Below are 144,179 nucleotides of genomic sequence, written 5' to 3'. Positions count from 1 at the left end.
ATTATGTGAAAAATGTGGATGCCCAAGACCGTCTTATCCCACGGCAAACCCAAGCAAATATCCACCTAAGAAGTATACTCCATTGTGGTAAGGATCTCATAGCGAGGCAGCCAGCTCAGTCCATAGTATGCTCAGAACTGCAGCATTGAATACCCGAGTCTATCTAGTCAGACTCATGGACAACTCAATATATTGACCTCAACACCCGCGATGGAGCATCGCACAGACTGTTATCCTAGGGAGATACTGGCAAAAATGAAGAATCAGAGTGAAAACATATACTTTGAGGATTGTTATCTCTCGCATAGGGGAAGCAATTAAAAGAATAGCCTGTGTGGATGGGATTCTTTGCCAAGATCACCACCGGTCAAGTCTGCAAATCTTATCATTAGGAGATGGTGCATTTTTCTACCAGTCACGACAAGCGATAGTCAAACCTTTGGTACAACTTGGATACTCAAGATTGTGAAGCCAGTCAAGATAAGTCAGAAACTCCTGCAAGATGTCAGAATCCGTTAGCAAAACATATGTGATCCACATCACTGTTTTGGACCCAGAAGGCATGCATATATTCGAGGAATTCTTTGTTCCATGGGAAGAAGTGTTCCCCAACTCCATTGAATATTCTCGGTACTCGATACGAGAATAACATTACCAGCAAGGATCAACATCAAGAAGGAAAAATATGTCTGTGAAAATAATATTTCCGATGCTAGCTCAGCCAACGGATATGAAAAGAAAATTTGAGTCAGTATAAACAAGAACATATGAGGTACGTCCTGTCAGAATGTCAGATACGACAAAGCAAACCACCCCCGATCAAGACAGATAGTCAGATCCAATTGAGTGGAAATATTATGAATAAAAGAAACCCGAGTTGGAAACGGTTTCTTCAAGTCAGGAAAATTATTTAACCCTGAGCAACCAAATCTCGAGGACGAGATTTCTTTAAGGGGGAAGGTTTGTAACAGCCTAGATTTTTGCCCTTTTCTTTTTCATTTGATTTTCTTGGATTTCCTGTTTTGTTTTGCTTTTCCGTGGCTATGTGGTTCTGAAACTTGGGAAGATCGTGTCTTCCTAGGTTTTATAGTGGCTTGTCACCCACTTCATCATCCCAAGATCATGTCATTTCCATCCTTGACCTAATCCAGAATTCTTTTGTTGGGAATATTCCTTTTCTGATAAAGGAATAGCCCTTAAAACCCTAGGTTGTGAAGCAACCTATATTTCTGTCACTCCTAAAATTACCAAATTATTCTCATAAATTGTTGGGGTCATATCTTCCTCAAATATGGAAAAATATATCATTGGCCATGTTTCCCATCATGCTCAATAAATTCATTTCCTATTCTGTCCTAAATGACACATTGTGAAACAAGTGCTATTTATCTTTGCCCATTTGAACCCAAACTTCTTGGACATCTTTTACTATCCAAATAATTGACCTGTGTCAAAATTCAACTCAATTTTTTTAGTAAATATTCCTGAGCAATTTTTCAAAGTTCCTCTCTGAGGGAAGTGATTGTGAAGGAAGTACAAGCTAGGCATATCCTAATGAGTTGGAATTTTGCAAGGTTCTTCCTATGATCTTATCATGACTCTCCACCAAATATGAGCTCTTGTAACTCATCTATGTGAGCCCAGCCCCAAATCTTAGTTTCTGGTCAGATTTTCAGCTTGTGAAGAAACTATATTTTATATTGCTTCAATTGAGCTGAAACTTTACTGGGACATGCTTCTACCTTTATCAAATCCTTCCACCAATATTGAGCACAATTAGTTAATCTAATTGCTCTGTGCAATTTTTCCAAGTTTCTGTCCAGAATGAAGCTTTGTGAAGCAAGTGCCACTTTGGTATTTTCAAATGGCATGAAACTTTTACAGCAGATTCATATCATAATATAACCCCTCTATGCCAAATTTCAGCTCATGGCAATCAAGTATGTGAGTGTATCATCAAAATCTCTAATTCTGGCCAGGTTTGCACTTTCTATAACAACCCTCATCTAAACTCCTCCTCTTAGTCTGATTTTTGGTGATCAAAATCACACTGGTGTGTGATCACCGCCAGACAAACTCTTTACCACGTTACCAAGCTGGTTTAACCACAACAAGTTACAAACACCTTCTTACTGATTTACTTTGGAGCTAAGTGCAAATCTCTTCTTTGCCCCTGAACCGATTTATTTCTTCACTTGGACTAAGAGCACCAAGGTCAATCTACTGGACATGGTCGGCCACGCCAAAGAGCGCCGCTTGCGCCAGTGCGCGTGTGTCATGGCTGCACGCGTGCTATGGCTTGTTCCGGCCACTGTGCTCGTCTCCTCCCTCCTCGTCTCGACCTCCATTCATGTCCTGGAGCTCGACCGTGCTCGACTGCATCACCCTGCGTCGCTGCTTCGTCATGGTTCGCCATCAATGCGCCACTAGAACAGTGCCCGTGCCATGCCCCGCCTTTGACCTCCATTAGAGCACTGCTCAAGCTCGCTTGTGAGATCCAGAGCCTTCCCCTCGGCTATATAAGCAAGAAGCGAGCTCTCCCGCAGCTCATTCACTCCTCCCTCGCCTCTCTAGTCCACTGGAGTGCCCCCACCTCGCCTCGGATCACCTCTGTCCGCCATGGCCGCCACGGTTTCTTCTTGATTCCAGCAAGCACAATCCACCTCCCCTCCTCTAGCCACCTCCTGCGTGTTCCCCTCATTCCCGTGGTTCTCCCCACCCCACCAGTTCGTCGCCGGAGTCCCTCTGGCCGCGCCTCCCAGAGCTTGGCCGTCGCCGTTGTTCTCGGCCACCACCCCAACTGAGCCCATCCGGTGCTCCTCTCTCCCTCCCGTTGCCACCGGAGCCTCCACAACTCTCCGGCGAGCCTCCCCAAGCCCTCCACCTCGCCTCCCCGCCGCCAGAGACCCCTGCCCATCACCACCACCGCCCGCCCCTGCCTCTCGGTTCTCCTCCGTCCCTGCGTCCTCCACTCCTCCCCGGCGCCCCTTTGCCTCTGGACGGGTGCGCCGCGCATCCCCGCAACCGCCGATGGTCTCGGCCGGGTGGGAGACGGTCGGAGCAGCCCGCCCCATCGCCGGCCATCGCCCTGCCACGCTGCTCCTGTGCCTCGCTCGGGGGAGAGCGAGCAGGAGGAAGAAGACGAGGCCAGGGCCCCTGCCGCTGGGCTCCGCATGTTCCCTGACCCCACGCGTAGTGGCACACCCCTCCATCCCACGTGGCAAGTGGAAACGTATTTCCCAGAGTACGGTTTCTTCTCTCTGAAAGCGTATTCTATTTCTACTTCGGCCTGAAGTACATTTTCTAAGTCAGAAAGTGTATTTTCTCAAATCTGTTTCTGCCTTATCCACTCAGGGACCCGTTGGTCATAATATTTCACAGATTGGTCCCTGATCTTCTACACCTCATAACTCTGCAACTGTAACTCCGATTGAGGTGAAACCAGCGCTTACTTCTTCGTCTCGTCGAGCTCTATCTTTTGGTAACATTTTCACTAGGTGGTTTCACAGTGAAAATGACCATTTTGCCCTTGCCTCTAATCAGCCCCTCCGAGAAAGAACTGTCCGATGTTTCATTCCGCGGCTTCACCACACTTCCTCCCGGTGGTTTCTTCATCCCCAGGCAAGCCACAATACCCACTTGCATGATAGTCATGCAGTAGCCATGGTTTTGAACTTGAATATTTATTAAATGTTTGCTTGTTTAAAATATGGTTATCGTTGTTCGGTAATGATTCTTGGCTAGTGCTTACTTTCTTGTTATGTTGTTATGCACCTGGTTAGCATGCCCTGCTAGTTGCTAGTATTCATTTCATATGCTTATGCTTGCTAGTAGTACATGTTGATGTTGGTGATGGTTTTCGGTGCATGACTGTCGTCTGTCCCGAGTACCGTTGCTATGCATGTTCCATTGCATCCAGTTGGTTAAATGCTTGCATGATGACATTGTTGATATGTCTTGCATGATATTTATTGTTGATGCTAGTGGTCATGCTATGTTTCGGAGAAGTATGTACTTATGATGTTCATGTTAGTCAGTATGCCATGCTTAGTTGGATATGATTCATTGTTGATATGGTGGATAGTTATGTGGTTCTCTCATGATTATGTTGATATCATGCTCATGCATTGTAATTGCATCATGTATTTTATCATGGCTCAGCATATTTGCATTCAAGTTTAACTGGATTAAATTGAACTTGAACAACTGTTGGCTGAGTCATGGTGCCACCATATCGAATTGACCAGTGCAACCACGCTTACCTTTATGGGAAGGTCCTAACTGGGTCTATTGTCGTGCCTCTCGCCGGTGCCTTCAACGAGGGAAGGTTATGGGCGTGCGGTACCCTGGCCCGGTAAGCAGACATAACCTTGTGTGCCCGTTGTTGTTGTTATGGATCCGGGTCCCCGTGTGGGACGTTTATGTTGGGCCACGACGGTGGTCGTTGTGTCTTTGGTAGACACGGGGCCACCCAGGACTAGCCCAGTGGGGAGTGAGTCGGAGTGGCTGGGAGAGTGTCATGGCAGTAGATCGGTTTTGTCGGAACGCCGTTGGTCCACCCGAATGGGAGTGCGAGGCCATGGGTTCCGTAGTGTGGGTACAGTGTACTAACCTCTGCAAAGTGTATATTAAATCTATCGATAGCCATGCCAGCGGATAAGGGCCCATTTCGTGTTGGTCACACTGTGAGTCAACAGTAATAATAATAATGTGCTTAATAACAACCACGATTCGATGACGAGATAAGTTGGTTGTGATCGACGGAAGGATCACTATTTGTGACCAAGTGTTGGTCATGGTTGTGATCGCCAGAAAGATCACCGTTGGTCATGGTTGTGATCGCCGGAAAGATCACCGTTTGGTTATGAGGTAACCCGAGCATAATAAATGGTGCATATAGTGTCATTATGTTGCATGCTGGTATTGTCAGATTTATATGTTCATGTCATGCTCATATTGTTCTAGCAGTATTATGTTTAGGTTGTTCATGCCATGTTTTTCTGATGATCTCATGATAATTCCTGCTTAACCTGTAGTTGACATGCCGTTGTTTGTCTTGAATGCTTCTGGTTATTGTGAGCGTGCAAGTATATTCAATGTACTGACCTGGCGTGTCATGCCAGTTTGCAGGTCGTGCCTGGATTGCTTGCTTGTTTGGTGTTGTTCCCGTGTTCGCGAGCTAGGATAAACGTTCCAGCCAGAGTCCCTGCGGATTGGAGTCCATCATCGTCGTTCGTTGTTCCGCTGCCTGTAGTTGTTCCGCTGCTTCGAGTTGTTATGCTGCTTGTATAGAGCAACCGTGGTTGGCGTAGTGGCGCCGAGCCGATGTTATTCATTGTAATATCGGAACCCTTGCATTCATATTCGTGTTGTAATAGAGAGCTGGTTTGTTCTATACTAAGTAGTGTCGTATTCCAGAAGACTTCACCTTGATCGCTGGGCTGGAATTCGGGGCGTTCCGGTTTTCTCTGAGCCGGGGTGCCACAGATACAAAAGGTAGCCGATCTTCTCCCTGAGGAGGTCTTGAGGTTCTTCCCGTAAAGGGGTCTTGAATCCGCCTAGGGGATCTTCTTCGAGGAGGCGCTATCTCCAAGGAGAAGGTAACCAAGTGGATGAGCAAAGCTCTCACACGAAAATATGAGCTAATCCTTTGCTAACCCTAGAAAGTAGGACGAGGAGGAGTATATATAGTCTTGAGGGTTGAAGGGGTAAACGGGCCTCGACCCTTACACTGTGCGCAGATAGGGGAGGCCGGACGTTCGGGCGTTCGCGGAGGGCCGGATGTCCGGGCTGTGGAGGCCGGATGTCCGGGCTGGTGAAGTTGGCCATGTCGCTCTCGGGAAGGTGGTGTCCGGATATCCGGGCTCGAGGCCAGATTTCCAGGCCGGGCCGGATGTCCAGGGCCTGTAGATGCGCGGCGGGGGCTGGTAGGCTATTGTGGTGGAAGTCTCCAGTGGCCGGATGTCCAGGCTTGGGGCCGGATGTCCGGGTCCTGGAGCTGCCTTCTTCTTCTCTCGGCGTTCCTCTTCATCCGTGAACTTGGAGACTTGTACATCTTCATGTGCATCTTAGGGAGGGTCCTCTTGGTACCTAATCATGCACAATGTCTCGGATTTAGGTAGTAGCCATGTCTCAAGAGGATCATATGTAATATCACTAAGGAAGGAAGTCACCTCATTCTCGAGAGCTCTAGCTCTAGCTCATGTCATGGGTCCTCTTGGCTCTTGTTGGCGCGATGGTAGGTCCATGGGGATGACTGTAGGATGCTCCGCATCATCTCCCCTCCCTTGGGGAAGATCCGACCTTGGATTGAAATCCTCATCACCATGGTAGGGAGAGAGATCTTTGACGTTGAAGATGTCACTCACGGAGTACTTGTCTCGTGGAATGTCGATCTTGTATGCTTCTTGTTGTAGCGTGCAAGCACCTTGAAGGGTCCATCCACTCGTGGTCGAAGCTTGGACTTGCGTTCGTGGGGGAAGCGGTCCTTGCAAAGGTGTAGCCATACAAGATCTCCAATGTTGAATGCCATAGGGTGCTTGTTGATGTTGCGCTTGGTCGCAAGTCGTTGTACTTGCCGCTCTATGGTTTGTCTTGTATCTTCATGCGCCTTCCTGAGATGGTTCATGCGTGCAATTGCGTCCATATTGATGCGCTCTTGTAGTGGTAGAGGAAGGATGTCCAATGGGGACAAAGGGTTGAATCCGTAGACGACCTCGAAGGGGGACTTGCCGGTTGTTGAGTGTCTTGCACGGTTGTAGGCGAACTCGGCGATAGGTAGACACTCCTCCCACTCCTTGATGTTCTTCTTGATGAGTACTCGAAGTAGAGCGGAGAGTGTGCGGTTGGTCACCTCCGTTTGGCCATCGGTTTGTGGATGATACGCCGTGGAGAAGAGTAGCTTGATTCCGAGCTTGGCGCATAGGGTCTTCCAAAAGTAGCTAAGGAACTTGACGTCGCGGTCCGAGATGATCGTCTTTGGCACTCCATGTAGACGCAATATTTCCCTACAAAAGAGATTAGCAACATGTGAAGCATCATCTATCTTGTTGCAAGGGATGAAATGTGCCATCTTAGAGAAGTGGTCCACAACGATGATACGTCTCCATCGTATCTACTTTTCCAAACACTTTTGCCCTTGTTTTGGAATCTAACTTGCATGATTTGAATGGAACTAACCCGGACTAACGCTGTTTTCAGTAGAATTGCCATGGTGTTATTTATGTGCAGAAACAAAAGTTCTCGGAATGACCTGAAACTCCACGGAGATTACTTTTGGAAATAATAAAAAATATTGGCAAAGAATCAAGGCCAGGGGGCCCACACGCTAGCCACGAGGTTGGGGGCGCGTCTGCCCCCTGGGCGCACCCCCTGCCTCATGGCCCCCCTGGAGCTCCATCGACCTCAACTCCAACTCCATATATTCGTGTTCGGGGAGAAAAAATAAAGGAGAAGGATTCATCACGTTTTACGATACGAAGCCACCGCCAAGCCCTAAACTCCCTTGGGAGGGCTGATCTAGAGTCCGTTCGGGGCTCCGGAGAGGGGAATACGTTGCCGTCGTCATCATCAACCATCCTCCATCACCAATTTCATGATGCTTACCGCCATGCGTGAGTAATTCCATCGTAGGCTTGCTGGACGATGATGGGTTGGACGAGATTTATCATGTAATCGAGTTAGTTTTGTTAGGGTTTGATCCCTAGTATCCACTATGTTCTGATATTGATGTTGCTATGACTTTGCTATGCTTAATGCTTGTCACTAGGGCCTGAGTGCCATGATTTCAGATCTGAACCTATTATGTTTTCATGAATATATGTGAGTTATTGATCCTATCTTGCAAGTCTATAGTCACCTACTATGTGTTACGATCCGGCAACCTCGAAGTGACAATAATCGGGACCACTCCCGGTGATGACCGTAGTTTGAGGAGTTCATGTATTCACCATGTGTTAATGCTTTGGTCTGGTACTCTATTAAAAGGAGGCCTTAATATCCCTTAGTTTCCGCTAGGACCCCACTGCCACGGGAGGGTAGGACAAAAGATGTCATGCAAATTCTTTTCCATAAGCACATATGACTATATTCGGAATACATGCCTACATTACATTGATGAATTAGAGCTAGTTCTGTGTCACCCTAGGTTATGACTGTTACATGATCGATCGCATCCGGCATAATTCTCTATCACCGATCCATTGCCTACGAGCTTTCCATATATTGTTCTTCGCTTATTTACTTTTCCATTGCTATTGTTATCATCACTACAAAATACCAAAAATATTACTTTTGCTACCGTTACCACTACTATCATATTACTTTGCTATTAAACACTTTGTTGCAGATATTAAGTTTCCAGGTGTGGTTGAATTGACAACTCAGCTGCTAATACTTGAGAATATTCTTTGGCTCCCCTTGTGTCGAATCAATAAATTTGGGTTGAATACTCTACCCTCGAAAACTGTTGCCTTCTCAAGCAATCCCTAGAAAATCAACAAGTTTGATTGGCTAGGGAGAGAGATCGGGCGAGAATGAATCTTGGAGCAACAATGGAGCTTAAGGTTGGAAGAGGTGGTCAACTCGGAGAAGAAGACACCCCTTATATAGCGGAGAGACAAATCCAACCATTATCCACTTAACCAGCCCGCGACCTGCGGTACTACCGCACCAAACCAGCGGTACTACCACAAGGGCTCATGGTACTACCGCGCTGACCGGCGGTACTACCGCTGCCACGACAGGAGCTAGCCCAGGCCTGTAGCATAGAAGCTGAGGACGGTACTGCCGCTGGCGTGGTACTACCGCTCCCCCTTGCGGTACTACCGCAAGGCAGGATTGGACTAGCCTGGGAAGGGCGCGGATAGATAAAGGAACATCCGTGGCAACATCCGCTGAGTTTCAAACAGTGCAAAAGTCCGACACGGTACTACCGCACTAGGTACGCGGTACTACCGCGCAGGGAGCGGATGTAAAAAATTACATCCGCCCTACTTCCGCTCATATTGCTGTGCTAGGCCAGGACTCGCGGTACTACCGCAGATGGCACGTGGTACTACCGCGTAGGGCGCGGATGTAAAAAATTACATCCGCCCCTACAGCCGCACGAGCAGCTGAGCCTGGCCAGAGGCCACGGTAGTACAGCTCCTAAGGAGCGGTACTACCATGAGCACCTGCAGTACTACCGCAGGGGCCTGCGGTACTACCGCTCCGAAGAGCAGTACTACTGAATGCCCCAGAACATCAACACTAGGAATCCTTCTTTTGCATAGACATGAAGAAACGGAGGATGCTCCATAGTGCTAAAGGAAAGGCGGTGCAAAGGAGTAAACGTGTACGTGATGATTCCACCCAAACCTTTCCAAAGCAGACCCCTCTTAATAGTACGGCTTTCCTACGACTCAAATCCACCGGAAAGAAACGTAGAAAAATGTTGTCTTCAATAGTCTTCGAGGGGCACCAGACCGTCTTGTGCCTAGTGATGAAATGTCTGAAATACTCAAGGCACACGATTAGTCTGCAAACGCATTGTCATCAATCACCAAAACACCTTAGGGATAAATATGCCCTTACAACCCCCCCTTTTTGGTGGATTGATGACAATACGGGATTTGCACACGGGAGAAAATATAGAACAAGAGCAAACCACACATCTCTAAAATATAGATGGGATCCCACTAGTTGTGTGCTATCTAGATAAGTGCTTTGGACTGCACGACACACATACTAGGACCAACACTCCCCCTATATTTTATAGACATGGCATATCTTGCAATAATAAGACTGACACTAAGCAAGATAGTAAATATGAGCATAATATAAATAGCACAAGATATCATAAGCTCAATAAGGTGCGATAGATAGAGTGCATATGTCTTAGACCATATGATAGATAAGTCTCACAAGCTCAAACCAAACCAAAGAAAGCAAGGTTCAACAGAACAAACACAAGCAAAGCAAACACAAACACGACATGACACGCACGCAAATCCCTACACTCTCTCTCCCCCTTTGACATCAAGCTGCCAAAAAGGTAGAGAGGACACCTACAACACAAGTGGTGGCTCAAGCGGAGTAGTCACTCGCATGCTCATAGTCGGACTCGGCAGCGGGGATGGGCTCCTCCTCAGAATCACTCCACTTGTAGCCTTGTTTTGCCATCCATTCGGCCTCTGGAGTGATTGATACGCCTCCAACGTATCTATAATTTTTGATTGTTCCATGCTATTATATTATCTGTTTTGGATGTTTATGGGCTTTATTATACACTTTTATATTATTTTTCGAACTAACCTATTAACCCAGAGCCCAGTGCCAGTTTCTGTTTTTTCCTTGTTTCGGTGTTCTGCAGAAAAGGAATATCAAACGGAGTCCAAATGGAATGAAACCTTCGGGAGAGTTATTTTTGGAACAGAAGCAATCCAGAAGACTTGGGGTGTACGTAAGGGAAGCAACGAGGAAGGCACGAGGAAGGGGGCGCGCCCTCCACCCTCGTGGGCCTCTCATGGCTCCCCTAATGTATTTCTTCATCCTATATATACCAATATACCCTAAAACCATCGGGGAGCATAATAGATTGGGAGTTCCACCGCCAGAAGCCTCCGTAGCCACCGGAAACCAATCTAGACCCGTTCTGGCACCCTGCCGGAGGGGGAACCCCTCACCGGTGGCCATCTTCATCATCCCGGCGCTCTCAATGACGAGGAGGGAGTAGTTCTCCCTCGGGGCTGAGGGTATGTACCAGTAGCTATGTGTTTGATCTCTCTCTCTCTCTCTCGTGTTCTTGAGGTGGTACGATCTTGATGTATAGCGAGCTTTGCTATTATAGTTGGATCTTATGATGTTTCTCCCCCTCTACTCTCTTGTAATGGATTGAGTTTTCCCTTTGAAGTTATCTTATCAGATTGAGTCTTTAAGGATTTGAGAACACTTGACGTATGTCTTGCGTGGGATACCCTTGGTGACAATGGGGTATTCTATTGATCCACTTGATGTATGTTTTGGTGATCAACTTGCGGGTTCCGCCCATGAACCTATGCATAGGGGTTGGCACACGTTTTCGTCTTGACTCTCCAGTAGAATCTTTGGGTCACTCTTTGAAGTACTTTGTGTTGGTTTGAATAGATGAATCTGAGATTGTGTGATGCATATCGTATAATCATACCCACGGATACTTGAGGTGACATTGGAGTATCTAGGTGACATTAGGGTTTTGGTTGATTTGTGTCTTAAGGTGTTATTCTAGTACGAACTCTATGATAGATTGAACGGAAAGAATAGGTTCATGTTATTTTACTACGGACTCTTGAATAGATTGATCAGAAAGGATAACTTTGAGGTGGTTTCATACCCTACCATAATCTCTTCGTTTGTTCTCCGCTATTAGTGACTTTGGAGTGACTCTTTGTTGCATGTTGAGGGATAGTTATATGATTCAATTATGTTATTATTGTTGAGAGAACTTGCACTAGTGAAAGTATGAACCCTAGGCCTTGTTTCAACGCATTGTAATACCGTTTACGCTCACTTTTACCATTAGTTACCTTTCTGTTTTTATATTTTCAGATTACAAAAACCTATATCTATCATCCATATTGCACTTGTATCACCATCTCTTCGCCGAACTACTGCACCTATACAATTTACCATAGTATTGAGTGTGTTGGGGACACAAGAGACTCTTTATTATTTGGTTGCAGGGTTGCTTGAGAGAGACCATCTTCATCCTACGCCTCCTACGGAATGATAAACCTTAGGTCATCCACTTGAGGGAAATTTGCTACTGTCCTACAAACCTCTGCACTTGGAGGCCCAACAACGTCTACTAGAAGAAGGTTGTGTAGTAGACATCAAGCTCTTTTCTGGCGTCGTTGCCGGGAGGTTAGCGCTTGAAGGTATATCTTTAGATCTTGCAATCGAATCTTTTTGTTTCTTGTTTTAGCACTAGTTTAGTTTATAAAAGAAAACTACAAAAAATATGGAATTGAGTTTGCCTCATACGCTTCATCTTTTTAATATCTTTCGTGAGTATGATGGAAAGGAAAATTGTGCCAAAGTGTTAGAAGAAGAATGCATTAAAATGTTTGGCACTAAATCTTTGGATGATGAGCATGATTGCAATGTTGTTAGTATGAAATCCTTGAATATCCATAGTACTAATGATGATTGCACTAGTTATGATGAAAATGTCTCCTATAAACATGTCAATTTTTGTGGAGTGAATTGGGCTTGCAAGTACACAGCAAATAGGGAAGATAGATATTGCAAGAGGCATAAGCATTTAGAAACTAAATGGTTGCAAGAAAGGCTAAATGTTAGTGCTGAAAATTTAAAATTTCTTAGCCATACTTGTGAACTTTGCAATGAACATGGTCATTTAAATATCAAATGCAAATTGTTTCATGATCGAATCGTGTCCAAAAATTGTGATGACTCGATTTCGCTTGCACATTATAATGAACTTAGTTTGCTTTTGGGTTATGAAGAAATGAAATGTCAAACTAAGATTATTCCAGAATATAACCTCGAGAAATTCCTTGATATTTGTCGGTGTCAAAACCGGCAGATCTCGGGTAGGGGGTCCCGAACTGTGCGTCTAAGGTGGATGGTAACAGGAGGCAGGGGACATGATGTTTTACCCAGGTTCGGGCCCTCTTGATGGAGGTAAAACCCTACGTCCTGCTTGATTTATTCTTGATGATATGAGTATACAAGAGTTGATCCACCACGAGATCGGAGAGGCTAAACCCTAGAAGCTAGCCTATGGTATGATTGTATGTTGTCCTACGGACTAAAACCCTCCGGTTTATATAGACATCGGAAGGGGCTAGGGTTACACAAGGTCGGTTACAAAGGAGGAGAAATACATATCTGTATTGCCTAGCTTGCCTTCCACGCCAAGTAGAGTCCCATCCGGACACGAGACGAAGTCTTCAATCTTGTATCTTGATAGTCCAACAGTCCGGCCAAAGGATATAGTCCGGCTGTCCAGAGACCGCCTAATCCAGGACTCCCTCAGTAGCCCCTGAACCAGGCTTCAATGACGATGAGTCCAGCGCGCCGTGTTGTCTTCGGCATTGCAAGGCGGGTTCTTCCTCCGAATACACCACGGAAAAATTTGAATACAACGATAGTGTCCGACCCTGCAAAATAAGTTCCACATACCACCATAGAGAGAATAATATTTCCACAAATCTAATCTGCTGACACGTTTTGGCAACATGACACCATGCCACGGCCCGGTGATTATTCTAACCGTTTCCTTTAACTAGCCCCACACATAACGCGAGGTAGTTGCTTGACACATCTTGTCAAAGCAGAGATCATGTCCCCCTTATTACGGGATTCTCATCAATACGGGTGTGGGTAACCCAACCGTGCCACCAATTACGGCGCTTGGGGGATAAGTGAGTTTTACCAGGCTAGTGGGGGAGCATAGTTTCGACCGCCCTTATAAAGAGATAAGGTTTAACCTTTCTCTACCCATGCCTTCTTCCTCCTTGCTCATCCGTTCTTGCGCACTCGAGCTCCAACGCCCAAGTCCGCACCCTTCCCCTCAACCTTCTCCAAACATGTCCAGAATGGTAGGCAAATGGATGGCTTCCTTCGTTACGGAGGGACACATCAAGAAGCTGCGCAGAGACGGATACTTAGCCGCGAATATCGCGCACCGGCTGCCCGCTGCGGGGCAGATCGTTCCTACCCTGGAACCTCATGAGAGGGTAGTTTTCCTCCACCACTTCCTCCGAGGACTGGGGTTTCCCCTCCATCCATTTGTCCGCGGTCTCATGTTCTACTACGGGCTGGACTTCCATGATCTGGCCCCGAACTTCATCCTCAACATTTCGGCATTCATCGTCGTGTGTGAGGCTTTCCTCCGCATCCGCCCCCACTTCGGCATGTGGCTGAAGACCTTTAATATCAAGCCGAAGGTGGTGGGGGACCAACAAGAAGAATGCGGCGGAGCCATGGTGGGCAAGATGCCCAACGTTATATGGCTTGAAGGCTCCTTCGTGGAGACCATAAAGGGGTGGCAATCGGCCTGGTTCTACATCACCGAGCTGCGCGACACCAACTGGGTGGTGGCCCCCGAGTTTCGATCCGGAATCCCCACGCGGCTCACCTCCTGGAAAGAGAAGGGCCTATCCTGGGGTTCATCGGTGGAGCTGGACGGACTCCAGAAATGTATCCGGAATATGGCAAGCAAGAAGCTCAAGCTTGTCAACATAGTCCAGGTCATGCTCATCCGCCAGATCCTCCCGTGTCAACAACGGTATTTCAACTTGTGGGAGTTCGACCCGGCCCAGCACCAGACTCTGAGCGAGCTCTTCGACATGACGCACAAGGACGTCTGGAGGGTGCTGTTCAACGGTGCCGAGGTACCTCCCTCTCTCACCGAGGACCACGGGCTAAGCGTGAAGCGCCCAGCGCATTCGGTGAGTTCTATACATCCAGTAGGACATTTATTTCCCCTAGCTTAACTATGTGTGGGGTCTGAGCTCCATGCCTTTGACAGGACTGGGTGGAAACATCGGGGCAGATTAACTGTCCGGCCCCTCTGCCCGAAGACACCGCAGACGCTCTCCTGACGGAGATGCTGACTCCGGCTCCTTACAAGGTGCTGGAGAACACCAAGAAGACCAAGGGAACCCGAAAGAGTTCCCGACGCCAGGTGTTATCGGCTCATCATCCGATAACTCCGCGATGCACTCCTCCCCCAAAGACGAGGAAGAAGATGAAGATGCTCCCCTTCCAGTCGGGAGAGACAAGAAAAGGAAGGCCGCCCCAACCGCGTGGGGGGGGGGGCGAAAGGTCCAAGAAGAGAAGGACTCTCCTTCCGAACTACTCCACCACCGCCGCCGAAGGCGGAGACGAGTGGCTGCTCAGGGCCAAGCCCCTGGCGAAGTCGTAAGTATTCAGATACCAGAGTAACTCATAGCATACCTTTGTCGCACTACTTCTCCTAATGCCGAATTATGATTATGCAGACCGCCCCGCACCCGTATCGATGTATCCTCGTCGGATGAATCCCTGGGCTCATCGGATATGGATAGCGATCCACTTCCGACCGCTACCTCCCCTTGCCCAACAGACAATGGCGAGGTGTTGTCTCAAGAGGCACCGGGTCGAGGGGAAATAGTCCCGGAGGCGCCTCAAGGCGACCTTCCGGACTCCGGGAGCAGAGGGAGCAAGGCTCCCGAGGGCTCCGAGTTCAGCCCTCAGCCGAACACCGCGCCGGAACCTCCAGTGGTTCCGGACTCGGGCAGGCGGCCTCCTTCCAAAAGGGGCAAGACGCCTGTGCCGGCAACCTCTATCCATCCAGAGGAACCGGACAATCTGCTGGGAGCGCTTCGCATCGCTTCCATCAATGAAGAGCACCTCACTATTATGAGTGCGGTGGTCCAGAAGGTTCAGTCCGCCAAGAGCGGACTGACTGAAGCCTGTGCCAGCCTTCTAACAGGCTTTGAGGTAAGTATTTGAAATATAGGAAAAATATTACCGCATAGACAGTAGCCCCTAATGCTTTGTTCGGTGTTCACAAAGAAAAGCCAAATAGAGGATCAAACAATATCGCAGGAGTCTAATATAAGTATGTCTATATGCGTATGCAGGCTTCGCTGCTGGCCTCTACCGCACTGACTGCGGAGGTCGCCGCACTGAAGCAAGACCTCGAAGGGTCCAAGGAAGAGCTCGGCCTTGCCAAGAGGCAGCTCGAGGAGAACAAAGGTAAGTAGTACCTAGTCTATGGATATATATAAAAATAATGCAATTGCAAAATGACAGGATCATCGTAAATTTGCCAGGGGCCACGACCGAGGTGGCGACCCTGAAGCAAGCGCTAGCCGAGGCCAAAAACAAAGCGGCCTAGGAGTGCACCGAGCGGGAAAAACAAGAGGCACGGGTGGGCGAGGTGCAGCAAGAGCTCCACGCTCTCGTGACGAAGCACGAGGCGTTGGAGCTTGACTTGAAAACGCGAGAGTCCGAGCTTGCCGCGGCCCTTGAGAGTGCAAAGAGTGCCAAGGCCGAAGCCCAAAAGGCCCTCCAGGAGATTGATGCGATGAAGAAGATAGAGGCGGGTAAGGCCTTCTATATGCAAAGCAAGCATGTAAAAGTAAATTACTTGTTACTTACCCGAATCCGGAGCTCTCCAGGTGCATTCGCAGATTTGCCCCGCAGCGTGTCGGATGCCGCACAGTTTTACCAGGCCAAGGAGGGAAGCTCAACGGAGAAGCTGTTCTGGTCTCAATATACTGGGACCGAACACCCGATGCCTCTAAGTGACCAGCTGAAGCAACTGGTCGAGCTGCACAAGGCGGCCGAACAGGCCATGAAGGGCTTTATAGTCCGGATGTGGCCTGGCGAAGCCCTTCCCAACAACTACTTCGGCCTGGTGAGGCGGCTTGTGGATGCCCGCCCACGGCTAGAAGTCATTAAGCGGTCCGTCTGCATCGAAGGCGCACGCCGGGCTTTCGCCCGTGTCAAGGTGCAATGGGCCAAGATGGACGCCGTGAAGCTGGTGAAGGAAGGGCCGCCGCAGGGCAAGGAGCATCGCCACCCCGAGATGTACTATGAGGGTGTCCTGAAGGGTGCCCGTCTCGTAGCGGACGAGTGTGCAAAAGATGTGATATTTGAATAAACTTGCTCGTGTAATCCTGTATTATGAAAACTTGTTCATATGCGCTATGCAACGCTTGTCTGAATTTAAAATATTACCTTCTGTTCGGCTGTTTATCAAATCTGAGAGATGGCTAGTCGTCGGCTTCTGCCCCCACGCCACGAGTGCTGGGGTGTTCGGGATAAACCTGAGCACTCTTGTTCCCATTGTTGGGTCCTTCGAGGGAGGTGCTCAGCACAACGAACAAGGCAATCGGACTATAATGCGTTATCACTCTCACTTAGCCATAGAATTCTATAATTTTAAATTTCGGCGAAGCCCCTAGTATTCGGAAGGCCGAATTCGGGGCGCGATACACGCCTTAAGCCGGACAGGGCCGACTCCTCGCTCTAAGCGGCATAAGTCTTTGGGGACTTGAAACCTCTCGAACAGCGACCAGTCTCTCGCCTTATCATGACAGTCAGTTTTAGCTTTCTCTACTGAGGTGCTTAGCCCAGCAGAACCGGGGCACAATCGCAGTAGTTCTCCCAGTGCTACCTTAGCCGATATAGCGGAACGTAAGGTACCAAAACATGGGAGCCGGGAAAACCCAACTATTGACCCAAAACATGATTCAGAGCTGATGCATATAATGCTATAAGTTCGGGGTGCCGCACTGTCAAAAGTGTTCGGACTTCTCACGCCATATTATGGGGTATGCTTAAGCCCCTAGCGTATTGGCCGTACCAGAGTGTACGGGTGCTAGATGTCGTGAATGAACATATATATAAAAAGGAAGAATGCAATAATAGTCTTAATGCTATGCATTATTTATTCAAAAAGGTGCGTTAAAGCAGAATGATACAAGTAGTGCGATCAGCAAAAAGTAGGACTATCTGACATGTACCATCCAAGGGCGAGCTGAGGAGTAGTATTAAATCAAGTATTTCACTCGTTATCATAATCTACCTGGGGGTTCCGTGGTGTGATGTAGCTTTCTGCCTCCTTGGTTGCTGCATCTTGTGTTCGGCAATCATGCTGCCGGATAGGGTTTCCAGAGATTGAAGTCCCGAAAGAGAAAAATAACAAAGCAGGAAGCCCCTAGTGCGGTTTAAGCCGCGTCTTGGGGCGTGCCGTAGTTGTGCCCCTCCCCGCCTGTGCCCATGGTATTTTTAATGCGTAATTATGTACGCGTGGCACGGATTTCGCCGTTTGGCTGGGACCGGGGTGGGGGCCGCATTGCTATGCGAGCTTGGAACATGCCAGGCGGTCCAGTTGCAGATTACTCCAGGCGCGCTTGAAGGTGTCCGGGTCCTTAATCGCCAAACTAGTGGGTTGCCTTAAGAGGCTGCTTTGCTTCTGCTGCGTGGGCCGCAGTGTGTTCCTCCGTGCGGAGAGAGCGCTCTGTGTTTCCATTGACTGTTATGACCCCCCGAGGTCCTATCATCTTGAGCTTGAGATATGCATAATGCGGTACTGCATTAAATCTTGTGAATGCGGTTCGCCCGAGCAGTGCATGGTAGCCACTGCGGAGCGGGACTATGTCGAAGATTAACTCTTCGCTTCGGAAGTTATTCGGGGATCCGAAGACCACTTCCAGTGTGACTGAGCCTGTGCAATGGGCCTCTACACCTGGTATGACACCTTTAAAGGTCGTTTTTGTGGGTTTGATCCTTGAGGGGTCTATACCCATTTTGCGCACTGTGTCCTGATAAAACAGGTTCAGGCTGCTGCCGCCATCCATTAGGACTCGAGTGAGGTGAAATCCGTCATTGATTGGGTCTAGGACCAGTGCAGCGAATCCGCCATGACGGATACTAGTGGGGTGGTCCTTGCGATCGAAGGTGATCGGACAGGAGGACCATGGGTTGAACTTTGGGGCGACTAGCTCCAATGCATATACGTCCCTGAGCGCACACTTCCGCTCCCTCTTGGGGATGTGGGTTGCATATATCATGTTCACCGTCCGCACTTCTGGGGGAACCTCTTCTGTCCTCCGATGTTCGGCTGCCGGGGCTCCTCCTCGTCATCGCTATGTTACCCCTTATCTTTGTTTTCGGCATTTAACTTGTCGGCCTGCTTGAACACCCAACAATCCCTATTGTGTGGTTGGCTGGCTTGTCGGGGGTGCCGTGTATTTGGCACGAGCGATCAAGTATACGGTCCAAACTGGACAGGCCCGGAGTGCTTCTTTTGAATGGCTTTTTCCGCTGACCGGGTTTAGAGCCTTTGAATCCGGCATTGACTCTCGTGTCCTCGGTATTGTCACTGTTGATGTGGCGCTTATGTTTGTTGCGACGTGACCTGCCATTGCCCTCCTTGGTATCCGAAGTACCATGGTTCTTTGATATGTTATTGCTGCGAGCCAGCCAGCTGTCTTCTCCCGCACAAAAGCGGGTCATGAGTGTCGTGAGGGCTGCCATAGATTTCGGCTTTTCCTGGCCAAGGTGCCGGGCGAGCCACTCGTCACGGATGTTGTGCTTAAAAGCTGCTAGGGCCTCTGCATCCAGACAGTCAACGATTTGATTTTTCTTTGTTAGGAACCGTGTCCAGAATTGCCTGGCCAATTCCTCTGGTTGCTGAATTATGTGGCTCAAGTCATCGGCATCTGGGGGTCGCACGTAAGTGCCTTGGAAGTTGTCGAGGAATGCGGCTTCCAGATCCTCCCAACAGCCAATGGACTCTGCTGGCAAGCTATTGAGCCAATGCTGAGCTGGTCCTTTGAGCTTGAGTGGGAGGTATTTAATGGCGTGTAGATCATCACCGCGGGCCATGTGGATATGCAGGAGGAAATCCTCGATCCGTACCGCAGGACCTGTTGTGCTGTCGTGTGATTCTATATTTACGGGTTTGAAACCCTCTGGGATTTGATGATCCATTACTTCGTCTGTGAAGCATAGGGGGTCTGCGGCGCCTCTGTACTGGGCTATGTCACGACGCAGCTCGAATGAGTCTTGCCCGCTGTGTTCGGCCCGGCCAGACTTACTTTTACTGTAACCGGCGTGATGATTATCGTCTCGCATAGTGGCGCACCCTCGTGATCCGTAGATCGATCTTGCATGCTTTTGTTTGTCCTTCAATACGTCTTGCAGGTCTGGCGTATTTCCCCATGCCTTTTTATTTGACTGGCGTCGGGGTGCGGGCTGAGCTTTTGTCTGGAATGCCTCTCTGTCATGGCCACGAGGTGGCCGATCAGCCGCGTCATACGCCGGGGATGTAGGTTTCGGTGCTTCCTCCTCCAGTCGCGGTAGCAACCTGCACTTTGGGTAACTCTTGGAGGGGCATTCGATTTTATATTCCTCGGCCGCCAAGACTTCAGTCCATCTGTTAGCTAGCAAATCTTGATCAGCTTGAAGCTACTGCTGCTTTTTCTTGAGGCTATTTGCCATGGCTATAAGCCGGCGCTTGAAGCGCTCTTGTTCGACGGGATCCTCTGGCACGAAGAATTCGTCATCGTCGAGGCTTGCCTCCTCTTCGGAGGGAGGCATGTAATTATCATCCTCCGCCTCTCCATCTGCCACTCTCTTAGGAGGGCTGGCTCCTTCATCCTCCTGCTCTAAATCTTGTTGGAGGGGATTGTTGTTGTCTTCGGCACTGTCCGGAGTGCTATTATCTCTGGTGCCGGTGTCACCACTTTTGCCTTGGTGGGACTTAGAGCGGCGCCGCTGACGCCGGCGCTTGGGTTGCTTTTTGGAGGGGTCATCCTCCGTTGTATCATCGCCATTGCCTTCTTTGGGTGTATCCACCATGTATATATCGTATGATGAGGTGGCTGTCCAGTGCCCTGTGGGCAGTGGTTCCTCTTTGTCTCCCGCATCGTCGTCCATACCGTCGATGTCTTCGGATTCAAAGTCGAGCATGTCGGTTAAGTCGTCGACAATGGCTACTAAGTGGGTGGTGGGTGGACGGCGAATTTCTTCGTCATCCGCATCCCAATCCTGCCGGACGTAGTTCGGCCAGGATTCTCCTGACAAGGAGAGAGACCTTAATGAGTCCAGTATGTCGCTAAAAGGTGAGTGCTGAAAAATATACACGGAGGTAAACTCCATGATCGGCGCCCAATCGGATTCGACAGGAACGGGCGCAGGCGGTTCGGAGTCCGTGGCCGGAGAAGGATCCGGCAGTTTGGCAACACGGCTCTCATGAAGGGTAAGGTCGATATTCGGCTCGATCACCGCTGAGGATACGACCTCCGTGACGGGGTCTATCCACCCACCCATGAATGGCGCAACTGGCTCCGAATTGAGGTTCGGAGTGGCTGCCGGTGCGATCTCCTGAATATGGTCCGATGGTAGAGCTAAATCGTACTCATCGTGACCGCGCAACGCACAAGGCAGGGGCTCGAATCCGGCGAAGATCAAGTCTCCGCGGATATCGGCCGTGTAGTTTAAGCTTCCAAACCTGACCCGATGGCCAGGGGCGTAACTTTTGATCTGCTCCAGATGGCCAAGCGAGTTGGCCCGCAGTGCAAAGCCGCTGAACACAAAGATCTGTCCGGGGAGAAAAGTCTTACCTTGGACTGCATCGCTATCGATGATCGTAGGAGCCATCAAGCCTAATGGCGATGACACTGAGGAACTCTCAATGAAATCACCAATGTCGGAGTCAAAACCGGCGGATCTCGGGTAGGGGGTCCCGAACTGTGCGTCTAAGGCGGATGGTAACAGGAAGCAGGGGACACGATGTTTTACCCAGGTTCAGGCCCTCTTGATGGAGGTAAAACCCTACGTCCTGCTTGATTTATTCTTGATGATATGAGTATTACAAGAGTTGATCTACCACGAGATCGGAGAGGCAAAACCCTAGAAGCTAGCCTATGGTATGATTGTATGTTGTCCTACGGACTAAAACCCTCCGGTTTATATAGACACCGGAAGGGGCTAGGGTTACACAAGGTCGGTTACAAAGGAGGAGAAATACATACCCGTATTGCCTAGCTTGCCTTCCACGCCAAGTAGAGTCCCATCCGGACACGAGACGAAGTCTTCAATCTTGTATCTTCATAGTCCAACAGTCCGACCAAAGGATATAGTCCGGCTGTCCGGAGACCCCCTAATATAAGACTCCCTTAATATTGATCTAGAAGAAATTTATATGTATTATGCGGTGAATTGCATTGAAAATCCTTATATTGTCAATTATATAAAGAAAAGAAAACAAATAGAAGATGAAGAGAATACTAACGAAAGGGAAGATACTTCACAATATCCTCTTATTATTTCTTATGATGAATCAGGTAACGAGGAGGAGCCTTCTATTCAACCAATCTCATCAATAAGGAGCTCCAAAAAGAGGATTGAACCCACACATGATGTGGTGAAGAAGAAGAAAAGAAAAAGGAAGAGAGGTAAAAAATATATCTCTCCCAAATAATGCTGCTCCTATTACTGTTGTGCCTCATGAAAATATAATTGTGGAAGATGATGCACTTGATGATGATCTCGTTATGCCTATTGCTTGTTGTGATGATTATGATTGGGAAGATAATGATACTTCTTATGATCTTGAAAATCTTTTTGGCCCTTGCTTGGAAGAATATGATAATTGCTATACTATTGGTGCTATCCATACTATTGATGATGAGAGTGATTATGCTTATGATATGAAAAGGCCCAAGCTTGGGGAAGCTATGTTTGATGAGAATGATGTTTTTGAGAATATATTTGCTGCAATTGATGTTTGTCCCAAGCTTGGGGATGCTACGTTTAATGAAGATGATATTTTTAGCCTCCCAAGTTTTGATGAGCAAATTTATTATGATGATAGCATGCCTCCTACTTATGATGATTATATTGATGAAAGTGGGTTTGGAAGAGTGTAAAATTTAGGAAGTAATGATCCCACTATTTTTGAGGATGTTGAATCTTATTAAGATAATTATGAAAGTGGATTTGGAGAGGTCATGACTTTATTTAGTGATGATTCCACTATCTTGGAAGAGGTTTCAATCGATTATGATGAGAACAAAGTTGCTACATATGATAATTATTGTGATGATACATATGCTATAAAAGTAGTGATGGTTATATTTATAAAACTTGTCATGATTATGAGTACCCTTTTTATGAACATTACTCTTTTAATGTGGAAACAATTTATAGTATTCGAGTCTCTTATGATACTCCCACTATTCCGATTGAGAAGAATTTTGCTTATGTGGAGAGTAGTAAATTTTATATGCTTGTAGATCATGAAAAGAATGCTTTATGTGATGATTATATTGTTGAATTCATTCATGATGCTACTGAAAATTATTATGAGGGAGGAATATATGCTTGTAGGAATTGCAATAATATCAAGTTTCCTCTCTATGTGCTTAAAGTTTTGAAGTTATGCTTGTTTTACCTTCCTATGCTAGTTGATTATTGTTCCCACAATTTGTTTGCTCACAAAATCCCTATGCATAGGAAGTGGGTTAGACTTAAATGTGCTAGTCATATTCTTCATGATGCCCTCTTTATGTTTCAATTCTTATCCTTTATGTGAGCATCATTGAAATCATCATGCCTAGCTAGGGGCGTTAAACGTTAGCGCTTGTTGGGAGGCAACCCAATTTTATTTTTGTTATTTGCTTTTTGTTCCTGTTTAGTAATAAATAAATTATATAGCCTCTGTTTTGGTTGTGTTTTTTGTGTTTAATTAGTGTCTGTGCCAAGTAGAACCGTTGGGAAGACTTGGGGAAAGTCTTTTTGATCTTGCTGTAAAAAACAGAAACTTTAGCGCTCACGAGAATTGCTGCCATTTTTATTTGGAGAGTGCTATTTAGTTAAATATTTTTGAATATGATTAATAGATAAATTACTCACGTACAGAAATTTATTTTAGAATTTTTGGGGTTCCATAAGTATATGTTTGATCCAGATTACTACAGACTGTTCTGTTTTTGACAGATTCTGTTTTCTATGTGTTGTTTGCTTATTTTGATGAATCTATGAGTAGTATCAGAGGGTTTGAACCATAGAGAAGTTGTAATACAGTAGGTTTAACACAAATATAAATCAATAATGATTTCATTACAGTAACTTGAAGTGGTGTTTTCTTTTCTTTCGCTAACGGAGCTCACGAGATTTCCTATTTTGAGTTTTGTGTTGTGAAGTTTTCAAGTTTTGCGGTAAGTTTTGATGGACTATGGAATAAGGAGTGGCAAGAGCCTAAGCTTGGGGATGCCCAAGGCACCCCAATGTAATATTCAAGGACAACCAAGAGCCTAAGCTTGGGGATGCCCCGGATGGCATCCCCTCTTTCGTCTTCGTCTATCGGTAACTCTACTTGGAGGTATATTTTTATTCACCACATGATATGTGTTTTGCTTGGAGCGTCATTTTATTTTATTTTGTTTTTCTTGCTGTTTGAATAAAATACCAAGATCTGAAATTCTTAAATGTTAGAGAGTCTTCACATAGTTGCATGACTATTCGACTACTCATTGATCTTCACTTATATCTTTCGGAGTAGTTTGTCATTTGCTCTAGTGCTTCACTTATATCCTTTCAGAGCACGATGGTGGTTTTATTTTGAAGAAATAGATGAAATCTTGTGCTTCACTTATATTATTTTGAGAGTCTTTAGAACATCATGGTAGTTTGCTTTGGTTATGAAACTAGTCCTAATATGACGGGCATCCAAGTGGGGTATAATAAAAACTTTCATATAGAGTGCATTGAATACTATGGGAAGTTTGATACTTGATGATTGTTTTGAGATATGAAGATGGTGATATTAGAGTCTTGCTAGTTGAGTATTTGTGAATTTGAGAGATACTTGTGTTAATGTTTGTGATTCTATGGTGAACCGTTATGTGATGAAGTCGGAGCATGATTTATTTATTGATTGTCTTCCTTATGAGTGGTGGTCGGGGACGAGCGATGGTCTTTTCCTACCAATCTATCCCCCTAGGAGCATACGCGTAGTACTTTGTTTCGATAACTAATAGATTTTTGCAATAAGTATGTGAGTTCTTTATGACTAATGTTGAGTCCATGGATTATACGCACTCTCACCCTTCCACCATTGCTAGCCTCTCTAGTACCGCGCAACTTTCGCAGGTACCTTAAACCCACCATATACCTTCCTCAAAGCAGCCACCATTCCGGAGATATATTGCCATGCAAATTTCCACCGTTCCGTTTATTATGACATGCTCCATCATTGTCATATTGCTATGCATGATCATGTAGTTGACATTGTATTTGTGGCGAAGCCACCGTTCACAATTCTTTCATACATGTCACTCATGAGTCATTGCACATCCCGGTACACCGCCGGAGGCCTTCCTATAGAGTCATATCTTGTTCTAACTATCGAGTTGTAATTCTTGAGTTGTAAGTAAATAAAAGTGTGATGATCATCATTATTAGAGCATTGTCCCAAGTGAGGAAATGATGATAGAGACTATGATTCCCCCACAAGTCGAGATGAAACTCCGGACGAAAAAAAGAGGCCAAAAAAAGAGAAGGCCTAAATAAAAAAATGAGAGAAAAAGAGAGAAGGGACAATCCTACTATCCTTTTACCACACTTGTGCTTCAAAGTAGCACCATGATCTTCATGATAGAGAGTCTCCTATGATATCACTTTCATATACTAGTGGGATATTTTCATTATAGAACTTGGCTTGTATATTCCAATGATGAGCTTCATCAAAATGCCCTAGGTCTTCGTGAGCAAGCGAGTTGGATGCACACCCACTTAGTTTCTTTTTGAGCTTTCAAACACTTATAGCTCTAGTGCATCCGTTGCATGGCAATCCCTACTCACTCATATTGATATCTATTGATGGGCATCTCCATAGCCCGTTGATACGCCTAGTTGATGTGAGACTATCTTCTCCTTTTTGTCTTCTCCACAACCACCATTCTATTCCACCTATAGTGCTATGTCCGTAGCTCACGCTCATGTATTGCATGAAGATTGAAAAAGTTTGAGAACATCAAAAGTATGAAACAATTGCTTGGCTTGTCATCGGGGTTGTGCATGATTTAAATACTTTGTGTGGTGAAGATGGAGCATAGCCAGACTATATGATTTTGTAGGGATGGCTTGCTTTGGCCATGTTATTTTGAGAAGACATGATTACTTTGTTAGTATGACTGAAGTATTATTATTTTTATGTCAATATTAAACTTTTGTCTTGAATCTCATGGATCTGAATATTCATGCCACAATAAAGAAAATTACATGGATAAATATGTTAGGTAGCATTCCACATCAAAAATTCTGTTTTTATCATTTACCTACTCGAGGACGAGCAGGAATTAAGCTTGGGGATGCTGATATGTCTCCAACGTATCTATAATTTTTTATTGTTCCATGCTATTATATTATCTGTTTTGGATGTTTATGGGCTTTATTATACACTTTTATATTATTTTTGGGACTAACCTATTTTTAGCCCAGAGCCCAGTGCCACTTTCTATTTTTTCCTTGTTTCAGTGTTTCGCAGAAAAGGAATATCAAACAGAGTCCAAACAGAATGAAACCTTCGGGAGAGTTATTTTTGGAACGGAAGCAATCCAGAAGACTTGGGGTGTACGTAAGGGAAGTAACGAGGAAGGCACGAGGCAGGGGGCGCGCCCACCCCCCTGGGCACACCCTCCACCCTCGTGGGCCCCTCGTGGCTCCCCTGACGTATTTCTTCCTCCTATATATACCAATATACCCTAAAACCATCGGGGAGCAGAATAGATCGGGAGTTCCGCCGCCAGAAGCCTCCATAGCCACCGAAAACCAACCTAGACCCGTTCCGGCACCCTGCCGGAGGGGGAACCCCTCACCGGTGGCCATCTTCATCATCCCGGCGCTCTCCATGAAGAGGAGGGAGTAGTTCTCCCTCGGGGCTGAGGGTATGTACCAGTAGCTATGTGTTTGATCTCTCTCACTCTCTCTCTCTCTCTCTCTCGTGTTCTTGAGGTGGTACGATCTTGATGTATAGCGAGCTTTGCTATTATAGTTGGATCTTATGATGTTTCTCCCCCTCTACTCTCTTGTAATGGATTGAGTTTTCCCTTTGAATTTATCTTATCAGATTGAGTCTTTAAGGATTTGAGAACACTTGATGTATGTCTTGCGTGGTATACCCGTGGTGACAATGGGGTATTCTATTGATCCACTTGATGTATGTTTTGGTGATCAACTTGCGGGTTCCTCCCATGAACCTATGCATAAGGGTTGGCACATGTTTTCATCTTGACTCTCTGGTAGAATCTTTGGGGCACTCTTTGAAGTACTTTGTGTTGGTTTGAATAGATGAATCTGAGATTGTGTGATGCATATCGTATAATCATACCCACCGGATACTTGAGGTGACATTGGAGTATCTAGGTGACATTAGGGTTTTGGTTGATTTGTGTCTTAAGGTGTTATTCTAGTACGAACTCTATGATAGATTGAACGGAAAGAATAGCTTCATGTTATTTTATTACGGACTCTTGAATAGATTGATCAGAAAGGATAACTTTGAGGTGGTTTCGTACCCTACCATAATCTCTTTGTTTGTTCTCCGCTATTAGTGACTTTGGAGTGACTCTTTGTTGCATGTTGAGGGATAGTTATATGATTCAATTATGTTATTATTGTTGAGAGAACTTGCGCTAGTGAAAGTATGAACCCTAGGCCTTGTTTCAACACATTGCAATACCGTTTACGCTCACTTTTACCATTAGTTACCTTGCTGTTTTTATATTTCAGATTACAAAAACCTATATCTATCATCCATATTGCACTTGTATCACCATCTCTTCGCCAAACTAGTGCACCTATACAATTTACCATTGTATTGGGTGTGTTGGGGACACAAGAGACTCTTTGTTATTTGGTTGCAGGGTTGCTTCAGAGAGACCATCTTCATCCTACGCCTCCTACGGATTGATAAACCTTAGGTCATCCACTTTAGGGAAATTTGCTACTATCCTGGAGGCCTCTGCATTTGGAGGCCCAACAACGTCTACAAGAAGAAGGTTGTGTAGTAGACATCAGTGATGTGCTCCTCGGAGCCGCCAGAAACTTCGTCTCCAAAAACCCTCATGATCTTCTACTCGTGGCGGCGACTCTCCTTGGAGGCAACGTGAATCCGGTACTGCCCCTTTGCCTGCATGCAGAACAAAGCCTTCATCTTGGCCTTTAGCTTCTTATCCCATGAGGGCTCAGTGGTGGGAGGGGCATACCCAGCATAGTTGTCCTCATCTGCATCCTCCTCCTCAATCTCCTCCCCATCAACAACCATCTTAGCAGCCTCGGCACGAGTAGTAGTATTAGCCCACTAGGGCTTGATGCAGAGTTTGATTGGGTCATGACGGATCCAGCCAGGGGCCAAAAACTCCTCAGTGGGATAGAGCTTCTCCCAAGTCTTCGAGATCAAGAGGAAGAGATATGGTCCATAGATGGGTACCTTGCGGGTGAACACCGCGAACCGAAGCTCGCACCACATGATATGTGAGACATCAAGTGGTTGTGTGTGAGAAATGCACGCCTCCTCATAAATGAGCATCATATCCACAAGAAAGGCATGCACCTTGTCCCCAATGCGTGGAAAGAGGGAGTTGCGGAAGATCCGGTACATGATGTCAAGGAACGGGTTGAGCACCCACGTCTTCTGGCCACTGGGAAGCATTTTCTCAACATAGTAGGGTAGAAGCTTGTCCTTGTTGGCTGACTCGTGATTGGCATGAGGGCGTAAACCAATGGGTGTGTTGAGCCCCTCGTCAGGAACCTGAAGCAAATCCATGAAGTCCTTTCATGTAGCAGTCAGCCGCTGACCGTTGGTCATCCAGGTCATCCTCCGTGCCTCATCAACATGCAAGTGGACCATGGCAAAGAGCTGGCCACAATCTCCGGGTCATAATCCAAGTGGAATGAGATCACATGCTCAATGCCAAACTGCTCCACGAGGTCCAGAGTCTCACCAAAGTAATCACGGTGCTTCTCATGTCGCATGTGAAGCATGTCAATCCAGTGGACATCCACATAGAGGTTCTGCTTGGCCTTGATTGCATCCACATAAGTGAGATACTGCTGCTTGGTCCAAAACATATCATTCCCACTGAAGTTGGCACGAGGATTCACATAGGGGTTGATTTTTCTTCGAGTGGCAAACTTAGCAAGAGGAATATCATCCATGCCCTTGGTGGGCTCCTTGAGCTTGGTGGTGGTGGTCTTGGTCTTGCATTGTGGGGCATTAGAGCCCTCAGGAACTTTGTCTTGGTTGCGCAGACGCTTGGAGCCCGTGTCACGACTAGGATTGGAACGGCGAGCAGGAGCACCGAAGCCACCACCTAAGACACACAAACACAAAACACGAACGAGAAGCAAGAAGGATCAACACAAAGACCACATCAAAATAGGTGAAACATGTAGAATGCGCACTTGGTAATTGCCAGGAAGAAGATTTGACACCAACAGTAGTACGACTTGTCTGTGTGGTACTAAAATTTTAGTGCTGCTCCTAGTCATGGTAGTACCGCTCGGTGGTACGGTAGTACCGGGGCTTGGAGCGGCAGTAGAATTTTAGTACCGTGTCTCACGCGGTAGTACCGCTCCCGAGGAGCGGTAGTACCATAGGAGCGTTAGTACCGCACCTGAGATGCGGTAGTACTGCATGGAGTCAGATCCGAAACAACTAAATCTGAGAACAACCGCGACAACGAGGCGGTACTACGGTTGATCAAATCTACCACGGGACAACAAAACAAGTACAATTTCGACGCACCACTACGCTCCTACATCCTACTCTTGCAAAGGTTTGGCCTAAAATCTCAAGAACAACATGCATCTCCCCAAAAACCTAGGAGCAAAAGAACAGACAAAAAAGAGAGGGATTTGGGGAGAAACCTTGTTCCATGGCAAGAGGAAGTGGTGGGGAACGATCCCATCGGTCGGAATCCAAGGAGAGCGGCCGGAAACGGAGATCCGGCAAGGGTCTCCTGCGCCGTTCTTTTGCAAGAGAGAGAGAGAGGCGGCGTGGAGAGAAATAGACAAATGGGTATGGGGGAGTTGGAACTCCCCCTGCCCGCTCTTAACCCCCACGCACCCTCGATAGCGCGGTAGTACCGCACGGGCGGAAGAATCACACCGTGGGCGGTAGTACCGCTCCCCCAGGCGACAGTAAAAAATTACTGCCGCGCTGGTTGTGGAAGTACCGTGCGCTCCTTACGCGGTAGTACCGTGGCATGCCGCGGTAGTACCGTGAGCTCAAGAAGATGCACATTTCAAGAACAAGGGAAAACAAAGCCTTTGCATGGTAACCTTCAAGCGGACGGACAAGCCAAAATGCTGACACACGAGACAACGCATACACGAATGACACGATGAAAGAAAGACAGAATACAACAAGGACTAAGACACTCAACACAATCTCTTGAAAGAGAGGGCGGTGGCCGAAGCCACCTATGTTTGAGTCAATTGGTATGGCACCGTGAAGAATTATCCTTGGGCCCATGACCAAAACTCGTCTTTGAAGCACAAGTACCATAAAATGGCTAATGTGAAAGAATTGATCAATGTATGCATAATAGGGGAAGGGAGAGTTCATTGAGAGAACAACACTCCCCCTATGTCCATGCCTACACCTAATCAAGATAACAAGTTGAGTATGGTGGGGTGTGCAAGGGCTCAAGCAACATTGCTCGAATCAATGATATTTAGCTCATGCCTTAACTCGCGAAATCTTGCTTCATCCAATGGCTTCATGAAAATATCTGCAAGGTTATCATGAGTGTTGACATAGTTGAGCTCGATCTCCCCTCACCTAATGTGATCCCGGATGAAGTGATACCGAATCTCAATATGCTTCATCTTAAAGTGTTGAACTGGGTTGAGAGAAATCTTGATGGCACTTTCATTGTCACACCAAAGAGGCACTTTGTCACAAATGACACCGTAATCCTTTAAAGTTTGCCTCATCCAAAGAAGTTGTGCACAACAACTGCCTGTGGCCACATACTCGGTGGACGAGAGAGAGACACAAATTTGTTTCTTGGAAGACCAACTTACGAAAGAGCAACCAAGAAATTGGCACCCTCCGGAAGTGAACTTCATATCCACTTTGTCTCCCGCCCAATCAGAATCCAAATAACCTACACGCTTGAAGTTTGCTCCTCTTGGATACCATAAGACAAAGTTTGGGGTATGAGCCAAATATCGAAAGATTTGCTTGACCGCCCCAAAGTGGCTTTCCTTAGGTGCGTCTTGAAACCATGCACAAATTCCCACACTCAACATGATATTCAGTCTAGATGCACAAAGGTAAAGCAAGGAGCCAATCATGGAGTGATATACCTTTTGATCCATCGCTTTACCATTGGGATCTAAGTCAAGTTGGCATTTGACGGGCATTGGAGTGGAAGCCGGCTTGGCATCATTAAGCTTGAATCTCTTGAGCATATGTTGAGTGTATTTGTCTTGGTTGATGAAGGTTCCTTTTCTCCATTGCTTGACTTTGAACCCGAGAAAGAACTTCAACTCTCCCATCATGGACATCTTGAACTTGGAGGTCATGAGTGTAGAAAATTCCTCATTAAAAGCTTTGTTAGGGGAACCAAAGATAATATCATCAACATATAGTTGGCACACAAACAACTCCCCTTTGACCTTCTTGGTAAAAAGAGTGGGGTCGATTTTCCCAATTTCAAAACTGCGATCTTGCAACAACTCGGTAAGGTGGTCATACCACGCACGTGGGCTTGCTTAAGGCCATAGAGTGCCTTATCGAGTTGGTACACATGATCGGGAAAATAGGGATCCTCGAACCCGGGGGGTTTCTTGACATACACCAACTCATTAATGGGACCATTAAGAAAAGCACTCTTCACATCCATTTGTTGCAACTTAAAGCTATGATGAGAAGCATAAGCAATCAACATGCGAATGGATTCAAGGCGAGCAACGGGAGCAAAGGTTTCACCATAGTTGATACCCTCGACTTGGGAGTAGCCTTGTGCTACCAACCGGGCCTTGTTGCGAATGATAATTCCATGAGTGTCTTGCTTGTTCTTGAATATCCACTTGGTTCCAATGACATTGTGGTTCCCCGTTGGCCTTGGCACCAATCTCCACACCTTTTTGTACTCGAAGTTGTTGAGTTCTTCATGCATGGCATTGAGCCAATCCGGATCTTCGAGCGCCTCATAGACCTTTTGGGGTTCAACACAAGAGACAAACGCGTGATGTTCACAATAGTTTCCCAATTGTCTACGAGTGCTTACCCCCTTTTGAATGCTTCCAAGCACATTTGTCATGAGATGGCACTTGGTTGAGAGCTTGGAAGCGATCTTGGCGGCACGACGCTCCAATTCCTCCTCGGGGGCAAGTTGAGGAGCGGTCACTTGATCATCTTGAGCGTCGTCTTGAGCTTGTCCCTGATCATGAGGTTGCTCTTGATCTTGAACTTGCTCGGAGGAGAGAACTTGACCTTGGGCATCACTTGGAGATACGACACCTCTTGAGATAGGTTTTGCCCTTGGTCTTGTTCATGAGGTTGAGGGCCTTCACTTTGTTCTTCGGAAGCGTGTGTGCCTTGGGTTGGTGATGGCTCCACATGAGTGGAGCATTGTCCTTCTCCTTCGGCCAAAAGGGGTTCCTCAATGAGTAGGATAAAACCAACTCCCAATCTTGTTATGGCTTGGGGAGGAATTTCATCACCTACATCACAAGTGCCACTTTGCTCCACTTGGGAGCCGTTATTCTCGTCAAACTCCATGTTACACATCTCCTCAATAAGTCTCGTGGACTTATTGAGGACACGGTAGGCATAAGAGTTTGTAGCATAACCAACAAATATGCCCTCATAAGCTCTAGCCTCAAACTTAGACAACCGAACACCTTTCTTGAGAATGAAACACTTCAACCCAAACACCCGGAAGTACTTGAGGTTGGGCTTGTTACCGGTGAGTATCTCATATGCAGTCTTGTTCAAGCCTTTGCGGAGGTAGAGCCGGTTGGATGCATGACACGCGGTGTTGATGGCTTTGGCCCAAAAGTTGTATGGAGACTTGAACTCCGCCATCATGGTCCTTGCCGCATCCATCAACATCTGGTTCTTCCTCTCCGCTAGACAATTTTGTTGAGGGGTGTAAGGTGCGGAATATTGATGCTTGATCCCCTCATCACTAAGAAACTCATCCAAGGTGTAGTTCTTGAACTCGGTGCCCTTGTAACTTCTTATTGTCAAGATCTTTGCATTGTGTTGACGGTGAGCTTCATTTGCAAAGTCAATGACGGTTTGTTGGGTCTCACTCTTCCTCTTGAAGAAATATACCCAAGTGTATCTTGAATAATCATCCACAATCACCAAGCAATACTTCCTACCCCCAAGACCATCAAAAGATGGAGGCCCAAAGAGATCCATGTGAAGTAGCTCCAAAGGCCTCTTCGAGTAAATGATAGTCATGGGAGGGTGAGCCTTTTCATGTAGCTTTCCTTCGATACAAGCCCTGCAAGCACGATCTTTTGCAAAACTAACATTTGTTAGTCCATGGACATGGCCCCCCTTGAGAAGACTTTGCAAAGATCTCATATTGACATGGGCTAAACGGCGATGCCAAAGCCATCCCACATCAACTTTAGCCATTAGGCACGTCGCGGTCTTAGTGAGTCGCTCCGAAAAGTTAATCACATAGAGACCGTTTTCGACATGCCCAACAAAGGCTACTTTAAGAGTCTTGCTCCACAAGAGGGACACAGTATCTACATCAAAGAAAGTGGCAAAACCCATGCGTGCAAGTTGATGAACGGAAAGTAAATTATATGCAAGGGACTCAAAAAGCATGACCTTCTCGATCATGAGATCATGAGAGATGACAACCTTGCCGAGTCCCAATAACTTAGAGGATGAGGCATCACCCCACTCTACATTGGTGGGCATAGATGGAATCTTGTGAACATCCACCACAAAGTCCTTGCTTCCATTCATATGATTAGTGGCTCCACTATCGAGCAACCATGATCCCCCACCGGAAGCAAACACCTACAAGAGATCAATGCTTGGTTTTAGGTACCCATTTTGTAATGGGTCCTTTGATGTTAGTAACAAGGGTCTTAGGAACCCAAATAGACCATTCAATGTACTCATAAGGAGAACCAACAAATTTGGCATAAACATGCCCATCACTAGCATGGCACAACACATAAGAAGGGTTAAAGTCGCTGGCTTTGTTGGGGAGGGAAGTGTTGCCCTTCTTGGCATCACTACCTGTCGGTGTCAAAACCGACGGATCTCGGGTAGGGGGTCCCGAACTGTGCGTCTAGGCCGGATGGTAACAGGAGGCAAGGGACACGAAGTTTTACCCAGGTTCGGGCCCTCTTGATGGAGGTAAAACCCTACGTCCTGCTTGATTAATATTGATGATATGGGTAGTACAAGAGTAGATCTACCACGAGATCGGAGAGGCTAAACCCTAGAAGCTAGCCAATGGTATGATTGTTGCTCTGTATGTTGTCCTGCAGACTAAAACCCTCCGGTTTATATAGACACCGGAGAGGGTTATGGTTACAAAGTCGGTTACAATGGTAGGGAATCTACATATCCGTATCGCCAAGCTTGCCTTCCACGCCAAGGAAAGTCCCTTTCGGACACGGGATGAAGTCTTCAATCTTGTATCTTCGTAGTCCAGGAGTCCGGCTGAAGGTATAGTCCGGCCATCCGGACACCCCCTAATCCAGGACTCCCTCAGTAGCCCCCGAACTAGGCTTCAATGACGATGAGTCCAGTGCGCAGATTGTATTCTACATTGCAAGGCGGGTTCTCCTCCAAATTCCGTATACCTATTGAATAAAGTCCGGTTTCTTGTAAATGTTGCGCTCCTTGGCTTCTACGCCCAATAATGGCCGTCTCCCACGTGTCAAACAAATATGAAAAGTCTAAGTTTTTTACATCCACACCCCTAGCCGCGTAAATGAGCCACCAATTTAAGGGGACGAGGATTTAGATCCAAACCACACCTTCCCCCCTTCGCGAGTGTTCATCAGAGCGCATCCGACAAAGGTCCATTCCACCATGGCCAGCCGTCGCAACTCCTCCTTTCGCCCTTCCAGCCCTCAGCCTGGATATTGGGAGAGATGCTCCATCCCGCATAGCGAGCTAGTGATGCTCCAGACCAAGGGATTTCTCCCCCCGGCCTATATGGTCCCGGTTCGAGACGGTCTTGCCATCTATAATGGCGGAGAGCAAGCGGAGAGTGCCCCTAATCCCTCCAAAGGAGAGTGGGTATGCCTTGTCCCTTATTTAATAAGAGGGCTCAGATTTCCAATCCATCCGTTTCTCCGGGGGCTCCTGGAGTTCTATGGCCTCCAGCTACACAATCTTACACCTGCATATCGCGGGCTTCGTAGCCCTCTGCGAGCTGTTTTTGGGTGTTGAGGCTCATTTCGGGCTGTGGAAAGAGCTATTCTGCCTTGTGCCCCGTTCTCCGAAGGGGCCAATATATCAAGTGGGCGGAGCGGAAGTGTGGCTCATCGTCGGGACCGGATATCTATCCGGAACCCCAAAGAAGGCGTCCGAGGACTGGCCTTCGGAATGGTTTTACATAGAGGACGTCCCGCTGCCGGATCCTGTCCGGATCGGCCTCCCTGGGTTCGACAGTGCTCCACTAAAGAAGCGCCTAAGTTAGCGTCCACGGAGCCCTCAGAGGGAAAGTGACAAGGACGTCCTTTACCTGATGGGCCGGATAAGATTGTTAGCTCATTCCGGACTGACCATGACCGGAGTCATGGCCGCATGCATCATGCGAGGGGTGCAGCCGCTACAGTATAGAGGCCACCCCATGTGGGACTTCAACAGGGAGGACGATGCCACCCGCTACGGCCGTAAGGGACCGGATTCGGCTGCGGCTCTAACAAAGACCTTGTCCGCTTTGTACAAGGGAGAAGAGGAGGAATTTCTCCGTGTCAACCCACAGGGTGGATTTTCTATGTACAATCCCCCAAGCTGGGTAAGGTCACATTTACTTGCCCATCCGTTTTATATTCCCATTGTTAAATATTCAGTCTAACGACTTCAACGCAGGAACTGCGCTAGGCTGTTAAAGAAATAAACAGACCTCCTCCACAACCCGAGGACCCAGGACGGTCCCTCTACCCGGCCTCTCAAGAGGATCAGGACTTACCTGTGGAGCTAATTGATGGAGTGTTCCATCAATTGAGCAAGGACAACGCCTTGGTGGCCATTACGGCCGATTACCCAGGGCTAATCCCGGCCTCCCAGGTAACTGAGATCAAAGTCCCAGTACCCCGAATAGGGGTCCGCCCTCTCGTGTTTTCAGTTTCCTGATTACAACCGAGCTTTGCGGGGGAGGTTTTTGAGACGGGAGGCCGAACCAGCGGCGACAAGCCAACGAGGGGCCGCAGGGCCCCGTGGGCAAAAAAGAGGTGCAATCTGGACCGAGGCGTCAACGCAAAGGTATTGCGCTCCCCCTTATCCCATGTGTTATACCTTCAAGGCATATTAACACTCGTGCTCTCTTCAGGACAAAGAGACCTCGCCGGACTATATCCGGAGAGGCTGCCAATCCCGCCTCCACCAGCCAGGCTCCAAAGCCTGGTCCGAAGGCAGAGGCGAACACAAGGCGCGCACCGGACGCTCCTCCGACGGAGGATGTGGACATGTTGTCTGTCACCAACTCTGAGGTGGAGAGTGCCATGAACCACAGGCGTCGCCGGACAATTCTTCGCGATGCTTGTTTCTCCCAAGAGGCATTAGATGCCTTCAATTCGGGAGATGCGTACCTCCGTGCCGCTCAAAATGGTCTAGCCAGAGCCACGGAGAAATATGTAAAAGACATACGAGTAAGAACATTTTGGTAATTATATATATACCAGTAGCCCCCGAGACCTGAAACAGTTAGAATAACTGATTTAAGGATCATTTGTTATGCAGTTTCTTACAGAAAATAATTCCCTACTGTCCCAGGAGCTGGAAGAGTGCAAAGCCCAACTTGAGGCCGCACTAGCCACGGCAGGGGAGCCCAAGGGGACCCCCTCTGGTAATATACACTTCGAAAGATAAGTATTTTGCGAAGTACGGCATGGGTGCGAATCTGACAAATGAAATTGCAAATGGCGCTGGATTGAATCCGGAAAGGCAACAACTCCTACGCCAGCTGAAGGCTGGTGAGAAGGTGCTGACAAAGCTGAGGCGGGAGAAGAACGATCTCCAAGATGCCAACACCAAGCTGGGCGTCAACCTGAAAGATGTTCGTGCCCAGCTGTCAGACTCCGATAAGGAGAATCAGCGGCTTCGGCGTGACATATTTAGTAAGTGCTTGAACAAACCTTTGAAAAAAATTTCGGCGGGGAAGTCGACTAACAGAGTAATGTTTGTAGGTGTGCTAACAGGTCGTCCTGCAGAGGAGATGCCCGGTTCTACGGGTGACCTTCTTCCCGAGCTCTCGCAACTGCTCGAGCGAGTTCGACAGGCGATGCAAGGCGTCGCCTAGGCCTTGTGGCCATCCATCTCCATGCCCGAAGGTCTTGGAGAGCTTGCGGAGAAGCTGAAGGGAGCACGGCGGTGCTTCCGATTGTGGAAGATATTGGCCTGCCGTCAAGGCGCTAGGGAGGCCTGGGCCATGGTGAAGACGCGGTACACAAAGGCTGACCCCAACCACATGGCCGAGGTCGGTCCTGTGGGGCCCGATGGGAAGGAGATCCCTGTAAGCTTAGTATATGGCCAAGTAGAATTGGCCGCAAAGTATTCCCAGCAGGACTGTAAATTAGACAGCCTGTTAGATGGTATTGAAGAGGAATACAATCAGTCAGAATGACTATGTAATTAATTTGACATTTATAATGCCTTCTAGCTGGATTGTAGATCGTTTGTCATGGCTGACCTTTTCGCTTCAGCCTCGGGACCTGACGGTCCGGAGTGTGTCCGAATTCCCATGCGGTTATATAAGAACCGGGGAATGCATGGAGACCAGGCATAGGGGTCATTAGTGCATGAACAGACAAGTGCCCGACTAGTTATGTTATATTACATGGTTAGTAAGAAACATCTTCCAGGGAGAATAGTTCCGTTAGGGGTTCCTTTCCTTGGGAGGCATGCCCTAAAGTGCATGCCCATTCTGTGAAAAAGACGCGGGAAAAAGCATCTGGGGGCGCATAAATAAATTAGTGAAAAGATCATCTTTTAGGTCACCGACCGAATATTCCCTTAAGAACGCTAGCTTTCGGCTTCACCCAGTCTGAGGTACACGTCCGGCTGATCCGGTAGTAACAATCGCAGAGGTGCTCCCTTTACCGCCTAGCCGAATAATCAGGAATGTAGGGGTAAGCACAGGAGCCAGGCAACCCAGCTTGGCCAAAACTTAAGTCATATCGATGCATATAATGGTGAAATAAAAGGTACATGCGGAAGTATAACACATGTGTTGGGCATGAAGCCCGTATAAATAAGCTTCTGTTAAAAGAAGCCCCCAGGTTTAATGAGTGCAAATAGCACGTCATTTGATGAGCCTTTAAAGGCTATAAGAGAAAGGAAGGGGAGAAGGAGAGAAATGTAAGACAGACAGTATATAAAAAATGGGCAGAGGAAGGAGACAAACACAGAGTCCAGTGCTGGGCATAGAATCTTCGGAGATGGGCTACGTTCCATGGGTTCGGCTCGAGTCGGTTATCCGATGCATCTCGCAGGCGGTACGCTCCACCAGTCAGGACTTGGTCAATTATGAAGGGACCTTCCCACTTGGGCTTGAGTTTGTCCTTTTTCTTGTCCGGCAGGCGTAGAACTAATTCGCCAACGTTGTAATTTTTGGCCCGTACTTCTCTGCTTTGGTATCTTCGAGCCCGCTGTTGATAGAATGCGGAACGGGCTTTTGCCACGTCACGCTCCTCCTCCAATGCGTCCAAACTGTCCTGCCGATCGAGCTTGGCTTCTCTTTCTTCGTACATGCGCACTCGAGGTGAGTCATGAATTATGTCGCAAGGCAAAACTGCCTCTGTGCCATACACCATAAAGAATGGTGTGCATCCGGTGGTGCGATTCGGCGTGGTCTATAGCCGCCAGAGTACGGAGTCGAGCTCCTCTACCCAGTGCGTGTTAGATTCCTTGAGGGACCGCACTAATCTAGGTTTGATGCCGCTCATGATAAGACCATTTGCATGTTCGACCTGGCCGTTAGTTTGTGGGTGATAGACGGAAGCATAATCAAGCTTGATGCCCATGTTTTTGCACCAGAGTTTTACCTCGTCGGCCGTAAAGTTCGTGCCATTATCAGTGATGATGCTGTGGGGGACACCGTAACGGTGTACAACCCCGGATATAAAGTCTATCACCGGTCCGGATTCGGCCGTCTTAACAGGCTTGGCTTCTATCCATTTGGTGAACTTATCCACCATGACCAGTAAGTATTTTTGCTTGTGGGTTCCACCTTTAAGTGGTCCAACCATGTCAAGCCCCCAGACCACAAAGGGCCAACTGATGGGGATGGTTTGGAGGGCGGTGGGTGGCATATGGATTTGGTTTGCAAAGAGCTGGCAACCGACGCATCGTTGGACTAAGTCCTGGGCGTCTGCCTGGGCCGTCGGCCAATAAAAGCCTGTACGGAAGGCCTTGCTTACAAGGGACCGAGCTGCAGCGTGATGACCGCCGAGTCCGGCGTGAATTTAAGCTAGGAGGTTCCGCCCTTCCTCTTCGGAGATGCACCTTTGAAGGACTCCGGTAGTGCTTTTCTTATAAAGCTCTCCCTCATGGACTTTGTAGGCTTTGGATCGCCGCACTATGCAGCATGCCTCATTTTGGTCCTCGGGGAGTTCCTGCCTAGTAAGGTAGGCGAGGAATGGTTCTGTCCACTGGGTGATGACGGCCATTATTACGTGGGCTGAAGGTGTTATTTCATTGGCAGAGCCTCCGATTGTGTCAGAATATTCGGTGTCGGGCAGTGCGGTTGGGTCCGGGCTGTTATTGTTTGGCTCCCCTTCCCATACTATGGATGGCTTGAATAGCCTTTCCAAGAAGATGTTGGGGGGGACTACATCGCGTTTTGCACCGATGCGTGCCGGGACATCTGCCGCCTGATTATTTTCCCGGGCTATATGGTGAAATTCAAGCCCTTCGAACCGAGCTGACATTTTTAGGACGGCATTGCGGTAAGCTGCCATTTTTGGATCCTTGGCTTCGAAGTCTCCATTTATTTGGGATATTGCGAGGTTCGAGTCCCCGCGCATCTCTAGGCGTTGAATGCCCATGGATACTGCCATCCGGAGACCATGTAAAAGGGCCTCATATTCGGCTGCATTGTTGGAGTCTGTGTACATAATCTGGTGTACATATTGAACTGTGTCTCCTGTGGGGGACGTCAAAACGACGCCAGCCCCTAGTCCGGCCAACATCTTGGAGCCGTCGAAATGCATGATCCAATTTGAATATGTGCCGTACTCTTTAGGGAGTTCGGCCTCCGTCCATTCTGCGACGAAGTCGGCCAAAACTTGCGACTTGATGGCTCGCCGTGGCTTATAAGTTATGTCGAATGGGAGGAGCTCAATGGCCCATTTTGCAATCCGGCCCGTTGCGTCATGGTTGTTTATGATATCGTTAAGTGGTACTTTCGAGGCTACTGTTATTGAACACTCTTGAAAGTAGTGTCGTAGCTTCCGGGATGCCATGAATACCGCGTACGCAATCTTTTGATAATGCGGGTACCGTGATTTGCATGGAGTGAGGACAGTGGACACATAATAGACCGGCTTTTGAAGGGGGAATTTGCGTCCGTCTGTTTCTCGTTCGACGACGAGCACTGTGCTTACAACCTGATGTGTTGCTGCAATGTACAATAGCATTGGTTCGCCAATGTTTGGCGTGGCCAGGACTAGGTTTGTTGCCAATATGGCTTTTATTTCATCGAGTCCGGCTGTGGCTGCCTCCGTCCATTCGAAGTGTTCGATGCACCGAAGGAGGCGGTAAAGGGGTAGGGCCTTTTCTCCCAAGCGGGAGATAAAGTGGCTTAGAGCCGCCACGCATCCGGTTAACTTTTGTATTTGTTTGAGGTCCTTTGGGATATCCAATTGTGACAGAGCTCGGATCTTGGCTGGATTTGCTTCAATTCCTCTACCGGATACAATGAAGCCCAAGAGCTTTCCGGCGGGAACGCCGAAAACGCATTTTTTCGGGTTGAGCTTGATGTCGTATGTCCGGAGGCTATCAAATGTGAGCCTCAAGTCGTCTACTAGAGATTCGACATGTCTTGTTTTGACGACCACATCATCTACATATGCCTCCACTGCTTTGCTGATCTGGTTTGCCAGACATGTCTGAATCATGCGCTGATATGTTGCGCTGATGTTTTTGAGCCCGAAGGGCATCATGTTGAAGAAGAATGGGCCGTATGGTGTGATAAATGCCGTTACGGCTTGGTCTGATTCTGCCATCTTGATTTGATGGTAGCCGGAATATGCGTCGAGGAAACACAACGAATCGTGTCCTGCGGTAGCGTCGATAATTTGATCAATGCGGGGGAGGGGGAAGGGATCCTTTGGGCAAGCCTTGTTAAGGTCGTTAAAATCAACGCACAGGCGCCAGGATTTGTCCTTCTTTGGTACCATCACCAGGTTTGCTAGCCAGTCCGGATGTTTTATATCTCTGATGAATCCGGCCTCCAATAGCTTTGCTAGCTCCTCTCCCATGGCATGTCTCTTAGGTTCGGAAAAACGCCGAAGAGCTTGTTTGACAGGTTTGAATCCTTTTAGGATATTTAAGCTGTGCTCGGCCAGCCTGCGTGGGATTCCTGGCATGTCTGAAGGGTGCCGGGCGAAAATGTCCCAGTTCTCTCGTAGGAACTCTCGCAGTGCGGCGTCTACATCAGGGTTTAACTGTGCCCCAATGGAAGCTGTTTTATTGGGGTCCGTTGGATGGACCTGGAATTTGACTATTTCGTCCGCCGGTTTAAAGGAGGTGGACTTGGATCTTTTGTTGAGTACCACATCATCCCTATTCATCATGGAGCGCAGCGCAATCAGTTTCACAGCCGCTAGGGCTTCGGATAGTGCCTCGAGGGCTAGTGCGGCTGTCTTGTTTTCGGCGCGGAGTTCTATGTCCGGATCACTAGCGAGAGTGATAATCCCGTTAGGCCCGGGCATCTTGAGCTTCATGTACCCGTAATGGGGTATTGCTTGGAAGATTGTAAACGCTTCCCGTCCTAGCACAGCATGATAACCGCTGCTGAATGGAGCCACATGGAACGTGACCTCTTCGGACCTATAATTATCCGGCGTGCCGAACACCACATCTAGTGTGATTTTTCTTGTACAGCGCGCTTCCCGACTGGGGATTATTCCTCTAAAGGTTGTGCTGCTTCGCTCAATGCGGTTCTAGTATATTTCCATTTTTTGAAGGGTTTCCTCATAAATGAGGTTCAATCCGCTGCCGCCATCCATGAGTACCTTGGTAAGACGAAAGCCGTCCACTATTGGACTGAGGACCAATGCGGCTAGTGCTCGTGCTGTTCGGAATTTAGGTTCATCACTGGCATTAAAGGTAATAGCCGTGTCACTCCATGGGTTTATTGTTGCTACCTGGTAGACTTCGACGAGGCTGCGGAGTGTCCTTTTTCATATATTATTTGAAGCGAAAGTGTCGAAGACTGTTAATACCGTATTGGTGTCTCTGGGGTGGCTTTCTGCGGCCTCCGGAATTAGGAGATCTTCGCCAATTTTGGCCACCTGCCGGAGTATCCAACATGCTCTAAGGCTGTGAGTTGGTGTGGCGTCCTCTGTACTGTGAATTTTACAGGGTCCATTAAGCCATCCTTCCAGTACGGTTCCATGCCCTGTAGAGGGTTTTTGCTTTTTGGTGTTTGACCCAGGTGTCAGGTGATGATGCACCCTTTTATTTCGGATTGGGTTTGTTTTCAGGGCCGGATCGTCCCAAATTTTTATTTCGGTTTTCCAGGCGCTTTCCATCGCACAGTAGTTTCGTACAATGGACGCCAACTCAGCGAAGCGTGTAATATCATAGCGACTTATGGCGTTGAGGATTCCCTTGTCCGTGCAATTATTGCAGAAGATTGAGATTGCGTCTTCCTCACGGCAGTCCCTTATCCTGTTCCTAACCAGGAGGAATCTGACCTAGTAATGATGTACGTAATGTTTCTTTGGGCTCTTGCCTGATTTGGGATAGATCTCTTATGTTCGGGTGGGTGGGTGGAATTAAATCCGAAGCCTCACCCAATCTGAGGCTCAGAGGCCGAGGAATTTCTGAACTCGAAAATTTGGATTCCTGGATGTTGTCCAATGAATCCAGCCCGTCGTCTGACTCTAAGTTCAGGTCTTGAGTGATATCCTCCCCTCCGCGGGTATTCGGCTTGGAGGGGTCGGGAATCCGGACGTAGCTAGTCCTTAAGATAGATGAAGGGTCGCCGCACTGTCCCTCTACCACGGCAACGTGATGGGTGACTTGGGGAGAGTTAATCTCTCTCAGATCGGGTTTAGGCCCAATCTAGTCGTAATCCATAGCGACTCCCAGGGCGGCGATGCGATCCAAGAGCTCGTTTATGGAGGAGAGCTCCATTGGATCTAACTGCTCGGCGAGTTCCGAGCTGACATGAAGATTGTTTTCGATGGCTCGAGAGGTCATGGTCGACGCAGAAGCCGAACATGCGGTCATAAGAAAACCACCTAGCCGGAGGGTTTGGCCGAGAGCCAAAGCTCCCTTAGCGACGGTGCCGTCTTTAAAGACGGGGCGAGGCATCCTTCCTGATGGCGACGACACAGAGGAACTCTCAATGAAAGCACCAATGTCGGTGTCAAAACCGGTGGATCTCGGGTAGGGGGTCCCGAACTGTGCGTCTAGGCCGGATGGTAACATGAGGCAAGGGACACGAAGTTTTAGCCAGGTTCGGGCCCTCTTGATGGAGGTAAAACCCTACATCCTGCTTGATTAATATTGATGATATGGGTAGTACAAGAGTAGATTTACCACGAGATCGGAGAGGCTAAACCCTAGAAGCTAGCCAATGGTATGATTGTTGTTCTGTATGTTGTCCTACGGACTAAAACCCTCTGGTTTATATAGACACTGGAGAGGGTTAGGGTTACACAAAGTCGGTTACAATGGTAGGAGATCTACATATCCGTATCGCCAAGCTTGCCTTCCACGCCAAGGAAAGTCCCTTCCGGACACGGGACGAAGTCTTCAATCTTGTATCTTCATAGTCCAGGAGTCCGGCTGAAGGTATAGTCAGGCCATCCAGACACCCCCTAATCCAGGACTCCCTCACTACCCTTCACGGTGTTCTTCTTCTTCTCCTTAGTAGCACCCTCTCCCTCCTTCACAAAGGTTTTCTTGAGAGGGGGAGGTCGTTTGCCTTGTCATTCTTCTTCTTGCTCTTGGACTTGGGCGCGTACCCAATCCCTTCCTTCGCCACAACTTCCTTTTGATTGCTCAAAAGGTCGTTGAGGTTTTTCTCTCCTTGTATGCAAGACACAAGGCCTTTCTCAAGTTTCTCCTTCAACTTAGTATTATCCTCAACAAGATGCACATGCTCACAACATGGGTTAGTAGCATTTGCATTATCAATTAACATCATATGAGGAAATGTGGCTTTCTCCTTGGTTAGCTTTACTTGAAGTTGATCATGAGACCCATTGAGGCTAGCATGAGCACCCTTCAAGACCTTGTGAGACTTGTAAAGTAAGTCAAACTCCTCTTGGAGTCTAGCAAGATCAACCCCAAGCTTGGCCTTCTCGGAGTTTAGCACACAAGAAACAACAAGGGCATGATCAAGATCTTTTTTTTAACTTAGCGTGATCATCGTTGTGTGAATCCTCAAGAGCCAAACGATGACCACGCTCTTCCGCAAGAGCATTGGAAAGATACGAAATCTCATCGGCATAGTCACAACTATGCCCCTCCATCTTAGAGATGGTATCTTCGTGAGCCTCGATCATGTCATTGGCTTCACCAAGTTGTTCCAAGAGAGCAACGAAGTGCTTCTTGGATTTACCCTTGAGTTTACCCATAAAGGACTCAAACTCATTCTCCTCCACATTAGATCCCTCATGTTCATCAATGCAATCCATCAAAGAAGGATTATTAATGATGGTAGTTTTGATATTGGGGGTTACCTTGTTGGTGGCTTTAGCCATGAGGCACTTGGAGGTGAAGCTCTCATTGGGTGAGTCGAAGAGTGACACTCGTGGAGTTGTTGCAATGGCAACGGAGGCCATGGCAACCGACTCACCATCCTCCTCCTCCTCATCATACTCATTGTACTCTTCTTGTACCACCAACGCCTTGGAAGGAGTCTTCTTGGTGAAGTTGGTCTTGTTGGGTAAAGACTTGGCTTTTTCCTTTCGGATGAGCTTGCCACCATTGTCTTCCCTCTTCTCATAAGGGCATTCCGTGGCTCACATTGCCAAAATTATAGCAAGTCCTCACACATTGCTTGCCCTTCGCGCCACTTGAGTTGTTCTTGTTGAAGTTGGGCCTTAAGTTCTTCTTGCTCCAAAATTGCCTTGAAGCAAGAGCCATGTGTTCATGATAGGCATACTTTGTATCTTTGGGGTTGCTCTCCTCTTCTTCCTCTTCGTCCTCTTCTTCCACACTAACCTTGGCCTTTAATGCAAGGTTGGGCTTCTTTGCTCTTTGAGAACGTAGCACCGCACTATTAGTGGTCTTGTCCAAGATGCTCATAGCCACAATGTGACGCCCCCGATTCAATCGTACACTAATCATACACGCAAATGTGTACGATCAAGATCAGGGACTCACGGGAAGATATCACAACACAACTCTACAAATAAAAATAAGTCATACAAGCATCATATTACAAGCTAGGGGCCTCGAGGGCTCGAATACAAGAGCTCGATCATAGACGAGTTAGCGGAAGCAACAATATCTGAGTACAGACATAAGTTAAACAAGTTTGCCTTAAGAAGGCTAGCACATACTGGGATACAGATCGAAAGAGGCGCAGGCCTCCTGCCTGGGATCTTCCTAAGCTACTCCTGGTTGTCGTCAGTGGTCTGCACGTAGTAGTAGGCACCTCCAGTGTAGTAGGAGTCATTGTCAGCTATGGCGTCTGGCTCCGGGACTCCATCGTCTGGTCGTAGCAATCGGGTATAGAAAGGGGGAAAAGGGGGAGCAAAGCAACCGTGAGTACTCATCCAAAGTACTCGCAAGCAAGGAGCTACACTACATATGTATGCATTGGTATCAAATGGAAAAGGGGTATCATATGTGGACTAAACTGCAGAATGCCGGAATAAGAGGGGGATAGCTAGTCCTATCGAAGACAACGCTTCTGGTAACCTCCATCTTGCAGCAGAAGAAGAGAGTAGATGGTAAGTTCACCAAGTATCATCGTATAGCATAATCCTAACCGATGAACCTCCCCTCGACGCCCTGTGAGAGAGCGACCACCGGTTGTATCTGGCACTTGGAAGGATGTGTTTTATTAAGTATCTGGTTCTAGTTGTCATAAGGTCAAGGTACAACTCCAAATCGTCCTGTTACCGAAGATCACGGCTATTCGAATAGATTAACTTCCCTGCAGGGGTGCACCACATTTCCCAACACGCTCGATCCCCTTTGTCCGGACACACTTGTCTGGGGCATGCTCGGCCTCGGAAGATCAACACGTTGCATCCCTACCTAGGCACAACAGAGAGGCCAGCACGCCGGTCTAAATCCTATGGCGCAGGGGTTTGGGCCCATCGGCCATTGCACACCTGCACGTTGCGTACGCGGTCGCTGAGAAGACCTAGCCTCCCTAATACAAGAGCAGGCATTCCAGTCCAATCCGGCACACGCCGCTCAGTCGCTGACGTCACGAAGGCTTCGGCTGATACCACGACGTCGAGTGCCCATAACTGTTCCCGCGTAGTTGGTTAGTGCGTATAGGCCAGTAGCCAGACTCATATCAAATACCCAGATCTCGTTAAGCATGCTATTTTGAAGTAACCGCGAACGCCAACCAGGGCCAGGCCCACCTCTCTCCAAGGTGGTCTCAACCTGCCGTATCGCTCCGCCACAAGGTAACAGTCGGGGGCCGTCGGGAACCCAGGCCCACCACTACTTGGGTGGAACCACCTGCCCCTTCAGCCCCCAACATCGGAATCACTTGCAGGTACTCAACGTGCCGACCTGACTTTAGTCAAAACATGTAATATGCATAAAATATACAGTATATACCCGTGATCAACACCCGACGTGATCACGGACCGATAGTATAGCATGGCAGGCTGATGCTACCTCTTGAGCACTTCGTTGGTTTTCCCCGAAGAGGAAGCGATGATGCAGCAAAGTAGCATAAGTATTTCCCTCGGTTTTTTGAGAACCAAGGTATCAATCCAGTAGGAGGCTACGCGCGAGTCCCTCGCACCTGCACAAAACAAATAAATCCTCGCAACCAATGCAAATAGGGGTTGTCAATCCCTATAGGGCCACTTACGAGAGTGAGATTTGATAGATATGATAAGATAATATTTTTGGTATTTTTATGATAAAGATGCAAAGTAAAATAAAGGCAGAGTAAATAGCAAAGGAAATAACTAAGTAGTAGGAGATCAATATGATAAAGATAGACCCGGGGGCCATAGGTTTCACTAGTGACTTCTCTCGAGAGCATAAGTATTCTACGGTGGGTGAACAAATTACTGTTGAGCAATTGACAGAATTGAGCATAGTTATGAGAATATCTAGGTATGATCATGTATATAGGCATCACGTCCGAGACAAGTAGACTGACTCCTGCCTGCATCTACTACTATTACTCCACTCATTGACCGCTATCCAGCATGCATCTAGAGTATTAAGTTAAAAACAGAGTAATGCCTTAAGCAAGACGACATGATGTAGAGGGATAGACTCATGCAATATGAAGAAAACCCCATCTTGTTATCCTCGATGGCAACAATACAATAGGTGCCTTGCTGCCCTTACTGTCACCGGGAAAGGACATCGCAAGATTGAACCCAAAGCTAAGCACTTCTCCCATTGCAAGAAAGATCAATCTAATAGGCCAAACCAAACTGGTAATTCGAAGAGACTTGCAAAGATAACCAATCATACATAAAATAATTCAGAGAAGATTCAAATATTATTCATAGATAGACTTGATCATAAACCCACAATTCATCGGTCTCAACAAACACACCGCAAAAAGAAGATTACATCAAATAGATCTCCACAAGAGAGGGGGAGAACATTGTATTGAGATCCAAAAAGAGAGAAGAAGCCATCTAGCTACTAACTATGGACCCGTAGGTCTGAGGTAAACTACTCACACTTCATCAGACGGGCTATGGTGTTGATGTAGAAGCCCTCCGTGATCGATGCCCCCTCCGGTGGAGCTCCGGAACAGGCCCCAAGATGGGATCTCGTGGATACAGAAAGTTACGGCGGTGGAATTAGGGTTTTGGATCCTGTTCTAATCGTTTGGGGGTACGTGGATATATATAGGAGGAAGAAGTACGTCGGTGGAGCAACAGGGGGCCCACGAGGGTGGGGGCGCGCCTGGTAGGGTATGGCACGCCCCCTACCTCATGGCCTCATGTTATGTGCCTTGACGTAGGGTCCAAGTCTCCTGGGTCTTATCTGTTGAGAAAATCATGTTCCCGAAGGTTTCATTTCGTTTGGACTCCGTTTGATATTCCTTTTCTTAGAAACCCTAAAACAGGAAAAAACAGCAATTCTAGGCTGGGCCTCCGGTTAATAGGTTAGTCCCAAAAATAATATAAATGTGGATAATAAAACCCAATAATGTGCAAAACAGTAGATAATATAGCATGGAGCAATGAAAAATTATAGATACGTTGGAGACGTATCAAGCATCCCCAAGCTTAATTCCTGCTCGTCGTCGAGTAGGTAAATGATAAAAAAGAATTTTTGATGCGGAGTGCTACTTGGCATAATTTTAATGTAATTCTTCTTAATTGTGGTATGAATATTCAGATCCGAAAGATTCAAGACAAATGTTCATATTGACATAAAAATAATAATACTTCAAGCATACTAACAAAGCAATTATGTCTTCTCAAAATAACATGGCTAAAGAAACTTATCCCTGCAAAATCATATAGTATGGCTATGCTCTATCTGCACCACACAAAATATTTAAATCATGCACAACCCCGATGACGAACCAAGCAATTGTTTCATACTTTTGACATTCTCAAAACTTTTTCAATCTTCACGCAATACATGAGCGTGAGCCATGGATATAGCACTATAGGTGGAATAGAGTGGTGGTTGTGGAGAAGACAAAAAGGGAGAAGATAGTCTCACATCAACTAGGCATATCAACGGGCTATGGAGATGCCCATCAATAGGTATCAATGTGAGTGAGTAGGGATTGCCATGCAACGGATGCACTAGAGCTATTAGTATATGAAAGCTCAAAAAGAAACTAAGTGGGTGTGCATCCAACTTGCTTGCTCATGAAGACCTAGGGCATTTTGAGGAAGCCCATCATTGGAATATACAAGCCAAGTTCTATAATGAAAGATTCCCACTAGTATATGAAAGTGATAACATGAGAGACTCTCTACTATGAAGATCATGGTGCTACTTTGAAGCACAAGTGTGGTAAAAGGATAGTAACATTGTCCCTTCTCTCTTTTTCTCTCATTTTTATATTTTTTTATTTGGGCCTTTTCTCTTTTTTATGGCCTCTTTTCTTTTCTTTTTTTCGTCCGGAGTCTCAACCCGACTTGTGGGGGAATCATAGTCTCCATCATCCTTTCCTCACTAGGACAATGCTCTAATAATGATGATCATCACACATTTATTTTTCTTACAAGTCAACAATTATAACTCGATACTTAGAACAAAATATGACTCTATATGAATGCCTCCGGTGGTGTACCGGGATATGCAATGACTCATGAGTGACACGTTTGAAAGAATTATGAATGGTGGCTTTGCCACAAATACGATGTCAACTACATGATCATGCTAAGCAATATGACAACGATGGAGTGTGTCATAATAAACGGAATGGTGGAAAGGTGCATGGCAATATATCTCGGAATGGCTATGGAAATGCCATAATAGGTAGGTATGGTGGCTGTTTTGAGGAAGGTATATCGTGGGTGTATGATACCGGCGAAAGGCGTGCGGTATTAGAGAGGCTAGCAAAGGTGGAAGGGTGAGAGTGCGTATAATCCATGGACTCAACATTGGTTATAAAGAACTCATATACTTATTGCAAAAATCTACAAGTTATCAAAGCAAAGTATTATGCACATGCTCCTAGGGGGATAGATTAGTAGATAAAGACCATCGCTCGTCCCCGACCGCCACTCATAAGGAAGATAATCAATAAATAAATCATGCTCCGACTTCATCACATAACGGTTCACCATACGTGCATGCTACGGGAATCACAAGCTTCAACACAAGTATTTCTCAAATTCACAACTACTCAACTAGCACAACTTTCACCATCTTTATATCTCAAAACAATTATCAAGTATCAAACTTATCATAGTATTCAACACACTCATAAGAAAGTTTTATTCTTAATATTGTATACCAAGCATATTAGGATTTTAAGCAAATTACCATGATATTAAGACTCTCAAAATAATCTAAGTGAAGCATGAGAGATCAATAGTTTCTATAAAACAAATCCACCACTGTGCTCTAAAATATATAAGTGAAGTACTAGAGCAAAACTATATAACTCAAAAGATATAAGCGAAGCACATGGAGTATTCTAACAAATTCCAAATCATGTATGGCTCTCTCAAAACGTATGTACAGCAAGGATGATTGTGGTAAACTAACAAGAAAAGACTCAAATCATACAAGACACTCCAAGCAAAACACATATCATGTGGTGAATAAAAATATAGCTCCAAGTAAAGTTACCGATAGAAGTAGACAAAAGAGGGGATGCCTTCCGGGGCATCCCCAAGCTTTGGCTTTTAGGTGTCCTTTTGTTATCTTGGGGTGCCATGGGCATCCCCAATCTTAGGCTCTTGCTACTCCTTGTTCCATAATCCATCAAATCTTTACCCAAAACTTGAAAACTTTACAACACAAAACTTAAAGTAGAAAATCTCGTGAGCTCCGTTAGCGAAAGAAAACAAAAGATCACTTCAAGGTACTGTAATGAACTCATTCTTTATTTATATTGGTGTTATACCTACTGTATTCCAACTTCTCTATGGTTTATAAACTATTTTACTGGCCATAGATTCGTCAAAATAAGCAAACAACACACGAAAAACAGAATCTGTCAAAAACAGAATAGTCTGTAGTAATCTGTAGCTAACGCAAGATCTGGAACCCCAAAAATTCTAAAATAAATTGATGGACGTGAGGAATTTATCTATTAATCATATTAAAAAATAATTAACTAAATATCACTTTCCAAATAAAAATGACAGCAGTTCTCGTGAGCGCTAAAGTTTCTGTTTTTTACAGCAAGTTCAACAAGACTTTCCCCAATTCTTCCCAACGGTTCTACTTGGCACAAACACTAATTAAACACAAAAGACACAAACAAAGCAGAGTCTAGGTAAATTATTTATTACTAAACAGGAGCAAAAAGCAAGGAATAAAAATAAAATTGGGTTTCCTCCCAACAAGCGCTATCGTTTAAAGCCCCTAGCTAGGCATGAAAAGCAAGGATAGATCTAGGTATTGCCATCTTTGGTAGGCAATCCATAAGTCGCTCTCATAATAGATTCATAAGGTAATTTAATTTTCTTCCTAGGAAAGTGTTCCATGCCTTTCCTTAACGGAAATTGGAATCTAATATTTCCTTCCTTCATATCAATAATTGCACCAATCGTTCTAAGGAAAGGTCTACCAAGAATAATAGGACAAGAAGGATTGCAATCTATCTCAAGAACAATAAAATCTATGGTAAAATAATTCCTATTTGCAACAATAATAACAGCATTAATTCTTCCCATAGGTTTCTTAATAGTGTAATCTGCAAGGTGCAAGCTTAGAGAGCAATCATCAAAATCACGGAAACCTAACAAATCACACAAAGTCTTTGGAATTGTGGAAACACTAGCACCCAAATCACATAACGCATAACATTCATGATATTTAATCTTAATTTTAATAGTTGGTTCCCACTCATCATAAAGTTTTCTAGGGATAGAAACTTCCAATTCAAGTTTTTCTTCATAAGATTGCATCAAGGCATCAACGACATGTTTAGTAAACGCTTTATTTTGACTATAAGCATGAGGAGAATTTAGCATGGATTGCAACAAGGAAATACAATCAATCAAAGAGCAATTTTCATAGTTAAATTCCTTGAAATCCATAATAGCGGGTTTAGCAACATCTAGGGTTTTAATTTCTTCAATCCCACTTTTATCAATTTTAGCATCAAGATCAACAAATTCCGAATTCTTGGAACGCCTTCTAGGTAAAGGTGGATCATATTCAGTCCCATCATTATCAAGATTCATATTTCAAAACAAAGATTTAATAGGGGACACATCAATAACTTTTAGATCTTCATCTTTATTTTCATAGGAACTAGAAGAACACGCTCTTATAAAGGCATCTTTCTTAGCACGCATCCTAGCGGTTCTTTCTTTGCACTCATCAATGGAAATTCTCATGGCTTTGAGAGACTCATTGATATCATGCTTAGGTGGAATAGATCTAAGTTTCAAAGAATTAACAACAAGAGCAATTCTATCAACGTTCCTAGCCAAATCATCAATCTTAAGCAAATTTTCTTCAATCATAGCATTAAAATTCTTTTGCGAAGTAATAAATTCTTTAATATTAGATTCAAAATCAGAGGGCATCTTATTATAATTTCCATAAGAATTCTTGTAGGAATTACCATAATTATTAGAGTAATTACTAGGATAAGGCATAGGATTGAAATTTCCTCTATACGCATTGTTACCAAAATTGTTCCTACCAACAAAATTCACATCCATAGATTCATTACTATTCTCAATCAAAGTAGACAAGGGCATATCATTAGGATCAGAAGAAACACTCTTATTAGCAAATAATTTCATAAGTTCATCCATCTTTCCACTCAAAACATTAATTTCTTGTATCGCATGCACCTTTTTATTAGTAGATCTTTCAGTATGCCATTGAGAATAATTAACCATAATATTATCTAGGAGTTTAGTAGCTTCTCCTAAAGTGATTTCCATAAAAGTGCATCCCGCGGCCGAATCTAAAAGTTTTCTAGAAGCAAAATTCAATCCGGCATAAAAGTTTTGTATAATCATCCACAAATTTAAACCATGAGTAGGGCAATTACCTATCATTAATTTCATTCTCTCCCAAGCTTGTGAAACATGTTCATGATCAAGTTTCTTAAAATTCATAATATCATTTCTAAGAGAGATGATCTTAGCGGGAGGAAAATACTTAGAGATAAAAGCATCTTTGCACTTGTTCCATGAATCAATACTATTTTTAGGCAAAGACGAAAACCAAGCTTTAGCACGATCTCTAAGCAAAAAAGGAAATAGCTTCAATTTAACAATATCATTATCCACATCTTTCTTATTTTGCATGTCACACAAATCAACTAAGCTATTAAGATGGGTAGCGGCATCTTCACTAGGAAGGCCGGAAAATGGATCTTTCATGACAAGATTCAGCAAAGCAGTATTAATTTCACAAGATTCAACATCGGTAAGAGGAGCAATCGGAGTGCTAATAAAATCATTATTGTTGGTATTGGTGAAGTCACACAATTTAGTATTATCTTGAGCCATCGTGACAAGCAAGCAAACTAACACACAAGCAAACAAAAAGCAAGTGGGCAAAAAGAGGCAAATAGAGAGGGAGGATAGAGAGAGGGAGAGAGAGGGTGAATAAAATGGCAAGGGTGAAGTGGGGGAGAGGAAAACAAGAGGCAAATGGGAAATAATGTAATGAGGGAGATAAGGGTATGTGATGGGTACTTGGTATGTTGACTTTTGCGTAGACCTCCCCGGCAACGGCGCCAGAAATCCTTCTTGCTACCTCTTGATCACTGCATTGGTTTTCCCCGAAGAGGAAGGGATGATGCATCAAAGTAGCATAACTATTTCCCTCAGTTTTTGAGAACCAAGGTATCAATCCAGTAGGAGGCTACGCACGAGTCCCTCGCACCTGCACAAAACAAATAAATCCTCGCAACCAACGCAAATAGGGGTTGTCAATCCCTATAGGGCTTACAAAGTCAAGTGGTGCTTACAAAGTCTCATGTGAAGCCCCCACATCATCAAGTGAGAAACAAACCTTCAATGAAGAATTGAGCTTAATGTTGAAGAACTTCAACAAGTTCTACAAGAATAGAAGCAAATAGAGAAGTTCCAAGTCAAGGTCCTACAATGACAAAAGATCTTCTAGTCGAGAGCGAAACTGCTACAATTGTGGAAGACCCGGACACTACTCCAATGAGTGTACGGCTCCCCACAAGAGAAGAGAACATTCTCCCAAAAGAAGAAGTAGAAGAGAAGAATCACCATCAAGGGAGAGAAGGAGTAGGGATGATCGATATGAACGAAGACCCTCTCGGAGAAGCAAGGATTCAGAAAGGAAGGACAAGTCATCAAGGAACTACACAAAACGAAGACATCAAGCTCATGTTGGTGAATTGGTATCCGGCTCCGACTCCGACAATGACTCCGAGAGAAGCTATCACTCTGACTCCGAATATACTCAAGATGAAGGTGTTGCCGGTCTAGCACTTGTGTCAACCAACTCCTACGACATATTTGATTCACCAAATGAAGGAATTGGAAGATGCTTCATGGCCAAAGGTCCAAAGGTATCACACCCCGAGTATGTTTATTTCAATAGTGATGAAGATGACTTGTTAGGTGATGATGATTTACCTGTTGACAACTATAGTGATGAATACTATGATGAAACGAATGACAATGATAAGGAGAAGATTGAGTCTCTAACTAAAGAACTAAAGACTCTTAAGTTAGCTCATGAAACTATCTTAGGAGATCATTGAGAACTTTTAAGGACTCATGATAAATTACGTTTTGAGAAGCTCAACCTTGAGCAAGAGCATGAGTTCTTAAAGGCAATCAATGATGATCTTCACAAGAAAAGTTCTTCTTACATTGCCAAGCGTTTACTCTTATCCACTTACATGCCTCAAGTCAAGTCTAGTAACAAGAACAAGAAAGATTCTTCCTCTAGTAGTAACAATAATCATGCTAAATCAAATATTGTTGCTTCTAGTAGTTCTCTTGATTCCACAAATGATTCTCTTAGCCAAGTTACACTTGAGCAAGAAAATAGCTTATTTGAAGGGAATCATAGAGAAAGGTGTTTACAAGAGCCTTGCCGGGAGTAAGCAATTCGAGGAAATTGTAAGCAAGCAAGGAAGGCACCGAAAGAATCAAGGTATTGGTTTTGAACGAAAGTTCAATGCCAATGGAGTTGAGTGGGAAGAAGATCAATACCCCAAGACGAAGTTTGTTCCTCAACAAGAGAAGTATGATCCTACTTCTTTCAAAGAGACACAAGCTCAAGATGATCTTCCACCACAAGACCACAAGCAAAAAGGCAAGGACAAGCTTCAAGAGGAAATTGATGCATTTGAAGAAGCTCCTAAGGCCTTGGTCAAGTGGGTTCCCAAGACTACATCAAGTTCCACTTCATCAAGTACAACTACAACTCCGAGGATTCTCATCAAGATGGTGTGGATGTCGGATTTCGGGTTCCGGTAGACCCTTGAGGTTCGAACACTGGGGTGCGCGCGGAGATCTCTCCCCTACCGATCTACGTCCAATCTCCTCGCGTGATCTAAGCTGAAAACAACAAACAACACAAGGGACACGAGGTTTATACTGGTTCAGGCCACCGTTGTGGTGTAATACCCTACTCCAGTGTGTGGTGTGGTGGATTGCCTCAGGGGCTGATGATGAGCAGTACAAGGAAGAACAGCCTCGCGAGAGGTGTTCTTGAGCTGGTGCGATGTACTGCTTGGGTGAGTTCAGTCGCCTCTCTCTCTCTCTCTCTCTCTGCTAGGGCTCTATCAGATCTCTCGATGTCTAGGTGTCCCCATCCCCCCTCTATGGTGGCTAGCTCTATTTATAGAGGCCCTGGGCCTCTTCCCAAATAATGAGCAGGAAGGGCGCCAACAATTGGCCATTTTGAAGGGGAACATCTAGTATAAGTTATCCTGACCAAAGGTGGTCTTCGGCTGCCAAAAGCACTGGTGGTGACGCCGTCTTGGGCTCCATGGTGACCTCCGTCCTGCCGCTCTGCTGGTCTTGGTCTCGTTGCACCGGAATGGAAACCTTTGCCCGATGCCTTGACATGTGCTTGCCCCCTTTGCACCAAAGGGGAAACAAGGACACTACGTAGGCTGATGCCCGCCTGGCGCCCGCCTGGTCTCGATCGTCATGGCCTGCGTCACGGGCTCCTCGCGAGGTACCTCTACCTTGATCTCTGTCGGTGTCAAAACCGACAGATCTCGGGTAGGGGGTCCCGAACTGTGCGTCTAGGCCGGATGGTAACAGGAGGCAAGGGACACGAAGTTTTACCTAGGTTCGGGCCCTCTTGATGGAGGTAAAACCCTATGTCCTGCTTGATTAATATTGATGATATGGGTATTACAAGAATAGATCTACCACGAGATCGGAGAGGCTAAACCCGAGAAGCTAACCTATGGTATGATTGTTGTTATGTATGTTGTCCTACGGACTAAAACCCTCCGGTTTATATAGACATCAGAGAGGGTTAGGGTTACACAAAGTCGGTTACAATGGTAGGAGATCCACATATCCATATCGCCAAGCTTGCCTTCCACGCCAAAGAAAGTCCCTTCCGGACACGGGACGAAGTCTTCAATCTTGTATCTTCATAGTCCAGGAGTCCGGCTGAAAGTATAGTCCGGCCATCCGGACACCCCCTAATCCAGGACTCCCTCAGTAGCCCCTGAACTAGGCTTCAATGACGACGAGTCTGGCGCGCAGATTGTCTTCGGCATTGCAAGGCGGGTTCCTCCTCCAAGTACTTCATAGAAGATTTTGAACACAAAGATAGTGTCCGGCTCTGCAAAATAAGCTTCCACATATTGCCATAGAGAGAATAATATTTACACAAATCTAATCTGCTGACGTATTCCGTAGTGTGACATTGCAGCACGGCCAAGCCTTTATTCGAATCGTTTTATTGTCCCACCTCAGCTGTCATGCGAGGCGGTTTCCTTGGCACATCTCGTCGAAGCAGAGATCGTGTCCCCTTATTCCAGGATTCTCATAAATACGGGCGTGGGTAACCCAACTGCGCCATTGATTACGGCGCTTGGAGATAAGCGAGTTTTACCAGGCTGGTGGGGACACGTAGTTGCGTCCACCCATATAAGGGGATAAGGATCCACCTTTTCACCTACGCCTTCTTCCTCCTTTGCCTATCCATTTTCGCGCACTCGAGCTCCAGCGCCCAAGTCCGCACTCCCCACCTCAACCTTCTCCAGCCATGTCCGGAGCGGGAGGCAAGTGGATGGTCTCCTCCGTCACGGAGGGACACATCAAAAAACTGAGGAAGGCCGGATACTTGTCTAACGACATCGCGTACCGGCTTCCCGAAGAGGGGCAGCTCCTCCCCACCCCAAGGCCCCATGAGAGGGTAGTGTTCCTTCCCCACTTCCTCCGCGGACTGGGCTTTCCTATCCACCCATTCGTCCGGGGACTCATGTTCTACTACGGCCTGGATTTCCATGATCTGGCCCCGAACTTCATCCTCAACATCTCGGCGTTTATCGTCGTGTGCGAGGCTTTCCTCCGCATCCGCCCCCATTTCGGCCTATGGCTCAAGACTTTCAATGTCAAGCCGAAGGTGGTGCGCGGCAACCAGGCGGAGTGCGGAGGCGCCATGGTGGGCAAGATGCCCAACGTCTTATGGCTCGAGGGCTCCTTTGTGGAGACCCTGAAGGGGTGGCAATCGGGGTGGTTTTACATCACCGAGCCGCGCGACCCTGAGTGGGTCGCAGCCCCCGAGTTCCGGTCCGGACCCCCAACGCGGCTCACGTCCTGGAAAGAGACGGGCCTGTCGTGGGGCAGCAAAGGAGAGGTGACTGGACTGCAAACATGCATCCAAACCCTGGTGAACAAGCAGCTCAAGCTTGTCAACGTAGTCCAGGTTATGCTCATCCGCCGGATCCTCCCGTGTCAACAACGGGCCTTCAATCTGTGGGAGTTCAACCCGGCGCAGCACCGAACTCTGAGCAGGCTCTTCGACACGACGTACGAAGATGCCTGGAAGGTGCTTTTCAAGGGCGCCGAGGCTCCCGCATCCGCTACCGAGGATCGCGGATTCAGCGCGCAGCGTCACGCTAGCGCGGTAAGTTGTTTGTACCTTTTACAGGGTATTAGTTTTTCATAGTTTAACTCTATGCGGGATCTAAGCTCCCTTACCTTTGACAGGATTGGCAGGCGAAGTCCGGACAGATCGACTGTCCGGCTCCTTTGCCCGAAGACCCAGCCGATGCCCGCTTGGCGAAGCTGCTGGTTCCGGCACCCTATGTGGTGCCGGAGAAGAAGGCCACGAAGAAGGCCACGGGGACTCGAAAAAGTGCCCGGCGCCAGGAGGTGTCGGGTTCATCATCCGACGGCTCCAAGGCGCATTCCTCCCGTGAAGACGAGGAGGAGGAAGAAGAGACCTCTCCCCCTCCAGCGGGGGAGAGAAGAAAAGGAAGGCCGCCCTCACTGGGGAGGCCGAAGGGTCCAAGAAGGGGAAAACCCTTCCTCCGGACTACTCCACCAACGCCGACGACGGCGGAGAGGAGTGGCCGCTCAGGGCCAAGCCCCTGGCGAAATCGTAAGTATCCGGATACCAGAGTAATTCATAGTATTCCTTTATTGCACAGCTTTCCCTTATGTCGAATATGATTATGCAGCCCACCCAAAGACCGGCTCGACGCGTCGTCGAGCGGTTCACTGGACTCGTCGGATGTGAATTCGCTTCCGACGGCTACCTCCCCCCGCCCTACGGACGACGCCGAAGTGTTGTCCCAACAGGTTCCAAGCCAGGAGGAGGTGGTCCTGGAGGCGCCGCAAGGCGACCTCCCGGACTCCAGGAGTAAAGGGGATAAAACCCCCCAGGGCTCCAAGTCCGGCTCTAGGCCGGACACCGCTCCGGAACCTTCAAAGGTTCCAGAGTCCGGCGGGCGACCTCCTTCCAAGAGGAGCAAGCCCACCGTGCCGGTGACCCCCGTCCAACCGGAGGCGCCGGACAATCTGTTGGAGGTGCTCAAAGGCGCCTCCATCGACGAGGAGCACCGCACCATTATGAGTGCGGTGGTCCAGAAGGTTCAGTCCGCCAAGAGCGGACTGACTGAAGCTTGTGCTAGCCTTTTAACAGGCTTTGAGGTAAGTAAAGAATGTGTAAATAATATTACCGCATAGACAGTAGCCCCTGATGCTCTGTTTGGCGTTCGGGAAGAAAAGCCGAATAGAGGATCAAATAAAATTCGCAGGAGTCTAACAAAAAGGAGTCAATATGCGTATGCAGGCTTCTCTGCTGGCGTCCGCCGCACTGACTGCGGAAGTGGACACGCTAAAGCAGAACCTCGAGCAGTCCGAGCAAGAGCTCGGGCGTGCCAAGAAGCAGCTCGAGGACAAGGAAGGTAAGAAATACCTTGTTTAAATATATATAAAAAAGTGCAATTGCAAAAAATGACAGGATTATCGTGGCTATTGTAGGGGCCACGTCTGAGGTGGCGACCCTTAAGCAAGCGCTGTTCGAGGCCGAGAAGAGGGCGGCCACGGAGCGCACCGAGCGGGAGAAGTATGAGGCCCAGGTTGGCAAGGTGCGGCAAGAGCTCCAGGCTCTCATGAAAAAACATGAGAGTTTGGAGCTTGACTCAAAGACGCGAGCGTCCGAGCTCGCGGTGGCTATTGAAAATGCCAAGTCTGCCAAGGCCGAATCCCAGAAGACCCTCCAGGAGTTGGATGCGGTGAAAAAGATAGCGGCGGGTAAGGCATTCTTTATGCAAAGCAAACACATAAACGTGAGTTACTTGTTACTTACCCGAATCCGGAGCTCTCCAGGAGCATTCGCAGATCTTCCCCGTAGCGTGTCCGATGCCGCCGCATTCTATCGAGCCGAGGAGGGCAGCTCGACAGAGAAGGTGTTCTGGTCTCAGTATGCTGAGGCCGGACACCCCGTGCCCCTGAGCGACCAGCTGAAGCAACTGGTCGAGCTCCACAAGGCGGCCGAACAGGCCATGAAGGGCCTCATAGTTCGGCTGTGGCCTGGAGAGGCTCTGCCTGGGAGCTATTTCGGGCTGGTGCGGCGGCTGGTGGGGGCCTGTCCAAGGCTCGAAGTCATCAAGCGCTCCGTCTGCATTGAAGGTGCCCGTAGGGCCCTTGCCCGTGCTAAGGTGCACTGGGGTAAGCTGGATGCTGAGAAGCTTGTGAAGGACGGGCCACCGCCGGGGAAAGAGCATCACAAGCCCGAGAATTATTATAAGGATGTTCTGAAGGGTGCCCGCCTTATGGCGGATGAATGTTCCAGGGATGTAATTTTTGAGTAAAACTCGCTCGTTTTGTCCTGTGCGCTGAAAACTTGTTCATATGCGCTAAGCAATGTTGTTGGAATTTAAAATATTACCTTCTGTGCGGCTGTTTGTCAATTCTGAGAGATGGCGAGTCGTCGGCTTCTGCCCCCGTGCCGCTAGTGCTGGGGTGTTCGGGGATAAACCTGAGCGCTCTTTTTCCCATGTCTGGGTCCTTCGAGGGAGGCGCTCAGCACAACGAACAAGGCAATCGGACTATAATGCGTGAACACTCTCACTTAGCCATAGAATTCTATAATTTTAAATTTCGGCGAAGCCCCTGGTATTCGGAAGACTGAGTTCGGGGCGCTATCCACGCCTTGGACGGACAGAGCCGACTCCTCACTCTAAGCGGCATAAGTCTTTAGGGACTCGAAAAACCTCTCGAACAGCGACCAGCTCTCGCTTCATCATGACAGTCAGTTTTAGCTTTCTCTACTGAGGTGCTCGACCCAGCTCAACTGGGGCACAATCGCAGTAGTTCTCCTAGTGCTACCTTAGCCGACATAGCGGAACGTAAGGCACCAAAACATAGGAGCCGGGCAAACCCAACTATTGACCCAAGACATGATTCGGAGCCGATGCATATAATGCTATAAGTTCGGGGTGCCGCACTTGTTAAAGTGTTCGGACTTCTCACACCATATTGAGGGGTACTAAAGCCCCTGGCGTATTTTGGCCGTACCAAAGTGTACGGGTGCAACATGTCGTTAAGGAACATATATTTGTAAAAAAGAGTAATGCAAAAATAGACAAAAGCTATGCATTGTTTATTAAAAAGGGCTGCGATCAAAGCAGAACGATACAAATAATGCGATAAGCAAAAGGTTGGACTATTTAACATGTCCGTTCCAGGGGCAGGCTGCGGAATGGTATGCGAAACAGGTATACTGCTCGTGATAGAGACCACCTGGGAGTTCCGTAATGCGGCATGGCTTGTCTGCTTCCCTGGTTCTTGCATCGTTTGTGCGGCAATTGAACTGCCGAACAGGCCTTCCGAAGAATGGAGTCCTGAAAGTAAGAGAAAATTAAAAAATCGGCAGCCCCTGGTGCGGTTTAAGCCGTGTTTCGGGCGTGCCGTGATGGTGCCCCTCCCCCTGTACCCATGGTATTTCTAGAGCGTAGTTATGTACGCGAAGCACTGGTGTCGCATTTTTGCAAGGGCTGAGGTTGGGGCCACATTGCTACGCCTGCTCGGAACATGCCAGGCGGTCTTGTTGTAGGTTACTCCGGGCGCGCTTGACGATGTTTGGACGTTTAATGGCCGGACTGGAGAACTGCCTGGAGAGGCTGCTTTGTACTTCCGCTGCAAGGGCCGCCGTGTGCTCCTCCGTTCGGAGGGAGCGTTCGGTGTTTCCATTTACCGTAATTACTCCCCGAGGGCCTGGCATCTTGAGCTTAAGGTATGCGTAGTGCGGTACCGCATTGAACTTGGCGAATGCGGTTCCCCCGAGCAGTGCGTGATAGCCACTGCGGAATGGGACTATGTCGAAGATTAACTCCTCGCTTCGGAAATTATCCGGAGATCCGAAGACCACTTCAAGTGTGACTGAGCCTGTACAGTTGGCCTCTACACCTGGTATTATGCCTTTAAAGGTCGTTTTGGTGGGCTTGAACCTCGAGGGATCTATGCCCATTTTCCACACTGTATCCTGGTAAAGCAGGTTCAGGCTGCTGTTGCCGTCCATAAGGACTCTAGTGAGATGAAATCCATCAATAATTGGGTCTAGAACCAATGCGGCGAATCTGCCATGACGGGTGCTAGTGGGATGGTCCCTTCGATCAAAGGTGATCGGGCAGGAGGACCATGGGTTCAACTTTGGGGCGACTGGCTCTACTGTGTATACGTCCCTTAACGCGCGCTTCCGCTCCCTCTTGGGGATGTGGGTTGCGTATATCATGTTCACCATCCGCACTTGTGGGGTAAAACCCTTCTGTCCGCTGTTGTTCGGCGGCCGGGGCTCTTCGTCGTCATCGCTATGCAGCCCCTTGTCTTTATTTTCGGCATTTAACTTGCCTGCCTGCTTGAACACCCAACAATCCCTGTTGGTGTGATTGGCCGGCTTTTCGGGGGTCCCATGTATCTGGCACAAGCGGTCGAGTATTCAGTCCAAACTGGACGGGCCCCTAGGATTTCTTTTGAATGCCTTTTTCCGCTGACCGGATTTATAGCCTCTGAATCCGGCATTAATTACCGTATCCTCAGCATTGTCGCCATTAATGCGGCGCCTCTGCTTGTTGCGATGCGACCTGCCACTACTATCCCTGGTATCCGAATTACCAGGGTTCTTGGTCATATTATTGCTACGAGCAAGCCAGCTGTCTTCTCCCGCGCAAAAGCGGGTCATGAGTGTCGTGAGTGCTGCCATAGATTTTGACTTTTCCTGTCCAAGGTGCCGGGCAAGCCACTCGTCACGGATATTGTGCTTGAAGGCTGCTAGGGCCTCTGCGTCCGGACAATCGACTATTTGATTTTTCTTTGTTAGGAACCGTGTCCAGAATTTCCTGGCTGATTCCTCTGGCTGCTGAATTACGTGGCTTAGGTCATCGGCGTCTGGTGATTGCACATAAGTGCCCTAGAAATTGTCGAGGAATGCGGCTTCCAGGTCCTCCCAACAACTGATTGATCCTGCTGACAAGCTGTTCAGCCAATGCCGAGCTGGTCCTTTAAGCTTGAGTGGGAGGTATTTGATGGCGTGGAGATCATCGCCGCGGGCCATGTGGATATGAAGGAGATAATCCTCGATCCATACCGCAGGATCTGTTGTGCCATCATATGATTCGATGTTTACGGGTTTGAAACACTCGGGGATTTGATGGTCCATTACTTCGTCTATGAAGCATAGTGGGTATGCGGCGCCTCTATACTGGGCTATATCACGACGTAGCTCCAATGAGCTTTGTCTATTGTGTTCGGCCCTATCGGATTTGTGTCCGGCGTGACGGTTATCGTCTCGAGTCGTGGGGTGCCCATGCGATCCGTAGATCGATCTTGTTTGCCTTGCCTTGTCCTCCAACATATCTCGCAGGTCTGGCGCATTTTCCCAAGCCTTGGTACGGGGTGCGGCTTGAGTGGAGGGCCGAGAGGCCTCTCTGTCACAGCCACGAGGTGGCCGGTCGGCCGTATCAAGTGCTGGTGATGTAGGTTTAAGTGCTTCCTCCTCTAATCGGGGTAGCAACCTGCGCTTTGGGTAACTCTTGGAGGGGCGTTCGAGTTTATGCTCTTCGGCCGCAAGGACTTCAGTCCATCTGTCGACTAGCAAATCTTGATCAACTCTAAGCTGTTGTTGTTTTTTCTTGAGGCTTCTTGCCGTGGCCATAAGCCTGCGTTGAAAATGCTCTTGCTCGACGGGATCCTCTGGTACGACGAATTCATCATCGTCGAGGCTTGCCTCATCTTCGGAGGGAGGCATATAATTATTGTCCTCGACCTCTCTGTCTGCCACTCTCTCATGAGGGTTGGCTTCTCCATCCTCCTGTGCTGAATCTTGCTGGAGGGGGTTTTCTTCGGCACTCTCCGGAGTATTATTATCTCCCGTGCTGGAATCACCGTATTTGCTTTGGCGGGATTTTGAGCGGCGCCGCTAACGCCGACACTTAGGCTGTTTCTTGGAGGGGTCATCCTCCGCTGTTCCATCGCCATCTCCTTCTTTTGGGGTGTCCACCATGTATATGTCATATGATGAGGTGGCTTTCCAGGGCCCAATAGGCGTTGGTTCTTCATCGTCTCCTGCATCGGCGTCCATACCGTCGATGTCTTCGGAGTCGAAGTCGAGCATGTCGGTTAAATCGTCGACAGTGGCTACAAAGTGGGTGGTGGGTGGGCTTTGAATTTCTTCATCGTCCGTATCCCAACCTTGCTGACCGTAGTCCGGCCAGGGCTCTCCTGATAAAGCGAGAGACTTCAGTGTCTTCAGAATATCGCCGAAAGGCGAGTGCTGAAAGATGTCCGCGGCGGTAAACTCCATGATCCGTGCCCAATCGGATTCGATCGGCAGGGGCGCGGAGGGTTCGGAGTCCGGAGAGGAGTCCGGCTCCTTGGAGTCACGAGTCTCGCGGAGTGCGGGGCAGGTGTTCGGCTCGATCGCCGTTGCGATCGCAGCCCCTGAGGCGGCGTCCAACCACCCATCCTCGATCGGCGCGGTTGGCTCCGAATTAAGGGTCGAAGCCGATGCGGGTGCGGCCTCCAGGGCACTGTTCGGCGATAGAGCTAGATCATGCTCATCGTGACTGCGGCGCGCTCGGCAGTGGCTCGAATCTGTCGAGGATCAAGTCCCCGCGGATGTTAGTCGTGTAGTTTAAACTTCCAAATCTGACCTGACGGCCAGGGGCATAGCTTTCGATCTGCTCCAGATGGCCAAGTGAATTGGCCCACAGTGCGAAGCCGCCGAAGACGAAGATCTGTCCAGGAAGGAAGGTCTCACCCTGGACTGCATCGTTATTGATGATCGTAGGAGCCATCAAGCCTAACGATGACGACACAGAGGAACTCTCAATGAAAGCACCAATGTCGGTGTCAAAACCGGCGGATCTTGGGTAGGGGGTCCCGAACTGTGCGTCTAGGCCGGATGGTAACAGGAGGCAAGGGACACGAAGTTTTACCCAGGTTCGGGCCCTCTTGATGGAGGTAAAATCCTACGTCCTGCTTGATTAATATTGATGATATGGGTAGTACAAGAGTAGATCTACCACGAGATCGGAGAGGCTAAACCCTAGAAGCTAGCCTATGGTACGATTGTTGTTCTGTATGTTGTCCTACGGACTAAAACCCTCCGATTTATATAGACACCGGAGAGGGTTAGGGTTACACAAAGTCGGTTACAATGGTAGGAGATCTACATATCCGTATCGCCAAGCTTGCCTTCCACGCCAAGGAAAGTCCCTTCCGGACACGGGATGAAGTCTTCAATCTTGTATCTTCATAGTCCAGGAGTCCGGCTGAAGGTATAGTCCGGCCATCCGGACACCCCCTAATCCAGGACTCCCTCAATCTCTCCGCCTCCTTGTGAGCCTGCCTGATGTGGCTGCCTCTGAGGAAGCTTCCTGTCGTCCGCCCCACGAAGCCTGGCCCCTCGCGAGGGTCTTGAGCTTGAGTTGATGAAGATGGGTCGTGCTGGGCCCCCACTTGAGCCACGCCGCAGGCAGGCAAGTCTGGGGACCCCTATTCCCAGAACACCGACAGTAGCCCCTGGGCCCAAGGCGCGCCCGGGCTTGGTCTAGCAGGGAAGCGAAGGGGCAAGCGCGAAGTGCCGCGGGCCCAAAAAGCATGCGGACTCGGGCTCCGCATGGCGATTGATTGGACGTGGGCGTCTGCGCTTCCCCACAATGCCTTGTTGTGCACCCGGCTGAGCGGACCCGTAGTTGCACATAGTTGTTCCTCCTTTCCGCTGCTCGCCCGCCTCCTACCTTTCCTTCTTCTTCGAGCTCTAGCCTCCGCCGCCAACCGAGCTCGAGTTCTTCCCTCTCTTCACTGCCATGGCACTGACGAAGAAAGGAAGGGGAAAGAAGCCCGCGCCTTCGCCCCGCACACCTTCGGCGGAGGCCCCCGCCATTGCTCGGTCGATCATACTCAATCCAGAAGCTTTGAACAAGGTCCGCTCCGCCCTTCCCACGATCTTCAATGAGTGTGGCAGGACCACGGTCTGGCCTGCATCCCATGCCTTCCTTGATAGGATCATCACGGAGGTCCGATTCTTCGCCGATGCCCTATGGGCGGGTCTAGTTCCCCCCTTTTCTGCCTTCTTCAATGTGGTGCTCTCCCATTATCAGATCCGCATGATGCACCTTGGGCCGGAGTCCATTACTCTTCTGGCTATCTTTTCTTTTGTTTGCGAGGTGATGATAGGCATTCCTCCTTCCGTTGCCCTGCTGCGCCACTTCTTTTCCTTGCGCCTGAGCGACCCCACTCAGTGCTCAGGGTGTGTGAGCTTCTTCGCCGTGCCAGAGACGGCTGCTTCAGGGATCGACTTCGGCCTTCCTTCTCCTGAGGCCAGGTTCAGAGAGCGGTGGCTGTATGTGGACGTCGGAGTGCCCAACCCTTTGCTCTCGCACCCAACCTCGCCTGTTGTTCCCAACCCAGGCTGGGATCATGAGGTGCTCGCGAGCCCCCGGCTCGCCTTCGTCTGGCGCCGCTTTCAGAGTCTGAGGGCGCTCAATGTGTCAGCGCCCAAGGTGGTGAAGGAGTTCCTCCAATGTTGCATTGCTTCTCTCCAACGCCACTCTCGCTGGATGTGGGACTTTGTGGGGCATAGAGACCACATGCGGCTTCAGGAGGAGGACTTGGCGCCTGAAGTGCTGCGGACGGTGCTCAGGGTCTTGACTCGCGATCCTTCCCCGGGCAGCCTTCGGAGCAATGGTGTCCTCTTGTATCTTTGCTCCGGCAGGGCCGATTTTGTGAGGTAGATGCCCAGTTTCGACGAGTGGGGACTGCGCCCGGCTGGCTTCATGGGACCCCGCGAGAACCCAGCCGCCGTGGTTGCTTCCCCTGTCGCCCACAGCGGTCCTTCCTCGGGCAATAGGGTGGGGAGATGAGAGCCGGCAGGAGTTGAGGCGACCGATATTGAGGTGGCGACGCCGCGAGAAGCCTCGAAGGCGGCGTCTCCCGAGGCCCGCCCTAGAGCGGCGCCAGGTGCGGAGTCGTGACCTATGGTTCCTGAGGCCGGGGCTCCCGAGGCCCCAGCCGTTCCTCGTGAGGCGACGCCTGATGGCGCCCCCCAGGATGACTCCTCCAGCACTGATTATCTTGACTCTTCTTCCGCACCAGAGGCCGACCCTTGCGCCGAGCGCTTAGGTCGGTTCCATGTAGACTTCGTGGCCCTCCGCAAGAGAAAGGAGGCCTTGGGTGGCGACGACCGCCCTCGCACGTCACCAACGTGATCTCGACAACGCGAAGGCTGAAGCGTCGCTGGTAGCTTTGCGGGAGGCCTGCTCCCAGGCCGTTGAGGAGGCTCGGAAGACAGACCGGTGGCGCAAGGATGCAGAGGAGTGCGCACGGGAGCTCCAAGCCTGGAGCAACTCCCTGGAGCAGCAAGTGGAACTGCGCCAGGCGGCCCTTGAGTCGATGGGGGGGCCCTCTGTTGACTGGGCAGAGCTTCTGAAGCGCGAGGAGGCGCTGATGCTGGAGGCCACCGAGCGCAATCTGGACCTTGAGCAGTTGGAAACGAGGGAGCGCCTGGTGGCTCGGGCGGAGGATGACGTTGCCGCGTGCGAAGCCCGGGCCCAGGAAGAAGTCGATCACCGTGTGGCGGAGGCTCGCTCGGCCTTCGAGCGTGAATACGAGACGAGGTTGGGGCTGATCAGGGCCAAGGCTGAGGGCAGGACCGCAGCCCTCAGGGCCAAACTAGCCGAAGCGACGCGGCGTGCGGACTCCTCCGCAGCCGCCCTCAGCGCGGCATAGGCGGAGCTGTCCTCTTCCCGGGCCGAGCACCTTCTTCTCCAACAGAGGGTTGATGACGCCGAGGCCGTCGCGCAGCGGAATGAGGAACAGCGGGTTCTGGAGCGTGAGCATGCCCCCATGCTTCAAACGCTCAGAGAAAGGGCCAACACAGCTTTGGGCAACATTTGCGAGGTTGTCGCTAAGGAGCCGCATGAGGTCAACTACGCCGGCAACCTCCAGTTTTTCACCAATGTAGTGACGCTCCTGGAGAACCGCTCCGAAAGGTCCCGTTGTCTTGTCGAAGAGAGGAGCCGAGCCTTGCTCGGGCATGCGTTCTCCCCCGTCTTCAGCTATCTATTGGGAAAGGACCCCCACTTCGACTTCAATGCTGCCATCGCACCCGTGCCCATAGTCGTCCGGGGCGACCTGGCGCGATGGGTGGAGGACAATGTGGACGCCCTCATCAGGGCCTTTGCGTCTGATGATGACGGCGTGGTCGTGGCTGCCAATGAAGGCGGTGTTGTGGACGAGCCTGGCGCTGACGGAGATGCTGGCGGCGGTGGCGGCAATGTCAATGATGCCAGTGATGCCTCCGAGGATGCCCAAGAAGACGCAGTGAGTGATATGTCCGACTGACCGCATGTCACCGATGTTTAACCTGCACGAAGAAGGTTCGGGCTTGGCCCTGAAGAATGTAAGAGCATTTTGGGAGGGGAAGCCCCTCATGTAAAGGTTTGCAATTAGTACCCTGGTAAGTATAACATTGCGCGTGAACTTAGCCGCTGGCCCGATGATGGGTCAGCTGACTTGTGTACCTTTTGACCCTGACGAGTCTCGAGCGGGCCTGCGGGGGCCGCCGCACCTCGGGTGTCTTCTGATTAACTTGTAGATTCCGCGATGAAAACCTCCGAAAAGGGTGCGGTAACAGCGGTCCTGGTTGTAAACGTGCCTGGCCCGGCCCGGCCCGCGAGGGGCTCGCGAGGGGGGCAACCAATGCTAACTTTGGACGCAAAGCTGAAACCAGAACGCGAGAGATTGCTCGAACGAGACTAAACACCCCTTCCCCCAAACACACACAAGCATCGAGCTCAAATCCAACTTAAATCCAAATCGAAGAACTTTGTCAACAAGGAAAGGCAAAAGAAAAAGGCCACGTCCAACACCTAGTCTAGTCTTCAACGTCTTCTCACCAGCGCAGAGCTAAGTGCTGCCACTGGGCGTGGGGGGAGCCCTCGAGGCCCGAGGGTGGCTCTCCGGAGACTCCGGGGCGTGTACAACCCCACTCATTATTACGTGAGAGCGTCACGGGCGGCGAGCTTCACAGGCACTGGGCCTTCTTCACAGGTACCGGCCTTGCTTCATATCGCCAGACGAGGGCCCCGCATAGCGCCTCACTCTGCCGCCATCGACGGCGACCGGAAACCAAGGACAACGCGAATGGGGCAGAGCGGTCGCCAGCGGTTCCCCCGACGACCACGGGTCCCTTGCCGGGTGCAGGCCCTGGGGCACCTCCCCGACAGGGGGCCTACCTCCTGAGAACGCCTTGCTCCGACCGCCGCGGGGACGAACCGGAATCTCGGCCCCTCTCCTGCAGCCCCCTGCGCCCTCCTCCTGAGGGGTATGAGGCTACAGAATTGGGGCAGCCACCTGCTGCGGCGACCTGTATCTCCTGCGACCCATGGTTAGCATAAACTTGCTCCTAAGGGATGAGTGGTACCCGATAGTTGCCGCCGCCGGTGCGGTTGTCGAGGCTCTCCTGGGGTTCCTGAAAGAGCTCAGCTCCTGGCGTCTCCTTGCCCCAGCCTGGCCCGAGGAATGAGCCATGATCCTCTTCCAGTGCGCACCCCTGATCCACCATGCGGGGCACATAAGCTTCTGGGGCCACAGCCCCGTGCGCCTCGCCGTAGCGCCCCGCATGCCATGTAACCTGGCTTGGAGCGCCGTCTTGGGGGTGATGGCGTGGCGGTCCGCCGGAGCCGAAGGCCGCGGCGTGCACCCCTTCGCTGGCCTGAGAAGAGGCCGGCATGACTTGTCACCCGGTGCCAGCGGAGGTGTTGACGCTGAACGGGCCCTGGAGTCCGCTGGAAGTTGCGTGCGCGCGCACGACGCCGCCATACGGCCCGCCTGGGGTCTGGAGTGGCAGCTGGACGCAGAAAGGACGTGTTTGCGAGGCGACGTCGTCCAGGAGCTCGGCTACTCGCTCCAGCAACACGTCGCGGCCGCCCTCCAGTAGCCGGCACCGTAGCAGCTCTCGGGCCACCATGGCCGCGGCGTGGTTCGAGGCCCTTGCTGCGGCCCGCACCTGTCGTGGTGTGAGGGCAGGCGGCGTCTGGCCGCGTTGCCCGCGCCCCGCAGCGCCCTGCGGAGCGCGGGCTGCCTGAGGCACAAGGTTGAGGTCGCCCTGGGTCGGTGACACGGCGCGGGCGGGCCACGCTGCCCAGCGGTCGACGTTGGCAGCCGGGTCGCTTGACATTTGAACGACGAGGCGACGGAACGCGATGCGGAGGAAGAAGGATTCCGGCGATCCCCTACCTGGTGCGCCAAATGTCGGATTTTGGGTTTCGGCAGACCCTTGAGGTTCGAACACTGGGGTGCGCGCGGAGATCTCTCCCCTACCGATCTACGTCCAATCTCCTCGCATGATCTAAGCTGAAAACAACGAACAACACAAGGGACACGAAGTTTATACTGGTTCGGGCCACCGTTGTGGTGTAATACCCTACTCCAGTGTGTGGTGTGGTGGATTTCCTCAGGGGCTGATGATGAGCAGTACAAGGGAAGAACAGCCTCGCGAGAGGTGTTCTTGAGCTGGTGCGATGAACTGCTTGGGTGAGTTCAGTCGCCTCTCTCTCTCTCTCTCTCTCTCTCTCTGCTTGGGCTCTATCAGATCTCTCGATGTCTAGGTGTCCCCATCCCCCCCTCTGTGGTGGCTAGCTCTATTTATAGAGGCCCTGGGCCTCTTCCCAAATAATGAGCGGGAAGGGCGCCAACAATTGGTCATTTTGAAGGGGAACATCTAGTACAAGTTATCCTGACCAAAGGTGGTCTTCGGCTACCAAAAGCACTGGTGGTGGCGCTGTCTTGGGCTACACGATGACCTCCGTCCTGCCGCTCTGCTGGTCTTGGTCTCGTTGCACCGGAATGGCAACCTTTTCCTGATGCCTTGGCCTGTGCTTGCCCCCTTTGCACCAAAGGGGAAACAAGGACACTACACAGGCCGACGCACGCCTGGTCTCGATCGTCATGGCTTGTGTCACGGGCTCCTCATGAGGTACCCCTGCCTTGATCTCTCCGCCTCCTCACGAGCCTGCCTGATGTGGCTGCCTCTAAGGAAGCTTCCTGTCGTCCGCCCCGTGAGGCTTGGCCCCTCGCGAGGGTCTTGAGCTTGAGCTGATGAAGATGGGCCGCGCTGGGCCCCCACTTGAGCCACGTCGCAGGCCGCAGGCAGGCAAGTCTGGGGACCCCCATTCCCAGAACACCGACAGTGGATCCCGAAGAAGAAGAACTATAGAGTTCTTGAGGGTGACTCCGCCAACATACTTCACTCTTATCATTTTGGCAAAGAACGAGTGCAATCAACTTCCACATCTTGCACTAGTTCAAGGAGTCACAAACCCTCTTGTTGGTAAGACAAGGGACAAGGTAACCTAAAGCTTTCATAGACATCATCTTGTGTGTGCATCACTCTATGTCTATGGATATCCTTGTTTGTTCCTTGTGGGACTAACCCGTGTAGGTATTGAAAGTGCAACTCACTTCAAAGGATAGCTCTGAATGATCTACATAAACTTAGAGCATCCACATCTTCAACATCTACATGAAGTCATCATCGACAAAACCCAAGGTTAGTTCATCCCTCTTAGGGGGGATCTCACATCTAGGGGGAGCTTTACTCTAACAATTGAGTTAAAGCAACTCTAATGGTGTGAAAACAACAATGCTTTATGTAAAAGTGGTAACCCCACTTGTGCTTAAACGATGAGTATGACCTATGATCAAATGTTCTCATTTGACTCCTAAGTCAATATACTCATATATAGATGACCTAGTCATTGCCAATTGCTTGATAGATGCTAGAATTGTTTGTGCATGCTTTGCCACATATTTCATTTGTCATTTTATTGTGTGAGCATGTTGGTTGCATAATTTACTCATTCGAGGACATCCACTTGTTGCTTTGATTGATTGGTTTCCTTTTCTTTTAGCCAAGTGGATGGACAAGAATGCCTAAGAACCTTCTCTAGCTATCTATGCTTTTCCCGTCTCAAATCTATTCATGCTGCATCACAAAGTTTGATCAAGTCAGATTCGAACCACTCTGTGTGACGAGCACTCGGAGTCCCCGATTCGTCATAGACTTAAACTTCCAAAACTTCTTTGTGCGTTTCGGTCTGACCGATTCACCCATTTTGGTCATACCGAGATCACTAAGTTGATCTAGGTTTTCAATCTCCGTGCAACTGATTCGAACTTTTCAGTCAGACCGAGTTTCAGTAACTGCTTGCAGTTATGAATCTCGGTGCCACCGAGTTGTTCCACTCGGTCACACCGACAGGGTCAGGCTATATATATCCACCGGTCAAATTTTGGAAAACTTTCCGAACCTCTGTTGACACACGAACACGTCACGTGTACCCTCGACGCCAGGGGTGATGCACCGCAGCTCACGTCGAAGGAGACCCGATCGACAGCGCGATACGCAAGACAGTCGCCGGGCGCTTTTGCAGACCCGAAACCCCGCGCACCCGGGAGGGACCCCGTCAGGGATTGCGGCGGCTATGGGCTGCCCTAGGTCGATTCGCTCGCCCCTAGAGCCTCGAGATTCGCAGCTCTCAAACACGAAGAACAGCGAAGAACGAGAGAGAAAAACGGTGGAGAGATAAAACGTAGATGAAAAAGTAGTATATTGATTTGTTCGATTGTGTGTTGTTCAATCGGCCGTCACCCCTTAGATATATAAGATGCGGCTGGACTTCCCGTGCAAGGAAAAGACTTGGATTCACGTCCAAAACCTAGTCAAATTCGGATTGATTTTGTCCAAACTTTCCAAAACTGTTCGGTTTAAACTGGCTGCACCTTGTGGGTCTTTTTTCTGGTGGTAAACGATCTCGGATGGAAACGAGCCCAAAAGCAATCTTGACCATTTCGACGAGGCGAACAACTTTCATGTTGAACGGTTTTTGATCAGAAGTCATCTTAAGGGTCAAATCTGTCGCGCAAAACAAGCTATTCCTCGCGCTACCCATTAGACATGTGTCTGGTGGGGCGCGCCACATCTCGCCTCGTGACAGGGCTGCACTCCGATTACTCTGACTTTTTCATACGAACTCGGATTTGGACGATTTTTATATCAAAATCGGTCGTTTCGACGAGACGAAGACAAGCCGTGTAGATCATTTTTCCATTTGAGGTCGTCTTGGGCGCTTAATAGGCCAAAATGTACTCTGAATATAAGATCTTAGTACTTTGGGCATAGTTTCGGCCTTCGAGATGAAACTGGATGACGCTGACCCAAACTTCAAAGATGTTCATATCAACAATACAGAACTCTTTCATGTAGATCACTACTCCATTTGAGGCCATCTTAAATAAGTTCTTGACCGTGCCAAAATCTGGTGTCAACACATGCCCCCCTGTTTTTCGGCAAAGCTTGTGTGCCGAAAAATAACTTGCACATAGCTTGCTCTAAGGACGATGTCAACACTTCATCGGCCATTTTGCATATGCTTAGGACGATAAGTTTATATCGGCCATTGCTTGTGTGAATATTTTGATGCAAGCTTGGGTGACTTTCCCAACATCCGTAATCCGACTATAAAGTTCCATAGGTATGCATGTCAAGACCATCCATCAACCATATTGTCCACCCTTCTGCTAGGATCTTGTAGATAATCAACAATGAACTCGAATCCTTACTTTGTCTGCATAAAAGTTTCATTAGTGGCCGAGGTGGTGTGCTCCAATTCGGCCTTACCTATGTTGGCAAGAATAAGCATCGGCTATTGATAGATGTGCAATACACCATGACCGATCGTGGTAGCCGGATGCTTACTAAGCCAACTATATCCAATTATCATGTCTAGATATATGAGCAATGCTAAAATAATCCAAAGTAGAAATTATATCTAGACATTTATCAAGGTAAACATGAAGTGATTCGTCAAAACATTGAAAAACTTTGGATATTAGTTGCACTACTAATAACGAATCACCAAAAGCCTCAATATGTGTATCACCTATGGCAAACAACATCTCTCAATCGAATAACAATGCTTCATATTCGGCCTGGTTATTGTGTAGAAATACTCTAAGTGGCACGAGGCTTTCAAAAAACAGCACCATGAGGAGATATATATACAACACCAACACCTTGGCATTGCTACCAATTTAACCATCAATATATAATCTCCATAGTATTAGAAAGACAAGGCTAATATCAGCATTATGCATGCCATTAATCCGATGTTCAGTAATAAAATCAGCTATGATTTGGCCTCTTGTAGATCTCAAAGATGCATAAGCCAAATCATATCCAAACAAAGTATAAGCTCACTAGCCAATTCTGCAACTATGAATTGGTCTATGCAACATATATTCAATGACATCGGTCATGATGTCTCAACTCCATTCAATCAATAATATAGGCATACATATAAATTTCCATGAGCACGTACCTTGTCTCGCTCTCCAATCGAACTAAGGACGATGTTAGAATACTACACTGGCCATGCATTGACATACTCTTAGGACGATAGATCAATATCGGCCATTACCATGTAAACTTCATTCGAAGCACATATAGCCAAAATAAACAAATGAAATGACAAATCAAGTATTTCGGCCCTTTGGATCAGCAACAAACTTGTAGCTAATCAAATGTATAGTGATTTGGCAATACCCTTTCATGATGTAAGAAATTATATTGCATCCATGGATTATAATAAGCCCATTGAGGGTAACCAATCATACCTGATGACGAATTCCATGGCATAGTCATCAACGACATAGTTGAAGAATATGGATAATGTGTGGACCGAAGATGTTGAAACCTTCGGCTTGGTGCTTCATAGTTTTCACTCTTTTCCTTCTTCATCTTTGTCGCACGTCGTGTAATGGATGCTTTCACATAATTCTTATTTTGAGAACTTCCTTTGGGAACCCATGCCATGTTCCTTTCTTCAAGTTCTTGTGCACTAAGTTTTTGTAATTCCCTCTTTTGCCAATAGGATAAACCGAGTGGGCATCTTGGCTGTGATTCTGTTTTGACCAATGGCAATTCCTTTTTTGCCTTGTGCACTCTCAACTTCTTTTCTTCAGATTTGGCACTTCGACTCTCAACAATTGGTTGCTTTGTCTCATTGTCTTTAGTAGCCAATGCCAACACATTAATTGGCTCCTTTTCATTTGAGATCAAATCTGAAGTTGCACTTTACGACCATCTCTTTTAACATGGTAAACTTGCTTGACCACCTCTTTCTTCTTCCTTGAGCTCTGGACCGATTCCTTATGATTGAAACGGTCTTTGACGCGTGATTTTTCAAATGTTGATCTTCTTGGAGCTGCATAGTATTGGTGGGATGGTCTAAAATAAGATGGAGAATGTGCCCTTGTATCATACCTGTCCCATGATGAATATGGATCTATATGAGCATATCGAGGCATCCACGACATTAGCATTGGCGGCCCAAAATAAGGATATGAATATGTTGCATTAAAATTCTCACTTTTCCAATACGGATCCTCATATTTGCGCCTTGGGGGTGATCTTGGTTTCTTTGCATGATTTGGCCGATAAGCATTCTTGTCTTCACTCTTGTTTTGATATTTATCCAATAGTTCAGTGAAGGTGATTTTTGGTCTCTTACACTTGCGCTTATTTCGGCCTTTGTTTTCTTTTGGTTTGCTTTCATCGACCATTGAATTTGCTTGCTGCCCCCAGTCCTTGGCGTCTTCATTGTAGCTTCGATGGAATTTTTGCCCTCAAGATTATGTTCATTATGCACTTCAACAACTTCTTTACTTGAAAGCTTGATCCCATCACCTGCAGTTTTTACCTTCTCTTTAAATGGATCAGCTCGAAGTAGCCGATGCAAAAACCTTTTGCCATCAGGACCAATTGGAATAGACTCATCATCTGTTGGTGTCTCAACAAATGTTAACCGTCCTTTATCAATGGTCAATTTAACTATTTGACGGAACATGTTGCAATCCTCAAAATTATGCTTGGACGAATCATGCAACTTACAATACATTCGTCCCTGGACAAATGGCTCAACATGGTGATCAAGAATTCTAATATAATTATTTCTCAACAACAAATCAAATATTTGATCACACATGTTGGAATTGAAGGTATACTTCTTGTTTTTAGCCGATCTTGTTGTGTGAACGGCTTTGGAGATAAGCAAACGAATGGTTCAGATTTGGAATCTCCCCATTCGGCTATGCATTGTGTTTTCCACTCTATCTCCGATGTCTTTGGATAAGATATTATATTAGCATCGGTTTTCTCAATAGAATTTAACCTTGGCTTTAAATTTCTAAAACGAAGATATTTAGAACATAGATGTCTCTGTTGAGACCAAGTGTAAGCCAAGTAAGAAATAAGCAAAGCTACCCAATTAGATATGAGCTTTAGATAAAGCAATGGGGAAAGCCTTGGCTGTAATAATTTTTCACTATCGGTCTTTCTGAATGGTGTAATATGTTGACCGATATGCTTTGTGACAATCTGATTGCTAACAAATAAATTACCCTTCTTGATTGGTCTCTCAATATTTCTTATGAAGATTTTTCTAATATATGCATCAACAACTAAGTCATGACCAAATCTGATAACAGGTAAATTAATTGCTAGACATATCTCTTCAAATATGTTGGGAGAGCATGATGGTGGTATGACTTGAAGAATATCTTGCTCCGCCTTCAGATAGCTCCCCAACGCCTTGTCATCATCTTTTTCATTATTTCGTGCATCATTACTCTCAAGATCTTCGTCCACCAAACTTTCTTCAGCTACTTGTTCTTGTTCTTGAAGCTCATCAATTTCTATGGCACGAAACTCATAGGGCAGGAAGTAGGTTCCATTAACTTCAGAAAAATCGAGTATGGTTGTCTTTCTATACTTTCCATGCCCTCTCTCAACAATGTTTGCCTCTTTGGAATTGATGGATTCGGAATATATATAACTTGATTCAGCTTTTTCAACCGAAGCACTTTTAGTTTCTGAATCATCATTCTTTTCACCGGTTATATCAATTGGCAAGGCTTCTTTTCTTTGAGCTAATTCCCTATCAATTCTCTCTTGGCGAAGTACTTGCACCCTATCGCGTAAAGCTTTAACTCCCCTCTCAATTTCAGCCCGCTCTAGTGTAGTTTGCCCCCCAATGCTTTTAGGATCTTTCGGCAATGAACTGTTAGTGTTGCCAAAAGTTTGCAACTGTGTAGGGGTTGTATAATATGTTGCTGTACTAGGTGGAGGTGTATGCACTTCTGTATAACGATATGCTCTCTCGCCAATTCTATCACTTGATGAAGTTTCATCTTCTTGCAAAACTCTAGCCTTTATTGCAGCATAATCAGGAAACAACCCCTAATCATATTGTTCAAGGCAAAGAGCACTAATCCTCTTGTTTTGTGCCAAGCTCTTTTTTAATGCAGCCACAACCGCTTCTGGAAGAGATTGCTCCGCAATACTTCCAGATTCTTTCGGCAATGATTTGCGAGTGTTGCCGAAATTCTCAAATTGCGTAGAGTATGCATTATATGCTACAGTATTTGATGACGACACATGTGTTCCTGTAAAATTTTCACTTATTCGGCTATGACCATGAAGATGCGGGGCCGAATTATGAACATCTACAGTTGCATACGGTGCTGAAAAATTACTAACATGAGGTGTAGCATATGATGGTTGAGAGTAACTGGCCGAATAGCTAGTAGTAGCATGGCCAATTCTCCCATCCATCGGCAAGGTTGGATTCACATATTGCAAATTAGTTGTCGATGAATAAAAAGGCGAAACACTTTCTTGTATGCCATTGGAAATTTTAAAATAAGGTGTTTCAAATTGATTAACCAAACCCATCATGTTGTCCATCGGCATATGGATTTGTGGGGTTGCCGATGCATGAGAGTTTGGATACATATGTTGTACGTTGCTAAAATTATAAGAATTTAAAGCATGAAGATTGTTTTGCATCGGCCCTTGTGCATATTTAGATGCATGATTGATAAAACTAGGGCTAGCCGATACATTAAGCTCATTAGGTGATCCAGCAACAACATATGGATTATTTGCATCTACAAAGGGGAATTGGGTATTCATATTACCTTTGTAGATTGCAGCTACTTGATGACGATCTCTTCGTAGCAAGAACGGGCTGGAGACCGTTCAAAGCTTCGTCCCCAGCAGAGTCGCCAAAAAGTGTGTTAACACACGAACACGTCACGTGTACCCTCGACGCCGGGGGCGATGCACAGCAGCTCACGTCGAAGGAGACCCGACCGACAGCGCGATACGCAAGACAGTCGCCGGGCGCTTTTGCAGACCCGAAACCCCGCGCACCCGGGAGGGACCCCGTCAAGGATTGCGGTGGCTATGGGCTGCCCTAGGTCGATTCGCTCGCCCCTAGAGCCTCGAGATTCGCACCTCTCAAACACGAAGAACAGCGAAGAACGAGAGAGAAAAACGGTGGAGAGATAAAACGTAGATGAAAAAGTAGTATATTGATTTGTTCGATTGTGTGTTGTTCAATCGGCCGTCACCCCTTAGATATATAAGAGGCGGCTGGACTTCCCGTGCAAGGAGAAGACTTGGATTCACGTCCAAAACCCTAGTCAAATTTGGATTGGTTTTGTCCGAACTTTCCAAAACTGTTCGGTTTAAACTGGCTGCACCTTGTGGGTCTTTTTTCTGGTGGTAAACGATCTCGGATGGAAACGAGCCCAAAAGCAATCTTGACCATTTCGACGAGGCGAACAACTTTTATGTTGAACGGTTTTTTATCAGAAGTCATCTTAAGGGTCAAATATGTCGCGCAAAACAAGCTATTCCTCGCGCTACCCATTAGACATGTGTCTGGTGGGGCGCGCCACATCTCGCCTCGTGACAGGGCTGCACTCCGATTACTCTGACTTTTTCATACGAACTCGGATTTGGACGATTTTTATATCAAAATCGGTCGTTTCGACGAGACGAAGACAAGCCGTGTAGATCATTTTTCCATTTGAGGTCGTCTTGGGGGCTTAATAGGCCAAAATGTACTCTGAATATAAGATCTTAGTACTTTGGGCATAGTTTCGGCCTTCGAGATGAAATCGGACGGCGATGACCCAAACTTCAAAGATGTTCATATCAACAATACGGAACTCTTTCATGTAGATCACTACTCCATTTGAGGCCATCTTAAATAAGTTCTTGACCGTGCCAAAATCTGGTGTCAACAACCTCCTTGCCCGCGCTTAGCCTGCTCTACCTCACTGGGTCTCCGGATCATCCTCCTCGTTGCCAGCTACCTCCTGTCGCTGGTCTCAGCCGCCGTCAACGGGAATCATCCCCGCCGTTGCCGCCGTAGCGAGTTCATCGCTGAACTAGGGTATGAACTTGGTCACTGTGCTATCCTTATCTGATTCCTAGCACATTGTATTCGCCATGAGTCTTGCCACGATTGAAACTATCTTATCCAGTCAAAACACTCCGTAGATTAGAGATGATCTGAAAATTTAGGGTTAGGTTTCCGCCGAAACCATCTCAGACCAACCGAGTTGTGGAACTCGGTACCACAGATTCAGCTCAGGCTATTGCACATGCGATTCTCGGTCTGACCAAGAATTGCAAATCGGTGTGACCGAGTTCAGCACTTTGTGAAACCCTAGCAGTCTCGGTGCCACCGAACTGTGACTCGGTCTGACCGAGTTCACTAGTTTAGGCTCCAAAATCTGCTTCGGTATCACCGAGTTTATAAATCGGTTGATCCGAAATGCTTTCTAAGGAAAAATAAAACTAAGTTTTTGATTCATTCTTTTGCAAAAACCTCTGTATTTTGTGATGCTCATCCACTCTACCTCACCTATAATCTATTGACAGGGTCAGTTGACAGAGATTGCAATATGTTTGATCAAAGTGACAGTCAGAACAAGTCGGAGGAGCAAATTCACTTGAGTGAGGGCACTAGTCCCTCTAGCAGCTCAGATGATGGCAGCAGGAGCACGCCAAGCCATTTACCAAAGGCTGCCACCAGGGCCAGAAAGAAGCAAACTTCTGAATCTGAGGATGAAGACTATGCGGCAGTTGAGGATGAGGCCACTTCCAAGAAGAAAGTGGTTAAAAAGGAATATAGCACTGCTGCTGCAACTAAGCCTGGTATGAAGACCAAATTACCTACAAAGAGAATTCCCGTGTCTAAAGCCAGAGCCTCTACTCAAGTACCTTTGGAATCTGAACCCAAAGAGGCTGCTGCAGAAGGGAAGAAGAGGAAAGAGAGGGTCAAGAAGACCACTGCCAGAGTGCTTGGGAGATCCTCAATCATGAAAGACTCTAAAGAAGAGGAAGAGGAAGAGGATGCTGCACCAGCACCCAAAGCTCAGAAACTTATGGGAGATGCCATAAGATCAGGGGCTGCTTCATCTAAGCCCAAAGCAACTTCTAAGCCAGCTGCTCCAAAACCCAAAACTGCACTAAAGAGGAGTACCAGGAACATTCCAGCTGGTGAGAAAAACAAGGCCCCAGTGCCTGAAACTATTGTTGAAGAAGAAGATGATGAGACACATGTTTTGAGGAAGTTAAAGCCAAAAATTCCAGATCATAATGATGCTCATCCTGTAGCTGAAAACATGAAGATCAGGAAGGACTCAGGATTGAGGATATGGAGAGAGTCAGATCCATATGCCACCAGAAGGAGAACTGCTGTGGACTATAGGTTCCATACCAAAGAATAGCAGGATTTTTATGAGACAGTGTTGCTTGACGAGAAACCAATAGTATGTGACATGAGATGGGTTAACTGGGTGTACATCAAGGAGAATGAAGAAGATTATCCAGGAGTATATGAAAGTTTCAAGGCTTGTGGAGTTGATGAGTTTGTGGCTCAGAAGCTCACAAAGTGGAATGATGAGCTTATCATGCAGTTCTACTCCACAGCTCACTTATACCCAAATGGCAAGATAGTCTGGATGTCTGAAGGCACTAGATACCAGTCAACAGTAGCAGAATGGGCTCAATTGATAAATTCTCCTGAGGAGAATGAAGATGACTTGGATGTCTATGCCAAGAAGAAGAAGGATCACAACTCCATGGCTAGCATGTACAAGGAGATTCCTGACGCAGATCTGGAGACTCACCAATTTGGATCAGTGAAACACCTGCTATCAGGACTTCCTACTATCGATTGGATTCTCAGGCACACTCTTCTGCCCAAGTCTGGTGATCACAGAATGATCAGACGCCACTCCATCAATCTGCTACATATATTTGATGTGCCACAAAAGTTCAAGGTCATGAGTCTTATAGTTGAAACTATCAAGAGGACAGCTGCTGACCAAAAGAGAAGCTGTGGGTATGCACCACAGATCCAGGAGTTGATTAACTCCAAGATGGGCACTGGCATATACTTGTTGGACAAGGAGCACATGCCTATCTATCCAGACTTTGAGGATGACCAAGTGGTTATGAATGAGGATGAACCATCTTCTGTGCACGTTCAAGCAAAGAGGGAGAAGGCAAAGGCTGAGAAAGCTGCAAAGATGCCAACTATGGAAGAGGCATCTCAGTATCTTCTGAAGAGCAAGCAAGATCAGCTCGGCTACTTGATTGTGTCCACTCTAAGGATTGAGAAAGGGATGGCCACCCTGACTCAAAACCAGGGGAGCTTGGAAAGGAACATAGAGCGAAAGTTCTATGAGATGGATGTGAAGGTAACTGAGATCCAGTCTGTTGTGGAGCAACTTCAGGATGATATGCAGGAGAGGAAGGGAAAGACAACCACTGATGCATTGTCCAGAGTGCCTAGAGCTTAGAGGTCAGCTGCAGTGCCAGTAACAGACACCAGAGCCACTTCATCTGCACCAGCTACAGCTTCAGTGCCACCAGCTCCAGCACCTACTCCATCAGCTCCATCTACATCAACTGAAGCCTTCGTTCTTGGAGTTATCCGGATACCACCACCTGAAGACCAAGCCTGAGAGACGATTTAGTGCTATGCATTTTCTAGGAACTTTTTGGTAACTTGTTGCCAAGGGGGGGGGGAATGTATAGATCATAGGCTTCGGGAGAGAGAGCGTTGCGACTTTTTTATTCTCTCTTGCTTTGGTTGTTGAACTTTATTTGCTTGATTGAGATACTTTCTGTCTGTGTGATACTTGGATGATCATGTGTATTTGATCATATGCTACATTAATGCTTGTTGGATGACATTATAATTTTATCCCTATATGATCATTCACTTTGCTTGGTGATGAGTGCATGTATTTAATTATTATCATTTTGAGTGCTCCACCAAGATGTATGTGACATGGAAGAGTAACCCATGAGCCTAACTCTCTGTGCATTTGCAGTCCAAAGCAAATCATAAACTATGCACAAATTTAGGGGGAGCTCTTGCTTTTCACATACTTCTCAAAGCAACAATGATTTTCACTCTTATTATCATTCGTCGAAGCTTTGATCTATATGTTGTCATCAATTACCAAAAAGGGGGAGATTGAAAGTGCAACTATCCCTAGGTGTTTTTGGTAATTCCTAACAACATATAGCTCATTGAGCTAATGATATTCCAAGATTAATATTTCGGGAAAAGCTCAATGAATGGCATGGCATGGATGAGGAAAGTGGACCCCTCAAAATACTAAGGAAAAAAAGATTGGCTCAAGCTCAAAGCTCAAGACTCTACATTTTATATTTTAGTGATCCAAGGTCACATTGATTCTATTGGAAAAGCCAATACTATCAAGGAGGGATGAGGTGTTCCTTGATGAGGTTCTTGCTTCATAGTGCTTAGTGATATGCTCCAAAACCCTCAAGTACCTTCCCACATCCACATATGACCTAAACCAAAAGTCAAACTCAGCCCCACCGATTCTTTCTATCCGGCGCCACCGAGTTCAGATGTCATAGCCACTACCACAAACCCTAGGAAAATCGGTCTCACCGATAGGGATCTCGGTCACACCGAGATGGGGTTGTAATCTCTCTGTTTCCCTTCGTAACGTTTCGGTCCTACCGAGATGAGCGATCGGTCCCATCGAGATTGCAATGTAAACTCTCTGTTTCCCTTTTGTAACATTTCGGTCCCACCGAAATGAGCAAATCGGTCCCACCGAGTTTACCTGACCAACTCTCTGGTTAGCTTATTACCAAAATCGGTCCCACCGGGTTTGTGTAATCGGTCACACCGAGATTACGTTATGCCCTAACCCTAACCATATCGGTCCTACCGAGTTGCATCTCAGTCCCACCGAAAATCCTAACGGTCACTAGGTTTGCTAAATCGGTCCGACCGAGTTTCTCAATTCGGTCTCATCGAGATAGGTAAATTGTGTGTAACGGTTAGTTTTTGTGTGGACCGAAAATCCTAACGGTCACTAGGTTTGCTAAATCGGTCCGACCGAGTTTCTCAATTCGGTCTCACCGGGATTGGTAAATTGTGTGTAACGGTTAGTTTTTGTGTGGAGGCTATATATACCCCTCCACCCACTCTTGATTCGTGGAGAGAGCCATCGGACCTACACTTCCAATACACATTTTCTGAGAGAGAACCACCTACTCATGTGTTGAGGCCAAGATATTCCATTCTCACCATATGAATCTTGATCTCTAGCCTTCCCCAAGTTGCTTTCCACTCAAATCTTCTTTCCACCAAATCCATATCCTGTGAGGCAGAGTTGAGTGTTGGGGAGACTATCATTTGAAGCACAAGAGCAAGGAGTTCATCATCAACACACCATTTGTTACTTCTCGGAGAGTGGTGTCTCCTAGATTGGCTAGGTGTCACTTGGGAGCCTCTGATAAAGATTGTGGAATTGAACCTAGGAGTTTGTAAGGGCAAGGAGATCGCCTACTTCGTGAAGATCTACCGCTAGTGAGGCAAGTCCTTCGTGGGCGATGGCCATGATTGGATAGACAAGGTTGCTTCTTCATGGACCCTTCGTGGGTGGAGCCCTCCATGGACTCGCGCAACCGTTACCCTTCTTGGGTTAAAGTCTCCATCAACGTGGATGTACGACAGCACCACCTATCGGAACCATGACAAAAATATCTGTGTCTCCAATTGCGTTTGAATTCTCCAAACCCTTCCCTTTACATTCTTGCAAGTTGCATGCTTTACTTTCCGCTGCTCATAGACTCTTTGCATGCTTGCTTGAATTGTGTTAAGATTTCTTGACTTGTGCTAAGATAGCTAAAATCTGCCAAAGACTAAAGGATAGATTTTTAATTGGTCAAGTAGTCTAATCACCCCCCTCTAGACATACTTTCGATCCTACATATAATCATACCCACGGATACTTGAGGTGACATTGGAGTATCTAGGTGACATTAGGGTTTTGGTTGATTTGTGTCTTAAGGTGTTATTCTAGTACGAACTCTATGATAGATTGCACGGAAAGAATAGCTTCATGTTATTTTACTACGGACTCTTGAATAGATTGATCAGAAAGGATAACTTTGAGGTGGTTTCATACCCTACCATAATCTCTTCATTTGTTCTCCGCTATTAGTGACTTTGTAGTGACTCTTTGTTGCATGTTGAGGGATAGTTATATGATTCAATTATGTTATTATTGTTGAGAGAACTTGCACTAGTGAAAGTATGAACCCTAGGCCTTGTTTCAATGCATTGCAATACCGTTTATGCTCACTTTTACCATTAGTTACCTTGCTATTTTTATATTTCCAGATTACAAAAACCTATATCTATCATCCATATTGCACTTGTATCACCATCTCTTCACCGAACTAGTGCACCTATACAATTTACCATTGTATTGGGTGTGTTGGGGACACAAGAGACTCTTTGTTATTTGGTTGCAGGGTTCCTTGAGAGAGACAATCTTCATCCTACGCCTCCTATGGAATGATAAACCTTAGGTCATCCACTTGAGGGAAATTTTCTACTGTCCTACAAACCTCTGCACTTGGAGGCCCAACAACGTCTACAAGAAGAAGGTTGTGTAGACATCAAGCTCTTTTCTGCGCCATTGCCAGGGAGGTTAGCGCTTGAAGGTATATCTTTAGATCTTGCAATTGAATCTTTTTGTCTCTTGTTTTAGCACTAGTTTAGTTTATAAAAGAAAACTACAAAAAATATGGAATTGAGTTTGCCTCATACGCTTCATCTTTTTAATATCTTTCGTGAGTATGATGGAAAGGAAAATTGTGACAAAGTGTTAGAAGAAGAATGCATTAAAATGTTTGGCACTAAATCTTTGGATGATGAGCATGATTGCAATGTTTTTAGTATGAACTCCTTGAATATCCATACTACTAATGATGATTGCACTAGTTATGATGAAAATGTCTCCTATAAACATGTCAATTTTTGTGGAGTGCATTGGGCTTGCAAGTACACAGCAAATAGGGAAGATAGATATTGCAAGAGGCATAAGCATTTAGAAACTAAATGGTTGCAAGAAAGGCTAAATGTTAGTGCTGAAAATTTAAAATTTCTTAGCCATACTTGTGAACTTTGCAATGAACATGGTCATTTAAATATCAAATGCAAATTGTTTCATGATCGAATCGTGTCCAAAAATTGTGATGACTTGGTTTCCCTTGCACATTATAATGAACTTAGTTTGCTTTTGGGTTATGAAGAAATGAAGCGTCAAACTAAGACTATTCCAGAATATAACCTCGAGAAATTCCTCGATATTGATCTAGAAGAAATTTATATGTATTGTGCGGTGAATTGCATTGAAAATCCTTATATTGCCAATTATATAAAGAAAAGAGAACAAATAGAAGATGAAGATAATACTAACGAAAGGGAAGAGACTTCCCAATATCCTCCTATTATTTCTTATGATGAATCAGGTAACGAGGAGGAGCCTTCTATTCAACCAATCTCATCAATAAGGAGCTCCAAAAAGAGGATTGAACCCACACATGATGTAGTGAAGAAGAAGAAAAGAAAAAGGAAGAGAGGTAAAAATATATCTCTCCCAAATAATGCTGCTCCTATTACTTTTGTGCCTCATGAAAATATAATTGTGGAAGATAATGCACTTGATGATGATCTCGTTATGCCTATTTGTCGGAGTAAGTGACCACGGGTAGCCTAGTCGGCTCCCCTTGGCTGTCTCCCAGGCCGGCTATTGGAAGGTGGCCCGATTTCAGCCCTCATGAAGAAAGCCGCGGGAGGGCCGGCTCCGAGGAGCCGGCCGCGAGAAGGCCGACTCCAAGGAGCCGGCTCCCATAAAGCGGTCAAGACCGTACCCTCGAAGTCTGCATCCACATAACGACAATGTGACGGGGCGTGGCTACAGTGAAGCCTGCCACCCCCGAATCCCGGAGCGCGCCTGGCACGGTGCACCGTACGGGTGGCCATGACCCGTCCGGCGCAGCACTGTTGCCACGTTGACCCTGATGTCATCCACGATGGGCTACCAGTACGGCCCATGGGCGGTGGGCCCCTTCGCGCAGAGAGACACCCGAAGGCGGCCTGGCCTCCCCCAGTCGGCCCAAGACGGAGCCGGCTCTCTCCAGCCGGCTTGCCACCCCCTCGAAGGAGACGCCCCATTAAGGAGACAAGACGCGGTGAGGCTACAGTGGTCACCCACCGGACGGCAACACTGTAGCCACGCTAACCTTGGCGAAGCCCTCGTCACCAAGATTGAGCAACAGTAACCAGCCACCGACAAGGCCCTGGATAGTGGGGCCTACCTGTCGACCGAGGAGCCGGTAGCCGGCGGGACCCACCAGCCGGCGGGCCCCAACAGCCGGCGTAGAAGCCGGAGAGCGAAGACACAGACGGCTGGGCCCCGCGCCCAGCCGGATTACCATTATACCCCCGGGGGGTAGGCCTATATAAACCCCCCGGGGCATCCATGCAAAGGGAGATGGATCCCTGCTAGTTTTAGACACCACGTAGGGAGGAGAAGAGAGCAAGCAGAGCCCTTCTTCCTCCTCCCGCCAAACAACTCAAGGAGCATCGTGTAGCTACTTGTTCATCTAGTGATCATGCGGAGACCCCGCAGAGCAGAAGTAGGGGTGTTATCTCCACGGACAGCCCCGAAGCTGGGTAAGATTCGCCGGCGTGCATGTCTTCGCCTCATCCCGTTTCCAGGCACTGGCGATGTTTTACTGGCTCCCACAATGATAAGCCACCTGTTGGCATGTGTCGCACCTACCACCCGACATTTGGAGCCCACCGTGGGTCCAGGTGCACCGTCGTCCGGAGACCTGTTCTGGACGGGAACCCTCTTCCTCCCCCGCGAGCGTAGCCAGCCCGGCACGCCCGATGGCGCTTGCCATGACGTGCTACAAGGCGTCACCAACATCTGTTCGGCGAGCAGCCTCGCCAATCTCCTTGACAAGACTCTCATCTCTGATGAGCTCGCCCCCGACGCGGGCACCGACCACCTCGTCAACCTCCTCGGCCAGCTCCACGTCTCCGGCGAGCCTGCCGTGGACTTGGAGTCGGTTGGTTCCACCGATCCGATGCATGTCGACTCCGACACAGCCTCATTCGACACCTTCCCCACCAACGTCACGATCTACAACGACCCGCTTCCCCGAGCCGATGGCTGCAACACTGTCACCACCGAGGTGATGGTCATCGGCCACGACGGCGCTACTGACGAGAGAGCCCACGATGCCCCGCATGCGGCGGTCCACAACTTGTCCATCCCCCTCCCGGCCGACGCCGACGCTGAAGCACTGGAGGCTCGCCGCCTCGCCCTCCTCGCGGAGGACCGGAAGTTGGTTTCCATGAGACGTCTCGCTGAGGCCCACCGACGCGAGGCCGACCGCGCCGCCTTTGGTACGCCGCCCCTAGGCGGGCCCAGCCGGGTCGGCGTTGTCAGACAGCGCGGCGCTGTTGTTGCCGACACGTTAGGAGTCGACCGCCCAGTCTACGCCACTCCACTCGAGAACCTGCGCGCCGCCCAGGCGGCCGTAGATGAGCTAGATGGACTGGGGGCCGAAGAACTCCCCCACATGACCCGATGCATCCAGCAGCTGATCGATGTAGCCGCGCAGCGGCACGAAGCCGACGCCCGCGCGGAAAGCCCTCCCCCGCACCGAGATCATGGCGCGACGTCCCGGACGCCGACTGCGGGTAGAGACCGCGCGCGGCGCGAGAAAGAGCCGGCTGCCAGCCGAAGCCAAACCCGGATCTCCATCGAGCGAGACGCAGAAGGTCAGCCTCGGGCCGTCGAGTGGCGGGGCAACCCGCCTCTGCCTCGGCCCCGTGGAGAGAGATATCCCACCCCTCCGCCTGTGGCGCATCCGACTCTCAGCGGCCGACTAGGTCGCCGCGAAGGAGTCGGCGAAAACGACGCCCGCCATCGGATTGACCGCCTGGCGCGATCCCTGGCGCTGGAAGAAGAAGACGATGTCGGTCCGCCTTGCTTCGGCACCTGCATCTGCGACGAGCCCTTCCCCAAAGGGTTCTCGCTCCCAAGAGACACGCCCAAGTACAATGGCTCCGTGAAGCTGGAAGATTGGTTGATCGACTACTCTATGGCGGTTAGCATAGCCAACGGCAACCGGCATGTTGCCGTGAAGTACGTGCCCCTCATGCTGCAAGGCACGACGCGGACCTGGCTCAACAGCCTCAAACCACGCAGCATTAACAGCTGGCTAGATTTCACAGAAGCTTTCGTCCGCAACTTCACCAGCACCTACAAGCGGGCTCCCAAGCCCAGACAGCTCTCCTTGTGCGTACAAGGCCCCGCCAAGTCAACTCGCGACTACCTCACGCGTTGGGCCGAGCTCCGCAACTCTTGCAAAGGGGTGCACAAGGTGCAAGCCATAGAATACTTCACAGCCGGGTGCCGAGAAGGCACCCTCCTCAAGCACAAGCTTCTCTGCGACGAGCCGACTACCCTCGACGAGCTTCTGGACATAGCGGACAAGTACGCCACCGCCGACTCCTCAATGAAGACCGAGCTCCGGGTAGACGCGTCCGGAAAAGTACTCAACCCGGTCGACGCCCACACTCGAATGACCACAAGCGCAAGGGCCCGGTGCCGCCCTCCACCAGTCGGCAGGTGGCCACAGTCGAAGACGAGCAGCCCGAAGCGCGGCCCGCACCCAAGAAGCAGAGGGGCGGCAAGCCGGCTTGGCAGCCAGCCTTCTCCTATGAGCAGACTCTCGACGCCCCGTGCAAGTTCCACAGCGGCGCGAAGCCGTCCAACCACACGACCCGTAAGTGCCACTGGCTCACCCGAATCTCTAAAGGCGAAGGGCTCGCGCCGCCTCCGCCTGCCGGTCCGCCGCCTCCGGCTCCGCAGCCGCCGGCCGCTCGGCCCGCAGTCGGAGCCATGCACGATGAGTTCCCCAATGAGCATGCCGCCTATATCATCTTTACAAGCCAGCCCGAAGACCGGCACAGCAAACGCCGAGACAACCAGGAAGTCAGCATGGTTGCTGCCAACCCCGCCGAGCACATGCACTGGTCAGAAAAACCTATCAGCTGGAGCCGGGCCGACCACCCAGAGGTGATGCCATCTCCCGGATCTTATGCGTTGGTTCTGGATGCCACCCTTGCAACGGACAGACGCACCGCCCGCTTCTCCCGTGTGTTGATAGATGGCGGGAGCAGCATCAACATCTTGTACCGCGACACCCTGGAGAAGCTGAACGTCAAGACAAAGCAACTCATGCCTACTCGAACAGTGTTCCATGGCATCGTACCCGGCATGTCCTGCGCCCCCATTGGCAAGATCAAGATTGATGTACTTTTTGGGGACAAGGAGCATTTCCGCCGGGAAGCGATCTGGTTTGAAGTGGTGGACCTGGAGAGCCCTTACCATGCATTGCTTGGCCGACCTGCCTTGGCCAAATTCATGGCAGTTCCTCACTATTGATACCTCAAGATGAAGATACCAAGCACCAAAGGCGTCATCACTATAGCCGGCGATTAGAAGAAGTCCTCTGAGTGCGCAGCAGCCAGCAGCCGGCTGGCCGAGTCACTTGTGATTGCCAAAGAAAAGAAGATGTTGGACTGAGTCGTGGCCATAGCCGGCAAGGAGTCGGCCTTGTCCCCCGAATCCAAGGAGCATGATGCTCAAGGATCTTTCCAGCCGGCCAAGGAGACGAAGAAGATACCCCTTGACCCCGAGCACCCAGAGAGGTTTGCCGTCATCAGGGCAAATCTAAACAGCAAATAGGAAGGTGAGCTCGCCGATTTCCTCCGTGAGAATCAGGACGTCTTTGCGTGGCCCCCAAGGACATGCCGGACGTTCCGAAGGAATCCGCCGTGCACAAACTACACGTCCGAGAAGACGCAAAGCCAGTCAAACAACCCCTCCGCCGACTGTCGGAGGAGAAACGTAGGATTGTGGGAGAGGAGATAGCCCGGCTTCTGGCAGCCGGCTTCATTATGGAAGTTTTCTTTCCAGAGTGGCTCGCCAACCCGGTCCTCGTGCTAAAGAAAAACAACAAGTGGCGCATGTGTACAGACTACACGAGCCTCAACAAGGCCTGCCCCAAAGATCCCTTTGCCCTACCAAGGATTGACCAATTGATAGACTCCACGGCCGGATGCGAGCTGTTGAGTTTCTTGGATGCTTACTCAGGGTATCACCAGATAAAGTTAAATCTGGCAGACCGGCTGAAGACCGCCTTCATCACGCCATTTGGAGCCTTTTGCTACCTGACAATGTCATTCGGTTTGAGAAATGCCGGTGCCACTTTTCAGCGTTGCATGCAGAAGTGCCTCCTCAAGCAACTCGGCAGAAATGCCCACGTCTCCGTAGACGACATTGTGGTGAAGACGGAGAAGCGCGGCACCTTGCTAGAAGACCTCAAGGAAACATTTGAGAACCTACGCCGGTTCCAAATCAAGCTTAACCCCGAGAAATGTGTGTTCGGAGTACCAGCCGGCCAGCTCCTAGGCTTCCTGGTCTCTGAACGCGGCATCGAATGCAACCCAGTAAAGATCAAGGCCATTGAGAGAATGGCGATTCCCACCAAGCTTCGAGACATCCAGAAGTTCACCGGGTGCTTGGCCTCCCTAAACCGCTTCATCAGCCAGCTCGGAGAGAAAGCTCTCACCCTCTACCGCCTCATGAAGAAGACCACTCACTTCGAGTGGAATGACCAAGCTGACCAAGCTTTCCACGAGCTGAAGAAGATGCTGGCCACACCGCCAGTCCTGGCGGCGCCGACTGAGAAAGAGCCCATGCTCCTCTACATTGCCGCAACCAGCCGGGTGGTCAGCACCATCATCGTAGTCCAACGCCCAGAAGAAGGCCGAGCCCAGTTGGTCCAGAGGCCGGTGTACTATTTGAGCGAGGTGCTATCCACCTCGAAGCAGAACTACCCGCACTACCAGAAGATGTGCTACGGCGTGTACTTCGCCGCCAAGAAGCTGAAGCCCTACTTCCAAGAGCATCCCATCACGGTTGTATGCACCACCCCACTGGCCGAGATCATAGGCAGCCGGGATGCATCCGGCCGGGTGGCGAAATGGGCCATCAAGCTGGCCCCTTACGCGATCTTCTACCAGCCTCGCACCGCCATCAAATCCCAAGCATTGGCCGACTTCCTCGTCGACTGGGCCGAGACCCAGTACCTGCCGCCGGCTCCCGACTCCACTCATTGGCGCATGCACTTCGATGGGTCCAAGATGCGCACCGGCTTGGGAGCCGGCATCGTCCTCACCTCTCCCAAAGGCGACAAGCTCAGATACACGCTGCAAATCCACTTTGCGGCCTCCAACAACGTGGCCGAGTATGAGGCGCTCATACACGGGCTTCGGCTTGCCAAAGAACTCGGCATTCGCCGGATCCTATGTTATGGCAACTCGGACTTGGTGGTCCAGCAATCATCCGGTGACTGGGATGCCAAGGACGCAAATATGGCAAGCTACCGCTTCCTCGTTCAGCAGATCAGTGGGTATTTTGAAGGATGCGAGTTCCTCCACGTACCGCGAGCCGACAACGAGCCAGTTGATGCTCTGGCTCGAATAGGCTCCACCCGGCAAGCAATACCAACCGGCGTCTCTCTACAACGCCTCCTCAAGCCGTCTATCAAGCCGTCTCCAGAGTCCGATTCCATCTTCGTGCCGCCTGACCCCGACGCGGCCGGGTCCGGCTCGAAGAACCAAGCAGGTGGCCCGGGGACTTTGATAGTCGGCCAGGGGGTATCAGCAGGCGGCTCGGGGACTTCCGTAGTTACGCCCGACCCGGGGACTACCTCACCCGGTTCGGGGACTGCGGTAGTCGGCCCGGAGACTACACCAACACAACAGGCGGTGGCCGACTCCAGCATTTCACCGCCCAGCCCGCCCGCCCTGGTTGAAGTAGCCGTTTTGGCAATAGAAGAAGTCGCAGCTCCGTCATGGGCTCAATCCATCCTCAACTTCCTAATGAACCAAGATCTGCCGGCTGACGAAGTAGAGGCAAGACAAGTCCAACGCCGAGCTGGAGCATACACAATCGTCAACAGAGAGCTCGTCAAGCGCAGTGTCACTGGAGCCCTCCAGCAATGCGTCGAGCAAGAGAAGGGCATTGCAATCCTCAGAGACATCCACCAAGGAGAATGCGGCCACCATGCAGCCTCAAGATCACTCGTCGCTAAAGCCTTCCGCCATGGTTTCTTTTGGCCGACTGCTTTGGATGACGCCAAGGAGTTAGTTAAACATTGCAAAGGGTGCCAACTCTTCAGCTCCAAGCAACACATGCCGGCTTCAGCACTCAAGACCATTCCCCTCACTTGGCCCTTCGCCGTTTGGGGACTGGACATGGTGGGCCAGTCAAGACGGCGCGCGGCGGCATGACACATCTGCTTGTCGCCGTGGACAAATTCACCAAATGGATTGAAGCAAAGCCGATCAAGAAGCTGAATGGGCCGACTGCCGTCACATTTATCGCAGGTATAACAACTCGGTACGGCGTGCCACACAGCATCATCGCCGACAATGGCACAAATTTCGCCAAGGGAGCCTTGGCACATTTCTGCGCGATGCAAGGCATCCGATTGGACCTAGCATCCGTCGCCCACCCGCAGTCAAACGGCCAGGTCGAGCGAGCCAACGGCCTCATCCTTTTCGGCATCAAGCCCCGACTGATCGTACCACTGGAGCGTTCAGCCGGCTGTTGGCTCGATGAGCTGCCGGCTGTCCTTTGGAGTCTGCGTACTACACCAAACAAGTTAACCGGCTTCACCCCTTTCTTCCTCATGTATGGTGCCGAGGCGGTCATCCCAACTGACATGGAGTTCGACTCGCCTCGAGTAACCATGTACACGGAAGCGGAGGCCAAGGAAGCACGAGAAGACGGCGTCGACCTGCTGGAAGAAAGCCGGCTGTTAGCCCTCAGCCGGTCCGCCATCTATCAGCAGGGTCTGCGCCGCTACCACAGCCGGAAGCTCAAGCCAAGATCCTTCCAAGAGGGCGATCTTGTGCTCCGGCTGATCCAACGAACAACCGGTCAGCACAAGCTCTCGGCCCCTTGGGAGGGCCCCTTCGTCATCAGCAGAGCCTTAGGCAACGACTCCTACTACCTGATCGACGCGCAGAAGCCGAAGGCACGAAAGAGAGACGACTCCGGCAAGGAGTCGGAATGACCATGGAACGCCAACCTCCTCCGAAGGTTTTACAGCTGAAATGCAGTATGTATCACGCTAACTTTTGTACTAAGCACGAGACAATAGGGCCCCCGAGGAGAGCTCGGGGACTGCCATCTTTTGTTTATAAATGAAAAGTATCATGCTTATGGCCTTGTCATTGCATTCACTTTTTTCCGTCCGGCACCAGGTTCGACTAGTCGGCCCGGGGACTGGCCGCCTGGAGTTATATTAGAAGTCCTACCCGCAGTCAGACAAGTAGTGTGCCGGCTCCCAAGCCTTCTCTTGCCAATAGTTGCAGTTCGAAGAACCGTCTGTCCGGCTGGCAAGAGTTAAGGGCAGGAACGGGTGCCCACACGAAAAACGGCTAGATACTAACGAACTAATATAACAAAAGCCGGTTTTTCTCCCACCGCCGACCGGCTACTAGAGTAGCCGGCCGACCGGCTTCCATTCACCTCGCTCCAATCTAAGAAAGCTCGAGTACTTGCCTTCCCAGAAGGGGAAGGCGGCAAAGGAAACAACCTAAGGATAAAAAGCATACGTGAATGGAAACCAAACATGCACACGATAATATTTATATAAAAGACCTTCAAAAGGCCAGCATTCAACATAGTTTGGATACACCCCCAGTGGGTGGAACTGCGGAAGCTTAATAAAATTGTTCAGAAGGCAACAAGTAGGAAAAAACAAGGACGGCAGATTAAGCCAGCGGAGCGACTGATGAGCCGGGCAAGTCGATGGAGACGGCAGTGCCGGCTGGAGGAGTGGCCGGCAGGCGAACCTCGGCATGATCAACGCCTCCCGCAGAAGGCGCGCTTGCACGCGCCTCATTACTGGAGGCACGGTCAGGCTGAGGCTGGCTGGCTGTTCCACCGGCCGGCTCGACGTCTTCGCTTTCCTCTCCTTCGTCGTCTTCGCCTTCATCGCTGGAGGCGATCTCTTCTGCCAAGTCTTCACCCGCCGCCGAGTCCAGCCCGAACCACTCCTCCGGCTGGGCAACGCTGTCATCATTAATCTCGGGAGCGAAGACGCTGATGTCAGTACACTCGGCAATTGTCGATGCGCACTGAGCGATAGCCGGCCGCACCTCCCTAGCTCTTCGTCGGCCTCCAGCCGCCAGGTGCGCATCTGGTCCAGGTTCAGCCCCGGATACCAAGCTCGGACGAACTCCAGCGCCCGCCCAGCTCCAAGCCGGGCCGCCGACGCCTTCCAGGCCTCGAAGCAGCCAACCGCAACCTCCAGCCAGTCGGCAGTCCGACTCGGGGTGCAGGGAATCGTCTCGCTTGGCCAGAGGGTGGCCAACACCTGCGCTCCGGCGCGCTAGAGGCGGCGGAGTATACGATGAGCCGGCTGCAGCCACGCTTGGACCGCCAAGAGTTGCTCTTGAGCGACCGACTCGCGTCCGGCGCGACTTCAGCCCCCGCCTGCCGGCGCGCTTCGCGATGGGCCTTGATGGTTTGGGCGGCGAAGACGGAGTAGCCAGGAAAGTAGTCTGCACAGAGAATAAAAACCAGCTCAAGTCAGAACACAAGTCAGGCGGCAAGGGGCAGGCAAGGAGCGAGGAAGGCGGCTTACCGTCGATCAAATCCTCAATACGGCCGAAGCCTTCATTCAGCGCTTGCCTGGTCTCAGCCCAGCCTGCCGCTTCAGTCTTGAACTCGGCCTTCAGGGCGGCTTCGTTATCCTGCGCCTTCTTCAGAGCCGCCTTGTGGCTCTCCTCCTGGTCAGCCAGCTTCTTGGCCAGGCGGTCACGCTCCAGGACCAAGGCGTCGTACTCGGTTTCCTTGGCACGAAGGGCGGCCTGCGCCTCGCTGAGCTGCCCCCTTAAGTCGGCATTGGCTTCTGCGAGCACGAAAGACAAAAGAAAAAACCAATAAGGTGAAGTCGTCAGGAAAGATCCGACCCGACTGCTCAGCAGTCGGCCCGAATCTCGGGGACTACACCCAATGGGTGCGCTGACGCGCCCCCACAGGAGATGAACGAAACCAAGTACGTACTCCGGCTGCTGATCAGGTCTTCGGTTCTCCGACCCAGCTCCTGAGTCTGGGAGTTGAAGGCGGTAGCGTGGAGGTTATGATACTCCTGGAAGATTAGACAGGAGGCGAGAATAAGGTAGTCGTCAAGGAAGATCTGACCCGACTGCTCAGCAGTCGGCCCGAATCTCGGGGACTACACCCAGTGGGTGCGCTGACGCGCCCCCACGGAAGAAATCAAGAGAACAAAGCAACCAAAGATAGAAGACTCACCCGGATGACGGCCCGCGTCGCAAGGAACTCCTGGGTGTATTGCTGCAGCGAGGCGGCTTGGGCCTAAAGCCGGTTCCGAACCTCTTGGGCCGCCACATTCAGCTCGCCCGTCCCGCCGCTGGGAGTCCACTCGGACGTGCCGGTGCTGGCCGCCTCCAAGGCCTCCGCCGTCTGGCCGGCACCCGTAGCTCGGTGCGGCTCCGGCGCAGTGGTGCCTCCCCCTGCGCGCTGGCGCATTGCCGGCTGCACCTCGAGGCCGGCTCCTGCTTCCGGCTCACCCCCAGCCGGCTGCTCTGGCGCCGCAGCCGACTGGCCGCCTTGGCCCGCTCTGGTTGGCGCTGCCGGCGGTGCCCTCTCCACAAAGATCACGGAGTCCTCCCTCCGCTCCATCACTGGCGGTTCTTGGTCGACCTCCTCCAGCGAGGCACAGGAATGTTGGGGGCCACAGCGCGGAGGGGAATGGCTAGCAGCGGAGGCTGGTTGTGCGAAGCCTCCGCCTCCGTCTCCGCAGCTGCCGCCTCCGCCCGGGCCTTGGCTGCTGCATCGGCCTGCTCCTTCGTCGCCTGGGTGGCCCTTCTCTCCACCGCCTCCCGCTCCTCCCGCGTCTCTCACGCTCCGTGGCCTCCCTGAGGTTGACGCGGGGATCCACGTGGCGGGAGCCTGAAGACCCTCCAGTCGGCCCGACTACGGAGCCGCCCGGACCCCGCTCAAGGGAAAGCGGCACCCTATCCGGCGAGCAAAGAAAGGTTTAGAAGAGTTTTCAATCGAAAAGGAGAACAACAAAAAATATGTATCCAAGCATTCGACGACTTACGCTGAGATCGCATGCGGCTGCTTCACCGCCTTGCGGAAGCGGGCGCCTTCGCGGCCGCCTCATCTCGCTTGGTCGCCGTTGTGGAAGCCTTGGACTTCTTCGGCCGGCTGCCGAAGAGGATCGACACGGCCCGGCGCTTCTGGGCGCCGCGGCCAGCAGCCGGCGCGGCGGACGAGCTCGCGCCTTGATGATCTGGCGCCGGCTGGCGGCGCGGGGCGACTTCGACCTCGGCATCATCCGGCCAGTCCTCGAAGCCGGCCGTGAGCCCCGCGCCTCCGACCTCGTCGCTTTCCCCCACGATGGCGTCTTCCATAGCGGCCGCTCCCAAGTCCGGGTCGTCGGCATCGTCCACCGTGCAGTCAGGGACGAGCTGGCGCTCTACCCCTGCGGCCCCGGTCGTTGGCGGAAGGAGAGGGTTCTGCTATGGGCAAACCGACTGATCAGAGGCCGGCTATCATGAGGCCGGCTACCAAAAAAACATACGACGGGCGGAGGGTTGGCGCGAGAGTACGGCCCCTTGCCGTACCGCCAATCCTCGACGAGCTTGCAGTTGGAGATATAGTTCACCATGTAGGAGTCCTCCGCATGAGGCATCTCCCTGGTGCTCAGCCGGCTTGGGTCGAAGTGGCCGCTCATCTGACAAACCATGTGAGGCCGGCTTTGGAGGGGAAGAACCCAGCGCTCCATGAAGGCGGCCACCAAGTCGGCTCCGGTCAGGCCCTCCGACTGGATCATCACCTGAAGCCGGGAGATGGCTGCGTTCCCGGCCTGAGACAACGACCTGGCCCGGTAGCTCCACGAAGGTCGCCTCCCAGCCGGCGGGCCGTCTTCATAAGCCGGCAAGTTGACGTAGTCGCCTTGCTGTGTGACATTCTTCACGTAAAAGTATGACTTCTGCCAGAGCTTCACTGACTGGATCAGCGGGATGGGCGGGAACAGGTTGTTCTCGCCCGACCGCCTCATGGCAATATAGGCTCCGCAGGGGGCAGGCACGCCCGCGACGACGGTGCCGAGTTTGCTCTGGAAGAATTCCGCCCAGAGCTCGAGCGTGGGGAGGACCCCAAGGAAGCCTTCGCACAACGTGACGAAGGCCGACAATAGCATCACCGCGTTGGGCGTGAGGTGATGCGGCTGGAGGTTGTAGAATTCGAGGAAGTCTCGGAGGAACCCGCTCGCCGGAAGGCCGAAGCCGCGCAGGCAGTGCAAGTGGAAGATCACCCGCTCGTCCTCCTCCGGTGTCGGCGAAATCTCCATCTCCGGCGCTAGACGAACCCGAACAAAGTCCTCGCCGAGCAGGCATCACGTCTGGCGGAGGAACTCGACGTGGCCCTCATGGACGTTGGAGCCATCCCACGAGCTTGACAGCGCCATGGCTAGCGCGGCGAGAAGCAAGACGATGCGGCGGCGGAACGAAGCGACGGCGGAACGGCGCGGCAAAGAGCTGCTGCAGGGAAGAGAAGAAGAAGGAGGGCGAGAAGGGGCGGAGTGAGGGAGAGCGCGCGAGCCTCTGCCGCTTCCCCTCCTCCTCCTACTTATAGACCGCGCGGCGGAGCCGAGGAGGCGCGGCGTGGCGGAATGTGGGGATCAATTGCACCCACTGCCCCACATCCCGCGATTATTGTGCATTGATGGCAAAATAGAACCGCCGCGGGAAGGCGACCGGTCCATGTGGGCCGCGGAAGATCCGCGCTCGGACCGAGGCCTGCGAGTGGCGGGCCCGGGCCTGCGGCGGTGTCCCGTCGCGCGCGTACGTTGGCAGGATTTCCTCGCCACGTGGCCCGCGTTCCCGCCTATGAGAAACGGAGCTTTTCCGAAGATGGAGCGCACAAGCAAAGCCGGCCCCTCAGGATAGGAAGCTGACCAAGCTTCTCGTCCCTTTATCAGCCTCGAAGCTCGCCCAGCTTCGGGGACTACTGTCGGAGTAAGTGACCACGGGTAGCCTAGTCGGCTCCCCCTGGCCTTTCTAAAAAACTTACGAGCCGATCCGGCTCTCAAGAATCCAAGACATGGGGTCGCCTTCCCCTGGCCGGCTGTCTCCCAGGCCGGCTATTGGAAGGCGGCCCGATTTCAGCCCTCATGAAGAAAGCCGCGGGAGGGCCGGCTCCGAGGAGCCGGCCGCGAGAAGGCCGACTCCAAGGAGCCGGCTCCCATAAAGCGGTCAAGACCGTACCCTCGAAGTCTGCATCCACATAACGGCGATGTGACGGGGCATGGCTACAGTGAAGCCTGCCACCCCCGAATCCCGGAGCGCGCCTGGCACAGTGCGCCGTACGGGTGGCCATGACCCGTCCGACGCAGCACGGTTGCCATGTTGACCCTGATGTCATCCACGACGGGCTACCAGTACGGCCCACGGGCGGTGGGCCCCTTCGGACAGAGAGACACCCGAAGGCGGCCTGGCCTCCCCCAGTCGGCCCAAGACGGAGCCGGCTCTCTCCAGCCGGCTTGCCACCCCCTCGAAGGAGACGCCCCATTAAGGAGACAAGACGCAGTGAGGCTATAGTGGTCACCCGCCGGACGGCAGCACTGTAGCCACGCTGACCTCGGCGAAGCCCTCGTCACCAAGATTGAGCAACAGTAACCAGCCACCTACAAGGCCCTAGACAGTGGGGCCTGCCTGTCGACCAAGGAGCCGGTAGCCGGCGAGACCCACCAGCCGGCGGGCCCCAGCAGCTGGCGCAGAAGCCGAAGAGCGAAGACACAGATGGCTAGGCCCCGCGCCCAGCCGGATTACCATTATACCCCCAGGGGGTAGGCCTATATAAACCCCCCCGGGGCATCCATGCAAAGGGAGATGGATCCCTGCTAGTTTTAGACACCACATAGGGAGGAGAAGAAAGCAAGCAGAGCCCTTCTTCCTCCTCTCGCCAAACAGCTCAAGGAGCATCGTGTGGCTACTTGTTCATCTAGTGATCATGCGGAGACCCCGCAGAGCAGCAGTAGGGGTGTTATCTCCACAGAGAGCCCCGAAGCTGGGTAAGATTCGCCGGCGTGCATGTCTTTGCCTCATCCCGTTTCCAGGCACCAGCAATGTTTTACTGGCTCCCACAATGATAAGCCACCCGTTGGCATATGTCACACCTACCACCGACACTATTGCTTGTTGTGATGATTATGATTGGGAAGATAATGATACTTCTTATGATCTTGAAAATCTATTTGATACTTGCTTGGAAGAATATGATAATTGCTATACTATTTGTGCTATCCATACTATTGATGATGAGAGTGATTATGCTTATGATATGAAAAGGCCCAAGCTTGGGGATGCTATGTTTGATGAGAATGATGTTTTTGAGAATATATTTGCTGCAATTGATGTTTGTCCCAAGCTTGGGGATGCTACGTTTAATGAAGATGATATTTTTAGCCTCCCAAGTTTTGATGAGCAAATTTATTATCATGATAGCATGCCTCCTACTTATGATGATTATATTGATGAAAGTGGGTTTGGAAGAGTGTAAACTTTAGGAAGTAATGATCCCACTATTTTTGAGGATGTTGAATCTTATTATGATAATTATGAAAGTGGATTTGGAGAGGTCATGACTTTATTTTGTGATGATTCCACTATCTTGGAAGAGGTTTCAATCGATTATGATGAGAACAAAGTTGCTACTTATGATAATTATTGTGATGATACATATGCTATAAAAGTAGTGATGATTATATTTATAAAACTTGTCATGATTATGATTACCCTTTTTATGAACATTACTCTTTTAATGTGGAAACAATTTATAGTATTCGAGTCTCTTATGATACTCCCACTATTCCGATTGAGAAGAATTTTGCTTATGTGCAGAGTAGTAAATTTTGTATGCTTGTAGATCATGAAAAGAATGCTTTATGTGATGATTATATTGTTGAATTCATTCATGATGCTACTGAAAATTATTATGAGGGAGGAATATATGCTTGTAGGAATTGCAATAATATCAAGTTTCCTCTCTATGTGCTTAAAGTTTTGAAGTTATGCTTGTTTTACCTTCCTATGCTCGTTGATTATTGTTCCCACAAATTGTTTGCTCACCAAATCCCTATGTATAGGAAGTGAGTTGGACTTAAATGTGCTAGTCATATTCTTCATGATGCCCTCTTTATGTTTCAATTCTTATCCTTTATGTGTGCATCATTGAAATCATCATGACTAGCTAGGGGCGTTAAACGTTAGCACTTGTTGGGAGGGAACCCAATTTTATTTTTGTTATTTGCTTTTTATTCCTGTTTAGTAATAAATAAAATATCTAGCCTCTGTTTTGGTTGTGTTTTTGTGTTTAATTAGTGTCTGTGCCAAGTAGAACCATTGGGAAGACTTGGGGAAAGTCTTTTTGATCTTGCTGTAAAAAACAGAAACTTTAGCGCTCACGAGAATTGCTGCCATTTTTATTTGAGTGTGCTATTTAGTAAATTATTTTTTAAGATTATTAATAAATAAATTCCTCACGTACAGAAATTTATTTTAGAATTTTTGGGGTTCCATAAGTATACGTTTGATCCAGATTACTACAGACTGTTCTGTTTTTGACAGATTCTGTTTTCTATGTGTTGTTTGCTTATTTTGATGAATCTATGAGTAGTATCGGAGGGTTTGAACCATATAGAAGTTGGAATACAGTAGGTTTAACACAAATATAAATCAAGAATGAGTTCATTACATTAACTTGAAGTGGTGTTTTTTCTTTTCTTTCGCTAACGGAGCTCACGAGATTTCCTATTTATGACATTTGTGTTGTGAAGTTTTCAAGTTTTGGGTTAAGTTTTGATGGACTATGGAATAAGGAGTGGCAAGAGCCTAAGCTTGGGGATGCCCAAGTCACCCCAATGTAATATTCAAGGACAACCAAGAGCCTAAGCTTGGGGATGCCCCGAATGGCATCCCCTCTTTCGCCTTCGTCTATCGGTAACTCTACTTGGAGCTATATTTTTATTCGCCACATGATATGTGTTTTGCTTGGAGCATCATTTTATTTTATTTTGTTTTGCTTTCTGTTTGAATAAAATACCAAGATCTGAAGTTCTTAAATGTTAGAGAGTCTTCACATAGTTGCATGACTATTCGACTACTCATTGATCTTCACTTATATCTTTCGGAATAGTTTGTCATTTGCTCTACTGCTTCACTTATATCCTTTCAGAGCACGAGGGTGGTTTTATTTTGAAGAAATAGATGAACTCTTGTGCTTCACTTATATTATTTTGAGAGTCTTTAGAACATCATGGTAGTTTGCTTTGGTTATGAAACTAGTCCTAATATGATGGGCATCCATGTGGGGTATAATAATACTTTCATATAGAGTGCATTGAATACTATGGGAAGTTTGATACTTGATGATTGTTTTGAGATATGAAGATGGTGATATTAGAGTCATGCTAGTTGAGTAGTTGTGAATTTGAGAGATACTTGTGTTGAAGTTTGTGATTCCCGTAGCATGCACGTATGGTGAACCGTTATGTGATGAAGTCGGAGCATGATTTATTTATTGATTGTCTTCCTTATGAGTGGTGGTCGGGGACGAGCGATGGTATTTTCCTACCAATCTATCCCCCTAGGAGCATGCGCGTAGTACTTTGTTTCGATAACTAATAGATTTTTGCAATAAGTATGTGAGTTCTTTATGACTAATGTTGAGTCCATGGATTATACGCACTCTCACCCTTGCACCATTGCTAGCCTCTCTAGTACCGTGCAACTTTTGCAGGTACCTTAAACCCACCATATACCTTCCTCAAAACAGCCAGCATACCTACCTATCATGGCATTTCCATAGCCATTCCGAGATATATTGCCATGCAACTTTCCACCGTTCCGTTTATTATGACATGCTCCATCATTGTCATATTGCTATGCATGATCATGTAGTTGACATTGTATTTGTGGCAAAGCCACCATTCACAATTCTTTCATACATGTCACTCATGAGTCATTGCACATCCCGGTACACCGCCGGAGGCATTCATATAGAGTCATATCTTGTTCTAACTATTGAGTTGTAGTTCTTGAGTTGTAAGTAAATAAAAGTGTGATGATCATCATTATTAGAGCAATGTTCCAAGTGAGGAAAGGATGATGGAGACTATGATTCCCCCACAAGTCGAGATGAGACTCCAGACAAAAAAAGAGGCCAAAAAAAGAGAAGGCCTAAATAAAAAAATGAGAGAAAAAGAGAGAAGGGACAATCCTACTATCCTTTTACCACACTTGTGCTTCAAAGTAGCACCATGATCTTCATGATAGAGAGTCTCCTATGAAATCACTTTCATATACTAGTGGGAAATTTCATTATAGAACTTGGCTTATATATTCCAATGATGAGCTTCCTCAAAATGCCCTAGGTCTTCGTGAGCATGCTAGTTGGATGCACACCCACTTAGTTTCTTTTTGAGCTTTCATACACTTATAGCTCTAGTGCATCTGTTGCATGCAAATCCCTACTCACTCACATTGATATCTATTGATGGGTGTCGGTGTCAAAACTGGCAGATCTCGGGTAGGGGGTCCCGAACTGTGCGTCTAAGGCGGATGGTAACAGGAGGCAGGGGACACAATGTTTTACCCAGGTTCGGTCCCTCTTGATGGAGGTAAAACCCTACGTCATGCTTGATTAATATTGATGATATGGGTAGTACAAGAGTAGATCTACCACGAGATCGGAGAGGCTAAACCCTAGAGGCTTGCCTATGGTATGATTGTATGTTGTCCTACGGACTAAAACCCTCCGGTTTATATAGACACCGGAGAGGTTAGGGTTACACAAGGTCGGTTACAAAGGAGGAGATACACATATCCGTATTGCCTAGCTTTCCTTCCACGCCAAGTAGAGTCCCATCCGGACACGAGACGAAGTCTTCAATCCTGTATCTTCATAGTCTAACAGTCCGGCCAATGGAGATAGTCCGGCTGTCCGGAGACCCCCTAATCCAGGACTCCCACAGTAGCCCCTGAACCAGGCTTTCAATGACGATGAGTCCGGCGCGCAGTATTGTCTTCGACATTGCAAGGCGGGTTCCTCCTCCGAATATACCATGGAAGAATTTGAATATAAGGATAGTGTCCGACCCTGCAAAATAAGTTCCACATACCACCGTAGAGAGAATAATATTTCCACAAATCCAATTTGCTGACTTGTTTTGGCAACACGACATTATGTCATGGCCCGGTGATTATTGGAACTCTTTCCTTTAACTAGCCCCGCACATAACGCGAGGCAGTTTTTTGACACGTCTTGTCAAAGCAGAGATTGTGTCCCCTTATCACGGGATTCTAATCAATACGGGCATGGGTAACCCAACTGCGCCATCGATTATGGCGCTTGGGGGATAAGCGAGTTTTACCAGGCTAGTGGGGACGCATAGTTTCGTCCGCCCATATAAAGGGATAAGGATTCACCTTTTCATCCACGGCTTCTTCCTCCTTTGCTCCTCCATTTTCGCACACTCGAGCTCCAGCGCCCAAGTCCACACTTCCCACCTCAACCTTCTCCAACCATGTTCGGAGCGGGAGGTAGGTGGATGGTCTCCTTCGTCACGGAGGGACACATCAAGAAGCTGAGGAGAGCCGGATACCTGCCCGACGACATCGCGCACCGGCTCCCAGATGAAGGGCAGCTCATCCCCACCCCCAGGCCCCATGAGAGGGTAGTGTTCCTTACCCATTTCCTCCGTGGACTAGGATTCCCTCTCCACCCATTCGTCTAGGGGCTCATGTTCTACTAAGGCCTGGATTTCCATGATCTGGCCCCGAACTTCATCCTCAACATCTCGGCGTTTATCATCGTGTGCGAGGCCTTCCTCCGCATCAAGCCCCACTTCGGCTTATGGCTGAAGACCTTCAATGTCAAGCCGAAGGTAGTGGGAGGCCGCCAGGCGGAATGCGGAGGTGCCATGGTGGGCAAGATGCCCAACGTCACATGGCTCGAGGGCTCCTTCGTGGAGACCATAAAGGGGTGGCAATCGGGGTGGTTCTACATCACCGAGATGCGTGCCCTGCAAGGGCAGCGGCCCCCGAGTTCCGATCTGGCATCCCCACGTGGCTCACCTCCTGGAAAGAGAAGGGACTGTCCTGGGGTAGTTCGGGAGAGTTGGGTGGACTCCAAACATGTATTCAAAACATGGTGAACAAGAAGCTCAAACTCGTCAACGTAGTCCACGTCATGCTCATCCGCCGGATCCTCCCGTGTCAACAACGGGCCTTCAACTTGTGGGAGTTCGACCCGGCCCAGCACCAAACTCTAAACAGGCTCTTCGATACAACACACAAGGATGCCTGGAAGGTGCTATTCAAGGGCACTGAGGTTCCTTCTCCTACTACCGAGGATCGCGGATTCTGCATACTTGTTTTACATAGTTTGACTCTATGCGGGATCTAAGCTCCCGTTCCTTTGACAGGACTGGCAGGAAATGGCCGGATAGATCGACTGTCCGGCTCCTTTGCCCGAAGGCCCAGCAAACGCTCTCCTGACGGAGATGCTGACTCCGGCCCCTTACAAGGTACCAGAGAAGACAAAGAATGTCAAGGGAACCCGAAAGAGTTCCCAACGCCAGGTGTTATCGGACTCATCGTCCGATGACTCTGCGGCACACTCCTCCCCCGAAGACGAGGAGGAAGAAGAAGATGCTCCCCCTCCAGGCAAGGGAGACAAGAAAAGGAAGGCCGTCCCGACTGGGGGGGCTGAAGGGCCCAAGAAGGGAAGGACTTTGCTTTCGGACAGCTCCACCGCCGCCGCCGAAGGTGAAGACGAGTGGTTACCCAGGGGCAAGCCCCTAGGGAGGTCATAAGTATTTGAGTACCAGAGTTACTCATAGCATCCTTTGTCACACTACTTCCCCTAACACCGAATATTATTATGCAGGCCGCCATGAGCCAGTATCGATGTATCATCGGACGGCTCCCTGGGCTCGTCGGATATGGATAGCAATCCACTTCCGACCACCACCTCCCCTTGCCCTGCGGACGACGCCGAGGTGTTGTCTCAAGAGGCACCGGGTCGAGGGGAGACAATCCCGGAGGCGCCTCAAGGCGACCTTTCGGACTCCGGGAGCCGAGGGGACAAGGCCCCTGAGGGCCCCGAGTTCGGCCCTCAGCCGAACACCGCGCCGGAACCTCCACTGGTTCCGGACTCAGGCAGGCGGCCTCCTTCTAAGAGGGGCAAGATGCCTGTGCCGGTGACCTCTGTCCATCTAGAGGCGCCAGACAATCTGCTGGAAGCACTTCGCGGTGCTTCCATCGACGAGGAGCACCGTACTGTTATGAGTGCAGTGGTCCAGAAGGTTCAGTCCACCAAGAGCGGATTGACTGAAGCCTGTGCTAGCCTTCTAACAGGCTTTGAGGTAAGTGCTTTGAAATATAGGACAAATATTAACGCATAGACAGTAGCCCCTGGTGCTCTGTTCGGTGTTCGAAAAGAAAAGCCAAAGAGAGGATCAAATAATATCGCAGGAGTCTAACATAAGTATGTCTATATGCGTATGCAGGCTTCGCTGCTGGCCTCAGACGCACTGACTGCGGAGGTCACCACACTGAAGCGGGACCTCGAGGGGTCCAAGAAAGAGCTCAGCCTTGCCAAGAGGCAGCTCGAGGAGAACAAGGGTAAGTAATACCCTATCTATAGATATGTATATATAAAAGAAGACGCGATTGCAGAATGACAGGATCATCTTATATTTGCCAGGGGCCACGACCGAGGTGGCGTCCCTGAAGCAAGCGCTATCCGAGGCCGAAGATAAAGCGGTCAAGGAGCGCACCGAGCAGGAAAGGCAAGAGGCTCGGGTGGGTGAAGTGCAGCGAGAGCTCCAGGCTCTCGTGACGAAGCACGAGGCGTTGGAGCTTGACTCGAAGACGCGAGAGTCTGAGCTTGCCGCGGCCCTCGAGAGCGCAAAGAGTGCCAAGGCCGAAGCCCAAAAGGCCCTCCAGGAGATTGACGCGATGAAGAAAATAGCGGCGGGTAAGGCATTCTATATGCAAAGCAAGCATGTGGAAGTAAATTACCTATTACTTACCCGGATCCGGAGCTCTCCAGGAGCATTCGCAGATTTGCCCCGCAGCATGTCGGATGCCGCACAATTTTACCAGGCCGAGGAGGGAAGCTCAACGGAGAAGTTGTTCTGGTCTCAGTATACTGGGACCGAACACCCGGTGCCTATGAGCGACCAGCTGAAGCAGCTGGTCAAGCTACACAAGGCGGCCGAACAGGCCATGAAGGGCTTTATAGTCCGGTTGTGGCCTGGCGACGCCCTTCCGAACAGCTACTTCGGCCTGGTGAGGCGGCTTGTGGATGCCTGCCCACGGCTGGAAGTCGTCAAGCGGTCCAGCTGCATCGAAGGTGCACGACGGGCTTTTGCCCGTGTAAAGGTGCAATGGGCCAAGCTAGACGCCGTGAAGCTGATCAAGGAAGGACCGCCGTAGGGCAAGGAGCATCGCACCCCCGAAATTCATTATGAGGGTGTCCTGAAGGGTGCCCGTCTTGTAGCGGACAAATGTTCAAAGGATGTAATATTTGAGTAAACTTGCTCGTGTGATCCTGTATGATGAAAACTTGTTTCATATGCGCTATGCAACGCTTGTGTGAATTTAAAATATTACCTTCTGTTTGGCTGTTTGTCCAATCTGAGAGATGGCTAGTCCTCGGCTTCTGCCCCCATGCCACGAGTGCTGGGGTGTTCTGGATAAACCTGAGCACTCTTGTTCCCATGTTTGGGTCCTTCGAGGGAGGTGCTCAGCAGAACGAACAAGGCAACTGGACTAATAATGCTTTATCTCTCTCACTTAGCCATAGAATTCTATAATTTTAAATTTCGGCGAAGCCCCTGGTATTCCTAAGGCCGAATTCGGGGTGCGATACACGCCTTTAAGCCGGACAGGGCCGGCCCCTCGCTCTAAGCAGCATAAGTCTTTAGGGACTCGAAAACCTCGCCGAACAGCGACCAGTCTCTCGCCTTATCATGACAGTCAGTTTTAGCTTTCTCTACTGAGGTGCTTAGCCCAGCAGAACCGGCGCACAATCGCAGTAGTTCTCCTAGCGCTACCTTAGCCGATAGAGCGGAATGTATGGTACAAAAACATAGGAGCCGGGCAAACCCAACATTTGACCAAAGACATGATTCGGAGCTGATGCATATAATGCTATAAGTTCGGGGTGCCGCACTTGTGAAAGTGTTCGGACTTTTCACACCATATTGTGGGGTACGTAAGCCCCTGGTGTATTGGCCGTACCAAAGTGTACGGTTGCAAGGCGTCATTAATGAACACATATATGTATGACAAGAATGCAATAATAGTCGTAATGTTATGCATTGTTTATTCAAAAAGGTGCGTTTAAAGCAGAATGATACAGATGGTGCGACAAGCAAAGAGTAGGACTATGTCCCTTCCAAGGGCAAGCTGAGGAATAGTATTAAAACAAATATTTCACTCGTTATTGTAATCCACCTGGGAGTTCCGTGCTGTGATGTAGCTTTCTGCCTCCTTGGTTGTTGCATCATGTGCTCGGCAATAGTGCTGCCGGGCAGGGTTTCCAGAGATTAAGGTCCTGCAAAAGAGAAAAATAACCAAACGGGAAGCCCCTAGTGCGGTTTAAGCCGCGTCTTGGGGCGTGCCGCAGTTGTGCCCCCCTCCCCACCTGTGCCCATGGTATTTTTAATGCGTAATTGTGTACGTATGGCACGAGTTTCGCCATTTGGCTGGGACTGGGGTGGGGGCTGCATTGCTAGGCGAGCTCAGATCGCGCCAGGCGGTCTAGTTGCTGATTGCTCTGAGCGCGCTTGAAGGTGTTTGGGTCTTAAATGCCGAACTAGTGGATTGCCTTGAGAGGCTGCTTTGCGCTTCTGCTGCGAGGGCCGCGGTGTGCTCCTCCGTTCGGAGAGAGCGCTCTGTGTTTCCATTTACTGTAATAACCCCGCGAGGTCCTGGCATCTTGAGCTTGAGGTATGCATAATGCGGTACCGCATTGAATCTCGCAAATGCGGTTCGCCCGAGCAGTGCATGATAACCACTGCGGAACGGGACTATATCGAAGATTAACTCTTCGCTTCGGAAGTTATCCGAGGATCCGACGACCACTTCCAGTGTAATTGAGCCTGTGCTATGGACCTCTACGCCTGGAATGACGCCCTTAAAGGTCATTTTTGTGGGTTTGATCCTTCAGGGGTCTATACCCATTTTGCGCACTGTGTCCTGATAAAGCAGGTTTAGGCTGCTGCTGCCATCCATAAGGACTCGAGTGACGTGAAATCCGTCAATGATTGGGTCCAGAACCAGTGCGGCGAATCCACCATGACGGATACTAGTGGTATGGTCCCTGCGATCGAAAGTGATTGTCGGCGTTCTGGGAACGGGGGTCCCCAGACTTGCCTGCCTGCGGCCTGCGGCGTGGCTCGAGGAGGGGCCCAGCACGGCCCATCTTCCTCAACACAGACCCAAGACCCTCGCGAGGGGCCAAGCCTCGCGGGACAGACGACACGGAGCTTCCTCAGGCACGGCCTCATCAGGCTGGCTCGCGAGGAGGTGGAGAGATCAAGGCGGGGTACCTCACGAGGTGCCCGTGACGCAAGCCATGACGACCAAAGGTGCCAGGCGGGTGCCAGCCCGCGCAGTGTCCTCCTTTCCTCTTTGGTGCAAAGGGAGCAAGCGCAGGCGAGAGCATCAAGCAAAGGCACCCGTTTCGGTGCAACGAGACCAAGACTAGCCCAATGGCAGGGAGGAACTCATTGTGGAGCCCAAGCCAGCGTCACCACCCGAGCCTTTGACAGGTGAGGACCAACTTTAGTCAGGATAAGTGTACCAGATGTTCCCCTTCAAAATGGCCAATTGTTGGCGCCCTTCCCGCTCAATATTTGGGAAGAGGCCCAGGGCCTTTGCCTATAAATAGGACTAGCCACCCCCAGGGTAGAGGGGATCGGCCAATCCAGAAACAAGCTGAGATCGGATCGAGTAGCATCACACAGAGAGAGAGAGAGAAGGGTGACTGAGCTCCTCCTAGCAGTTCATCGCCCCAGCCAAGAACAGACCCTCGCGAGGCTGTTCTTCCTTGTATTGCTCATCATCATCAGCCCAAGAGGCAATCCACCACACCACAAACTAGAGTCGGGTATTACACCACAATGGTGGCCCGAACTAGTATAAACCCTGTGTCTCTTGTGCTGTTCTTTCCGTAGCTTAGATCTTAGCGAGACGGTGGGGTGCAGGTAGGTAGAAGGCGAAATCTCCGCTCGCACCCCAGTGTTCGAACCTCAAGGGTTTGTCGGAACCCAAAATCCAGGTAGGGGTGCACCGGAGTTTTCCCTTCCACCACCACCACGACCTACCTTGCGATGAGTAGCGCGTCGCCCGCTCCGGCCGCCGGCGCCAGCACGGGGGCCAGGGGGCTCCGAGCCCTGGCCCCAGCTCTGCAACGGGTACGGTGGCCGGACAAGTTCAAGCCAACGACGCCGCCGCGCTACGGCGGCGTGACTGATCCGCTAGCCTTCTTGCTGGTGTACGAGGAGGCCATCCTCGAAGCTGGAGGTGATGATAGGGTCATGGCCAACTGGCTTCCCATGGCCCTCACCGGCGCTCCGCGCGCATGGCTGCTCCATTTGCTGGCAGCCTCCGTGGCCTCTTGGGAAGAGCTCCGCAGCCTCTTCCTCGCCCACCACGCTACACCAACACCCCCGGTGTCGCGGCCCTCCTGGGCGGCTCGCAAGCGCTGCCTACAAGTCACCATGTCAAGCCGTTCATCCGCCGGGTCAGCACCGCTTCCACGCGGCAGGGGGCTCTCCCGGACCGGGCGGCGCCCAAGGCCGGCCTGACCTTCAGCTCGGAGGACCACCCCTCCAACTCGGCCTGCTCGGGTGCGCTCCCCATGCTGTGCACCCCCACCATCTGCCAGGTAGCCGTCACCAGAACTATCATTGATGGCGGCGCGGGCCTCAGCGTGCTCTCGGTTGAGGCCTTCAACCTCCTCTGCATACCCCTGGAAGGGCTGCAACCCAGCCGGCCCTTCTCAGGCGTTGGGGGCGGGTCATCCAGCTCCTTGGGACAGATCCGGCTCCCAGTAACCTTCGGCACCTACGACAACTTCCGCACGGAGCTGATCGACTTCGACATCGCCCCCATCGGCCTCCCCTACAATGCCATCCTCGGCTATCCAGCGCTGGCCCAGTTCATGGCCGCGACGCACCCGGCGTACAATCTCATGAAGATGCCCGGGAGCGGCGGTGTCCTCACCGTGCACGGGGACACCAGAGACGCGTTGCGAGTGCTCAAGCTCGCCTTCAAGACGGCGGCGTCGGCATAGCCCGCCGACTCGGAGACCCCCGAGCCCAAGGGGGCTGCACCCGCCAAGAAGAAACAGTTGTTCACCCAAGACAAGGCAGAAACCAAGAAGATACCCGTCGATGAGGACGGGTCCACCAACGCCACTTTCACCATAGGCGCCAACCTCGAGCCCGACCAGGAGGAGGCCCTGGTCAAGTTCCTGCGCGTGAACAAGAAGGTATTCGCTTGGGAGCCTGACCAGTTGGCGGGGATCCCTAGGAGCGTAATCGAGCATCACCTCAACGTGTGCCCCAACGTGCGCCCTGTGAAGCAGAAGGCAAGGCGGCAGTCCACAGAAAAGCAGGCCTTCATCGTCCAAGAGACCCGCAAACTAGAAGCCGCTGGGGTCATTCGCGAGGTCCGATACTCGAATTGGTTGGGCAACCCTGTCGTTGTGCCAAAGAAGGGAGGGAAGGAGCGCATGTGTGTCGACTTCACCAACCTCAACAAGGCATGCCCGCAAGATCCGTTCCCGCTCCCCCGCATCGACCAGATCGTCGATTCCACCATAGAATGCGACCTGCTATGCTTCCTGGATGCCTTCTCTGGGTATCACCAGATCAAGATGGCGGTAGAAGACGTCGAAAAGACAACCTTCCTAACCTCGTGTGGGGTGTACTGCTACACATGCATGCCATTTGGGCTGCGTAACGCAGGGGCGGCCTTTCAGCGGCTGATGCACATCACCTTGGGCCCGCGGCTCGGGAAGAATGTTGAGGCTTACGTTGATGACATTGTGGTGAAGTCTCGGGAGGCCAGGACCCTAATACAAGACCTCGAGGAAACCTTCGCGAGCCTCAACACAGTGAACCTGCGGCTCAACCCAAAGAAGTGTGTGTTCGGAGTCCCCTCGGGCAAGCTCTTGGGTTTCCTCGTGTCCCACCGAGGCATCGAGGCTAACCCGGAAAAGGTCAAGGCGGTCGAGGACATGATCCCGCCAAAGACCCTGAGAGAAATGCAGAAGCTCATTGGGCGCGTGACCATGCTAGGGCGCTTCATCTCGAAGTTGGGGGAGCGAGCGCTGCCCTTCTTCCAGCTAATGAAGAAAAAGGGGCCCTTTGAATGGACCAAAGAGGCCGACAAGGCTTTCCAAGATCTCAAGAGATACCTGACCAGCCCTCCGGTCATGGTGGCTCCGCGCCCTCAAGAGCCCCTGGTGCTTTACCTCGCCGCCACTCCCTACTCCGCCAGCGCAGCCCTGGTGGCGGTTAGGGAGGAGCGTCGAATCAAAACCACAGCAGCAGCCTGGGACAAGGCAAAACAGGAACAAGGAAGGCCCACAAAAACCGCCACCGCGGCTGAGGAGGATCAGCCGCCGCAGAGGAGTGCACCGGAGGTGGAAGAGGCCCCTCTCCCTGATGGCCAGCCTCCGGACGCCTCGTCGCCTCAAGAGGCGCCATGGTCTCTGGAGGGCACCACCAGCACTGAGGCACCCAACCTCATTGAGCACCCAGTATACTTCGTCAGCACGGTGTTGCGGGACGCGAGGGCACGATACCCCATGCCTCAAAATCTCCTCCTCGCGCTACTGGTGGCCTCGCGCAAGCTGTGGCACTATTTTCAAGGTCACCCCTTCAAGGTCGTCTCGTCATACCCCTTGGAGAGAGTGCTCAGGAGCCCTAACTCAGCCTGAAGGGTCGCTGAGTGGAACATAGAACTGCAAGCGTTTCAGCTCGAATTCAGCACGACCAGAGTCATCAAGGGAGTAGCATTAGCGGATTCTGTGGCAGAATGGACGGAGGCACCAGGCCTCAAGGCTGACGAGGATCGGTCCCTCTCCCCGGGAAGCGAGGCGCCAGAAGTCTGGGTCATGTACTTTGATGGGGCATTCTCCAGGCATGGCGCTGGAGCTGGGGCGGTGCTTATATCGCCCACTCAGGACAAGCTCTACTACGCTGTACAGCTCTGTTTCCAGCAAGGTGAAAAGGTCTCCAACAACATAGCGGAGTATGAAGGTCTAATAGCGGGCTTGAAGGCCGCAGCTGCCCTGGGGGTGAAACGCCTCACCATCAAGGGCGATTCACAGCTCCTTGTCAATTTCTCCAACAAGGTGTACGAGCCGAAAGATGAGCACATGGAAGCCTACCTTGCGGAGGTCCGCAGGATGGAGAAGCAGTTCTGGGGGTTGGAGTTGCAGCATGTGCCCCGTGGCACCAATCAGGAGGCCGACGACATCGCCAAACGGGCGTCCAGGCGGTTACCTCAGGAGCCTGGCGTTTTCGAGGAGCGGCTCTTGAAGCCCTCAGCCCTGCCGTCATTGCCAAACACGGCTCAGCCTTGGGAGGAGCTCCCCCAGCCACCTGCCTCAGGAGCCCCGGTCTGTGGCCCAGCCTCAGGAGCACGCCTGCTCCTGACGATGGAGCCTCAAGAGGGGGACTGGATCACGGAACTCCGGAGTTACTTAACACAAGGGACCCTGCCAGAGAAGGAGGAGGAAGCGGAGCGTGTGGCACGGCTGGCCACGACATACTGCATCAAGGATGGAGAGCTCTACCAGAAGCGACCAAACAATATATCCCTGCGCTGCATCTCCAGGGAGCAAGGAAAGGAGCTGCTGGAAGATATACATGGAGGAGACTGTGGACATCATTCATCATCACGGAGCCTCGTCGGCAAGGCGTTCCGCAGTGGGTTTTATTGGCTCACCGCACTCAATGATGTCGTCGAACTGGTGAAGGCTTGTGAGGCCTGCTAGTTCCACGCCAAGCAGATCCATCAGCCGGCAGGAGGCCTACAGACTATACCCCTTTCGTGGCCGTTCGCAGTCTGGGGGCTGGACATCCTGGGCCCATTTCCTCGGGCGCCAGGGGGCTACCGCTACCTCTACATCGCCGTGGACAAGTTCACCAAGTGGGCTGAAGTAGAGGCCGTCCGCACCATCCCCGCGGGTTCCGCGGTCAAGTTCATCAGGGGCATCGTGAGTCGGTTCAGGGTGCCGAACCGCATCATCACAGACAACGGTTCACAATTCACTAGTAACCTCTTCAAAACATACTGTGCTAACCTTGGAACGCAGATATGCTACGCTTCGGTGGCACACCCCCGAAGCAACCAGGCCGAGCGAGCCAACGCAGAGGTCCTGAGGGGCCTCAAGACCAGGATGTTCAAGAAGAAGCTGGAGGCCTGCGGCAGAGGTTGGTACGATGAGCTTCAGTCCGTGCTGTGGTCCATCCGCACAACCGCAACCAAGCCGACTGGAGAGACCCCATTCTTCCTGGTCTACGGAGCCGAAGCGGTCCTCCCTCACGAGGTCAGACGTTGCTTCGCACGGGTCCTGGCGTTCGACGAGGCGCAGCAGGACGCCATGCGAGGGATGGACCTTGTGCTGGGGGAGGAACGTCGCCGACAAGCCGCGCTGCGAGCGGCGAGGTACCAACAAGCACTGCGACGATATCACTGCCGCAACATCCGCCCCAGAACTCTCGAGGTAGGAGACCTCAGGCTCAGGCGAGTTCTCTCCAGGGAGGGACTGCACAAGCTCTCTCCCATGTGGCAGGGCCTGTTCAAGGTTGTTCATGTTTCCAGGCCTGGCTACGTTCGCTTGGAGACTCAGGAGGGGGTGCCGGTCCAGAACGCATGGAACATCCAGCACCTCCGGAGGTTCTACCCCTAAAAAGGCCCAGAGCCTATGAAGAAGGCGAATGCCTGTGAAGATTATCCTTTTTGGAAAAGGTCCAGAGCCTGTGAAGAAGGCGAATGCCTGTGAAGATTATCCTTTTTGGAAAAGGCCCAGAGCCTGTGAAGAAGGCGAATGCCTGTGAAGATTATCCTTTTTGGAAAAGGCCCAGAGCCTGTGAAGAAGGCGAATGCCTGTGAAGATTATCCTTTTTGGAAAAGGCCCAGAGCCTGTGAAGAAGGCGAATGCCTATGAAGCTGTCGCGTTTTGGAAAAGGCCCAGAGCCTGTGAAGAGGGCGAATGCCCGCGAAGCTTGCTTCCCCCAAGAAAGGCCCGGAGCCTGTGAAGAAGGCCAACGCCTGTGAAGCTCGCCGCCCGTGACACTCTCACGTAATAATGAGTTGGGGCTGTACATGCCCCGGAGTCTCAGGAGCGCCGGCCTCAGGCCCTGGGGCTCCCTCCCACGCCCAGTGGCAGCACTTAGCTCCACGCTGGTGAGAAGACGTCGAAGACTAGATTAGGTGCCGGACGCGGCTTTTTCATTTGCTTTCCGCAGTTGGCTTGTTCATTCTCATTCGAAGTTTTGTTGAAGCTGTTGCCGTCTTTGACTTGTGGTTCTTCGACTTTTCACTCTCCTGCCTCGATTTCTCTTATGCAAGGCCTCGCGAGGGGGGCAGCCAAGCGCCCTCGTGAGTGTTTCTGTCCTAGTCGTTCAAAGGTTACGCGACCTTGGTCCATTACAGGAGCACCCCTCCAGTCCATGCCCCACGGGCACCGCGACACAAACACAGGGCCTAGGTCGGTCGCCCCCCCCCCACGGCTGGGGCCGGGAACTATCCACGCGCGGGCACGTAGCCAGAAGGCACGATAATGGAAGCAAAGCAATGATTAACAGCAATAACCCAAACACGCCCCCGCGGGGCTCCATGCTACTGTCTTTTTACGCAGGAAAAAGGAAAAGAAAGAAAAAATCAGGCGCAGCTCGCCTCACACCGGCCTGCAGGGAAGACTCGGGCTGCCTCCGGGGCTCAGGCAGACTCCCTCTCGCGCTTCATCGAGGCGCGACGGCGGGCAGACGCGCTACCACCTTCCAAGCAGGTATGACGGCATGGAGGCTGACCGCGGCCACCGCTAGAAGAGTCGCCGCCTGAAGAAGAACCGGTGAAGCTTGGGGAACCCTAAGCGCCGCCAATCACGCGAGCGCTATCCTCTCCATCATCGTCGGGGCTGGGTCCCCGGCCGCGGTCGTCGTCCTCAGGGCAGCACCCTGCGCGGCGACCATCTTCCCCAAACACCCTCACGTAGAGGGTGGCATCACCGTCAAACTTGAAGTGCAGGGTGCACCGACGGCTCAGGCCACGCGCGCGGGCAAACGTCTGCAAACCGCGGGTCAAGGCCAGGCTCCCGGCTGCGGAGACCTCCAATGAAGCCCATGAGGCCCGGATGCAGCAGCCGTCTGCCTGAAGCCAGAGGCCGCCCGGGGCGCCGGACGGGAGCTCGCCAAGGAGGAAGCGAGGAAGTTGAAACCGGGTGCAAGTCGGCTCCGCCGACCACACAACGAACTCCGGCAGCACCTCTGCAGCGCGAAAGCGCGGCCTAGGGGAATGTGCGATAGAAGCACGCCCCCCGGCCGCAGCAGTCCTCCCGTCACCGTGCTGGAAATCATCTCCACGGCCGCGGGGAGCTGCCGTGGTGGCCACGGGATGTTTGCGAGGGCGACCTCGGCCGTGCTTGGGCGGGGGAGAGGCAGGCTCAACCTGGCGAGCCTTCCCCTTCTCTGCGGCCGAGGACCTCCTCGACGGAGCCATGAAGAAGAAGGAGAAGCAAGGAGGGATGAACTGGAAGGGTGCGTGCCACTCTGTACTTATAGCCGGCGAGGGCCAACCGTCGGCCTCCACGGTCGCAGGTAATCATGACCCGCTTTGCATGCAGGGACTTGTCCAGTCCGTGCAGTTGCCGAGGCGCCATGGGGAAGTGGAGACGCCCACATCCAATCAACCGCCACGCGGCGCCCAAGGCCGCAGGCTGTTAGGGCCCGCGGCGCTTCACTCTTGCCCTTTCGCCTCCCTGCACGGCCAAGTACGGGCGCGCCTTGGGCCTGGGGGCTACTGTCGGTGTTCTGGGAACGGGGGTCCCCAAACTTGCCTGCCTGCGGCCTGTGGCGTGGCTGGAGGAGGGGCCCAGCACGGCCCATCTTCATCAACACAGACCCAAGACCCTCGCGAGGGGCCAAGCCTCGCGAGGCGAACGACACGGAGCTACCTCAGGCACGTCCTCATCAGGCTGGCTCGCGAGGAGGCAGAGAGATCAAGGCGGGGTACCTCACGAGGTGCCCGTGACGCAAGCCATGACGACCAAGGGCGCCAGGCGGGCGCCAGCCCGCGTAGTGTCCTCCTTTCCTCTTTGGTGCAAAGGGAGCAAGCGCAGGCGAGAGCATCAATCAAAGGCACCCGTTTCGGTGCAACGAGACCAAGACCAGCCCAATGGCAGGGAGGAAGTCATTGTGGAGCCCAAGCCAGCGTCACCACCCGAGCCTTTGGCAGGCGAGGACCAACTTTAGTCAGGATAAGTGTACCAGATGTTCCCCTTCAAAATGGCCAATTGTTGGCGCCCTTCCCGCTCAATATTTGGGAAGAGGCCCAGGGCCTTTGCCTATAAATAGGACTAGCCACCCCTAGGGTAGAGGGGATCGGCCAATCCAGAAACAAGCTGAGATCGGATCGAGTAGCATCACGCAGAGAGAGAAGGGTCACTGAACTCCTCCTAGCAGTTCATCGCCCCAGCCAAGAACAGACCCTCGCGAGGTTGTTCTTCCTTGTATTGCTCATCATCATTAGCCCAAGAGGCAATCCACCACACCACAAACTAGAGTAGGGTATTACACCACAATGGTGGCCCGAACTAGTATAAACCCTGTGTCTCTTGTGCTGTTCTTTCCATAGCTTAGATCTTAGCGAGACGATGGGATGCACGTAGGTAGAAGGCGAAATCTCCACGCGCACCCCAGTGTTCGAACCTCAAGGGTCTGCCGGAACCCGAAATCCGACAGTGATCGGATAGGAGGACCTTGGGTTGAACTTTAGGGCGACTGGTTCCAACGCATATACGTCCCTGAGCGCACGCTTCCGCTCCCTCTTGGGCATGTGGGTTGCGTATATCATGTTCACCGTCCGCACTTGTGGGGGAAACCTCTTCTGTCCTCCGGTGTGTGGCTGACGGGGCTCCTCCTTGTCATCGCTATGTGGCCCTGAGGGAGTCCTGGATTAGGGGGTGTTCGGGTAGCCGGACTATACCTTTAGCCGGACTCCAAGACTATGAAGATATAAGATTGAAGACTTCGTCCCGTGTCCGGATGGGACTTTCCTTGGCGTGGAAGGCAAGCTTGGCGATGCGGATATTCAAGATCTCCTACCATTGTAACCGACTTGATGTAACCCTAACCCTCCCTGGTGTCAATATAAACCGGAGGATTTTAGTCCGTAGGCCAACTTCTTCATCATACAATAATCATACCATAGGCTAGCTTCTAGGGTTTAGCCTCCTTGATCTCGTGGTAGATCTACTCTTGTACTACCCCTATCATCAATATTAATCGAGAAGGATGTAGGGTTTTACCTCCACCAAGAGGGCCCGAACCTAGGTAAAACATTGTGTCCCTTGTCTCCTGTTACCATCCGCCTAGACGCACAGTTCGGGACCCCCTACCCGAGATCCACCGGTTTTGACACCGACATTGGTGCTTTCATTGAGAGTTCCTCTGTGCCATCGCAATCAGGAAGGATGCCTCTTCCCATCTTTAAAGATGGCACCGTTACTAAGGGACCTTTGGCTGTCGGCCAAACTCTCCGGCTAGGCGGTTTTCTCATGACCGCCTGTTCGGCCGTTGCGTCGACGATGACCTCTCGGGTCATCAAAAGCAATCTTCACGTCAGCTCGGAGCTCACTGAGCAGTTAGATCCAATGGAGCTCTCCTCCGTAAACGAGCTCTTGGATCGCATCGCCGCCTTGGGTGTCACTACGGATTATGACCAGGTTGGGCTTAAACCCGATGTAAGAGAAATTAATTCTCCCCAAGTCACCCATCATGTTGCCGTGGTAGAGGCACAGTGCGGCGAATTTTCACCTATCTTAAGGACTAGCTACGTCTGTATTCCCGATCCCTCTAAGCCGGATACCCGCGGAGGGGAGGAGGTAACTCAAGACCTGAACTTAGAATCAGGCAACGGGCTAGATTCACTGGACAACATCCAGGAATCCAAACTTCAGAGTTCGGAAACTCCTTGGCCTCTGAGTCTTAGATTGGGTGAAGTCCCGGATTTAATTCCACCCACCCACCCGAACATAAGCAATCTATCTCAAATCAGGCAAAAGCCTGAAGAAACAGTACATCATTACCGGGCAAGGTTCCTCCTGGTTATGAATAGGATAAAGGACTACCGCGAGGAAGACGCAATCTCAATCTTTTGCAATAATTACACGGACAAGGGAATCCTCAACGCCACAGGTCGTCGTGATCTCACACGCTTCGCTGACTTGGCATCCATAGTACAAAAATACTGTGCGATGGAAAGCACCCGGAAAACCGAAACTAAATTTTGGGACAATCCGGCCCTGAATAGAAACCTCGTCCGAAATAAAAGGGTGCATCATCATCAGACACCCGGGTTAAAAACCAAAAAACCAAAACCCTCTACACGGCATGGAACCGTACTGGAGGGATGGCTTAATGGACCCTGTAAAATTCATAGTACAGAGGACGCCACACCAACTCACAGCCTTAGAGCATGTTGGATACTCTGGCAGGTGGCCAAAAGGGGCGAAGATCTCCTAATTCTGGAGGCCGCAGAAAGCCACCTCAGGGACTCCAGTACAGTCTTAATAGTCTTCGAGACTTTCGCATCAAATAATATGCGAAAATGAACACTTCGCAGCCTCGCCGAAGTCTATCAAGTAGCAACAATAAACCAATGGAGTGACACGGCTATTACTTTTAATGCCAGTGATGAACCTAAATTCCGAATAGCTCGAGCACCAGCCGCATTGGTACTCAGTCCTATAATGGACGGCTTTCGCCTCACCAAGGTACTCATGGACGGAGGCAGCGGATTGAACCTCATTTATGAGGAAACCCTTCAAAAATGGAAATAGACTGGAACCGCATTGAGCGAAGCAGCACAACCTTTAGAGGAATAATCCCCAGTCGGGAAGCGCGCTGTGCAGGAAAAATCACACTAGATGTGGTGTTCGGCATGCCAGATAATTATAGAACCGAAGAGGTCACATTCCAGGTGGCCCCGTTCAGTAGCGGATACCACGCTCTGCTGGGGCGGGAAGCCTTTACAATCTTCCAAGCAATACCCCATTATGGGTACATGAAGCTCAAGATGCCCGGGCCGAACGGAATCATCACTCTCGCTAGTGATCCGGACATAGCACTCCGCGCCGAAAACAAGACAGCCGCATTGGCCCTTGAGGCACTGTCGGAAGCCCTAGCGGCTGAGGAACTGATTACGCTGCGCTCCACGATAAACAGGGACGATGTGATACTCAACAAAAGATCCAAGTCCACCTCCTTTAAACCAGCGGATGAAATAGTCAAATTCCAGGTCCATCCAACGGACCCCAATAAAACAGCTTCCATCGGGGCACATTTAGACCCTAATGTAAACGCCGCACTGCGAGAATTCCTACGGGAGAACTGGGACATTTTTGCCTGGCACCCTTCAGACATGCCAGGAATCCCACGCAGGCTGGCCAAACACAGCTTAAATATCCTAAAAGGATTCAAACCTATCAAACAAGCCCTTCGGCGTTTCTCTGAGCCCAAAAGACAGGCAATGGGACAGGAGCTAGCCAAACTTTTGGAGACCGGATTCATCAGAGATATAAAACATCCGGACTGGCTAGCAAACTTGGTGATGGTACCAAAGAAGGACAAATCCTGGCGCCTGTGCATTGACTTCAAAGACCTTAACAAGGCCTGCCCAAAGGATCCCTTCCCCCTCCCCCGCATCGATCAAATTATCGACGCCACTGCAGGACACGATTCATTGTGCTTCCTCGAGGCATACTCCGGTTACCATCAAATCAAGATGGCTGAGTCAGACCAAGCCGCAACGGCATTCATCACCCCATACGGCCCATTCTGCTTCAACACAATGCCTTACGGGCTCAAAAACGCCAGCGCAACATATCAGCGCATGATTCAGACATGTTTGGCAAACCAGATCGGCAAAATAGTAGAGGCATACGTGGATGATGTGGTCGTAAAAACAAGACATGTCCAATCTCTAGTAGACGACTTGAGGCTTACATTTGACAACTTCCGAGCATATGACATCAAGCTAAATCCAGAAAAATGCGTTTTTGGCATTCCAGCCGGAAAGCTCTTGGGCTTCATTGTATCCGGTAGAGGAATCGAAGCAAATCCAGCCAAGATCCGAGCTTTGTCACAATTGGATATCCCAAAGGACCTCAAACAAATACAAAAATTAACCAGATGTGTGGCGGCCCTAAGCCGCTTTATCTCCCGTTTGGGAGAAAAGGTGTTACCCCTCTATCGCCTCCTTCGGCGCACCAAACACTTCGAGTGGACGGATGCCGCCACGGCCGGACTCGAGGAAATAAAAGCCATATTGGCAACAAACCCTGTCCTGGCCGTGCCAAACATCGGCGAACCAATGCTATTGTACATTGCAGCAACCCATCAAGTGGTCAGCGCAGTACTCATCGTCGAGCGGGAAACGGACGGACACAAATTCCCCCTCCAAAAGCCGGTTTACTATGTGTCCACTGTCCTCACCCCATGCAAATCAAGGTACCCACATTATCAAAAGATTGCATATGCAGTATTCATGGCATCCCAGAAGCTACGACACTACTTTCAAGAGTGTTCAATCACAGTAGCATCGGAAGTACCACTCAACGATATCATAAACAACCGTGACGCAATGGGCCAGATTGCAAAATGGGCCATCGAGCTCCTCCCGTTCGACATAACTTATAGGCCACGGCGAGCTATCAAATCGCAAGTTTTGGCCGACTTCGTCGCAGAATGGACGGAGGCCGAACTCCCTAAAGAGTATGACACATATTCAAACTGGATCATGCACTTCGACGGTTCCAAAATGTTGGCCGGCCTAGGGGCCGGCGTCGTTTTGACGTCCCCATAGGAGACACAGTTCAATATGTGCTCCAGATTATGTACACGGACTCCAATAATGCAGCCGAATATGAGGCCCTTTTACATGGTCTTCGGATGGCAGTATCCATGGGCATTCAGTGCCTAGAGGTGCGCGGGGATTCGAACCTCGCGATATCCCAAATCAATGGAGACTTCGATGCCAAGGACCCGAAAATGGCAGCTTACCACAACGTTGTCCTCAAAATGTCAGCTCGGTTTGAGGGGCTCGAATTTCACCATATAGCTCGAGAAAATAATCAGGCGGCAGACGTCTTGGCATGCATCGGCGCAAAACGCGATGCGGTCCCCCCCAACATCTTCCTGGAAAGGCTGTTCAAGCCATCCGTAGTATGGGAAGGGGAACATGGCAATATTAGCCTGGACCCAACCGCATTGTCCGACGCCGAACAATCTGACATAATCGGAGGCTCTGCCAATGAAATCACAACCTCAGCCCACGTACTAATGGCCGTTATTGCCCCGTGGACAGAACCATTCCTAGCCTACCTTACTAGGCAGGAACTCCCAGACGACCAAAACGAGGCACGCTGTATAGTGCGGCGATCTAAAGCCTATAAAGTCCACGAGGGAGAACTTTATAAGAAAAGCACTACCGGAGTCCTTCAAAGGTGTATCTCCGAAGAGGAAGGGCGGAACCTGCTGGCTGAAATTCATGCCGGACTCGGTGGCCATCACGCCGCAGCCCGGTCCCTTGTAAGCAAGGCTTTCCGTACAGGCTTTTATTGGCCAACGGCCCGGGCGGACGCTCAAGACTTGGTCCAAAAATGCGTCGGTTGCCAGCTTTTTGCAAACCAAAGCCACATGCCACCCATCGCCCTCCAAACTATCCCCATCACTTGGCCCTTCGCGGTCTGGGGGCTTGACATGGTGGGACCCCTTAAAGGCGTAACCTACAAGAAAAAATACTTACTGGTCATGGTGGATAAGTTCACCAAATGGATAGAAGCCAAGCCTGTTAAGACGGCCGAATCTGGACCTGTGATAGACTTTATATCCGGGGTCGTACACCGTTATGGCGTCCCCCACAGCATCATCACCGATAACGGCACGAACTTTACAGCCGATGAGGTAAAACTCTGGTGCAAAAACATGGGCATCAAGCTCGATTACGCTTCCGTCTATCACCCACAAACTAACGGTCACGTCGAACATGCAAATGGTCTCATCATGAGCGGCATCAAACCCAGATTAGTGCGGTCCCTCAAGGAATCTAACACGCACTGGGTAGAGGAGCTCGACTCCGTACTCTGGGGGTTGCGGACCACGCCGAATCGCACCACCGGGTACACACCATTTTTTATGGTGTACGGTGCAGAGGCAGTCTTGCCCTATGACATAATTCATGACTCACCTCGAGTGCGCATGTACGAAGAAAGGGAAGCCGAGCTCAATCGGTAGGACAGTTTGGACACCTTAGAGGAGGAGCTCGACGTGGCAAAAGCCGGTTCCGCATTCTATCAATAGCAGGCTCGAAGATATCAAAGCAGAGAAGTGCGGGCCAAAAACTACAACGTTGGCGAATTAGTTCTATGCCTTCCTGACAAGAAAAAGGACAAGCTGAAGCCCAAGTGGGAAGGTCCCTTCATAATCGACCAAGTCCTGACCGGTGGAGCATTCCGCCTACGAGATGCGTCGGATAACCGACTCGAGCCGAACCCATGGAACGCAGCCCGTCTCCGAAGATTCTATGCCTAACGCCGGACTCTGTGTTTGTCTCCTTCCTCCGTCCATTTTTTACATTTTCTGTCATTTCTCTCCTTCCCCTCTTTACTTTTATAGCCCTTAAAGGCTCCTCAAGTGATGTGCTACTTGCGCTCATTAAACCTGGGGGCTTCTTTAACAGAAGCTTATTTACTCGGGCTTCACGCCCACCACATGTGTTAAACTTCCGCATGTACCTTTTCTTCACCATTATATGCATCGATATGACTTAAGTTTTGGCCAAGCTGGGTTGCCTGGCTCCTGTGCTTACCCCTACGTTCCCGATTGTTCGGCTAGGTGGTAAAGGGAGCACCTCTGCGATTGTTACTGCCGGATCAGCCGGATGTGTACCTCAGACTGGATGAAGCCGAAAGCTAGCGTTCTTAAGGGAATATTCGGTTGGTGAACTAAAAGATGACCTTTTTCACTTATATATGCCCCCAGATGATTTTCCTGCGTTTGCAGCCTGGACATGCACTTTAGGGCATGCCTCCCAGAGAAAGGAACCCCTAACGGAACTATTCTCTCTGGAAGATGTTTCTTACTAACCATGTAATATAACATAACTAGTTGGGCACTTATCCGATAAAGCACTAATGACCCCTACGCCTGGTCTCCATGCATACCCCGGTTCTTACATAACCGGTAGGGTATTCGGATACACTCCGGACCGTCAGGTCCTGAGGTTGAAGCGAAAAGGTCGGCAACGACAAACGATCTACAATCCGGCTAGAAGGCATTACACATGTCAATCAACAATTACATAGTCACTCTGACTGATTGTATTCCTCTTCAATACCATCTAACAGGCTGCCTAACTTACAGTCCTGCTGGGAATACTTTGCGGCCAATTCTACTTGGCCGTACACTAAGCTTACAGGGATCTCCTTCCCGTCAGGCCCCACGGGTCCGACCTCGGCCATGTGGTTTGGGTTAGACTTCGTGTATCGCGTCTTCACCATGGCCCAGGCCTCCCTGGCGCCTTGTCGGCAGGCCGATATCTTCCATAACCGGAAGCGCCGCCGAGCTCCCTTAAGCTTCTCCGAAAGCTCTCCAAGGCCCTCGGGCATGGAGTGGGAAGGCCATAAGGCTTGGGCAATGCCCCGCATCGTCTGCCGAACTCGCTCATGTAGTTGCGAGAGCTCGGGAAGAAGGTCACCCGTAGAACCGGGCATCTCCTCTGCAGGATGACCCGTTAGCATACCTACAGACATTACTCTGTTAGTCGACTTCCTCACCGAACTCTTTCTTTCAAAGATTCGCTTAAGCACTTACTAAATATGCCACATCGAAGCCGCTGATTCTCCTTAGTGGAGTCCGACAGCTGGCCACGAACATCTTTAAGTTCAACGTCCAGCTTGGTGTTGGCGTCCTGAAGATCATTCTTCTCCCACCTCACCCTTGTCAGCACACTCTCACCGGCCTCTATCCGGCGTAAGAGTTGTTGCCTCACCGGATCCAGTCCGGCGCCATCTGCAATATGATTTGTCAGATTTACACCCACGCCGCACTTCGCAAGATGTTAATCTTTCGAAGTATATCTTACCAGAGGGGGTCCCTTTGGGCTCCCCTGCCGCGGCTAGTGTGGCCTTTAGTTGGGCTTTGCACTCTTCCAGCTCCTGGGACAGTACGGTATTCTTCTCTGTAAGAACCTGCATAACAAATGATCCTTAAATCAGTTACTCTAACTATTTCAAGTCTCGGGGGCTATTGGTATATATATATTTACCAAAATTTTCTTACCTGTATGTCTTTTACATATTGCTCTGTGGCTCTGGCTAAACCATTTTGAGTGGCATCTCCTGAATTGAAGGCATCTAATGCCTCTTAGGAGAAACAAGCGTCGCGAAGAACTGTCCGGCGACGCCTGTGGTTCATGGCACTCTCCACCTCGGAATTGGTGGCAGACGGCCTGTCTGCATCCTCTGTCGGAAGAGTGTCCGGCGCGCGCCTTGTGTTCGCTTCCGCTTCTGGGCCAGGCGTTGGAGCCTGGCTGGTGGAGGCACGATTGGCAACCTCTCCGGATGTAGTCCGGCGAGGTCTCTTTGTCCTGAAGATAGCATGAACGTTAATATACCCTAAAGTAATAGCACCAGGGAAAAAGAGGGTGCGCTATACCTTCGCACCGGTGTCTCAGTCCGTACTACATTCCTTTTTACCCCACGGGGCCCTGCGGCCCCTCGTTGGCTAGCCCCGCAGGTTCGGCCTCCCGCCTCAGAAACCTCCCCTGCGAAACACGGTCGTTTTCAGGAAAACTGAAATATGTGAGAATGGCTTCCTTCTCAAGGGGATGAGACTCCGCTCTCTGTTACCTGGGAGGCCGGGATTAACCCTGGGTAATCAGCCGTAATGGCCACCAAGGCGTTGTCCTTGCTTAGTTGATGGAACACCCCATCAATCAGCTCCACAGATATGTCCGGATCCTCTTGAGAGGCCGGGTCGAGGGACCTTCCTGGGTCCTCGGGTTGTGGAGGAGGGTTGTTTATTTCCTTAACAGCCCAGCGCAGTTCCTGTGTTGAAATCGTTAGACTAAATATTTGACAATGGGAATACAAAACGGATGGGCAAGTAAATGTGGCCGCTTACCCAGCTTGGTGGATTGTGCATAGAGAATCCACCTGGTGGGTTGACGCGGAGAAATTCCTCCTCTTCTCCCTTATACAAAGTGGACAAGATCTTTAGTAGAGCAGCAGCCGAATCCGGCCCCTTGCGGCTGTAACGGGTGGCGTCGTCCTCCCCGTTGAAATCCCACATGGGGTGGCTTCTATATTGAAGTGGCTGCACCCCCCGCATAATGTATTCGGCCATAACCCCGATTATGGTCAGTCCAGAATGGGCTAACAATCTTATTCGGCCCAGCAGGTAAACGATGTCCCTGTCACTTTCCCTCTGAGCGCTCCACGGACGCCAGCTCGGGCGCTTCTTTAAGGGAGCACCGTTGAACTCAGGGAGGCCGATCCGAACAGGATCCGGCAGCGGGACGTCCTCTATATAAAACCATTCCGAAGGCCAATCTTCGGACGCATTCTTTAGGGTTCCGGATAGATATCCGGTCCCGGCGATACGCCACACTTCGGCTCCGCCCACTTGATATATAGATCCCTTTTGAGAGCAGGGCACCAGGCAGAATAACCTCTTCCACAGCGCGAAATGAGCCTCAACACCCAGGAATAGCTCGCAAAGGGCGAAAAAGCCCGCGATATGCAATATAGAGCCGGGCGTGAGATTGTGCAGCTGGAGGCCGTAGAACTCCAGAAGCCCGCGGAGAAAGGGATGAATTTGAAATCCAAGTCCTCTTACGAGATAAGGGACGAGACACACCCGCTCTCCTATGGAGGGATTGGGGGTGCTCTCCGCTTGCTCTCCGCCATTATAGGTGGCGAGTCCGGCTCCGACTGGGGCCATATAGGCCTGAGGGAGAAATCCCTTGGCCTGAAGCGACACTAGCTCGCTGTGCGGGATGGAGCACCTCTCCCAGTCTCTAGGTTTAGGACTGGAAGGGCGAGAGGAGGAGCTGCGACGGCTGGCCATGCTGGAATGGACCTTTGCTGAGGCACTCTGATGATTACTCGTGGAAAGGAGAAGGTGTGGTTTGGATCTGAATCCCCATCCCATTAAATATGTGGCTCGTTTATGCAGCTAGGGGTGTGAATGTAAAAATACCCCGACTTTTCGCATTCGTTAGATACGTGGAAGACGGTCATTATTGGGCGTGGAAGCCAAGGTGCGCTACATTACGAAAATCGGACATTATTCAGCAGGTACACGGAATTTGGAGAAGAACCCGCCTTGCAATGCCGAAGACAATCTGCGCGCCAGACTCGTCGTCATTGAAGCCTGGTTCGGGGGCTACTTAGGGAGTCCTGGATTAGGGGGTGTTCGGGTAGCCGGACTATACCTTCAGCCGGACTCCAGGACTATGAAGATACAAGATTGAAGACTTCGTCCCGTGTCCGGATGGGACTTTCCTTGGCGTGGAAGGCAAGCTTGGCGATGCGGATATTCAAGATCACCTACCATTGTAACCGACTTGGTGTAACCCTAACCGTCTCCGGTGTTTATATAAACCGGAGGGTTTTAGTCCGTAGGCCAACTTCTTCGTCATACAACAATCATACCATAGGCTAGCTTCTAGGATTTAGCCTCCTTGATCTCGTGGTAGATCTACTCTTGTACTACCCCTATCATCAATATTAATCGAGCAGGACGTAGGGTTTTACCTCCATCAAGAGGGCCCGAACCTGGGTAAAACATTGTGTCCCTTGTCTCCTGTTACCATCCGCCTAGACGCACAGTTCGGGACCCCCTACCCGAGATCCGCCAATTTTGACACCGACAGGCCCCTTGTCCTTGTTTTCGGCAATTAACTTGTCGGCCTGCTTGAACACCCAACAACCCCTGTTGGTGTGATTGGCTGGCTTTTCTGGGGTGCCGTGTATTTGACACGAGCGATCGAGTATACGGTCCAAGCTGGACGGACCCGGCGTACTTTGTTTGAATGGCTTTTTCCGCTGACCGGGTTTAGAGCCTTTGAATCCGGCATAACTGTCGTATCCTCGATATTATCGCTGTTAATGCAGCGCTTATGTTTGTTGCGACGTGGCCTGCTATTGCCTTCCTTGGTATCTGAAGTACCATGGTTCTTTGATATGTTATTACTGCGAGCCAGCCAGCTGTCTTCTCCCACACAAAAGTGGGTCATGAGTGGCATGAGGGCTGCCATAGATTTCGGCTTTTCCTGACCAAGGTGTCGGGCTAGCCGTTCATCGCGGATGTTGTGTTTGAAAGCCGCTAGGGCCTCTGCATCCGGATAGTTGACGATTTGATTTTTCTTTGTTAGGAACCGAGTCCAGAATTGCATGGCCGATTCTTCTGGCTGCTGAATTATGTGGCTCAAGTCATCGGCATCTGGTGGCCGCACATAAGTGCCCTGAAAGTTGTCGAGGAATGCGGCTTCCAGATCTTCCCAACAGCTAATGGACTCTGCTAGCAAGTTGTCAAGTCAATGCCGCGCTGGTCCCTTGAGCTTTAGTGGGAGGTATTTGATGGCGTGTAAGTCATCACCGCGGGCCATGTGGATGTGGAGGAGGAAATCCTCAATCCATACCGCGGGATCTGTTGTGTTGTCCTATGATTTAATATTCACAGGTTTGAAACCTTCTGGGATTTGATGATCCATTACTTCGTATGTGAAGCATAAGGGGTGTGCGGCGCCTCTGTATTGGGCTATATCGCGACGCAGTTTGAATGGGTCTTGCCCGCTGTGTTTGGCCTGGCCGGATTTACTTTTATTGTATCTGGCGTGACATTTATCGTCTCGCATAGTGGCGCGCCCTCGTCATCCGTAGATCGATCTTGCATGCTTTGCTTTGTCCTCCAATATGTCTCGCAGGTCTGGCGTATCTCCCCATGCATTTATATTTGAATGGCATCGGGGTGTAGGCTAAGTTTTTGGCTGGAATGCCTCTCTATCGCGGCCACGAGGTGGCCGATCAGGCGCGTCATACGCTTCTTCCTCCAGTCGGGGTAGCAACCTGCATTTTGGGTAACTCTTGGAGAGGCGCTCGAGTTTGTAGTCCTCGGCCGCGAGGACTTCAGTCCATCTGTCAGCTAGCAGATCTTGATTAGCTTGAAGCTGCTGCTTTTTCTTAAGGCTATTTGTCGTGGCTATAAGCCGGCGTTTGAAGCGCTCTTGTTCGACGGGATCCTCTGGCACGGTGAATTCATCGTCGCTGAGGCTTGCCTCGTCTTCAGAGGGGGCATGTAATTATCATCCTCCGCCTCTCCATCTGCCGCTCTCTCAGGAGGGCTGGCTCCTCCATCCTCCTGCTCTAAATCTTGCTAGAGGGGATTGTTGTTGTCTTCGGCACTATCCGGGGTGTTATTGTCTCCTATGCCGGTATCACCACTTTCGCTTTGGTGGGACTTAGAGTGGCGCCGCTGACGTCGGCGCTTGGGTTGCTTCTTGGGGGGGTCATCCTCCGCTATCTCGTCGCCATTGCCTTCTTTGGGTGTATCCACCATGTATATATCGTATGATGAGGTGGCTGTCCAGTGCCCTGTGGGTAGTGGTTCCTCTTCGTCTCCTGCATCGTCGTCCATACCGTCGATGTCTTCGGAGTCGAAGTCGAGCATGTCGGTTAAGTCATCGACAGTGGCTACTAAGTGGGTGGTGGGTGGGCCGCGAATTTCTTCGCCGTCCGCATCCCAGTCCTGCCGGACATAGTTCGGCCAGGATCCTCCTGACAGGGAGAGAGACCTTAATGAGTTCAGTATGTCGCCAAAGGGCGAGTGCTGAAAAATATCCGCGGAGGTAAACTCCATGATTGGCGCCCAATCGGATTCGATAGGAACGGGCGCAGGCGGCTCGGAGTCCATGGCCGGAGAAGGATCCGGTAGTTTAACAACACGGCTCTCATGCAAGGTAAGGTCGATGTTTGGCTCGATCGCCGCTGAGGGTAAGGCCTCCGTGGCGGGGTCCATCCACCTGTCCATGGACGGCGCAACTGGCTCCGAATTAAGGGTCGGAGCGGCTGCCTGTGCGATCTCCTGAACACCATCCGATGGTAGAGCTAAATCGTACTCATCGTGACCACGTGACGCAAAAGGCAGAGGCTCGAATCCGTCGAAGATCAAGTCTTCACGGATATCGGCCATGTAGTTTAAGCTTCCAAACCTGACCTGGTGGCCAGGGGCGTAACTTTCAATCTGCTTCAGATGGCCAGGTGAATTGGCCCGCGGTGCAAAGCCGTCGAACACAAAGATCTGTCCGGGGAGAAAAGTCTCACCCTGGACTACATCGCTATTGATGATAGTAGGAGCCATCCAGCCTAACGGCGACGACACAGCGGAACTCTCAATGAAAGCACCAATGTTGGTGTCAAAACCGGCGGATCTCGGGTAGGGGGTCCCGAACTGTGCGTCTAAGGTGGATGGTAACATGAGGCAGGGGACACAATGTTTTACCCAGGTTCGGGCCCTCTTGATGGAGGTAAAACCCTACGTCCTGCTTGATTAATATTGACGATGTGGGTAGTACAAGAGTAGATCTACCGCGAGATCGGAGAGGCTAAACCCTAGAAGCTAGCCTATGGTATGATTGTATGTTGTCCTATGGACTGAAACCCTCCGGTTTATATAGACACCGGAGAGGTTAGGGTTACACAAGGTCGGTTACAAAGGAGGAGATACACATATCTGTATTGCCTAGCTTGCCTTCCACGCCAAGTAGAGTCCCATCCGGACACGAGACGAAGTCTTCAATCCTGTATCTTCATAGTCTAACAGTCCAGCCAATGGAGATAGTCCGGCTGTCCGGAGACCCCCTAATCCAGGACTCCCACAATGGGCATCTCCATAGCCCGTTGATACGCCTAGTTGATGTGAGACTATCTTCTCCTTTTTGTCTTCTCCACAACCACCATTCTATTCCATCTATAGTGCTATGTCCGTGGCTCACGCTCATGTATTGCGTGAAGATTGAAATTTTTTTAGAACATCAAAAGTATGAAACAATTGCTTGGATTGTCATCGGGGTTGTGCATGATTTAAATACTTTGTGTGGTGAAGATGGAGCATAGCCAGACTATATGATTTTGTAGGGATGGCTTGCTTTGGCCATGTTATTTTGAGAAGACATGATTACTTTGTTAGTATGCTTGAAGTATTATTATTTTTATGTCAATATTAAACTTTTGTCTTGAATCTCATGGATCTGAATATTCATGCCACAATAAAGTAAATTACATGGATAAATATGTTAGGTAGCATTCCACATCAAAAATTCTGTTTTTATCATTTACCTACTCGAGGACGAGCAGGAATTAAGCTTGGGGATGATGATACGTCTCCAACGTATCTATAATTTTTGATTGTTCCATGCTATTATATTATCTGTTTTGGATGCTTATGGGCTTTATTATACACTTTTATATTATTTTTGGGACTAACCTATTTTTAACCCAGAGCTAGTGCCAGTTTCTGTTTTTTCCTTGTTTCAGTGTTTCGCAGAAAAGGAATATCAAACGGAGTCCAAACGGAATGAAACCTTTGGGAGAGTTACTTTGGAACGGAAGCAATCCAAAAGACTTGGGGTGTACGTAAGGGAAGCAACGAGGAAGGCACGAGGCAGGGGGGCGCGCCCTCCACCCTCGTGGGCCCTCCTGGCTCCCCTGACGTATTTCTTCCTCCTATATATACCAATATACCCTAAAACCATTGGGGAGCAAAATAGATCAGGTGTTCCGCTGCCAGAAGCCTCCGTAGCCACCGAAAACCAATCTAGACCCGTTCTGGCACCCTGCCGGAGGGGGAACCCCTCACCGGTGGCCATCTTCATCATCTCGGCGCTCTCCATGACGAGGAGGGAGTAGTTCTCTCTCGGGGCTGAGGGTATGTACCAATAGCTATCTGTTTGATCTCTCTCTCACTCTCGTGTTCTTGAGGTGGTACAATCTTGATGTATCGCGAGCTTTGCTATTATAGTTGGATCTTATGATGTTTCTCCCCCTCTACTCTCTTGTAATGGATTGAGTTTTCCCTTTGAAGTTATCTTATCGGATTGAGTCTTTAAGGATTTGAGAACACTTGATGTATGTCTTGCGTGGGATACCCGTGGTGACAATGGGGTATTCTATTGATCCACTTGATGTATGTTTTGGTGATCAACTTGCGGGTTCCGCCCATGAACCTATGCATAGGGGTTGGAACTTGTTTTCGTCTTGACTCTCCGGTAGAATCTTTGGGGCACTCTTTGAAGTACTTTGTGTTGGTTTGAATAGATGAATCTGAGATTGTGTGATGCATATCGTATAATCATACCCACGGATACTTGAGGCGACATTGGAGTATCTAGGTGACATTAGGGTTTTGGTTGATTTGTGTCTTAAGGTGTTATTCTAGTACGAACTCTATGATAGATTGAACGGAAAGAACAGCTTCATGTTATTTTACTACGGACTCTTGAATAGATTGATCAGAAAGGATAACTTTGAGGTGGTTTCGTACCCTACCATAATCTCTTCGTTTGTTCTCCGCTATTAGTGACTTTGGAGTGACTCTTTGTTGCATGTTGAGGGATAGTTATATGATTCAATTATGTTATTATTGTTGAGAGAACTTGCACTAGTGAAAGTATGAACCCTAGGCCTTGTTTCAACGCATTGCAATACCGTTTACGCTCACTTTTACTATTAGTTACCTTGCTGTTTTTATATTTTCAGATTACAAAAACCTATATCTATCATCCATATTGCACGTGTATCACCATCTCTTCGCCGAACTAGTGCACCTATACAATTTACCATTGTATTGGGTGTGTTGGGGACACAAGAGACTCTTTGTTATTTGGTTGCAGGGTTGCTTGAGAGAGACCATCTTCATCCTACGCCTCCTATGGATTGATAAACCTTAGGTCATCCACTTTAGGGAAATTTGCTACTATCCTACAAACCTCTGCACTTGGAGGCCCAACAACGTCTACAAGAAGAAGGTTGTGTAGTAGACATCAGTGATGTGCTCCTCGAAGCCGCCAGAAACTTCCTCTCCAAAAACCCTCATGATCTTCTTGTCGCGGCGGTGACTCTCCTTGGAGGCAACGTGAGTCCGGTACTGCCCCTTTGCCTGCATGCAGAACAAAGCCTTCATCTTGGCCTTCAGCTTCTTAGCCCATGAGAGCTCAGTGGAGGGAGGGGCATACCCAGCAGAGTTGTCCTCATCTGCATCCTCCTCCTCAATCTCCTCCCCATCAACAGCCATCTTAGCAGCCTCAGCCTCGGCACGAGTAGTAGTGTTAGCCCATTGGGGCTTGATGCGGAGTTTGATTGGGTCATGACGGATCCAGACAGGGGCCAAAAACACCTTAGTGGGATAGAGCTTCTCCCAAGTCTTCGAGATCAAGAGGAAGAGATATGGTCCATAGATGGGTACCTTGCGGGTGAACACCGCGAACCAAAACTCGCACCACATGATATGTGAGACATCAAGTGGTTGTGTGTGAGAAATGCACGCCTCCTCACAAATGAGCATCATATTCACAAGAAAGGCATGCACCTTGTCCTTGTCCCCAATGCGTGGGAAGAGGGAGTTGCGGAAGATCCGGTACATGATGTCAAGGAACGGGTTGAGCACCCACGTCTTCTTGCCACTGGGAAGCGTTTTCTCAACATAGTAGGGTAGAAGCTTGTCCTTGTTGGCTGACTCGTGATTGGCATGAGGGCGTACACCAATGGGTGTGTTGAGCCCCTCGTCAGGAACCTGAAGCAAATCCATGAAGTCCTTCCATGTAGCAGTCAGCCGCTGACCGTTGGTCATCCAGGTCATCCTCCGTGCCTCATCAACATGCAAGTGGACCATGGCAAAGAACTGGGCCACAATCTCCGGGTCATAATCCAAGTGGAATGAGATCACATGCTCAATGCCAAACTGCTCCACGAGGTCCAGAGCCTCACCAAAGTAATCACGGTGCTTCTCATGTCGCATGTGAAGCATGCCAATCTAGTGCACGTCCACATAGAGGTTCTGCTTGGCCTTGATCACATCCACATAAGTGAGATACTGCTGCTTGGTCCAGAACAGATCATTCCCGCTGAAGTTGGCATGAGGATTCACATAGGGGTTGATTTTTCTTCGAGTGGCAAACTTAGCAAGAGGAATCCCATCCATGCCCTTGGTGGGCTCCTTGAGCTTGGTGGTGGTGGTCTTGGTCCTGCATTGGGGGGCATTAGAGCCCTCAGGAACTTCATCATGGTTGCGAAAATGCTTGGAGCCCGTGCCATGAATGGGATTGGAACGGCGAGCAGGAGCACCGGAGCCACCACCTAAGACACACAAACACAAAACACGAACAAGGAGCAAGAAGGATCAATGCAAAGACCACAGCAAAATAGGTGAAACATGTAGAATGCGCACTTGGTAATTGCCAGGAAGAAGATTTGACACAAATGGTAGTACGTCTTGTCTGTGCGGTACTAAAATTTTAGTGCCGCTCCTAGTCGTGGTAGTACCGCTCGGCGGTACGGTAGTACCGGGGCTTGGAGCGGCAGTAGAATTTTAGTACCGTGTCTCGTGCGGTAGTACCGCTCCTGAGGAACGGTAGTACTTTGGAGCATTAGTACCGCATCTGAGATGCGGTAGTACCGCACGGAGTCAGGTCCGAAACAATTGAATCTGAGAACAACCGCGACAACGAGGCGGTACTACGGTTGATCAAATCTACCACGGGACAACAAAACAAGTACAATTTCTACGCACTACTACTCTCCTACATCCTACTCTTGCAAAGATTTGGCCTAAAATCTCAAGAACAACATGCATCTCCCCAAAAACCTAGGAGCAAAAGAACGGACAAAAAAGAGAGGGATTTGGGGAGAAACCTTGTTCCATGGCAAGAGGAAGTGGTGGGGAACGATCCCACCGGTCGGAATCTGAGGAGAGCGGCCGAAAATGGAGATCCGGCAAGGGTCTCCTGCGCCGTTCTTGAGCAAGAGAGAGAGAGGTGGCGTGGAGAGAAACAGACAAATGGGTATGGGGGAGTTGGAACTCCCCCTGCCCGCTCTTAACCCCCACGCGCCCTCGACAGCGCTGTAGTACCGCACGTCATCGTGGTAGTACCGCCCGGGCAGAAGAATCACACCATGGGCTCCTTACGCGGTAGTACCGTGGCATGCCGCGGTAGTACCGTGAGCTCAAGAAGATGCACATTTCAAGAACAAGGGAAAACAAAGCCTTTGCATGGCAACCTTCAAGCGGACGGACAAGCCAAAACGCTGACACACGAGACAACGCACACACGAACGACACGATGAAAGAAAGACAAAATACAACAAGGACTAAGACACTCAACACAATCTCTCGAAAGAGAGGGCGGTGGCCGGAGCCACCTATGCTTGAGTCAATTGGTATGGCACCGCGAAGAATTATCCTTGGGCCCATGACCAAAACTCGTCTTTGAAGCACAAGTACCATCAAAAATGGCTAATGTGAAAGAGTTGATCAATTTATGCATAATAGGGGAAGGGAGAGTTCATTGAGAGAACAACACTCCCCCTATGTCCATGCCTACACCTAAACAAGATAACAAGTTGAGTATGGTGGGGTGTGCAAGGGCTCAAGCAACATTGCTCGAATCAATGATATTTAGCTCATGCCTTAACTCGCGAAATCTTGCTTCATCCAAAGGCTTCGTGAAAATATTTGCAAGGTTATCATGATTGTTGACATAGTTGAGCTTGATCTCCCCACACCTAATGTGATCCCGGATGAAGTGATACCGAATCTCAATATGCTTCGTCTTAAAGTGTTGAACTGGGTTGAGAGAAATCTTGATGGCACTTTCATTGTCACACCAAAGAGGCACTTTGTCACAAATGACACCGTAATCCTTTAAAGTTTGCCTCATCCAAAGAAGTTGTGCAGAACAACTGCCTGTGGCCACATACTCGGTGGACGAGAGAGAGACACAACTTTGTTTCTTGGAAGACCAACTTACCAAAGAGCAACCAAGAAATTGGCACCCTCCGGAAGTGGACTTCCTATCCACTTTGTCTCCCACCCAATCGGAGTCCGAATAACCTACAAGCTTGAAGTTTGCTCCTCTTGGGTACCATAAGAAAAAGTTTGGGGTATGAGCCAAATATCGAAAGATTTGCTTGACCGCCACAAAGTGGCTTTCCTTAGGTGTGGCTTGAAACCATGCACAAATTCCCACACTCAACATGATATTCAGTCTAGATGCACAAAGGTAAAGCAAGGAGCCAATCATGGAGCGATATACCTTTTGATCCACCGCTTTACCATTGGGATCTAAGTCAAGTTGGCATTTGATAGGCATTGGAGTGGAAGCCGGCTTGACATCATTAAGCTTGAATCTCTTGAGCATACCTTGAGTGTACTTGGCTTGGTTGATGAAGGTTCCTTCTCTCCGTTGCTTGACTTCAAACCCGAGAAAGAACTTCGACTCTCCCATCATGTACATCTTGAACTTGGAGGTCATGAGTGCGGAAAATTCCTCATTGAAAGCTTTGTTAGGGGAACCAAAGATAATATCATCAACATATAGTTGGCACACAAACAACTCCCCTTTTACCTTCTTGGTAAAAAGAGTGGGGTCGATTTTCCCAATTTCAAAACTACGATCTTGCAACAACTCGGTAAGGTGGTCATACCACGCACGTGGGGCTTGCTTAAGGCCATAGAGTGCCTTATCGAGTTGGTACACATGATCGGGAAAATAGGGATCCTCGAACCCGGGGGTTTTCTTGACATACACCAACTCATTAATGGGACCATTAAGAAAAGCACTCTTCACATCCATTTGTTGCAACTTAAAGTTATGATGAGAAGCATAAGCAATCAACATGCGAATTGATTCAAGGCGAGCAACGGGAGCAAAGGTTTCACCATAGTCGATACCCTCGACTTGGGAGTAGCCTTGTGCTACCAACCGAGCCTTGTTGCGAATGATAATTCCATGAGCGTCTTGCTTGTTCTTGAATATCCACTTGGTTCCAATGACATTGTGGTTCCCCGTTGGCCTTGGCACCAATCTCCACACCTTTTTGTACTCGAAGTTGTTGAGTTCTTCATGCATGCCATTGAGCCAATCCGAATCTTCGAGCACCTCATAGACCTTTTGGGGCTCAACACAAGAGACAAACGCGTGATGTTCACAATAGTTTACCAATTGTCTACGAGTGCTTACCCCCTTTTGAATGCTCACATTTGTCATGAGATGGCCCTTGGCTGAGAGCTTGGAAGCGATCTTGGTGGCACGACGCTCCAATTCCTCCTCGGGGGCAAGTTGAGGAGCGGTCACTTGATCATCTTGAGCGTCGTCTTGAGCTTGTCCTTGACCATGAGGTTGCTCTTGATCTTGAACATGCTTGGAGGAGAGAACTTGACCTTGGGCATCACTTGGAGATATGACACGGTCTTGAGATAGGTTTTGCCCTTGGTCTTGTTCATGAGGTTGAGGGCCTTCACTTTGTTCTTCGGAAGCGTGTGGGCCTTGGGTTGGTGATGGCTCCACGTGAGTGGAGCATTGTCCTTCTCCTTCGGCCACAAGGGGTTCCTCAATGGGTAGGATAAAACCAACTCCCATTCTTCTTATGGCTTGGGGAGGAATTTCATCACCTATATCACAAGTGCCACTTTGCTCCACTTGGGAGCCGTTAGTCTCGTCAAACTCCACATTACACGTCTCCTCAATAAGTCTCGTGGACTTATTGAGGACACGGTAGGCATCAGAGTTTGTAGCATAACCAACAAATATTCCCTCATAAGCTCTAGCCTCAAACTTAGACAACCGAACACCTTTCTTGAGAATGAAACACTTACACCCGAACACGCGGAAGTACTTGAGGTTGGGCTTGTTACCGGTGAGTATCTCATATGGAGTCTTGTTCAAGCCTTTGCGGAGGTAGAGCCAGTTGGATGCATGACACGCGGTGTTGATGGCTTCAGCCCAAAAGTTCTATGGAGACTTGAACTCCGCCATCATGGTCCTTGCCGCATCCATCAACGTCTGGTTCTTCCTCTCTGCTACACCATTTTGTTGAGGGGTGTAAGGTGCGGAATATTGATGCTTGATCCCCTCATCACTAAGAAACTCATCTAGGGTGTAGTTCTTGAACTCGGTGCCGTTGTAACTTCTTATTGTCAAGATCTTTGCATTGTGTTGACGTTGAGCTTCATTTGCAAAGTCAATGACGGTTTGTTGGGTCTCACTCTTCCTCTTGAAGAAATATACCCAAGTGTATCTTGAATAATCATTCACAATCACCAAGCAATACTTCCTACCCCCAAGACCATCAAAAGATGGAGGCCCAAATAGATCCATGTGAAGGAGCTCCAAAGGCCTCTTAGAGTAAATGATAGTCGTGGGAGGGTGAGCCTTTTCATGTAGGTTTCCTTCGATACAAGCCCTGCAAGCACGATCTTTAGCAAAACTAACATTTGTTAGTCCACGGACATGGTCCCCATTGAGAAGACTTTGCAAAGATCTCATATTGACATGGGCTAAACGGCAATGCCAAAGCCATCCCACATCAACTTTAGCCATTAGGCATGTCGCGGTCTTAGTGAGTCGCTCTGAAAAGTTAATCACATAGAGACCGTTTTCGACATGCCCAACAAAGGCTACTTAAAGAGTCGTGCTCCACAAGAGGGCCATGGTATCTACATCAAAGAAAGTGGCAAAACCCATGCGTGCAAGTTGACGAACGGAAAGTAAATTGTATGCAAGGGACTCAACAAGCATGACCTTCTCGATCGTGAGATCATGAGAGATGACAACCTTGCCGAGTCCCAATACCTTAGAGGATGAGGCATCACCCCACTCGACATTGGTGGGCATAGATGGAATCTTGTGAACATCCACCAAAAAGTCCTTCTTCCGGTCATATGATTAGTGGCTCCACTATCGAGCAACCATGATCCCCCACCGGAAGCAAACACCTACAAGAGATCAATGCTTGGTTTTAGGTACCCACTTTGTAATGGGTCCTTTGATGTTAGTAACAAGGGTTTTAGGAACCCAAATAGACCATTCAATGTACTCATAAGGAGAACCAACAAATTTGGCATAAACATGTCCATCACTAGCACGGCACAACACATAAGAAGGGTTAAAGTCGCTGGCTTTGTTGGGGAGGGAAGTGTTGCCCTTCTTGGCATCACTACCCTTCACGGTGTTCTTCTTCTTCTCGTTAGTAGAACCCTCTCCCTCCTTCACAAAGGTTTGCTTGAGAGGGGTAGGTCGTTTGCCTTGTCATTCTTCTTCTTGCTCTTGGACTTGGGCGCGTACCCAATCCCTTACTTGGCCACAACTTCCTTTTGATTGCTCAAAAGGTCATTGAGGTTTTTTTCGCCTTGTATGCAAGACACAAGGCCTTTCTCAAGTTGCTCCTTCAACTTAGCATTATCCTCAACAAGATGCACATGCTCACAACATGGGTTAGTAGCATTTGCATTATCAATTAACATCATATGAGGAAATGTGGCTTTCTCCTTGGTTAGCTTTACTTGAAGTTGATCATGAGACCCATTGAGGCTAGCATGAGCACCCTTCAAGACCTTGTGAGACTTGTCAAGTAAGTCAAACTCCTCTTTGAGTCTAGCAAGATCAACCCCAAGCTTGGCCTTCTCGGAGTTTAGCACACAAGAAACAACAAGGGCATGATCAAGATCTTTTTTTAACTTAGCGTGATCATCGTTGGGTGACTCCTCAAGAGCCAAATGATGACCACGCTCTTCCTCAAGAGCATTGGAAAGATACGAAATCTCATCGGCATAGTCACGACTATGCCCCTCCATATTAGAGATGGTATCTTCGTGAGCCTCGATCATGTCATTGGCTTCACCAAGTTGTTCCAAGAGAGCAACGAAGTGCTTCTTGGATTTACCCTTGAGTTTACCCATAAAGGACTCAAACTCATTCTCCTCCACATTAGATCCCTCATGTTCATTAATGGAATCCATCAAAGAAGGATTATTAATGATGGTAGTTTTGATATTGGGGGTTACCTTGTTGGTGGCTTTAGCCATGAGGCACTTGGCGGTGATGCTCTCATTGGGTGAGTCAAAGAGTGACACTCGTGGAGTTGTTGCAATGGCAACGGAGGCCATGGCAACCGACTCACCATCCTCCTCATCATCATCCTCCTCATTGTACTCTTCTTGTACCACCAACGCCTTGGGAGGAGTCTTCTTGGTGAAGTTGGTCTTGTTGGGGAAAGACTTGGCTTTGTCCTTTCGGATGAGCTTGCCACCATTGTCTTCCCTCTTCTCATAAGGGCATTCCGTGGCTCACATTGCCAAAATTATAGCAAGTCCTCACACATTGCTTGCCCTTCGCGCCACTTGAGTTGTTCTTGTTGAAGTTGGGCCTTGAGTTCTTCTTGCTCCAAAATTGCCTTGAAGCAAGAGCCATGTGTTCATGATAGGCATACTTTGTATCTTCGGGGTTGCTCTCCTCTTCTTCCTCTTTGTCCTCTTCTTCCACACTAACCTTGGCCTTTAATGCAAGGTTGGGCTTCTTTGCTCTTTGAGAACGTAGCACCGCATTATCAGCGGTCTTGTCCAAGATGCTCATAGCCACAATGTGATGCCCCCGATTCAATCATACACTAATCATACACGCAAATGTGTACGATCAAGATCAGGGACTCACGGGAAGATATCACAACACAACTCTACAAATAAAAATAAGTCATACAAGCATCATATTACAAGCCAGGGGCCTCGAGGGCTCGAATACAAGAGCTCGATCATAGACCAGTTAGAAGAAGCAACAATATCTGAGTACAGACATAAGTTAAACAAGTTTGCCTTAAGAAGGCTAGCACAAACTGGGATACAGATCGAAAGAGGTGCAGGCATCCTGCCTAGGATCCTCCTAAGCTACTCCTGGTCGTCGTTAGTGGTCTGCACGTAGTAGTAGGCACCTCCAGTGTAGTAGGAGTCGTCGTCAGCTGTGGCGTCTGGCTCCTGGACTCCATCGTCTGGTCGCAGCAATCGGGTATAGAAAGGGGGAAAAGGGGGAGCAAAGCAACCGTGAGTACTCATCGAAAGTACTCGCAAGCAAGGAGCTACACTACATATGTATGCGTTGGTATCAAATGGAAAAGGGGTATCATATGTGGACTGAACTGCAGAATGCCGGAATAAGAGGGGGATAGCTAGTCCTATCGAAGACTATGCTTCTGGTAACCTCCATCTTGCAGCAGAAGAAGAGAGTAGATGGTAAGTTCACCAAGTATCATCGCATAGCATAATCCTAACCGATGATCCTCCCCTCGTCGCCCCGTGAGAGAGCGACCACCGCTTGTATCTGGCACTTGGAAGGATGTGTTTTATTAAGTATCTGGTTCTAGTTGTCATAAGGTCAAGGTACAACTCCAAGTCGTCCTGTTAACGAAGATCACGGCTATTCGAATAGATTAACTTCCCTGCAGGGGTGCACCACATTTCCCAACACGCTCGATCCCCTTTGTCCGGACACACTTGTCTGGGTCATGCTCGGCCTCGGAAGATCAACACGTCGCAGCCCTACCTAGGCACAACAGAGAGGCCAGCACGCCGGTCTAAATCCTATGGCGCAGGGGTCAGGGCCCATCGCCCATTGCACACCTGCACGTTGCGTACATGGTCGGTGAGCAGTCCTAGACTCCCTTATACAAGAGCAGGCATTCCAGTCCAACCCGGCGCGTGCCGCTCAGTCGCTGACGTCATGAAGGCTTCGGCTGATACCACGACGTCGAGTGCCCATAACTGTTCCCGTGTAGTCTGTTAGTGCGTATAGGCCAGTAGCCGGACTCATGTCAAATACCCAGATCTCGTTAAGCATGCTATTTTGAAGTAATCGCGAACACCGACCAGGGCCAGGCCCACCTCTCTCCTAGGTGGTCTCAACCTTCCCTGTCGCTCCGCCACAAGGTAACAGTCGGGGGCCGTTGGGAACCCAGGCCCACCACTACCTGGGTGGAACCACCTGCCCCTTCAGCCCCCAACATCGGAATCACTTGCGAGTACTCAACGAGCCGACCTGACTTTAGTCACAACATGTAATATGCATAAAGTATACAGTATATACCCGTGATCAACACCCGGCGTGATCACGGACCGATAGTATAGCATGGCAGACTGATGCCACCTCTTGAACACTGCGTTGGTTTTCCCCGAAGAGGAAGGGATGATGCAGCAAAGTAGCATAAGTATTTCCCTCAGTTTTTGAGAACCAAGGTATCAATCCAGTAGGAGGCTACGCGTGAGTCCCTCGCACCTGCACAAAACAAATAAATCCTCGCAACCAACGCAAATAGGGGTTGTCAATCCCTATAGGGCCACTTACGAGAGTGAGATCTGATAGATATGATAAGATAATATTTTTGGTATTTTTATCATAAAGATGCAAAGTAAAATAAAGGCAAAGTAAATAGCAAAGGAAATAACTAAGTAGTAGGAGATCAATATGATAAAGATAGACCCGGGGGCCATAAGTTTCACTAGTGGCTTCTCTCGAGAGCATAAGTATTCTACGGTGGGTGAACAAATTCTTGTTGAGCAATTGACAGAATTGAGCATAGTTCTGAGAATATCTAGGTATGATCATGTATATAGGCATCAAGTCTGAGACAAGTGGACCGACTCCTGCCTGCATCTACTACTATTACTCCACTCATTGACCACTATCCAGCATGCATCTAGAGTATTAAGTTAAAAACAGAGTAACGCCTTAAGCAAGATGACATGATGTCGAGGGATAGACTCATGCAATATGAAGAAAACACCATCTTGTTATCCTCGATGGCAACAATACAATATGTGCCTTGTTGCCCTTACTGTCACCGGGAAAGGACACCGCAAGATTCAACCCAAAGATAAGCACTTCTCCCATTGCAAGAAAGATCAATCTAGTAGGCCAAACCAAACTGATAATTCGAAGAGACTTGCAAAGATAACCAATCATACATAAAATAATTCATAGAAGATTCAAATATTATTCATAGATAGACTTGATCATAAACCCACAATTCATCGGTCTCAACAAACACACCGCAAAAAGAAGATTACATCGAATAGATCTCCACAAGAGAGGGGGAGAACATTGTATTGAGATGCAAAAAGAGAGAAGAAGCCATCTAGCTACTAACTATGGACCCGTAGGTCTGAGGTAAACTACTCACACTTCGTCGGAGGGGCTATGGTGTTGATGTAGAAGCCCTCCGTGATCCATGCCCCCTTCGGTGGAGCTCCGGAACAGGCCCCAAGATGGGATCTCATGGATACAGAAAGTTACGGCGGTGGAATTAGGGTTTTGGCTCCTGTTCTGATTGTTTGGGGGTACGTGGATATATATATAGGACGAAGAAGTACGTCGGTGGAGCAACAGGGGGGCCACGAGGGTGGGGGCGCGCCTGGTAGGGTAGGGCGCGCCCCCTACCTCGTGGCCTCCTGTTACGTGCCTTGACGTAGGGTCCAAGTCTCCCGGGTCTTATCTATTGAGAAAATCACGTTCCCGAAGGTTACATTTCGTTTGGACTCCGTTTGATATTCCTTTTCTTCGAAACCCTAAAACAGGCAAAAACAGCAATTCTAGGCTAGGCCTCCGATTAATAGGTTAGTCCGAGAAATAATATAAAAGTGGATAATAAAGCCCAATAATGTCCAAAACAGTAGATAATATAGCATGGAGCAATCAAAAATTATAGATACGTTGGAGACGTATCAAGCATCCCCAAGCTTAATTCCTGCTCGTCCTTGAGTAGGTAAATGATAAAAACAGAATTTTTGATGCAGAGTGCTACTTGGCATAATTTTAATGTAATTCTTCTTAATTGTGGTATGAATATTAAGATCCGAAAGATTCAAGACAAAAGTTCATATTGACATAAAAATAAAAATACTTCAAGCATACTAACAAAGCAATTATGTCTTCTCAAAATAACATGGCTAAAGAAAGTTATCCCTGCAAAATCATATAGTCTGGCTATGCTCTATCTTCACCACACAAAATATTTAAATCATGCACAACCCTGATGACGAACCAAGCAATTGTTTCATACTATTGGCATTCTCAAAACTTTTTCAATCTTCACGCAATACATGAATGTGAGCCATGGATATAGCACTATAGGTGGAATAGAGTGGTGGTTGTGGAGAAGACTAAAAGGGAGAAGATAGTCTCACATCAACTAGGCATATCAACGGGCTATAGAGATGCCCATTAATAGATATCAATGTGAGTGAGTAGGGATTGCCATGCAACGGATGCAGTAGAGCTATAAGTATATGAAAGCTCAAAAAGAAACTAAGTGGGTGTGCATCCAACTTGCTTGCTCGTGAAGACCTAGGGCATTTTGATGAAGCCCATCATTGGAATATACAAGCCAAGTTCTATAATGAAAGATTCCCACTAGTATATGAAAGTGATAACATGAGAGACTCTCTACTACGAAGATCATGGTGCTACTTTGAAGCACAAGTGTGGTAAAAGGATAGTAACATTGTCCCTTCTCTCTTTTTCTCTCATTTTCTTTATTTTTTTATTTGGGCCTTTTCTCTTTTTATGCCTCTTTTCTTTTCTTTTTTTTCGTCTGGAGTCTCATCCCGACTTGTGGGGGAATCATAGTCTCCATCATCCTTTCCTCACTGGGACAATGCTCTAATAATG

This window comes from Triticum aestivum, chromosome 4A (assembly GCF_018294505.1).
Source record: "Triticum aestivum cultivar Chinese Spring chromosome 4A, IWGSC CS RefSeq v2.1, whole genome shotgun sequence".
Taxonomy (NCBI): Eukaryota; Viridiplantae; Streptophyta; class Magnoliopsida; order Poales; family Poaceae; genus Triticum; species Triticum aestivum.
This window is presented reverse-complemented; position numbering follows the sequence as displayed.